The following is a 141,789-nucleotide window of genomic DNA, read 5'->3' as shown; positions in this document are numbered from 1 at the left end:
GTTGGGACAGGAGCTGTGTGCCGCACCTTGCACCCTGCTTCCCTCCCCCACCAGCCAGGGTGAGAATGCAGGCCGGTCCCTGTGGTATCAGCGCTATTGGGCTAAAGGACACGCATGGGTGCTGGCTGTTAAGGGGGCTGTCACAGCCCATGCTATGTGGCTCTGGCTTCCTCAGGACCACTAAGGGAAAAGGGGCTCCTGTAGCAAAGAAACATGGTGTTCCAACTGACCCTGGAAGCCTGTTGGCTGGGGAGTGGACAATCTCAGTTAGACTGTTCTCCCAGATGCTCATCCCATTGCTTCCTCTGAGGTCCCTCAGGGAGCAGGGCCCCGTTCAGTCCCCCAGCAAGCCCTTAGAGCCCAGAGCCAGGCCATGAGCAAAGCCCGCGGTGCCAGGCAGCTGGCGTGTGGTCCTTGGGACAGCTCCGGGAACCTCAAGTCCTCTGCAGGTACAGCTGCTAATGACAGATAATGACAGACCACAGCCTGGAAGTGGGGCCCACGGCATCTGACTGGCAGCAGCTGAAAAGAACTTAATGACGGTCTCCGAAAAGGCCCAGCGGAACCCCCACCTGGCACGTGGCAGGAACTCGTGCTTTCCTTTTACTTAGGAGTTGAAGGATCAATTTAGAAAATTGAAGCCAACTACATCTCACCATCAAATCCCTAAAAGCTGCCCTCCCTCTGAGAAGCTTCCACGCGGCCCCCAGGACCCAGTGCTGCCACCCCCAGCCCACAGCCTCCTGACGTGGAAACTTGGCTGTGGCCAATGGAATTGTCTGCAGGTAGCAGGCCAGCCTTTTCAGCAGAGGAGCCTCCCATGTGGAGGGGAACAAAGCCCGTGGAAGCTCGGGGAAGGGAAGAAGTACTGTTTCCTTCTCGTTTGCAGGACTGCAGGGCTTCTTGGAGGTGGGTGGCTGTGACTTTGGGAGCCCAGGGTGACCTTGAATGTCCCCAAGCTGCCGAAGATTTCTGAAATTGAGAAGCTTGGAGAGCAGGCCCCGTTTCAACGAGCAGAACCTGCAAGGGGTGCCCTGAAACAGCACTGAGGGACACTGAGAAGCAAGGCCTGATGTCCCAGGGCCAGCAGGAGGCCAGGGGTACAGCTGGGGATCCCAGGTGGCCCTGTTCAGAGAGCACCAGCCCATGTGCCCACCCCTGCAGGGAACTTCAGGGGGTTTCTGAAGGACCTGAGGCCAAGAGGAGGAGCTGAGCAGGGAGAGAGCTGGAAAGAAGAAAGACAGCCCTGCCTTGCCATTCACTGCTACTGGCCTGCATGCTCGCCAGAACTTGAACAAACCATTAAAAAACCTGAGAACTGGGTACAGTGGCTCAGGCCTGTAATCCCAGCACTTTGGGAGGCCAAGGTGGGCAGATCACCTGAGGTCAGGAGTTTGAGACCAGCCTGGGCAACATGGGGAAACCCCATCTTTACTAATAGTACAAAAAGTTAGCCAGGCATAGTGGTGGGTGCCTGTAATCTCAGCTACTTGGAAGGCTGAGGCAAGAGAATCGCTTGAACCTGGGAGGAGGTTGCAGTGAGCTAAGATCACGCCATTGCACAACAAGAGTGAAACTCCGTCTCAAAAAAAAAAAAAAACAAAAAAAACACACACAAGAAATGGGATCTGGGCTGGGCTCGTGAGCACGAGAATAAGAAGGAGTATTTTTTTCATTGTGATCATGGTTTGCAAAGACTTTTCTTGCACAGTTGGGGTGGAAAGTAGGAGAAAGGTCATGGACTGAGGTTCTAGGTTTGGATCCTGCTCCTCAGCCTTTCTTTCCTCATTGTAAAGTGGGTTTCAGTGGCTGCCTGGTAGGGCTGTTGAGAGAGCACCCAGAGCCCTGGCACCTCGCATAAAACAGGCACCCAGCAATTGGATCTTAGGGGCTGTTTTGGGACGGCGGCTGTAGTGGGTTGAATGGTGGCCCCCCAGGAAGGTAAATCCACATCCTAACCCCCAGAACTTGTGCATGTGACTTATTTGGAAAGGGCTTTTGCAGATGTTATTAAATTAAAGATCTGGAGATGAGGTCACCATGGATTATCTCAGTGGACCCTAAATCCAAGAGCAAGTGTTCTTATAAGAGAAAAGCAGACCAGGTGTGGTGACTCATGCCTGTAATCCCAGCACTTTGGGAGGCCAAGGCAGGCGGATCACCTGAGGTCAGGAGTTCAAGACCAGCCTGGCCAACATGGTGAAACCCTGTCTCTACTAAAAATGCAAAAATTAGCTGGGCTTGGTGGTGGGCACTTGTAGTCCCAGGTACTTGGGAGGCTGAGGCAGGAGAATCGCTTGAACCCAGGAGGCAGAAGTTGCAGTGAGCGAGATCGCGCCATTGCACTCCAGCCTGGGTGACCGAGTGAGACTCTGTCCCTCCCAAAAAAGAAAAAAGCAGAAGGGGACCTGAGACAAACAGAAGAGAAGACACAGAGGCACAGTCAGAGGAGAAAGCCACTGCAGACGGAGTGAGCGGAGGCTGGAGTGATGTGGCCCCAAGTCAAAGAATGACTAGCCCCCTGAAGCTGGAGGAGACAACGAAGGACCCTCTTCTGGAATTTTCAGAGGGGCAGGACCCCTCACACCTTGACTTTGTGCTTCTGGCCTTGAGAACATGAGAGTAAATTTCAGTTGCCCTCAGTTTCCAAGTCCCTGGTAATTAGTGTAGCAGCCCCAGGGCACTCACAGAGGCCACAGCCGAAACTCCCAGGGATGACCCTGTACCCATCTTCCACTTTAGCCCCTCAAATGCCCAACTAAAAGTCCTACATCCCCAGCCTCCTTTGCATCTAGGAGTGCACGTGACCGTGCAGAGAGGAGCACTGGGTTTGGGTTGAGGGGGCCGCAGAGAAAGCTGCTTCAAAAGAAACAGACTCCACTGGGACATGCCTTTCCCTTTGCCCTTTGCTGCCTGGACAAAGGACTAAAGGCTGGGACAGAGCAGCCGTCTTGCAACCATGAAGCAGCCAAGCACCTCCACTAAAACCCCACTAGGAGTGGCTGGAGAAATAGACAGGTCCTGGGTCCCTGGTGGCGTGTGGAGCCTTGTATTCATGTTTTCTCTTTTCTTTTCTTTTCTTTTCTTTTTTTCTTTTGATGGAGTCTCACTCTGTCGCCCAGACCAGAGTGCAGTGGCGTGATCTCAGCTTACTGCAACCTCCGCCTCCCAGGTTCAAGCGAATCTCCTTCCTCAGCCTCCCAAATAACTGAGATTACAGGCGCCCGCCACCACACGCAGATAATTTTTTTATCTTTAGTAGAGACAGGGTTTCACCATGTTGGCCAGGCTGGTCTCAAACTCCTGATGTGCCTGCTTCAGCCTCCCAAAGTGCTGGGATTACAGGCATGAGCCACCATGCCCTGCCCGTTTTTTTATTTTCTATATCTTATGATGTCTGACTTATTATTTTTTTTTTTTAGATGGAATCTCACTCAGTTGCCAGCCTGGAGTGCAGTGGCGCGATCTTGGCTTACTGCAATCTTGGCCTCCTGGGTTCAAGCGATTCTCCTGCCTCAGCCTCCCAAGTAGCTGGGATGTTTGACATCTTAAAAGTCTTGCTGGCCAGGGAGAGACTGGCCTTCCCAGGGCTACCCAACTCTGAGAGATACTGAAGGGCAGTCCTGGGCTTCTTATTTGCAAACCAACCAATCCTGAGTCTATGCACACGACTACCTCTGTTTAACTCTCATACACCAGGCCAATAATGCCCCTGCTCTAAATCATCCCAGGGCCAGGTGCCAGGCAACTAGAGACCTCCCCTAGAGCCCAAAGCCTGCTGGAATTATTGGAATTAGCAGATCCTGAGCTGTTCCCCTGCTCTGCCTTTCCCGAGGAAACCCCAATACATACTCTGGCCTGTGCCCTCTCCTTGCCCATTTCTGCCTTCTGTCCAAACCTGCTGCTCCCCATACAGCCCTGCGTGGCATGGCATGCCCCCCATCTCAGGACCTGTGAGTAACAGATTCTTCTTTCAATGGGATTGGCTTCTCTGTGTTCTCATTCAGTTACCTCCATAAATTACAATCCCAAGGACACAAATGAGACAAGCCTCGACCTCCAGACTCGTTGGGTGAGAAAAATACTAGATTGAGCCATTGAGGCCAATGCCACCTACAAACAAACGCAGTCTCCAAACCAGCCCATGTTGGCATGGCTTGGCCTGCATGGGGCTCTGCTCAGAGGGTGCAACTTGAATTCCCACTAAAGGCTCAGCTTTCGTCCCTTGTCCTTGAAGGAAGTTCCTGGGCCAGACCTCTCCCAGTGAGTCTTCCTTCCCCTCCCCAGGGGAAGGGGAGGGCTCTAGTCAACTGAGGGCTCCATGGATGTGGGCATGGAGACTGGCACACACGTTTCTCTCAACCCACCACCAGAGGCCTCAGGGCCCACACCTTCCTCTCTCATTGTACCCTGGCTGTGAAAACACCAGATGCCGTGTACCTGTGGGGGTAGCCTGGGCCAGCTGGCCAGGGCCCAAGTGCTCATCAGCATAAGAGGTCTCCACTCTCCGAGATCACAGCATCCTATGAGGGAGGCGACAACTGTGGTAACAACGATGGCCGTGGTGTGGCCACCTACCGCGGGATCCTCCTCTCTCTTTTACAGGTGTCACCATTGTCCCTTTGATCCTCACCACAGCTCTCGGGTAAGGATTGCAACTCTCATCCCATTTTACAGATGCAGAAGCTGAGATGCTAGAGATGTGATTGTGTCAGTTTCGGAGGACACGGGGGTGAAGGCACAGCTGGAATGAGAGCGTGAAGCACTGGAGAGGCAAGCCCGCTCGCCTTCTGCTACATCTCCAAGTCATAGCAACATGAAGTGGGCCACGAATACCACCAGACTGTGTATTGCTGGGGTAGTAAAGATAGGAGGGGCCCAGGGGGCGCCCCTGTGACAGCCTTGGCCGATGCTTCGCAATGGAACCTCCTGGCTCTGCAGGTTTGGCTCTAGGCCGAAGAGTCACAGCAGCAGTTTCCATCAACTGAGGTGCTTCAGTGTCCGATCAGGCACCCTGCAAACACAGTCTGTTCCACTGCCCCCAGCAGGTGCCAGTGTCCCCATTAGCAAATGGTGAAGCTGGGTCTCAGAGAGGTCAAGTGACCTTTCTAAGGTCAGACAGCTAATAATTGACAGAACCCAAATTTGACATGCAGGGGAGCCCAAGTTCTTAACTTCTAGGCTAATCTGACTCATAAAAAGTACACTATTCTCTGTTTCTCTCTCTCTTTCCTTTTTCTTGCTGATTTTACGTAAAGGGCTGGCATTCTGATTGTTCTTTTTTCAGGTTTAATCCTTATTTTAATAAAGTTTTCAAGCAAAAAAAAAAGGTACACTAGAGAGGTTCACCTAGGGACTGGTTTCACCCACAGGGTCACCATTCAGTTCAGCAGTGAGTGCTGAATGCATTGGCTCCAGCTCCCTTGATCCATCTCAGTTTGGCTTCTCACCATTCCCACCCCATCACCAATACTACCACCAATACAACTGTCACTGTTCCCATCACCACCAGCATCACCCTCACGATCACCACCATCACTACCATCACTACAACCACTACCATTACCATCACCACCACCATCACCACCACCATCACCCTCACGATCAACACCATCACTACCATCACTACAACCAGTATCACCACCATCACCACCATCACCATCACTATCCTCAACATCACCACAAACACCAGCACCATCACCACTATCACCATCACTATCCTCAGCATCACCACTGCCACCACCATCACCATCCTCATCATCACCACTGCCACTACCACTGTCCCCACAACTGCCACCACCACCACCATCACCACTATCACCTCTACCATCACTACCACCACCGTCACCATCCTCACCATCACCACAAACACCACCACCATCACCATCACCACTACCTTCACCATCCTCACCATCACCGTCACCACCACCACCTTCACTCTCACCACCACCATCACCATCACCACCACCACTACCTTCACTCCCACCACCACCACCACCATCACCACCACCACTACCTTCACTCCCACCACCACCATCACCACTACCATCACCATCCTCACCACCACCACTGTCACCACCACTGTCCCCACCACCACCACCATCACTGCAACCACCGTTACTATCACCACCCTCACCATCACAGCTATCACTACCATCACTACCACCACCACCATCACCACCACCACCGCCATCACCACCCTCACCATTACCACCCTCACTATCATCACCATCACCGCCACCACCATCACCACCACAAAAACTACTGTTTTCATGACCACTGCTATCACAATGAATATCAGATCCATTATCACACCAGTGCCACCAACAACAACCCCTTGATACAGTCTTCCAGGGGTTTTTGAGAGACTTATTATGGCATCACTGTCGGAGATCTCAACAGCTGAAAAGCAGAAACTAACATTTGCCAGCACCTCTCTGCCAGCCACCCTGCTGGACACTGTCCCTCTTATTAGTTGCTTCAATCCTCTGAACAACTCTGCAGTTTGGTCATTGCAGGTCCCATCAGAAGCTGGGGATGAGGGAGTAATTTTCTGAAGACCACACAACTAGAGGTTGGGAGGAGTCAGGATTGAAGCCCAGGTGTGGTCCCTGCACACAGCCCTTCTTACTTCCGGAAGCCTAACAGCACGGGGTGAGTGTGTCTGTGGTGAGAGGGGCTTAACTCCAGGGCCTGAAGCTTCAGGTGAGAGAGGGGCTTCCCTCAGCTCCCTGCAGTGACTGTCCCAAGCCAGATCAGGGCAAGGATGAGCAGCAGAACCAAGGTGAGGAGGCTACTCTAGCCTTGGCTAACACAGGCCACATTGCAGAGCTGTGCTGTGGACTTGGCTGCCCCCCGGGTAGACCAGCACATCCTCTCTGGACGAGGGCTCCGCCAGCAGCCCAGGGCAGCACCAGCCCCTCCCCAGCTCCCCAAGGCCAGCTGACGTTGGCAGGCTGCCCCTGACACCAAGGTGGGAGGAGGGTGGCTGAGGGGAGCCCTGCCCGGGAGACCTGGCAGCCAGTCGGCTAAGGAGTGCCCCTCCCACAGCACTTAGGGGACTTGGCTTGCCTGCAGGGACTTCTCTCCCCTCTGAAATGCCTTTCTCTCCCCCGACTCCTCCCTTCTTCCTCTCCTCTCTCTCTCTTGCCTCTCTCCTTCCCTCCCTCTCTTTCTTCCTTCCTTTCTTTTTCCCTATCAAAAACAAATGAACAAAAAACACAAAAAGCCATGCAAACTGCCTGCTGCCCAGGGCTGCTCCGCAGGCTCCAGCACCCACCGGGAACTCCTGGCAGGTGACGCACGGCCGCCACCCTGCTCATGACCTCCTCTCGCACATCCCAGGGAAGGTCACAAGTGAGCTGGACAGAGGCCAGCGGCAGTGACCTCTGAACGCTGCACAGTGGCGGGTGGGGCTGTATGCTAAAGAGCTGGGCAGAAATGCTGTGCCGGCTCTCGGGAGCTCCGCTCCACCTGGTGGCAGGAACATCCCATTGTAAGCCCAAGGCAAGAAGGCTTGGAGGCCACATGTGACTTATCCAAGGTCACAGGGAGCCACACCTGCCACATCTCTACTCCTCTACTCCGCCCAGCTGCCACACTCTGTGCTCCTGGAGCTGGATGAGGTGTGAGCTCTCACTGGGTAGCGGCCGGGGGGAGACAGGCAGTCACAGGACATGAGACTGGGCCCTGGGCACTGCAGGCAAAGCCAAACCCTGCCTCCCGGAGTGAACACGGGAATCCCACTGGGCAGTGGGCCACAATTTCACCATGAAAAATGCATTTCTGTTTAGTTACCACGCTGTCCTATTGCACAGGTCACCAACACGTACATTTCCGGGGAGGCCCACACCCCAAGCACAGCATCTCTGCTCACTCTCCAAGGTCAGAACAGCCTGGAGATGGGTGAATGCCTGGGCCCTCCAGTTCCATGGCCACAGAAAGCAGACTAGCCCAGGCCCACCCTCGGTGTGTGCCAACCCACAGCTCTCTTGGCTCGGGGAACAGGCTGGCATGGGGCAGGCTCAGAGAGGGAAGAGTTCCCTCTCCCAGACCTGGCCAGGGGCAGGGCCAGAACTCAGAGGTCTTTGCCAAGGCTTGATTCCAAGCAACGTATATCAAAAACAGTGAACAACGAATTAGCACCAGTTGTCCACATAGTAAAGCCTCCTGTCTCCCCACAGCACCCCTCCTGTGACACCTGGGGAGGGCCCCTCCTATCCTGGGCCAGCTCTCTGCATGCCCTGACCTGGTCCAGCCTGCCTTGCTCCTGTTCCTCAGGTCACCACTGGCTTTCCATTTGTCCTGGGGCTGACACCTTGGGGACTGGGTGGGTGACTCAGATTTGCCTTGTGTGTGCCAAGATCAGGGAGCAAGGTCACTGGCTAGCCCCCCAGCACCAAGCAGCTCCGGACTCCCCAGGGGGAAGAGGTTCTGACAACATTGTTCCCTTTGGCAGCCGCACAGGACGGCACCTTAAAGTAGGAGCCCGTGACGACAGAGGCTCGTATGCAGCCAGCTTTACCCAGGCAAACTCACGGCACCAGGAGGCAGGCAGGCTGCGTGGGGCCACGGCGCAGGCTCTGGACTCAGACAGGCCACTGTGTCAACTTGGACGAGTGACTCAACCTCGTAGCGCTTCTGTCTCCTCCTCTGGAAGATGGAGCAGGACTGAGTCACTGGCCTGATAACAGGACGAAAAGCAACCCCAACGGAGAAGTTCTAGGTCAGTGCGTGCTCCACAGGAGGCGCAAACACTTCCCGGACGAGGTGCACATCCTTATCCCACTGACAGATTCAGAACCGCAGCCCAGACAGCCGGGTGCTGGCCCAGGGGCAGGAGCACGTGAGGCCAGACCTGAGCCACAGCTGGGTCCCATGCCCACGGCCCTGACACCAGCCACACTGCTGAGAGGGACGATCAGGCCTTTGCCATCTTCTTACAAAGGCGTGTGTTGTGCCACTGCTCCATGGGACGCAGCAGCAGCCCAGGACAAGCAGGTGAGGACACTCCCAGACACGGGGTGTGACTCCAGGCCCCCTGGCAGGGAATTGAGAACTGAGACAGGGAAGTGGGGCCCCCAGCAGCCCTGTGTAGCCAAGCAGGCTGCCACCACAGGTACGGGGCCAATCCCTGCCAGGCAACACTGTCCCACACTGCAGCTACCCCACCGGCCGGAGGGCAGCCACAGACGCTGAGCACTTTCCAGATGCTGGGACAAAATGACCTGGAGGCTGGCCGCAGTGGCCTGGCACAGAGGGAAGGTCCAAGGGGACGTGGTGGGGGATGCTAACAGACCCTGCCGTTGTCCCTGTGGACAGTCTTAATGGATTTCTTCAGAAACGCTGGGGAAGCTAGGAGACAGCCCCCATCTCTGGCTATGAATCATGATCAATTTTTAAATATCAGATTCAGAGTGTTCCAGAGAAAGAAAAAAATAAAATAAAATAAGCCTGTGGTCCGTGGTCCTGCCCCTCGCCAGCGTGTTGGGATGGGAAGGGCCCCGGACCGGAGTTTGGAGACCTGGGCCCTTGTCCTTGTTCTCCACCACCTGGACGCAGAGGTCTCTCCTTTCCCGTCGGTTTCACAATCCTTGAAATGGGCCCAGTAATGTTTACCCAAAGACATCACAGGATTCGACTCTAAACATGGGACAAAATGTCGTTCAGGATGCTGGCTCGGGAACCTCTTGCACCTGGTCACAAGTGGAGCTGGACAGAGGCTGGTGGAAGTGGCCTCTCAACGCTACACAGTGGGGCGCAGGGCTGCGATCAAAGAGCCACTGAGGAACACTGTGTCCGTGCCCAAGAGCTTCGTCCCAGGTCTGGGGCAGAAAACGTCAACTCTGTCCCCCATGTTAACAGAAGATCACCAACAACACAAAAAGTCATTTCAAAACACCCCAGAGATTCACACGTCCCACCCGCCCCAGAGCCGGGGGCAGGTAGCTCTGCTGCTTTCCCTGCCCAGAGTCACCAGGCAGGCTGGGATGCCTGTCTCCTGGAGGGGAAATTGAGCCGTAGATGGGGAGGCCGCGTGAAGCTGAGTCCACATAGCAAACAGCAGGGCCAGGATGGCCCCGGGTCATCTGAGACCTTACCTGTGGGCCTCCCACTGTCGGCACTTCCTGCTGTCGGTCCAGGTGACGCATTTACTCCTAAGTTGCAGTCACAGCAGGGCCTACCCTTACTTCTCACTGCCTGTCTCTGCGTGACACTCAGGTCTGACTTCATGACACCAGACTGGTCAACATCCAAAGCCGTGGGCATGAGTGACAGTTCTCCAAGGGGTGACCCCCAGGTCCTGAAGGAGCAGCTCAGCTTCAATGGGAATCTTGCTCATCGTTGGATGTCAAGGATAGAAGAGCAGAAAGTTTGAGACCCAGATGCTTATGGCAAGATGATAATTATTGACTCTCTGGTTGAGAAAACAAGACACCTGTTTCTCAGAAGAGGTTTTCACCCATCTGGCAGGTGAAACATTCTTGGGACAAGACTCTCAAAGATTCTTAAATGTCATGAACCAGACCTCTCCTCCCCACCTTTCCCACCCACTCTACATCCCCGATCCAGGTCACTCAATTGACCACCACCCCAGCCCCTTCTCTGACCCCAGGCAGCCCCCCACACACATCCTCCATCCGGCGGGGCCAGTTTTCCTTTCCACAGCTGAACTGGGACCCCCTGGTCCTCCCAGGCAGAGGGAACCCTGAGCTTCTTTCCACTGCTGAGCTGGGACCCCCTGGTCCTCCCAGGCAGAGGGAACCCCGAGCTTCTTTCCACTGCTGAGCTGGGACCCCCTGTTCCTCCCAGGCAGAGGGAACCCCGAGCTTCTTTCCACTGCTGAGCTGGGACCCCCTGTTCCTCCCAGGCAGGGGGAACCCCGAGCTTCGAGCTGGGTGCACTCAGCAACAGGAGTCCTCCTGCTTTTCCCTGGACAGACACCATCAGGACAGTCTCACCAGCATCCACTCCCACTGCCCTCAAGCCACATGGACTTGTCTCATCTGAACAGATTTGCTGGTCATGTCTCCGGGAAATGAATGACGCCCAGAACAGGGCCAGTGTTTCCAGGATCTTCCAACGTCAGCCTTGAAAATAGCTTTGAAGCTTCAATCCTAGGGCTCCAGAGAGATGTCTCCCTCATCTAATTAGACCATAAAATCAGTTTTGGCAACAGGGGAAGGGGAACATTTGGCCAAAAGAGTGGAAAAGCAGCTTCTGGAAGGACCCCAAATCCCAGCCACAGACCCAGCCCTTCTTGTTCATGGATCCACGTGGGAGCATGGGTCAGAGAGGAGCCGTTTAAGAGAAGGGGTGGCTGAGAGCAGTGGCTCATGCCTGTAATCCCAGCACTTTGGAAGGCTGAGGCAGGTGGATCACGAGGTCAGGAGATCAAGACCATCCTGGCCATCATGGTGAAACCCTGTCTCTACTAAAAATACAAAAAATTAGCTGAGTGTGGTGGTGCACACCTGTAGTCCCAGCTACTCAGCAGGCTGAGGCAGGAGAATTGCTCAAACCTGGGAGGTGGAGGTTTCAGTGAGCCGAGATTGTGCCACTGCACTCCAGCCTGGCAACAGAGCGAGACTCTGTCACCAAAAAAAAAAAAAAGAGAGAGAGAGAGAGAGAGAGAGAAGGGGGTGACTGCTACTGCAGAAAAGAACAATAAACATATGATTACCAGTGCTGCCTGGGCACGTGCTTGGCCAGAGGCTGCAGTGCCTGCCCTGGGTCATCCTGACGGCTCACTGGGCAGGTGGCACCTTCCCGCTGAAAGGTGAGGGAAGAAGGGACTGGCCGTGTCCCACTAACTGGCCTAAGAGGCAGAAAAGAGAAACACAACACGCCTTTGGAACTGCTCAGCTGCTTCGCTCCCCTCTCTTCACCTCCATCAATGCTCCCAGTGGCTGCGTCCACTCGTCCCCCCATCCCGATTTCACACCACGGGGGTCTGAGTGCCGATTCAGCTGCAGACCCTCCAAAGGCTTGATCGGCTTCTCCACCACCTACCCCCTCCCTTGGCTAATAATAAAGACTGTCCTGTGATGCAATGGGGACGAAAGACACTTGACCTCCCCCAGCGAGCTCCACTAGGTCAGCTTGTAGGAGAGGAAAAGAAAACACCTGCACCGTGACAAACCTGTTGGCGAGAGTGACAGAGGCGCTGGAGAGCCGCGCCAGTAGGACAAAGAGCTCCAGCACCTGCAAGAGCAGCCACCAGTCCAAAATGGACATGCCATTTACTCTGGCTTCCAGGCAGGGCTCCGGTCCCAGCAGGGCACCACCCTTTGTCTGCCCCATGGAAGGCGGGCACCAAAGTCCAAGGCTCAAGAAGGAGGAGGTGTAAAGGCCCTTAGCTCGGTCGCCTAAACTGGTCACCTGAGTGTCCACCCACAATCCACTTGAGCTGACCCAGTCTGCCTTGGGGGAGTCCCCTCAAACACCACAGAGGGGCACGTGTGGTCATTGCCTCTGTTGTCCACCCAGTGGCCCTTCCTGCAGGCTGGATGATATGGTTTGGCTTTGTGTCCCCACCCAAATCTGATCTCAAGCTGTAATCCCTGTTTATCGGAGGAGGGACCTGGTGGAAGGGGATTGGATCATGGGAGCGGTTTCCCCATGCTGTTCTCAGGACAGTGAGGGAGTTCTCACAAGATCTGACGGTTTAAAAGTGATTGGCAGTTCCCCCCTCGCTCTCTCTCTCTTCCACTGCCATGTAAGACGTTACTTGCTCCCCCTTTGCCTTCCGCCATGATTGAAAGTTTCCTGAGGCCTCCCCAGCCATGTGGAACTGGAAGTCAATTAAACCTCTTCTCTTTATAAATTACCCAGCCTCGGGCAGTTCTGTTTGTTTGTTTGCTTCTTTGTTTGTTTGAGACAGAGTCTCGCTCTGTCGCCCAGGCTGGAGTGCAGTGCCGGGATCTTGGCTCACTGCAACCTCTGCCTCCCGGATTCACGCCATTCTCCTGCCTCAGCCTCTTGAATAGCTGGGATTACAGGCACCTGCCACCACGCCCAGCTAATGTTTATATTTTCAGTAGAGATGGGGTTTCACCATGTTGGCCAGGATGGTCTCGATCTCTTGACCTCGTGATCCGCCCTCCTTGGCCTCCCAAAGTGCTGGGATTACAGGTGTGAGCCACTGCACCTGGCCTCAGGCAGTTCTTTATAGCAGTGTGAAAACAGGCTAACACACGGGGAGCCCACCTGGATCACGCACATGTGAAATTTACATTGCCCAGAACTGGATGGTGGATGCAGAAGCCTATGCATGGTTGGATTCCAGGGGTAGCCCAGGAGGGCACGAATGGGTTCTGTCCCCAATAACAGGGTTCCTCCCCACCAGCAGCCCAGCTGGAGCCTGGAACTCCAGCATTAGAACTTTGATTTCTTTTGACTAAGATCTGGAAAGTTCTCATAGATAGCATGTTGATGTGGCCTCTGGCATTGACCACTCAGTGGGAACAATTCTACCTGCTGTTTTCCTCTCTGGAGAGCTGGTGTGTAGGGGGCAGGAGAGAGAGGTGATGGCTGTGGGTCCCTGAAGTCCTGGCCTCCTCCACCATCCCCTTCAGCCACTTCCTTTGGAGGTCAGATCAGAGGCCGACAGAAAAGTCTGCAAGTTCCAGTATAAGGGAGGTCGTCTGAGAAAAGCAAAGCAAATTTAACTAAAATTAGGGGTCACCGCCCCACATATAGAACTTGCAGGAAAATTTAGAAAACCCAAAGACAATTGGCTTTTTTTTATTTTTTACATTTTGTAAGATTGGGTTTTTATAAGTGTTTTAGACAACTGGCTATTTATATATATGAACCCAAGAGAAAAGCTTTCTCTTTATTGAGACAGAAAATTCAACTCACCTCTCAAAGCCTGGGAAGGCCACTGTCATCTCCCTCTCTAAATAGAGATTCTTCTACCAAAATACTTAGGTAAATTTTAAAATTGCTCTTCAATCAAATCACTCATTTATAAAAGCCACTTCAGATGCTATAGTGCCCCCAGCCCTGGGCAGCCCTGCACTTGCTCTGTGGGGGGAGACACTGAGAAGGAGTGGGTGAGGGGGTGCCCACCACAGTCCTCCTTATGCCGCCCTCGTCACCCACTGGCAGGTCCTGATCAAACGTCTTCCACACATCACCGCTGATTCGATTTCATATAAGCAAGGAAAGATTTTCCCCACTGTAAGGTGTCTTGAGTACAACCGACATTACCCTGTAGTGTCATATACCTATTTTGTAGTGATAATTGTTTTCCTTATGATTCAGGGATACCAGGACCATGCTGAATGAATAATGAATTTTCTTCCTTCTAATTGCACATGGATCTTATGAACAAAGGGGCAGGCACTGTGCCCAAATAGATCCATGAATCAGGGTCCCAAGAAGTGAGTGCCCTTTACTGAAATATGAACAGCAAAGGGGTTTGCATTGACGGGGAAGTCGCTGGAGGCTGCGTGGCGTTTGATTTTCTCTGGGTGGATATTGACTTTCATTTTCAGCCTCTGCCTCTCACTGAGATGGCTCTTCTGTCAATACGTTAGCTCTTCAGATCTTTTCCCCCTTTCAGACAGAAGCTGTTTCCCCGCTTGGTTGAGTCACACGTGCAGAGGGTCCCTCATTCATGACCATTCCTGTCCCACCCCTGCCTAAGGGTGACTCACTTCGTGGTGGGACTGAGGAGCTAGAACCGTGAAGGCGGGGCTGTCTGAGAGACCAAGCCTTCTAACGCTAATGATATAAACACGTGCCAAGCCCCAGAGACCCCAGAACCCTGGAGCCCTGGAGAACCCTGGGTCTCCTTCCTGGCCACATTTACAGGAGCATGAGATGCAACCCCAGGGCATTTCCAGTGGAGGACAGGAGATCCTACAGTGTGGCTCAGCATGGGAAATTTGCAGTAGGAATACCCAGGCCACCTAATCCCAGACACGGAGTTGGGAAGCCACAGAAGGAAAAGCCCAGGACTGGGAAAGCCCTGGAGCTGGGGGGGCCTGAACAAGGAGAAACTGAGCCTCGCGGAGGAGTCAGGGTTTTATCCTGAGGTCCACTGAGAGCCTTCACATGCTCTTGAACAAGGGCTTCACCTCCTCACAATGCAAAGCATAGGCTGGCCAGGCACCCAGCTGCAGGCAGGCAGAAGAGGGTGATGCTCATTTAGACAAGAGGCGGTGGGGCCCTACGTGAAAGCTGCACTGTTAGGGGTTGAGGGGAGAGGCCTGCTGTGAGAATATGAGCCAGGAGCCCCACTCAGAGCATGAGAGACAACACAGCAGAACTGCTGGCCAAGTTCATGCTGGAGCCACCCCACGCGAACTCCTATCGACGGTGAATCTTTTTATGTTTAACAAGGCAGAGCTGAGCTCAAAAGCAAGTTAATGGAGCCTGAAAAAGAACAGAAACTCTCAACAGGAATCTGAAGTTGAAGCCATAGACTCAGGACTTCAGAAGGCAGAAGTAGCAGGAGATACTCTCTCCGCTGGCCTGGTCAATGGGCACTGATGGCTCTGCCTCTACATTCAGGCTGAGGCCAAGCTTGCTGCATGGGCCAGGGAGCTGGCAGTGGCTAGGACTGGGCTGTGTTAGCCTTCTCTGCCTGTAACTGGGGGCCTAAAAGAAGCTGTTACCTTCAGGGGACAGAGATAGCCATGCAACCAGCACCTGATCAGGTCAGCCACAGAGCTTCAGGTCCCCTGGGGAGGAAACCCCAGTCTGCTGAGGTAGGACTTGGCTCTAAGTTGTGAACCTATTGGTGGTTGCTAAAACTCACACACAGAGGGGCAAGCGGTGGGGAAGAGGCAAAAGCAAAATAAAAAAGGAAACACCTAATTAAGGTGAATTTACAAACTAAACTTTCAGAACACATGAGAAAAACCAACGTCAGGAAACCCGGCCGATAAACATAACAAATGGGAGAAATTAAAATAATAAACCAACCAAAAGAGTCACAACCTTATATATGTTTAAAATCCTCAGAGAGTTGCAAACAAGCCAAAAAGGATATCAGTAAAGAATAGAAGAATAGAGGCCAGGTGCAGTGGCTCACACCTGTAATCCCAGCACTTTGGGAGGCCAAGGCAGGAGGATCACTTCAGCCCAGGAGTTCAAGATCAGTCTGGGAAACATAGCAAGATCCTGTCTCTATTAAAAAATTTGAAAATTGGCCAGGCGCGGTGGCTCATGCCTGTAATCCCAGCACTTTGGGAGGCCAAGGTGGGCGGATCACGAGGTCAGGAGATCGAGACCATCCTGGCTAACATGGTGAAACCATGTCTCTACTTAAAATACAAAAAATTAGCCAGGCGCAGTGGTTGGCGCCTGTAGTCCCAGCTACTTGGCAGGCTGAGGCAGGAGAATGGTGTGAACCCAGGAGGCAGAGCTTGCAGTGAGCCGAGATAGCGCCACTGAAGTCCAGCCTGGGTGAAAGAGCGAGACTCCGTCTCAAAAAAAAAAAAAATTTGAAAATTAGCTGGGCATGGTGGCATGTGCCTGCAGTCCCAGCTAATTAGGAGACTGAAGCAGCAGGAATGTTTGAGCACAAGAGTTCAAAGCTGCAGTGAGCTATGATTGCACCACTGTACTCCAACTTCCAACCTAAGCAACAGAGTGAGGCTGCGTCTCAAAAAAAATTAAAATAATAAAAAAAAATCTTGAAGGACAGAAGAATATAGGAAAGAACCAATTTTAAAATGTTAGAAATGAAAAATATGGTCATGAAATTATTTTTAAATCTCAATGGGTGGGATAAATACTACATAAAGAAGAGGGAACTGGTAAACTGGAAGTTTTTAGCAAGAAACTGATGGAGACAATAATATACAGATGTCAAGAGAAGGAAAATATGAAAGAAAAGTTAAAAGATAAAGCCAGATAGAGAAGATTTAACATTAGCTTATTAGGAATTTCAATTTTAGAAAATACAGGAAATATCAGTGTGGCACTGTAAGAAGAGGTTATGGCTAAGAATTTTTCAGAATTGAAGACATGAGTACTCAGGGCACATCAAATGCCAAACAGAATAAATAAAAACAAACATCCATGATAATAAAAAAACAAAATTATTAAAAGCTACTAGGAGAAAGACAGATTTCCTAAAAAGGAGAAAAAACCTGCCAATGGACTCATTAAGAACAATATTCCAAGTCTTTCCAAAAGACTTGAAAGTGATGTAACAACATGCTGAAGAAAAATTACTACCAACCTGGAATTTTTATACCCAGCTAAAAACTGTTCTTCAGCAAGGAGGAACAAAAGTCATTTCAAAAAAACAAAGACAAGACGTGTTTGCCTTTCACAGACACTCAGTTTCTACTTTGGGATATACTTCAGAATCCCAGAATGGCTCAGGATTGGATATATCAGGTATTATGGAAGGTGGGGTGAAGGAGAGAGTTGAAAGTTGAAACAGGGGATTTGGTTGAAAATGGGGAGGTCTCCTTCGACAAAGACACCCTCCTTGACCAAACTTTAGTCTCCTTTGAGCCCCCTTCTCAACTAGGCCTCAACCTTAGCCCTCCACACCCTTGGGCTGATGAGCCCAGTTTTAGCAAGAAATGAGTTAGGTCAGCTTAGTGAGAATCCCTCCATCTTTGGTATCTGGTCAAATCCCTCATCCCCAACCTTTGATATCTAGGTCATTGCCCTGCCTTTAGCAAGAACCTTCCTACCCTTGATGTCTGTTATGGCTGAATTGTGTCTCCCCAAAATTTACATGTTAAATTCCTAACCTGTAGTACCTCAGAATGTGACTATATCTAAAGATACATTCTTTAAATTATTTATTAAGGGCTGGGCATAGTGGCTCACAACTGTAACCTCAGCACATTGGGAGGCTGAGGTGGGTGGATTGCTTGAGCCCAGAAGACAGAGACCAGTCTGGGTAACATGGCAAAACTCCATCTCTACAAAAAAATACAAAAATTAGCCAGGCATGGTGGCATGTGCCTGTAGTCCCTGAGGTGGGAGAATCACCTGACCCCACGGAGCCTGGTGAGCTGTAATCACACCACTGCACTCTAGCCTGGGCAGCAGAGTAAGACCTTGTTTCAAAAATCAATAAATAAAAAACTAAAAAATAAAATAATTTATTAAAGTATAATGTGATATGAATGAGACCTAATCCAATATGATTGGTGTCTTTATAAGAAGAGGAAATTAGGAGACACAGACATGTGCACACACAAAGGGAAGATCATGTGAGGACATAGGGAGAAGACAGTTAAGGAGAGAGGGCTCAGAAGAAACCAAACCTGATGACACCTTGATCTTGGACTTCCAGCCTCCAAAACTGTGAGAAAATAAATTTGTTATTTAATGTCCATCCAGCCTGTGGATTTTATTTTGGTGGCCCTAGCAAACTAATAAAACATGGAATTAAGTTCCTGTTAGTACTTTTTCATCCACTGATCCCTTTGCTTTGCTCTTTGGCTATGAATTCCCAGCTGTCTTTGCTGTATTTAGAGCTGAGCTTAGTTCTGCACTGAGGTTTCCCCCCTACTGCAACAGCTCCAAGATCTTATGATCACAAAAAATTACTATGACTTACAGTAAGTGTGACCGTGGAATTGTGATCACTTGAGAAAATATCCAGTTTTTACAGAGGCAAACTATAATATGTAGCAGTAAAATTGTATAATATTGGGGGTCTGCTTCAAAATCTTTCCGCATAGAGAAAAAAAACAACTGAATTGGTGAAGCAAATATCCTATATTCTTGATAATTGTGAAATTTGAGTGGTGGGTATATGGATGGGTTTCTTTGAACTACTCTCTCAATTTTGAGTACCTTTGCAAATTTCATAAAATATTAACATTATACCTATTTTACATTTAATTTTCTGAAGACATACATATAAGGCATGTCTTATGCCTTATAAGGATTTTTCAGCACCTCAATTCATTTTTATGAACATTAATTATCACTGTTCCTTAAAGTAGATAGACAGGTAAATGGTATAGCTCTTAGCTTCTGAAATACTGTGGAAGTTTAATTCCCTGTGGTCAGAGAATATATTCTGCCTGATTTAAATCTTTTTAACTTTGAGAATTGTTTGATAGTCAAAATATTATCTACTTTGGTAAATTCTATACGCACCTGCAAACAATACGTATTTTGCTTTTGTTAGTTGGAATTCTACACAAATGTCAATTAGATCAAGTTGGTTGATAGCATGTTCAAGTCTTCCATATTCTTATGAATTTTCTGTCCACTATTAATAATTGAGAGAGAAGTTTTGAAATCTCTAAGTATAGATTTCTATTTCTCTTTTCAGTTCTATTATTATTTTCTTTGTGTATTTTGAAGGTTTATTATTGGGAATATACAAATTGAGGGTTGTTATTTCTTCTTGGTGAATTAATTTGCCTTTTCATCATCATGAAATGTCCCTCTTTATCTCTGGTAATATTATTCCTTTCCTACAGTCTACTGTGTTAGCCACTCCAGCTCTCTTGTGATTACTGTTTGCATGGTGTATCATTTTCCTCCTTCCACTTTTATTTCTCTGTCTTTGTATTTAAAGCTAATTTCCTGTAGTTAGCATATAATTGGGTCTTGCTTTTTTAATCTAGCCTGACAGTTTCTGCATTTTAATTAGAATGTTTAAACCTTTTACATTTGATATAATTATTAACATAGTTGGGTTCAAGTCTACCAACTTGATATTTGTTTTCTATTTGATTCATCTTCTTTGTTCTTTCATTTTTCCTTTCCTGGCTTATTTCAGATTGGGTTTTTCAGGATTCCATTTTATCCTTAAAAGAAGTTCTTTTTATATTTATTGATGAATAGGCACACTAGTAAAAATATTAATTTTTTGGGTGTGTCTGAAAAAGTATTTCACCTTCATTTTGGAAAGATATGTTTGCTAAATATAAAATTTTTGGTTAATAGATTCTTTTTCTCTGAGTATTTTAAAGATGTCATTCCACTGCCTTCCAGCTTGCGTTTTTCTAAAGAGAAGTTTGCAGTCATCTTATTGTTGTTCCCCTAAAATGTAAGGATTCTCCTCCTCTAGACACTCTTAAAATTTTCTTTTTATCATAGGTTTTCAGCAACTTGATTATGATATACCTTGATATACTTGTATTAGTGTTTACGCTGTTTGAGATTTGTTTTACTTCTTGGACCTGTGGGTTTACACTTTTTATCAAATTTGACAACTTTGGGGGCCATTACTTTTCCTAATGCATTTTCTCGCTACTCTCTCTCACCCTTCTTTTGTTCTTGAATTCCAATTACAAGCATGTTAGACAACATTCCTGAGGCTCTGTTCATTTTTTCCAGTCTTTTTTCCTCTATATACTTCTGTTTTGACAGGTTTTATTGCCCTGTCTTCAAGCTTACTGATCTTTTTTTCTGCAGTGTTTAATCTGCTGTTGATCCCCTCTAGTGAACTTTTCAGTTGCAAAATTATTTTTCATTTCTAGACATCCCATTGGTTTTTCAATACCTTCCTTTTCTCTTCCGTTTGCATTCAGGTTTTCTGTTACATGCTTGAGCATATTTATAATATTTATAATAGCCATTTAAAATTCTTTTACCTACTAATTCTATCATTCCCGTCATTCCTGGGCCTGATTTTATGGACTGATATTTTCTCCTAGTTATGGATCACAACCTCTACTTCACACATCTCACCATATTTTATTGGGTGACAGGCATTTTGAATATAACATTGATAAACGTATAGATTTTTTTTTCCTTTATAAAGAGTGTTGACATTTGTTCTGGCAAGTAATAAAGTTACTTGCAGATGAGGTTGATCTTTTTGAGGCTTGCTTTTACATTTTTTTGGGGTATCTAGAGTTGCCTATACTCTAGAGTTAATTTATTCCTACTACTAAAGCTTGATCCTTTGTATTCTCTATTTTTTTTTTCTTTTTTTTCTGAGACGGAGTTTCACTCTTGTTGCCCAGGCTGGAGTGCAGTGGCGCGATCTCACCTCACTGCAACCTCCGCTTCCCAGGTTCAAGTGATTCTCCTGCCTCAGTCTCCCGAGCAGCTGGGATTACAGGCATGCGCCACTACGCCCAGCTAATTTTTTGTATCTTTAGTAGAGACGGTGTTTCTCCATGTTGGTCACGCTGGTCTCGAACTCCTGACATCGGGTGATCCGCCCATCTCAGCCTCCCAAAGTGCTGGGATTACAGGCGTGAGCCGTGTATTGTCTATTGATTGCCCCAAGTGCTCTATGAGGTCTCCAACTGAATAGATGGAGTTCAAATTTCTTGCAGCCTGGTGTGAGTTCTAGGAATTGTTCAGCTTAACACCTCACTGTTCTTTATTCACTTCCTGGAATTCCACCTACGCATGTACAGATTGGTATTAAGTGAAGGCTCAAAGGGACCTTATGCAGGTATTTGAGTTTCTTTATTTGAGTATCTTCCTCCTCTCTGCTACCCTGTCTCACCTCTGCCTCCCCATAGCCCACTCTTCTCAATTCAGCTAGATCGCCATGTTCTGCTTGGATTCCCCCTCCCTGCCTGACAGTATGAAAACTGCCTCCAGCCAGAAAACAGAGTTGATTGCACAACTCACTTCATTTTTTTCCTATCTCTTAGGGATGCCAGCCCTGCACAGCCTTTTGTCCTGATGTCCAAATCCAGCTGTTTTGTCTGCTTTGTCCAGCTTTCTAGTTCTTTTGGCAAAAAACAAAAACAGAAACAGACAGCATAAGTTCCATCCTAGCTACTCCTTCATGGCTGGCTGCAGAAATTCTGAAAACTGTTTTCTGTGTTTTAAAAATCACTTTACTTCTTGGGACTCCTTAGAATTGTAACTTGAGAAGGTCCAAACAGATAATTAAACCACCTGTGACAGATACGTGCTAAGCGCCTGCCAGTGCTGGATCCTGGGAGGCTGACTGGGATATACAAGAGCCCCTGGGCTTGACGAAGAGGGAACAAATCTGGGTGTGGCCATCCAGGAATAGAGGCCAAGTCAGGTTGCAGAGCAGAACAATGAGGGATTCATGCAAAGCCCTTCTAACAATCGTTGTTTTGTTACTTTATGTGACCGTATTTGCTCCTTCTTTCAAAAATACAAAAAGTAAAATGCAGAATGTACAAATGTGTGGCTCTCCCTAAAGTGGGATGAAGTTGGGATTTCCCATGGATGTGGCTCCTGGAAAAGCCACAGTTGAGTAGAGTAACCTGGGTCTGTCCATTGTAGGGCTTCACAGTTCTGGGAGTAAAGCGCTTTCTTCTGAATTAGCAGATCTTTGTAAAGTCAAATTTCAGGAACATTCGATTAGACCTAAAGACAGCTGTAGGCCGTGCACCATGGCTCACGTCTGTAATCCCAGCACTTTGGGAAGCTGAAGCAGGAGGATCACCTGAGTCCAGGAGTTCGAGACCAGCCTGCGCAATATGGCAAAACTCCATCTGTACCATAAATACAAATATTAGCCGGGCATGGTAGCACACACCTGTGATCCCTGCTACTCAGGAGGCTGAGGTGGGAGAATTGCTTCAACCCAGGAGGCAGAGGTTGCAGTGAGCCAAGATAGCACCACTGCACTCCAGCCTTGGTGACAAAGCAAGACTCTGTCTCAAAAAAAAAAAAAAAAAAAAGAAAGAAGAAGAAAAAGATAATTGTGTTAGACATTTGCCTGTGCTCATAGCCCTCCCTAGGGAAAGATGCCCACAAACGCTGCCAAGTAGGCAGGCCTTTGGCTACCATGTTTTGTACTCCTCGACCCTAGCCCTTCTCCTCCAGTTCACTGGAGTGGATGCCTGACTCCAACAGTGAATCCACATGCCTGCTGGTGACTTGTAGAGCATCCTGCGAGGGAAAAATTCCTTTGCTTAAAAGGAAATGAACAAGTAAACACCAAACGAACAAGACATTTCACAGTGACAACTGAAACTCAAAAGACACCTAAAGAGATAGCCAGGAGCTAGGAAGGGGCTTCGTCCCACAGCCAACCCCTCTGTGAAAAGGAGGGCCTCAGATCAGATCTTCTCTCCTCATGGCCCCTTCCCGCCCCTTCCTTTCCCACCTCCCACAGCTCACTTTCTCTCCCTCTGTTCACTCTTCCCCAACCCTCAGGCACTCCCCGCTCTGAAGGTGGGCGTGCCCTCCCTGGTGCAATGGGCCCCACGCTTTCTTGCAATATCCTTTCTAATACATTCCCCCGTGACTTACGTCCAGATCTGTTTTCTATTTGACACTGTCAAGGGCTTCTCCTGTCCCCGGGACCCCTATCCAAGGGGCTGCAGAACAACATCTGGCCATTTCCTGCCCTGCTAGGCCCCCTCCTCCCTGAAGCACTGCTCAGACCCCAGTCCAGACACCCGCCTCCCCCAGCCTCCCCCGCACACCTCCTGTCTGCCCTGACACAAGGGAACCTCCCCGCTGCCCCTTCGGAGGTAACAGAGATTTGACAGCACGACCACAGTATTCCTGAGCTTCCAGTTAAAGTCAAGTCCGTTGTCGCCACTGCCCCCAGGTCCGCAGCTGTTCCACCCGCTTTCCTTCCTTCATGCATGAAGGTCAAACCCAGGCTTGGCCCTGCGTGAACCCAGCAGAGAGGATTCCAGAGCTGTCTCCCCAGAGCCCTCCCCAGCAGAGATCCTGACTCACCCTAGGACAGGAGGGCTGAGGCCAAGAGCGCCGCTTCCGGATGCTTCCTCCGCATTCAGCTTCCAATGTCCGCCCTGCCAAGGCACCCCTCGGGAGCAAGCAGGAGCCCGTCCTGGGGGTACATGTCCCCTGCTCTCCGCTGAAACCAGAGGGCTGCTGCTGTGAGGAAGGAATGGAATACCACTAAGGCACAGCAGCCACGAGCTGGGGATCAGACACAGAGGAAAGGCCACCTACAAATAGTCACTGGAGCCAAACCCTGGTCTCAGCCACGAGCAGTGCCCCACATGCGAATGCACCCATGGGTGGAGAGTGTGATGAGCCCCCTCCGCAGAAAGCACCCGAGCAGCAGCTAAAACAGGCTGATCCCAGGCCCCAGACCTCAGACTCCAGCCTTCATCTGCGACCTGGCCCTCGGTTTGGCCTGACCCTGCCTCTGTTTGCAAAGGGCCGGCTGGGGCCCCTGGACGGGTTTCCGTTCTCCTTTCTTCCTCTCTGTGCTCCCCTGAAATTTCCCCACAGGCCATCAGCCTCAGGCTCTGAGACCAGAATGTCACCTTCCCGTCACATGCAATGTGACGATGTCTCTAGTTATTTCCCTCCCCACAGCACAAAGGGTGGAGGGGGCCTGAGAAATGAGGAGGGGGGAGGTGCGTCCAGGGTGCAGCAGAGTCACTCTCGCCTCCGGGGTCCGGCTGCCGGCGTGGAGGTCAAGGTCCACAAGAACGTCCTCTTTCCCCACTGCAGCAGGCAGGCCAGCATCACAGAACCATTCTGGGAAACAGCAGTTCCCGTCCCCTCCTCCTTGCTAAATGCACGGGGCACACATCAGTCCCCCCACTCCTTCGGGTGGCCCAGGTGATCAAATCGGCCAGTTCCAGAGAAGGGTCAACTTTGACAGCCCTGGGTAGGGGACCCAGATGCCCTTTGATGGGTGTCAAATGAAACAAATCAGCATATAGGCGAGGGGGCTTTATCGGAAAGAACACTGAGAGGCAGGATGCTCCATCCGAGAGGCCCACAAGCTTCCGGAAGGCCAGGCGGGGACGGCTCCTCTCATGGGAGGGGAAAGGAGGGAGCAGGCTTGGCAGGGTTGTTGGCGGGGATGGATGGGCCCAGGCAACAGCAGCGTCCGGAGGTTCCTGGGGCTGAATCATTCTGAGGTTTGCTACTGGGAGGGAGGGAAGCTGATTCGATTCTGAGACATCTGGGGAAGCCCAGAGGCCCCAGGATCCACACCAGGAAGCAGCCAGAGGGGTGCAGAGCAGGGCCCAGAGGCCACAGCTGCAGGGCAGGTGGCTGTGTCACCAGAACCCTGCTGGCAGCCCTTCCTCCCCAGGGAGCTGTGTCTGGAGAGGGAGCTGTGGAGAAGCGCTAGGGTAAGACCCAATTGTGCAGTGGTCCTGAGCCCGCAGGGTGGGTGCCCTCCTAAGGTGAGGAAGGGACAGCAGAGCCAGCCCCTGCTCTGAGGACCCTGTGGGAACCAGGAGGGGCCTTGCCAGGTCCAAGCCCCCATCCCGGCTGTGGGATGCCCAGCCCCAGAGCAATGAGGAATCCAAGTTGCTGCTGAATGCCCGGGCCATGGTGCTGAGTTCTGGCCACCCCAGCTCACCAGCAGCGCGGTGGTGGCGGCCAGGAGGATGGAGCTCAGACACCTGGCCCCACACGCTGCCATGCAGCCCAGCCTCAGGAGGCCACCATCCTACAGGCAGGCCCCCAGACAGAGGGGCACGGGCACAGGCATAGGCCCCAGGTCCCCTGGCCATGGAGAAGGCATTGTGTGTGTGTGTGTCATGAGGTGTGTGCAGTGTGTGTGGTATCTGTGTGATGTGTGCAGTGCGTGTGATGCGTGCAGTGTGTGTGATGTGTGCAGTGTGTGTGTATGTCTCTGGGTGTGTAATGTGTGCAGTGCGTTTGTGTCTGTGTGTGTCTGTGTGTGTGATGTGTGCAGTGTGTGTGATGTTTGCAGAGTGTGTGTGTGTCTGGGTGTGTGTGATGTGTCCTGTGTGTGTGTGTGCGCACACACGCGTGCATGTGTGTATAGCCCCAGGCCCTGGTTTGTCTCCTCTTGCCCTCTGGAAAGTAAGCACAGCCCAGCCTGGCCATCCCCTCAGGGTCGCACCTGGAACGAATGCCACCCACAGAGCAGTTCCCCCCTTTCTGGAGACTGAGGTGCAAGCTGTGGGTTGGTGGAAGCTCGTGGTTGGTGGAAGCTTTGGGTTGGCGGAAGCTCTGGGTTGGTGCAAGCTCTGGGTTGATGGAAGCTCTGGGTTGGTGGAAGCTGTAGGTTGGCAGAAGCTATAGGTTGGTGCGAGCTCTGGATTGATGGAAGCTCTGGGCTGGCAGAAGCTCTGGGCAGAAGCTCTGGGTTGGCAAAAGCTCTGGGTTGGTGGAAGCTCTGGTTTGACGGAAGCTCTGGGCAGAAGCTCTGGGTTGGCAGAAGCTCTGGGTTGGTGGAAGCTCTGGATTGGCGGAAGCTCTAGATTGGCAGAAGCCCTGGGTTGGTGGAAGCTCTGGGTTTGTGCACGCTCTGGGTTGGCAGAAGCTTGGGGCTGGCGGAAGCTCTGGGTTGGCAGAAGCTCTGGGTTGGCAGAAGCTGTGGGCTAGCAGAAGATCTGGATTGGTGGAAGCTCTGGGTTGGCAGAAGCTCTGGGTTGGTGGAAGTTCTGGGTTGGCAGAAGCTCTGGATGGAAGCTCTGGATTGGCGGAAGTGCTGGGTTGGTGGAAGCTCTGGGTTGGCAGAAGCTCTGGGTTGGTGGAAGCTCTGGATTGGAGGAAGCTCTGGGTTGGTGGAAGCTCTGGATTGACGGAAGCTCTGGGTTGGCGGAAGCTCTGGGTTGATGCAAGCTCTGGATTGGCGGAAGCTCTGGGTTGGCGGAAGCTCTGGGTTGGTGGAAGCTCTGGATTGGCGGAAGCTCTGGGTTGGCGGAAGCTCTGGGTTGGTGGAAGCTCTGGATTGTTGCAAGTTCTAGATTGGTGGAAGCCCTGGCTTGGTGGAAACTCTGGCTTGGTGGAAATTCTGGGTTGGTGCAAGCTCTGGGTTAATGGAGCTGCTGGAGTCCACTTAGGTCCAAAGCTCCTGTACTGGTACACCTGAGTGTCTGGTGAGAGAGGTCTCCAGCAAGAGAAAGAAAAGAGGAGGCTCAGGGTGAGCCTGTCTTGTTTGACTCATTTGTACCAAATCGCACTGGATGGCAGTTTTATCCCGTACAAAAATGAGCACATGTCACATTAGCACTAATTGTTGTGGGGAGGAAACAAATAGCTAATGACTAAAGGTGCGGAGAAAAATGCTCGAGGCACTGCTGCCATTTCACACCCGTACAGCGCACCGTGCCCTGGCCAGCTGCCTTTGCTGCTAATTATGGGATCGAGCCCAGGAGGTAGGGGAGGTCCCCTCTAATGGAAATGGGTCGCCTCCCTCCAGGCACTGGCAGTCCTCCCCTTCCTCTCCCCGTGCTGGCCACACCCCTCCCTCCCACCTGACACCCTGTTCCTTCTGCCCCTGTCCCCTTCACACATCACACCTCTCCTTGGAGTTGAAATCGTTGTTCCTGCCATGTATTCTCTCTCTCATCCTTCAGTGGCCCTGATCAGTCCACTGTAAGCAAAATGACATCAGAAAACCCATGTGTTAAAGAAAAATCCTTCCATTTACCAGAAGGTCTGATGAGGATGCTGCTAAGTGCTGAGTCCCATGTCTTATTTCCAATAGGTTTGGATTGACAGGAATGGATTGGGGCTGTGGCTTTACAGGTGGCATCTCTAAATCAAGGCTTTGTGCACCCTGCCCTGGGGTCTGGGTAGTGACAGGAGTGCCACTGTCGTGTTTTCTGGGGCACCCACTGTGTGCACGTGAGGGGTGTGTGTGCCAGCACAGTCAAAACTCACAGCCCCTTGGGAGTGGCCTTGGCAGCCCACAGGTGTGCCAGCATTCCCAGGAAGCCAACGTGACCTTTAGTCCAAGATGCTGCCAGCCCTCTTCCAGGAGGTGGGCACGGTGGGTCGAGGTGGTGGCAGCACTGCCTTGAGGAAGGGATAGAAAGCACTGCAGCTCCTAGACCCAAGCAGGCTGAGCTGTTGCAGGGTAGGGGGATGATACTGACAGTGGCAGTGACCCCAGAAACAAGCAATGAACCCCAGCCCCACCTTCTGCAGTTGTGGCTAAGAGCCCAGTGCACTTCCTGTATCAGGAAGGGACAAGGAGGAGGGTTCAGACTGTGGATGACCAGGGTTAACAGCACGACATGGACATCCACAGGGAAGGGCTGGGGCTCACATGGCATCCGCACCTAAGGGACAATTGCTGGGCATGTGAGTATTCACAGGGGCTGCGGTCTGAGAGCCCCGCCAGCAGGGGCTTGGAGGCAAAGTCATCCCAGCAGAGAACCATCGATATAAAAAATGCCTGCAAATAAAAAAAAAAGCCAAAATATGAAAGTCACGGGCAAAAGACTTCATAAAAGAAGAAATACAAAAAGATACTAACTCACGAAAAGATGATCAGGTGTGGTGGTTCATGCCTGTAATCCCAGCACTTTGGGAGACCAAGCCAGGAGGATCAGTTGAAGCAAGGAGATCAAGACTAGCCTGGGCAACATAGCAAGATTCCAACTCTACAAAAGAGAAAAAAGAAAAGATGCGTAGCCTTATCAATAATCAGGGAAATGCAAATTAGTAGACAGTAACTCAGGTGGACTGCAATCGGAGCTCCATGTGGGAAAACCATTTGCCACGATCTGGTAGAGCTGAGCACAGGTACACCCCATGACACAGCGATTCCACCCCAGGACCCACAGAGACTTGTGTAATAACACTTGCAGCAGCATTTTCTGTAATAGCCAAAAATCAGAAGCAACCCTGATGTTCACCAGCAACAGAATGGATAAATCGATAAACAGTGGAACACTACATAGACGCATGAAAACAAATGGCCCATGGCCACGCACAACTGTGGGGTGAATCTCACATGCAAGACAAGACCAAGGGAGAGAAGCAATCCCATCCGGGTCCACGCAGTATCACCTTGTTTACCTCAAGTTCCAAAACCACAAAACGAAGCATGATGTTGTTTAGGGATGCATGCCCACCCACATGGAAACCCTAAGACAAAGCAAAGGAATGAACATCACAAAAAGTCAAAATGTCTCTTACCTGCAGGGTAAGATGCAGAGCCACACAGCCAGGGGTTTTGATCTGTTTCGTCTGCGGCTATATGCCAAATGCTCAGCACAAAGCCTAGCACATAGCAGGGACTCAATAAAGACTTGCTGCATGCATGAACGAATGAATGAATGAACGAATGAGATGCGATCCCAGAGGGTGCACAGGCCACTTCTAAGGTTCTGGTTAAGGTTCTATTTCTTAATCTGGGAAGAAGTTCCCCCTTTTTTTTTTTGAGATAGATAGGGTCTCACTTTGTCGCCCAGGCTGGAGTATAGTGGGACGATCACAGCTCACAGCCTCTGCCTCCTGGGCTCAAGCAATCCTTCCACCTCAGCCTTCCAAATAGTTAGGACCACAGGCATGCACCACCATGCCTGACTAATTTTTGTATTTTTTGTAGAGACAGGGTTTTGCCATGTTGCCCAGGCTGGTCTCGAACTCTTGAGTTCAAGTGATCCTCCTGCCTCAGCCTCCCAAAGTGCTGGGATTATGGGCATGAGCCACTGCACTCAGCAGGCTAACCATTCTTTAAAATGTATATCTGCATTGTATGTACTCTACTGTATGTAGCATATATTTTACAATAAAAATAAAATTGTTTTAAATCACAAAAGCGTTTGAAAAAACAGTAGTCTGGGGACAACGTGTATTTATACACGAAAGACGTCAAATAACGAAAGCCCTGTGATTTTAGAGCAAAAAATAGACAAACAGAAGAAAATAATGAGTACAGAAAGTTCAGGGAAAGGGTGTGGAGCCATTATTTTTTCTTTCCTGTATCCCCGAAGAGCCCAGCAAACTGAGTTGGGTTTTGCTCCATTTCTTGGCAAATGCAGAGAAACACCACGAGCTTGCCAAGGGAGGTTGGCAGGGGCACTCTGTAAAAATGGGCACTCTGTAAAATGCAAGATCCTCCCAGACCCGGTGGGGGCCAGGAGGGAGCTCTGCCACTCCAAAGAGCTCCCGGCCGAGCCAAACTTCCCACAGGGACGCAGAAGCAAGGCTGCCAACTGGTACAATTACCAAGGGGGCCGGGAGAGCATCGGCCTAATGTTTCTGCACACAGAAAAGAGAGAAGAGGAGTTAAGAAGGGGGGTGGGGGCAGGGGAAGAGGAAGAGGAAGAGAAGAGACGTTCTCAGCCCTCAAGTAGATGAATCAGAAAATCAAATCAAATAAAAAAGGAACCAGGAGAGACCACACCTCAAACATCAGGAAATGAAAGTAACGTTCCTCACACCTGTAATCCCAGCACTTTGGGAGGCTGAGGCGAGCAGATCACCTGAGGTCAGGAGTTTGAGACCAGCCTGACCAATATGGCAAAACCCCATCTCTATTAAAAATACAAAAAGTTAGCTGGGCATGGTGGCAGGCCCCTGTAGTCCCAGCTACTCGGGGGGCTGAGACAGGAGAATAGATTGAACCCGGGAGGTGGAGGTTGCAGTGAGCCGAAATCACGCCACTGCTCTCCAGCCTGGGTGACAGAGCAAGGCTCTGTCTCGAACAAAAAGAAAGTAACTTTCCTATGTGTTGGGTTTCCCACCTCAAGTTGTGGCGAGAGCCACCCCACAGGCCACTGCTTAGGTCTGAGGGTGGCGAGGAGTGAGGGTGACCAGCCGGCCACCCCATCGGGGGATGTCCTGGCTCTGTGTTTTCAGACTCAATGACCAAGGGCCACAGTAGGAAATAGATTTTCCACCATGATCCAGTGTGTATCGCATGTGTGTACCTGTGTGTGTAGCACTGAAGTAAAGGTTGTGAACCAATGTATACTTCCACTCCACTCTATTCTATTCCTTCTTTAAAGATGCTGGTGGAGACCTGCTGAATTAATTTCATGAGCCACCCATGGGATGTGAGCACAGCTGGGAAAAGATCTCAAGGTTTTGATCCTGGGATCTATGCACGAGCTTGCCCCAGCCCACACACTCCCTGAGTGTATGTGAATGTGCCTGTGTGTACACATGTGTGTGTGCATTGCATGTGTGCACGTGTATGCATGTATGTGCATTCATGTATGTATCTGTGTGTGCTCATGTGCATGCATGTGTGCACTGTGTGCATGTCTGTTGTGTGCATGTGTCTATTGCTCATGAATGTGTGCTCATGTGTGCATTGTATGTGCATGTGTGTATGTGTTCGTGTGTGTGCTCATGTGTGTGCATTGTGTATGCATGCTTGTGTTGTATGTATGTTCATGTGTGTGTGCCTAGAAATGAGTCCATGTCTTCTGATCATATTTTCAGAGGTGTCCTTGATCCTCCAAACGCACCCCAGTCCATTATGTCACAGAAGAAGAAACCGAGGTCCAGGGAGGCCTCAGTGAGTCAGGGGCTAAGCAGAGGCGGAAATCCCACCTCTTGACTCCTGCTCCGAGCCGAGCACATGAGCCTGTGACTCAGGGCCCAGTCCCTGCTGAGGAGCTCCAGCTGCCGCCTCAGGCCTGTCTGGTCTCCCCAGGAGACCTGTGCTGTATCTGCACACTGTCTTGCAGTAAAGGTTCCCAGGCACTGACCGCGTCGGCACTGCCAGGAATCCTGGGCAGCAGCCCCAGCAGACCCCAGGGCTGGCCTGAGTGTCCTGTGGAGCCAAGCCCTGGGCCCAACACCATCCATGGGGCTTCATCTGCTCAGCTAGCTATGGTGCACGTGGCACAAGACCCATAACAGCAGGACCCACAGCAGCCCTCAGAGCGGTGGCCAGGGGATGGGTGGGCGGGAAAATGGAGCCATGGAAGGATGAGGCCAAGGACCAACCCAGTCAATAAAACCAGAGACCTGCACAGAGCTAGCACCAGCTGCACCAGAGTCCACAAGAAAAGAGCCCCCAGCACGGAGAGAATTCATGGAGCTCATGAATATTTTAATAGGGCTTTACAGAAAACAGCCCTGGGTACCTGATCCCCAGGTGTCTGATTGCTAGAGTGGCTGCGTAATGACCAGCAGGGTATGGAGGCCTGGGGCAGACCCAGTCTTGAAAGAACGGTTGGCTCCTGCTTTGGAAACAGAAGCCTCTGCTGAATTCCACCCTGCCACTGGCCCAGGGGCCTCAGCCTCTGGAGTCCATCTGCTGAGTGTGGAAGGGTGACAATGACACCTGCCTCCTGCTCCTCCACACCTGGCCCCTGGGCCGCATTCAAGATCAGTGAGTGTCGGGCCCAGTCCCCTCTCCTCTCGCTCCACCTCCTCCTCACAGGGCACCTGTGAGTGGGGCTGCAGGACCCTGTGGGGGGTAGCGGAGGGTTCGGATGCTGAGCAGGGAATCACCTGCCGCCACGTGGCTGATCCAATGCAATCATTCTATCAGAATCCCTGGACTATACAGGGCCAGGCCCTCAGCCAACCTGAGGGTAAGCCATCACAAGCACCTGGTGTTGGGTGACCTGCAACCGGTTATGTCACTCTGGTGGACGGGAGTCCCACCAGGACCAAGTGAGACACATTCAGCTGTGGGTAACAGAAAGACCAACCCCAACTGGCTTTTGCAAAACCAGAAAAATCCAGAGATGGTTGGACGTGGTTCCCTTTCTCAGGGGTTTCCCCAGCTCTGCCATCTTCCCTGCATGGGCTTTGCCTGGAGGCTGCCACAGCCCAGGTCTGTGCATGACCATGTCAGACCAGGAGGGAGAAAGGTCACCTTGCCCACGCTCTCTATGGGAGGGGAAGCCTCTTCCCAGAGCTGCACTCACTGTTCCTGCAGCTCAGCGGTCGGGACAGATCGCCCAACCTGAGTCGGCCTCCACGTAGGGAAACAGCAGGTGCGGACTGCGGGGAGCACCCATCCCTGAACCCACAGTCAGAACAGACTCAATCCCAAAGCAGCGCAGCTACCCCACAGCTGGAGACAGGAGGCCGGGGACATGATCACGAAGCTCATGTCGGAACAGCATGGACCAAACGATGGTTTCGGCCACATCCCAGTTCCCAGATGTTCCAGACAACCCTCGCATGCGAGACCATCTTGCCTTTGGTGTTCAGATCTCACACATCTGGGTCTGTGCATTTACAGATGCCCTCCCTGGCCCTTAGGAAAGGCTGGCTCAGCCCACAGCGTGCCCCTGGGGTGGTGGCCCCTCCACCCACCTGACTTGGGCACTGCTGTCCTCTTTTGCAGGTTGCATCTCAGCCTCTCGAGGTCAGCCTCCTTCTCCTTGCCTTGCCTCTCTGTCCCATCCCAGGGCATGGAGCCCTCCCTCAGATCCCTCCCAGGGATGTAACAGGCACCAGGCCTCCCTGAAAGTTTGGGGCCCTTGAAGGGAACTTGATGTGAGCAACCCCTGCTTTCCATGGGGGCTCAGCCTCCTCCTGCCCCAGGAGTGACCTCACCCACAGCAGTGAGAGAGCCCTGAGCATGGCTCTCCCACTCCAAGTCCAGGCTTCAACTACTCAAGAGACAGCCAACATCTGCCTCTAGGTCTTCATTCCCTGCCCAAATATACCTCTTTGGAGCACGATTGGTTGGGCAGATATTCAAGGACATTTGCAAAACGTTCCCATCCACAGCCAGGTGGGCTTTCCCTTTGACCCCCATTAAGAACACAGAATTCTCCAGGCATGGTGGCACATGCCTGCAATCCCAGCTACTCGGGAGGCTGAGGCAGGAGAGTTGCTTGAACCTGAGAGGCAGAAGAGCTGAGATCACACCACTGCACTCCACCTTGGGCGATAGAGCAAGACTCCATCTCAAAAACACAAACAAACAAACAAAAAGAACACAGAACAAGAAAGGCCAGCATTCAGCATTCACACATTCCCCAAGGTCTGTCCTCATTCTATGCCTTTATTCTCCTCTCCTATGTTGCTTTGCATTGATTAAAAGTTTTGTAAAATTCCTTTATTCCATCTATTTTGAAAAGTATCTTTTTAAATTTTAGCAGGCATTGCTAACTTAAAGTCTAAATATCTCTCCAGAATAGCACAAAATCCTGGTCATCTTTAAATCCCACCTGACCAATGTTTTATATCACTTTAAAAGCCATCAAATAGAAGTCCTTTGGTATATATCTTTTGTATGCTGTTGGTGAACTTCTGGTTTTTGTGTATCTGAAACATCTTTATTTTGCTATCATTCTCGAGTGATAGTTTAGCTGGGTATGTAGGGGACTGATTGTTCTCTCAGCAGTTTGAATATAGTATCCTTCTGTCTTCTGACTATATAATTAACAATGACTTTACTTCAGCACATAGAAAAACTTACGCTATCCCAGGGTTTCTGATGAAAAGCTCAAGGTGCTTATCACTTCCCTCCTCTAACTTGGTGGGACATGAACTCCAAACTTGGTCTTTCCGGGACTAGCCAGATGCTGAAATGTCTGCCCAGCTCTCAGCCTCCAGCTGTTCCTGCTTTCTGGGCTTTCTGGAGTCTTGGCTTGCACATGCAAACTTTAGATATCAGCCAAGGGTTTCAGGGAAATTTGTGCTAGATTTAGGAGCTCCCCTCTCTGTGGCTCCCTTTTTTTTTTTTGGCAGCCTTGAACTCTGGCCTCTGACCTCTCAGCCCAACAAAACTACTGTTCCACTTCAGCTCCATTCCATATGGGGCGGTCTGAAGAAGGATCTGAGAACAAAACCCAGATAAGCATGGCTCCCTTTTTTGCAAGGGTCATACCTCTTTAGCTTGGGTTTTTTGTTTTTTTTTTTTCATGCTTTATGTCACTTTCCAATGCCTTCAAATAATGGTTGTTTCTATTTTGTCCAGAGTTTATAATCAGCAGGAAGGTTAGCAAAACTATCATTTTCCAAGAAACTGGAAGTCCTTGGTCAAGTTGGTTTAACCTGAAATGGTAGCACATAGGGGGTTATAAATTCATCTGAGGGCAGACGGTACCGGCCATGGCACAGCTTCGAGACCAATGGCAGCTTCCCTCCATGTGTTCTCTCCCAGCCTTTTGTTGCTTCCTTCTCATTAACCCATGCTTGGAAAGAACGGGTACCTCTTCCAGGTAGTGAGGAAAGAAATATCTGATGTAAAGAAAACATAACCCACGGAGACACGGAGAAAACATAACCCACGGAGACACGGAGAAAACATAACCCACGGAGACACAGATCTGCTAAAACCCACCCACAGTTTACACCACTAAAGGCTTCCAGCCAGGGGCAGTGGCTCACACCTGTAATCCCAGCAATTTGGGAGGCCGAGGCAGGTGGATCACCTGAGGTCAAGAGTTCGAAACCGGCCTGACCAATATGGTGAATCCCTGTCTCTAATAAAAACACAAAACATCAGCCAGGCATGGTGGCGTGCACCTGTAGTCCCAGCTACTCAAGAGTCTGAGACAAGAGAATCACTTGAACCTGGGAGGTGAAGGTTGCAGTGAGCTGAGATTGCACCACTGTACTCCAGCCTGGACAACAGAGTGAGACTCTGTCTCAAAAAGAATTAAAAAAAAATAAAACAATATAAATCTTCCAGGTCTTCCAAGAACAGAAACATGTCCCCCGGCTACACATGTGCAGAACCATGGACGTCCCAGAGTGAGCAGACAGTCATCCCCAAATGCAAACATGAATCTGTTCTGTGCAGAAGCTGCCTCCAGCTTTGAAGTAGTGGTTTCTTGTGTCTCCTCATCAATGATTTGCAGCGACTTGGGCTCTAGTCTCCCCCAGGTTCCCATATTTCCCGAGTTGTCTGTTTTAGCTGTGCTGATGACACATCGGCCTCTCCAACCACGGCAGTGGCCTTGGAGGACAATTCAAAACCATCAGGCCCTTAAGGACAGGATGCAGATCTCAGCAGGCCCTGTATCCTTTGTCACCGCTGTTGCCATTGTTGTTTCAACCTCTACTTACGTGCCGCAGCATAGCAGACTTGGAAAACGACGGAGACTGTTCCATGTATTCTTGTTAATTAGCTACACTGATTTTTATGTGACTTTTTTTCCACTTTCAAATTCCATCCCGGGGGAAAAAAGTTTCTTGGATCCAGTCCAGCCCTCCTCTGGTGAGATGGTTAACATCTCCGCCCCCACAGCCCTGCTCGTGACAGGTGCACACAGGCACAGCCCAGCCCAGGAGGTCACTATCTGATACCTTCCCAAAGGTGCACACCTGCGGGGACTTGGGGAAGAGCAGCTTGTTGGCATCTCTGGAAACAAGTGTGAACCACGGAGCTGAGTTCGATTCTGAAATCAAAGGGCAAACAGATAATGACGTTGTCCCAGGGAGACCGGCCATGCTTCAGCCAGGCCTCCATGCACCGGGGGTACCTTCCTGCCACCCAGTCGTTCAGAGATAGCCTCCAATGCCCCACCCAGGAACCCACCTGCACGGAATCAGGCGAGCTCATCCCTCCAGATGCTGCTGTGTGCAAACGGCGACCTTGAGAGAAAGGGCAGAAGGGGAAGTCAAAACACAAGACGGCAGAAGAAAAAATCCTCGCGGCTGATGGAGTGAAGAAGGATGCACCAAAAACTATGAGAATCAGCAACACGAGGGCCACATCCATGCCATGAATGAAGTGCCCCGGGCGTGCAGAGGAAGGCGTGAGACTACAGAGGCCGCGGTGGCATGGGATGGCTCCTGACCCGCTCCAAATGACAAGCGCCACTTCCACTGCTCCCACTGGGTAACCTAGACATGCCTTTGTCTTGGTCATTGCACTCAGCCTGGCCTCATGTAACCACTGGGTCTTCTCTGCTGGTTCATCCCTATGGTATGGTCACTCACAATTGGTAACAACTGCAGCCTGTCCAGGTGGAATTGGTGTGGTTAAGACATCACCACGCACGCGCCATACACAAATGGAGGCCAACGATTGCTTCTTCAGCATGCATGACCCAGTTCAAGGCCTGACCACTCACCTCCAGCAGGTTTAGCCAAATCAACCCTCCCTCCCAGCTCAAAACATTTTTGGTTTCTATATTCCAGTCTATGTTCATCAAAGATGACCGAGGAGCGTCTGTGGACTCAGCACGAAAAAGCTGTCTGACTTTCACCTATTCAGCAGAGAAACTGGCAGGGAAGTATCTTTTCTTCTCTTTTTCAGGCAGCCTCAGAAAACTAGAAAACGTAGCTGAAATAATTCCCCCTTTAAAACCCACCCTGGTGGCGAGCCCACTGTCTTAATTTGACTGCCTCAATAATTAGTCAAACGATATGGGTGCTCCCCCTCGCCGGCGAGCCTCATCTCCACCCGCTTGCATGCTAATTTGCCAAAAAGCTCCAACTACATTTGCATATTTTTCCATCTAATTTAGCCTGATCACAATTTAGAGCAGGTGCAGCTCCAGCAGGCAGCTTGAGCAATCAGCCAGGCCCCGGTGGGCTGCGCGGGAACTCATTTAAAGGGCCCCTGCCTGTCGGGGCTGGCACAAACCATGCTGCAAGCCCATTCCACACACAGAGGGGCAAGCTCGTGGACTGTGTTGGTTGTCCCCATCAACATTGCCACTTAATGGGCACTACGCACTCAGGACCCCTGAAGAACTGCAAGGGTGCCAGGGAATGCCCTCTGCCCTTCATGAGCTCAGGCCTGGGACACCTGAGTGGCCACAAGGTCAGGGTACCCATGTGCTGAGCCGTCTGGGGGCCCTGGGGCCACTGCCCAGCTGTGACCAGCAGCAGAGCCTTGATAGCAGCTGCCAGCCCACCCACATCCCCTCGGCGGCAGCCCGCGCCTAGCAGGGCCCAAGGAGGCCCTGGAGTCAGCACGGGAGGAGAACCGGGTAAGCTGGAAGTTCAGCAAATGCCTCGAGGCCAGGCGGAGGCACAGTCGCACTCAGCACTGGCATCTGTGAGCCGCCTGTGTTCACACATGTCTTGCATTTAGCGCTCACGGGCATCACCCAGCTGCCAGAAGAGCCTGCCTGCCGTGCCCCCACCCAGAACCCAGGCTTCCCACTGCTCTGCCCACCTGCCAAAGAAGATGGTCCCTGAGACCCCCTTCCCCGAGGGTATTCTGGACAGAACCCCTCACCCTGGCCACTGTGCACGTCCAGACCTGGGCTAACACGGGAGTGGATGCATATCAGGAGTCACAGCATGGAGTGGCAGCAGCTCCAGCAGACGCAAGGTCACCCCTGGGATGCCTGTGATGAGGACGGGGACCCGCCATGGGCAGCCCCAAAATACAAAGTCTCCTATCCAGTTCCAACCACAGCCTGCCCTGGCTGACACTGGACATTTGCCACCAGGGGCCCACAAACGTGGGTAAGTTCCCTGCAGAAACCAAGTACCTGGGCTCAGCCCACTCACAGGGACACACACACACACACATCTACACACAGCCACTCACAGGGACACCACACTCATACACACACACACCTACACACAATCACTCACAGGGACACCACACTCATACACACTCACACACACAGCCACTCACAGGGACACCACACTCATACACACACACATCTACACACAGCCACTCACAGGGACACCACACTCATACACACACACACCTACACACACTCACATGGACACCCACACTCACACACACACCTACACACACTCACTCACATGGACACCCACACTCACACACACACCTACACACAATCACTCACAGGGACACCACACTCATACACACACCTACACACACAGGGACACCCACACTCATACACACACACCTACACACAATCACAGGGACACCACACTCATACACACACATCTACACACAATCACTCACAGGGACACCACACTCATACACACACATCTACACAATCACTCACAGGGACACCCACACTCACACACACACTCACAGGGACAGCCACACTCCCACACACACACATAACCCCCTCACAGAGTCACACACACACATAACCCCCTCACAGAGTCACACACACACCCACACACAAAACCACTCACAGGGACACCCGCACTCACACACAACCACTCACAAGGACACACACACACCCAGTCACACACACCCATACACAAACCCAGAGACACACACACATACACACAACCACTCATGAGGACACCCACACTCACACACACAGGGACAGCCGCACTTACACACACACATACACAGGGATGGACACACACACAAACCACTAATGAGGACACCCACACTCACACCAATCACACACTCTCACAGGGATACCCACACTCACATACTCACAGGGACAGACACACTTACACACATACACAGGGACAGACACACACACACACAACCACTCAGGGACATTCACACTCATACCCACTCACACACGTTCACAGGGACACCCATACTCGTAACACACACATGCACACATACACATTCACTCACACACAGGGACACACACACACATGCTGTTACACATAGGGACGCACACACACACATTCATTCACACAGGGACACACACATGCTCATACGCATGCACAGGGACTCACACACACATGCTCACATACACTCATTCACAGGGGACTCACTCACAGGGACACACTCACATATGTACGTGGACCCTCATACGCACACACTCACTCACCCCCACTCACAGGGACACCCACACTCACACATTCTCACACATACACACCCACGGGGACACATACGCAATGAATATCAAAAACAGTCCCGCCAACCTCAGAGGCTTCCTGAGAGGAACGTGTACAATGGCGTATGTGAAGCGTCCCCAAATGCAAGGACACAGGATCTCAGGGACGTCATCCATACTTGTCATGGGTGGAACAGTGTCCCCCAAAACATGCGTCTAAGTTCCAAACCCCAGAACCTGGGCATGTGACCTTATTTGGAAACAGAATCTTTGCAGATGTAATTCAGTGAAGCATCAAGGTGAGATCGTCCTGGATGAGAGCAGACCCTAAACCCAATGGCTGAAGTCCTTTAAGGGGAAAGGACACAGACAGGAGGGGAAGGCGGAGGCAGAGACTGGAGCTCAGAGGCTTCCACCAACCGGGAGTGCTGGAGGAGGTAAGGAAGATTCACCCCGGAGCCTCCAGAGGGAACACGGCCCTGCAGATACCTTGATTTCGGACTTCATGCCTCAGAGTGAATTTCTGTTGTTTTAAGCCAACCAGCTTGTGGTCATTTGTCACAGCAGCTGTGGGAAATTCCCCACAGCACTGCTGGATTCCAGCTGGTTCATTGCAGAAACACCCTTTCCGACAGCCACAGGCAGGGGCAGGCAGGAAGAGTGAGCGAGGGGGTTCAGGGGGAGAGCCGGGGCTCCCCGCCTGGCTCCTGGCACAGGCCACATGGCTGCAGGCCACTTACTTAATTGGGTATCTCATCACCGAGCAGGTAAGAGCACTGCGGCTGCCAGCAGGACCCCTGAGCCAGCTCCTGTGTGGAGTGCAGCCCGGCCCCGTACAATCAAAGGCCCAGCACTTGGCCATTACCAGCGTCAGAAATAAGTCAGCCACCAGCTCCTCCAAGGGCAGCCGCTGCCTTTTATCACCATCAGAGAGCCACCGCCAGGGTCATCGTGGGGTCTCAGTGTTCCTGTGAACGGCAGATGGGATTTGGGGTGTCCTGCCTTCCCACCCCAGTCCTCTAGGTCTGACGTGTCTTCCCCAGGGGGCGCCCTGTCCCCTCAACAGCCAGCCATCTGCAATTCTGCATCAGGGCCTTCGGGAGCCCTGCTGGGAGACACACACTGCTCTGGAAAGCAAGATTTTCCAGCCAGGATGCTTTGGAAATTGATTTCTCTCACTCCTGGCCAAGGTAAAGGCACAGCGCTCACAGGCTCCCGGGGCAGACAGCTCAGCAGAATAATGAGCCACCCCCTCTCTTCACTGCCCCTCCCTCCCGGTGCCCCTGGGGCGTCCTTGAGCTGCCACACGGCCCCTCCCTCATACCCGCTCCTCCCTCGTGCCGTCTCTGACGTCTCTGCAGGTGGCACGAGGAATGCCAGGGCCCAGGCAGCTAGATGTCAAAGAGGCTGCTGAGCAGCACACAGGAGGGGGCTCCCCTAAGCTGGAGGGTGGAAAGGGGTCTCTCACGGTCAAGTACAAATCAGATACAGAGGGCAGCCGTGCAATGAAGTAACAGCCCAGAGCTTGGCCATGGCCATGATAGTGGTGTGTGCGTCTTCCTGTGGGCTGTGTGAGTGTATGTTTGTGTAGGTGTGCATGTGGGCATTTGTGCACGCATAGGTGTTATGTGCTTCTGTGTGTCCGTATGTGTCCACATGTATTGTGTGATGTGTGTACATGTGTTTGTATGTTGCATGTGTGTTTGTGTTGTGCATTTGTGCGCACATGTGTGAGGTGTGTGAGCATGTGTTTTGTGTGTTGTGCACGAGTGTGCATGGTGTGTTGTGCATGGGTGCACACTGTGCAAACATTGTGCTTCTATGTGCATGTGTGTTCTGTGCATATGGGCACACTGTGTGTGTGTGTGCATGGATGCAATGTGTACCTTTCCTTCTGTTCTGTTCTAATGGCAGCAGCCTGCACAGCAGGTTTGGGGCCCGCCCACATTTCCTGCCCCTGCAAACTCAGTCCTTAGCCCAGGGTCTCAGAGGAAATCCCACAGAGCAGGGCCTTCTGGCCTCCCCAGCAGCCTGGGAGCTAATGCTGACGGAGCCTTCACTAGCCCCTGCCACGGGTCCCTCCCCTGAAGGGAGACTCCTTTCCCAGCTCCCATCCTGGAGGCCAAGGGCAGAGCAGGAGGCAGGTGCCTCCCCTGTAGAGAGAAGGCCGCCCTGCCCCCAGCAAGCAGCTCCTTGTCCCTCAACCCCTCGGCTCTCCTGATGCCTCCTCCTTCCAAGCTGGCACTGTCTGGCACCTGTGCCTGCATCTCTGTCTCAGCCCCCTCTCAGACAGCCACGTGCAGCCTTGGCTGGCAGGACCTCTGGCCCTGTGACCCCAACACCGCGTCAGCTGAGGCTGCCTGCCAGGGACACTTACCGCCCTGCCCCACTCACAGGCCTCTGCGGGTGTGGGCGGGACGGGGGCTGCTCTTCACAAGAGGCTTCCTAGGAAGAGCTGACCTGGGCCGGAAGCCGGGGAGTGACGTCATTCTGCACGGAGGAAACCCCGCCAGAGCCCCCAGGGACCCCAGCACAGCCCTGGCCTTCCACACAGTGACGCCTCCTTTTTCAAGTGATTTTACAGACAAGCAAATGAAACCCCAAAACTGCTTATGGTAAAGAAACACCACTGGCTTCCAGCACGGCTTTTGTGTCTTCCCATCTCAGTCTCCCCTGCTGGACACTAGCTCCCCGGGGGTCAGGGTGGGTCTCCCACAGCTTGGCAGCACGCAGCCCAGAGGCTCCCGGAGCCAGGCCCTCTGCGGATGTTTGCTGAGGCCGCTTCCCACTGTCTTGAAGAGTGAAGGTGACCTTTAAGGCTGAGGTTCGGCAAGTCTCCTGCGGCCAAGGTCTCGGCGGCCAGGCAAGTCCTCTGCTGCCACCTGGTGGTTAGTGTGAGGCACGCTGGTGATGATTGAAAGGAACTGGGGGCTGGAGGCTCCCTGCAGGCACTCGGTCTCCCAGCTTCAGCCAACTGGCAAAGACGGACATCGAATACTCAGAGGGGTTGATAGATCTGTCCAAAGTCACCCAGCATGTCACCAGAAGAAAGGGACCAGTGCCTCAGGCTTCCTCAGCGCCTCCCAATTTTCACATTATGTGTGACATTGCAGTAATCATCTGCCCAGCGGTGCTGAGCCCTGGCTTTGGGGTCAAACAGACAGGGTGCACCTGGCCCAAGCCCTCACCAGCTGAGGACACCAGGCAGGTGACTCCATTTCTAAGCCTGGGTGTCCTCAGCTAACAATAGAAACAGGCTACAGGCTGCTGTGCAGGCTGCATGAGAATTGCCGTTACAAGCGCAGCAGGCGCAAGGCCTGGCATACAGCAGGTGCTCCATTAATGCTTTTCCGGCTGCTGCTCATAATGATGATGACAATGATGCCCAAGGTGAAAACGGGAGCAGAGGAGAGCGTGGGTCATTTTCACTCCAGAGTCCAGCGTCCCCAGCAGTGGGATGAGGAAGAGCCTCCCTGGAGATCGAGAAGCTGAGCCCCAAGACTGGAGAGGCAGCTTCCAGTGAGACTTCTCTCCCCCGCTGCCCTAACCTGAGGAGGCGCCGCTGTCCCGCAGCATCTCCCACTTGCACCTGATCATAGGGCTCACCTGGAGGCACCAAAAGCCCAGCTCCCTGGACTCTGCCCCTCCAGACTCTAAGTGGGTGTGAGCGGGGCCCAGGAGTCTGTATTTGCAACGCACTGCAGGTGGTTCTCCCGGCCTGGCAGGCTTGGGAAGTACTGGCCAATCCCATCTTTCCACGATGGCCGTGTGCCCTGGTGAATGGGGCTGGACACTGGCACGCAGAGCTCTCTGAATTCAACCTGAATGCATACCAGGGAGCAGTGGGGCAGTCAGACCACAGGGGCCTCAGACGCCAGGCCACACAATGGGAAGCGGGGGAGAGGTGATCAGAGCCTTGGCCCTCAGAAGGCCAGGCGAGGGAGAGGGAGGCCCAGAGGGCAGAGAGCTGGCAGCAGCACCCACGGAGAAGGCTGGTGTGAGTCCCGGGCCTAGCAGTGGGTGCGCAGAGGCGAGCTTGGAAAGGAGGCAAGGGGAGCAGGCATCCTCCCGGCTTCAGAAGCTCTCCAACAGCAGCCCATGGGAGCCATGTGGGTAGGAGCAGCCACCAGAGAGCCTTGGCAGCTGCTCAGACTCCAGGAAAGTGGCTGGGCACCATGGCCAGAGCTGCGCCCTGCATTAAAGCTCACATCCACGTGGCCTCCTGCCCTGGCGGGGCGGGCATGGTGGGGGTGGAATCTGGCCACTCACCTGTGACTCTGAAGGGGTCTTGGGTGCAAAGCAGCCCCAGGCCCCAGCACAGGCAGCTCCTGAGGCTGGGCCTGTTGAGATGACTTCAGGGTGGGAGCCCGGGTCTCCAGGCCTTGCCATTGGCTTGAGATGACTTCAGGGTGGGAGCCTAGGTCTCCAGGCCTTGCCATTGGCTGGCTGGGGCCTTGCACAAGTCCCTGCTGAGCCTCTGCCTCATCTGGACAAGGTGGTGATGAGGCTGCTCTCAGATGACCGTCAGCTTGGTGCCTGCGGGGAGTCCGTGTGACCTTGGCCTCACAGTAGCCATGGTGACAGTGAAATCACTGAAATCACCTGGGCGGCCCTTGCAAGGCAGGCTGTTCCAGAATAGGCCCCAAGGTGGGAGGAGAGGAGATAGGGGCTGTGGCCAGCCTGGGATGGAGCCAGGCTCTGAGTCCTGTATGGACGATCTCTCAGGCGTATCTAGCCTACCCCAGGCCAGAGGTGAAGCAGCCCCAGGCCCCTGAGTTTAAGAACCGCCTGGGTGGGGTGTGATTGGAGAGCCGAGGAAGGATGGCATCAGGAGGCCCCAGGAGGGGAGATGGGAGGGGTCACGCTGCATGTCTTGGAGGCCAGATGAGATGAGAGCCCCTCCCCCCACCCCCTCCAAGTCCTTGCTGAGCCTGTGCTGCTGGAAGACCCAACTGGGGGAGCAGAGGAGATCAGACAGCCCACCAGCCAGGGGAAGTTCTGCCTGGGCTGGCCCTGGTGCTCCGTGTGACTCTCCAAGGAGCCTGATCGAGGATCTGGTGAACCGCCCACGGGCCTTGCAGACCCTGCCAAGGCCTAGCCAAAGGCTATGTCTTTGGGCCTGAATGTGTCGGTTCCCGCAGCTGCAAAGCCACAGCTGCAGCTCCAATGGCAGACATCGTTTCTGCTGGGTCCTGGAGGCCGGGAGTCCAAGGTCAAGGGGCAGCAGGGCCGGTTCCTCTGGGGCCTCTCTCCTTGGCTTGCAGACAGTGTCTCCTCCCTGTGCCCTCACGGGGTTGTCCCTCTGTATGTCTGTGTCCTCATCTCTTCTTACAAGGACACCGGCCAGACTGGGCCAGGGCCCACCCCAGTGACATCACTTCAATTTAATCAAAGCCTCCACCTCCAAACACAGTCCCATTCTGAGCCTTTGGGGGTAGGACCCCATATAATTTTCAGGGAGTCACCTTCCAGCCCCTAACAAGGTCCAGGCACGACCCGCAGTCAAGCAAGGCTGCAGGCGTGAGTGACAGCTCCATTCACTGTGCAGCCGGTGGGACGGGACCCCGAGCTACCAGATGTTGGGGTGGGCCCGCCTCCCTGCAATGGCTGCCAGGCTGTGCAGAGCAAAGGTGTCCGCTCAGCTGGTCCGGGACAGACCCAGGAGGAGCAGGGAGCCCCAGACACCCCGATTTTCAAAAACATCCAGCCCCAGCCCCAAAGCACAGTGGGTCATGTTGTTGCCAACCACAGGGCACCCCCTTCTGTACAAATGGGGACTCGATGGCACAACAGCCGGGCAGGTCCTGCTGGAGGGAGGAGGAGGGGGGAGTCTAGGGGAGCCACTCCCAGGACTCAGAACCCTTCACACCACCGCCTGGCCAGAGGAACACAAAGAGAGACAAAGGGCATGGTGTGTTGAGGGGTGTGTGTGTGTCTGTGGTATGTGTGGAGTGTGTTGTGTGTGGAGTGTGTCGTGTGTGTGTGTGGAGTGTGTTGTGTGTGTGTGGAGTGTGTGGTGTGTGTGTGTGGAGTGTGTGGTGTGTGGAGTGTGTTGTGTGTGTGGAGTGTGTGGTGTGTGTGTGTGGTGTGTGTGGAGTGTGTGGTGTGTGGAGTGTGTGTGGTGTGTGTGGAGTGTGTGGTATGTGGTGTGTGTTGTGTGGAGTGTGTGGTGTGGTGTGTGTGGAGTGTGTGGTGCGTGTGGAGTATGCGGTGTGTGCGCATGTGGTATGTGGAGTGTGGGCTGTGTGGTGTGTGGAGTGTGTGGTATGTGTGAAGTGTATGGAGTGTGCTGTGTGAAGTGTGGAGCGTGTGGTGTGTGGGAATGTGTGGTGTGTGTGTGGAGTGCGTGGAATCTGTGGTGTGTGGTGTGTGTGTGGTGTGGAGCGTGTGGTGTGTGTGTGTGTGGAGTGTGTGGACTGTGTGGCATGTGGAGTGTGTTGTGTGTGTGGAATGTGTGATGTGTGGATTGTGGAATGTGTGATGTGTGGAATGTGGAATGTGTGTGGAGTGCGTGGTGTGTGTGTGGAGTGTGGAGCATGTGGTGTGTGTGGAGTGTGTGGTGTGTGTGGAGTGTGTGATGTGTGGTGTGTGTGGAGTGTGTGATGTGTGGTGTGTGTGGAGTGTGTGGTGTGTGTGGAGTGTGTGATGTGTGGTGTGTGTGGTGTGTGTGGAGTGTGTGATTGGTGTGTGTGGAGTTGTGGACTGTGTGGAGTCTGTGGTGTGTGGAGTGTGTGTGGTGTGTGGAGTGTGTGGTGTGTGTGGAGTATGTGGTGTGTGTGTGGATTGTGTGGTGTGTGTGGAGTGTGTGGTGTGTGGTGTGTGTGGAGTGTGTGGTGTGTGTGGATTGTGTGGAGTGTGTAGTGTGTGGTGTGTGTGTGGAGTGTGTGGTGTGTGGATTGTGTGGAGTGTATGGTGTGTGGTTGTGTGTGGTGTGTGGTGTGTGTGTGGAGTGTGTGGTGTATGTGGCGTATGCGGTGTGTGTGGAGTGTGTGGTGTGTGTGTGGAGTGTGTGGTGTGTGTGGAGTGTGTGGTGTGTGTGGAGTGTGTGGAGTGTGTGGTGTGGGGTGTGTGGTGTGTGTGTGGAGTATGCGGTGTGTGTGGAGTGTGTGATGTGTGGTGTGTGTGGTGTGTGTGGAGTGTGTGATTGGTGTGTGTGGAGTTGTGGACTGTGTGGAGTCTGTGGTGTGTGGAGTGTGTGGTGTGTGGAGTGTGTGGTGTGTGTGGAGTATGTGGTGTGTGTGTGGAGTGTGTGGTGTGTGTGTGGATTGTGTGGTGTGTGTGGAGTGTGTGGAGTGTGTGGTGTGTGTGGAGTGTGTGGTGTGTGTGTGGAGTGTGTGGTGTGTGTGGATTGTGTGGAGTGTGTAGTGTGTGGTGTGTGTGTGGAGTGTGTGGTGTGTGGATTGTGTGGAGTGTATGGTGTGTGGTTGTGTGGGGTGTGTGGTGTGTGTGTGGAGTGTGTGGTGTATGTGGCGTATGCGGTGTGTGTGGAGTGTGTGGAGTGTGTGGTGTGTGTGTGGAGTGTGTGGTGTGTGTGGAGTGTGTGGTGTGTGTGGAGTGTGTGGAGTGTGTGGTGTGGGGTGTGTGGCGTGTGTGGAGTATGTGGTGTGTGTGTGTAGTGTGTGGTGTGTGTGGATTGTGGGTAGTGTGTGGTGTGTGGTTGTGTGGGGTGTGTGGTGTGTGTGTGTGTGTGGAGTGTGTGGTGTGTGTGGAGTGTGTGGTGTGTGTGGAGTGTGTGGAGTGTGTGGTGTGGGGTGTGTGGTGTGTGTGTGGAGTGTGTGGTGTGTGTGGAGTGTGTGGAGTGTGTGGTGTGGGGTGTGTGGCGTGTGTGGAGTATGTGGTGTGTGTGTGTAGTGTGTGGTGTGTGTGGATTGTGGGTAGTGTGTGGTGTGTGGTTGTGTGGGGTGTGTGGTGTGTGTGTGTGTGTGGAGTGTGTGGTGTGTGTGGAGTGTGTGGTGTGTGTGGAGTGTGTGGAGTGTGTGGTGTGGGGTGTGTGGTGTGTGTGTGGAGTGTGTGGAGTGTGTGGTGTGTGTGTGGAGTGTGTGGTGTGTGTGTGGAGTGTGTGGTGTGTGTGGAGTGTGTGGTGTGTGTGGAGTGTGTGGTGTGTGTGGAGTGTGTGGTGTGTGTGGAGTGTGTGGTGTGTGTGGAGTGTGTGGTGTGTGTGCTGTTCAGTGGCCGTGGCACGTGATGTCACTGGGCGTCACAATGGCCGCCCACGCTAATGCCTGTTGCTGACTTTTTGAAACCCCGGTGGTGTCAGTGTCTGTGTTCTCCCAGGTGGAGGCTGCGCCCCCGTGGTCGTCCTGCTGGTGCCATCAGGGTCCCAGTTCCCGGTGCCTTCGGCCTCCGGGGTCGAGGGCGCTGGCAGGGTCCACCCGCCGTGGCGTCTGCTTCCCCTCGGGTGCCCTCTGGACCCCCGGATGCCCCTCGGTGAGCGCAGCAGGCAGCCAGGGCCCCCCAGGCCGAGTCTCCCTCCCCGTGGCGGGGTCTGGCATGGCCGCCCAGTGTCTGGTCCCGGGAGGGGACAGAGCGAGCTTCCGCCTCCAGCTCGGGGCCATGATGGGTTGCCCAGGGGAAGCTGCCGAGTTCCAGCTCCTCAAAAGCACGAGTGCCCTTAAAGCCCAGCCCCGAAGGCAGCAGGACCCCCGAGAGAACAGGACGGCCCCGCAGACCCCGAGAGAACCGGACGGCCCCGCAGAAGGAGGCCAGGGCTGGCGTCCCGCCCCGGAGCCGGTGCCGGCGCGGACAGAGAAAGGAGCCCGGCCTCCCTCCATTCCCTGCAGCCCCTTCCAGGTCCCTCCCCGCCCCCAGCTCTCGGAAGCGCTCCCCAGTCCCTTTCCCATCAGAGGCTCTGCCCCCAAAACCTCTCCTTCCAGCCCAGTGTGGAGGGAGGCGCTTGAGCTCAGGAGAAGGAAGGGACGCAGGCGACCCCATCGTTCCGAGGCCGCCGGGTCCAACACGAGCAGGAGACCCCGCTGTCCTCCCTCCCGGCGCCGCCCTCCCGCCCCTCGCGCCCCTGATGGAGACAGCACCAGCAGACGGCGGGTTGCTTGTATCACCTGCTCTTTATTGATTGCCGCGGGCTGCGCTCTCATGGGCGACCCATGTCCCCAAGAGCGGCACTACATAGAGGGGTTGGAGGAAGACGGTCTGAGAGAAGAGGCCACGAGAGCCCAGGTGCACAGAAGCCCCGGCCCCATGGGCCCCACGCGCCCCAGGAGGTGTGGGCAGGGCCCGCCGCGGAGGGAGGCTGCAGGTGTGTCGGGAGGCACCTGGCCGGAGGTCACCCCCTCCTTCTGGACCCTCAGCAGAGTTGAGGCGCCTGCACCCCAGGGGAGCCAGGCTGCTATCTAAAGGAGTGTGAGGTGCGGTCACTTCCGCCACTGGCCGGTGTCGGGGTCTGGGACACCCTGAGACCCTAAGCTCTCCTGGTTGCTCTCTCAAACCCTCATTCCATGTGAGAAGGTGGAAAGGAAAAACAGGGAAGCAAAGGAAGACAGACACCCCGCCCTCAGGGTGCTCCCCCCATGATAGGCCAGGGCTGCAGGGGAGCCAGCCGAGGCGATGCCTGCTTAGGACGAGGGAGCCGAGGTGGGCTTCTCCTCCCGCGACACGGGGATGGCTCGCTCGGCGTGGGTGGCATCCAGGCCAGTCTGGATCTTGGGGCCACAGAAGGTCAGCATGCCATCGGCGGACAGGGAGCAAGAGAGGGCCGACTGGTCCACGTTGGACGGCAGGCGGTAGCGGCGGTGGAACTCACGGGAAATGTAGCCGTGGTCATCCTGGAGAGGGTGGGGGCCCACAGTCAGGGGGGCCACTGTGCAGGCGGCTGCCTCGCCCCATGCCAGAGAAGCTGCCCCAGCCCCACCGACTGCAGAAGGGGGCCAGCCTGCGGGGGCTCTCACAGGGGCCGTGTGCAGCCAGCATATCCCATGGCCAGGCCCCCTGGGATTTATGGATTCATGCCCCTGCTTCTCTGGACCTCCGCCTGGCCTCTTGGCCACTTGCCAGGCTATTCCCTGCGGGGGGTTGTCTCTTCCTGCTCCATGGCTTCACTCCAAAATCGCAGGATCATTCCAGACCAGGCCCCGCACCTCAGCCAGGCTTCCCCTTCCAGACCCCGCAGGACTGCTCTAGCCCAGGTCTCTGCAGCCCTACCTAACATGGCCAGACGACCCACATGCTTCCACGTCCCCTGGACGCCCTAAACCGCAGACTCAGCTCCCTGGGCTGACCTCCTCCTCCACTGGGTGCAAAGACCAAGAGCTGGGAGCTCAGGAAGCATGTTCCAGGCTGGCTGGGGCTACGTGGTGGCTTTACCGGGCCCAGGCGAGGGAGGGGCAGCACATGAGGAGGTCAGGGTTCACCCCCCAGCACTACCTTCTCCAGGCATTGAAAGAGGACCCTGGCCAAAAGAAACCAAGACTTTGGCTAAGAGTTCCACCTTCCAGCCCCACTCTGCTCTCCAGCCCCTGCGGGACACTGTCCATCTGTGACAGTCCATGAGCTCTTCCCGGCTCCGCCAGGAGATGCAGGTCACCAGGGCTCCAGTGCCCCGGCTCCCTCAACACCACGGAGATCCGAGGCCTCCACCCGAGCAAGAGCGGGGCATCAGGGTGACTGTGGGGAGAAGCTCCCGTCCCACCTGCCCGGTACTAGCTGTGGGACCCAGCAGGCTGAGGACCCCCTTGTTCCCCAGCCATGCCCTGGAATAATGAGGACACTGGTTCCAAAGGGCTGCTGTGAGGTGAAGGCGTCAATGCCTGTAAAGCATTCCAAGCGGATGCAGCTATGCCGTCGGGGACTGGCTTCCTCAGGTAGGGTTCATGTGAAGATGTACATTGGCTAGGAGGCGGCCACCCGGGGCACTCCCACTTCCCGGGGTTCTTTCTAAGACCACCCTGGCATCCAGGTGACAGGGATGGAGCTGGAAACGGCTGGGTGCAGCCCGGGAAGGGACCCTAACCTGGATCCCTGAGCCACATTAGCTCGGGAATGGTGACCTCTGTCGCCGGGAGGGGCTGGCTGTGCTCAGGTGGGCATGGCCCCTCCCTTGGGGAAAAGCCAGGCCTGATTCGGGGGCCCCTGGAGAGCATCCCTCTCCCAGGGTTGAAGGCATGGTGCAGGTGTGCAGGCCCGGTCGTGCCCGCCGTGACCCCCTTGTCCTCGCGCCCACCTCGCCCCCCTCTCCCACCTCTCAGTGCCTGGGCTCACCTGGCGCTCGTTGTGCTTTCCGTGGATCTCCACAAAGTCGTCCTGCACCTTCACGGTGAGGTCCTCCGGGGAGAAGTGCTTCACATCGAGGAAGATGACGAACTTGTCCCGGTCGGATCGAACCTGAAATCCAAACGTGCCATGTGGAGCTGCCCAGAGGGTGCCGTCCCTGCTGGGGTTGGCAGAGACAGGGCGGGTCCCGGTTATCAGAACAGAGACGCTTCGGTCACCTGCCGGCCTCTTCTCCCACACACCAAGTGGGGCAGAGCTTTCGGGGGCCTGTGGCTGTCTCCTGGACAGACAGGCATGACCCTCGACCTGTCTCCAAACCCTCAGGGCCAGCTGAGGGGCTGAATGCTACTGGTGGGCTGGCTGGTTGTTTGGCTATGGTCAGGTGGCTGGTTATAGATCGGTTGGCTGGTTATGGGCTGGCTGGCTACTGGTTATGGTAGGAGGGGTCGTTACGGGTTGGTTGGTCCGTTAGGGTCAATCGTCTGGCTGGTGATGCTTGGCTGGCTGGCTGGACTCCGCCTGTGGAATGAGGTCACTGCCCTTGGTGTCATGCTGTCTATAGAAGCGGCCGGAGCCTGCTGACAGCCTGCGCAGCTGCCTCTCCAAAACGCACTTCCACATGCTCCCTCTCACTCCCCTGGCTCAGCCTTGGCTCCCTGAGGCATTTTGTGCCCTGGCGTTGATGCCTACTGCAGCAGCCCTGGGGAGGACCCTGTTTATGAGGTGCTGGGTGGGACTCAGGCCCTCCAGCACAGCAGAACCCGCACCGCTCACCCGTGGCTCAGAGAGGAGGCCTGTGGTTGGGGGGGGGGGCGCCCATTTCCTGTCCTTTTAGCCTTGGCAGGGCACCTAAGTAAACTTGCCAAGAGCTTTGCTAGCCGTGGGCAGGCCGAGCTCATTGGAGGAGGTGCTAGGAACGCCCTGCTCTCTGGCTTTCAGGACTATGACCCCCACCTGCTCCCAGGTCTCCGGGACTCAGGAGACCAGAGGAACCCGGGAGCTGGCATTCGCCACCACGCATGCCTGGATGGGCTGCTCTTGGGGTTTCCAGTATGTGGCTGGTGCCTTACAAAGCACACATGGGTCATGAGCTGATGGAGGAAAGCAAAGGTGGATTCAGGCTGCTCCCTTGTCCACCCTCTCCCCAGTGCCAGGGGAAGCTCTGCCACGTGGCTGCAGTGGGGACACAGGCTCTCGCCCAGCCTCTGCAAGGGGATGAAGTGGGACGAGGCCACCTGCCTGACGGAGCAAGACCAGAGTCCATCGCTCTCCACCCACCGAGGCCACCACCCTCTGAGCAGCGAGGAGAGGCCAGCACCACGGGCCACGTCTTACCTCAGAGATGCCGGAGTCCAGCACGGTGCGGAAGAGGGACTGGCGGTAGTAGGGGCTGATGGTGGACGACAGGAAGGGCAGCAGGTCATACTCAAAAAGGCCCTCGCCGAAAAACTGGTCGAACAGCCGGCTGGGGTAGAAGGGCCCCAGGGTGCGCTTGAACCAGGGGTGCTGGATGGTCACGTCCATGTTCAGCTTTGGTACCACGGGGACCTGGAGGCTGGCAGGAGTCAGCGGGGCCTCTGGGCAGTGCAGTGTGGAGCCAAGGCCGAGCCCTCCCTATATATGCCACCAGCAGAATGGAGGCATTAAGGGATTTCTCTGGAAAGGCATGAGCTCATGAAGAAGGCTGCTCAGTCAGCAGAAACGTGACTGAGACAAGTGCCCGCCCCCAGCCCCAGGAGGGGCTGCACGGACTGTCCCCGAGGCCTGGACTCAGCTGAGGCCCGCCTGGGCACCCTGGGGCTCCCGGGAGGGCAGACAACCCAAGGAGGTGCCTGTGCCCCACACTCGCCTGGGGCGACAATGGAGCTTCTCATCTGCCAGTCACTGGGCAGGGGCTACGTGCCAGGGACCATGCTAGTTCTCTGCACACCTTGTCCTGCCTGGGTGGTCCTCATGGTCGCCAGAGGAGGGAGAGCCCACACCCCCGTTAGACACAGAGGTTAGACACATCGTCCTCAGAGTCTCACCGTGCCTGGGCAAGAGTGCACTGGTTTCCAAAGCGGAGTGCATCTGTGAACCTCCGTTACACTCACCACTTATAAAAAGTACGCATGCTTGTTAAAACTCCTGGAGAAGAATTTGAAAGGTGCCATAATTCCAGCACCTGGGGGAGCCCTATGGCGTTTCATGCTTGTCCTCCAGGGGTCTGCGTGCCTCCAACAGGAAGACGGGCTGGGCTGTGGGCAGATGAGAGCACCACATGGTGAGCTTCCCTCTGCGGCGCACCCTGGACGCCCAGCCCCATGGCCATCGTCCCCTCGATGTAACGCCTCGAGCGTTACATCTCGTAATGGTGTAACGCCTTGACGTAACGTCCCCACGTAATGCCTCGAGCCTCCATGGCATGACCTGCCGTGGCTGTTGAGTTGGGCTGCTCCTGTCAGGGTGGCGACATGTCCCCACGTCCCTGTCACCCATGCGGACCCACCACCCACATGATCCTGTTATCCACAAGTCCTGGTGATTATTTTGCTCCTCGACCCATGGCCCCTGTCCAGTTCTCACTAAGTGTCCAGGCACTCCCGGTTTTGTTTGTTTTTGAGATGGAGTCTTGCTCTGTCACCCAGAGTGGCGCCCAGATCATACAGTGGCGCGATCTCAGCTCACTGCAACCTCTGCCTCCCAGGTTCAAACAATTCTCCCCCCTCAGCCTCCTGAGTAGCTGAGACTGCAGGTGCCTGCCACCACACCTGGCTAATTATTATTATTATTATTATTATTATTATTATTATTATTATTGTATTTTTAGTAGAGACAGGGTTTCACCGTGTTGGCCAGGCTGGTCTCAAACTCTTGACCTCAGGTGACCCACCTGCCTTGGCCTCTCAAAGTGTAGGATTACAGGCGTGAGCCACTGCACCCGGCTCACTCCTAGTTTTAAGTCTTTTGATATTTTGGTATTTTGATATTTTGGTAAACTGGCCCTGGGGAGCATGGTCCTCCCCCACATCCCCCCTGCCAGCCTGGGAAGAGGCCATGCCCCCTCTCCTGGGCTAGCTTTTCTAGTGTACGGTCCAGGCTGTGGGAAGTTGCCTGGTTCTCTTTGGGCCTCCTAGTTCCTACTCAGCCTCTAACAGATTCATGCGTGTGGAGTGAACACACACCCAGGACACTCCCGGGCTTTGCAAATTCATCTCCAGCCCATGGGCTCAGAAGGCCATGAAAGGTCAGATGCCCCAGTGTATGCGGATCAGATCTGACACATCCCAGATGGGATCAGGGATGAAAGGGGGGGCTCTGAGGCGTGCTCCACGGGGCACCTCCATCATGAGCAGCACCCTTCCTCCTGCATTTACAGCACTGTCTGGGGACACAGGATCCCAAAAAATCTTGAAATGATAGCTTTTGCCCTGCAAGGTTACAATTCCAGAGGAGCGATTCCCTGGGGTGCCAAATTAAGGTGCAGATAGGAAACGCTGGGAGAGTGATGGGTGCTTCCCCCGAAAGCCTACACCAGACCTCTGCCTGTGGGTCCTCAGAGCCACTGTGAAGCAGGTCCCAGCATCATTCCCGCTTCATAGACCAGGAAATGGGAGCTTAGAAGGTTAAGCTGCATTCCCAGGTCACTCGGCTTGGAAGAAGGGAAGGGGGTTTAAAGCCACCTTTCCAGTCTGGGGGTCAACATCCAAGCAGTGGCAGGGTCTGGGTGAGGCAGCGGGCGGCCCCACTGTGCTGGCTGCCTATTCCTGGGGCACAGGGAGGGGGAAGAAGAGGCCTTTGGGATGGAAGCCAGCATGGAGCTTGGCCCTGGGGAGGGTCGAGCCAGGCCAGGAGCACGGTCAGTGCTGGGCGGAGCCATGCTGGAGCTTGAAGCAAAAGGAGAAGGCCATCGTCCTCATCCTGCCTTTATGTAAAATGTTGACAGTTTGTCCACCACAAATTTTTTGCATTCATTTTGATTTACTTATTTATTTTATTTATTTATTTTTGAGATGGAGTCTCGCTCTGTCGCCCAGGCTGGAGTGCAGTGGCACGATCTCAGCTCACTGCAACCTCTGCCTCCCGGGTTCAAACGATTCTCCTGCCTCAGCCTCCCAAGTAGCTGAGATTACAGGCACACACCACTACGCCCAGCTAATTTTTATATTTTTAGTAGAGATAAGGTTTCGCCATGTTGGCCAGGCTGGTCTCGAACTCCTGATCTCTGGTGATCCACTCGCTTCGGCCTCCCAAAGTGATGGGATTACAGGTGTGAGCCACCACGCCCGACCCATTTTGATTTTTTTAAACATTGCATCAAAACATGATTTAAACATCAGAACATTGATGGCGGTGTTTTTAGTGCCCCTGACACTTGGCAGGGAGGGAGGAGCTGTGCTGTCCTTCACAGCTGGCCCTGCACATGGTCAGTCAAACAGTGGAGACTGCAGGCTGAGGAGGCAGCTGAGGCACCAACCTGGGGCTGGGCACCAGCCTGGTCCTATGGACTGCACAGCTCTGGGCGCCGAGGATGGGGCAAGGTCCTCAGACACGGGGCAGAGCAAGGTCCAGGCACTCACACCTCTTGCGCCCCTCACCACACGCTGTAGGGCCTGGCGGCTCAGAGGCCGCCGTGGGACGTCGAGGCTCTGCCACAGGATTGGCCGGGCCTGCAGGGGCCTTCTGAGTGAGCCAGCGCCTGAGTCTGCACAACAGAAGCAGGAAGGCCTGGACCGGGGGCAGGGAGGGCTCTAGGGCCCTAGGGGCCTTTTCAAACCCCGAGTTTAGGTGTTGTATTAGTGTCTTGTGGCTGATGTACCAATCACAGACTTAGTGGCTTAAAACAACACAAACGTCTTCTCTCACAGTTCTGGAGGCCACAAGTCTGAAATGTGTCTCATTCAACTTAAAGCAAGACACTGGCAGGGCTGGCTCCTGCTGGAGGCTCAGGGGAATCTGTTTCCTGCCTTCTCTGGCATCTCAAGGCACCTGCCTTTCTTGGCTCATGGCCCCTCCTCCACCTTCAAAGGCAGTGGTGGGCGGTGAGGTCTCTCCCATCACATCCACCTGGCAATTATGCTCTCAGCCCACCTGGATAATTCAGGATCACCCCCACCACATCTCAAAGCCGGCTACTTTCAGGAGCCTTAACCCCCACTCGCTGGCCCAGAGCCTGCTGTGCAAACATCCTCACTTAATTGATCCACACTGGTCGAGTCCTGTCTCTTAACGCTGTGTTAAACAAAGTCCCTGCTTTTCTGGAGCTGATATTCTCTTGGGTAGAGACAAGCAACAAACAAGTAAATGCACGCTGAGGTCAGTGCATCCGCCTGCCAGAGCCCTGTGCCATTCGCCTGGATTCTGGGGAAACAAGACCCTTTTGCTCTGGACCTGGGCTCCTCCTGAAATTTGTGTTGAAGATGCTGCCTCAAAGCCACAGTGTGCAGGTGGCGGGCAGGGGGAGGTGACAGCCAGTGCACTGAGGGATATGATGTCTGCGGAAAATGAAAAACCAGAATGAAACCAAAGACAAGTCAGTGTTCTTTTCCTGATTCCCAGCCACTGTCCATGCAAATCATGTCAGCACAAAATCCCCTTTTGCTGGGCTAAGTTCTAGCAATTGCTGCATTCATAGCAGTTGTTTCTAGAGGTAGGGATGTTCTATAAAGCTGCTGTGAGCACTGAATTAGTGATGCCTGGACTGCTGAACCATGGCTCCCAGGGGAGACACAGGCTTAGGGTCCTGCGAGCCTCTGGTCCCAATGTTCTCATCAGCTGAGCAATGCATCATTTGTCTTATGAGTGTTTCTGTGTAAAGATGCTTTACTGAGGCCGGGCGCGGTGGCTCACGCCTGTAATCCCAGCACTTTGGGAGGCCAAGGCGGGTGGATCACCTGAGGCCAGGAGTTCAAGATCAGCCTAGCCAAAATGGTGAAACCCCATTTCTATTAAAAATACTAAAATTAGCCAGGCGTGATGGTGCATGCCTGTAATCCCAGCTACTTGGGAGGCTGAGGCAGGAGAATCACTTGAACCCAGGAAGTGGAGGTTGCAGTGAGCTGAGATCGTGCCACTGCACTTCAGACTGGGCAACAGAATGAGACTCTGTTCCAAAAAAGAAAAAAAAAAAAAAGATGCTTTACTGAATCTATAAACATTGATTCACTAACACTGAACTCATGGCCAGCAGCCCTGTAGCTCAGCCCGAAGGAAGCTTCTCTAACCCGTGTTTCCTCTGTGAGATGCACTGCAGCTTGCTTACCTTTGGCAGTTTTGTGTGTTTTGTTCGTGATTTTGCTGTTTAAAATGCCCCCAAGCACAAAGCTGAAGAGTAACCAAACAGTAACCAAAACTGTCTTTGGGTTTCCATTTGTATGGCATATTTTTAGAAATCTTTTACTTTCAAACTATTTGTGTCTTTGAATCTAAAGTGTCTCTTGTAGACAGCATATAATTAGATAATGTTTTTAATCTGTTTGGACAATTTCTGCATTTTAACTGAAGTGCTTAATCCACTTACTTAAAAATGCCTCCAAGCACACAGCTCTTCAGCACTGGGCTTGGGGACGTTTTAAAAAGCAAAATCACAAACAAAACACACGAAGTGCAAAAATCATGGCACTAAATAGACCTCCAAAAGGATACTGGTTGACCGCCTGAGGCTGAAACAAGAGGGCATAGTGCTGCCTTGTCCAACCTCACCCAGGAATGTGTGTAAGGAGACAAATGTCTCGGCACTCTCTACACATCTGTGAATGACCAGGAAAACTCTGCAATTATTGATTTGGGGTCACAAATAAATTTTTTTGGTAATTTTTTTGTAGGGACGGGGTCTTGCTTGCTATGTTGCCCAGGCTGGTCTTGAACTCCTAGGCTCAAGCGATCCTCCCACCTTGGCCTCCAGAGGTGCTGGGATTACAGGCGTGAGCCACTGTGCCCGGCCTACAAATAAATTTGACCAAGTAGGTGTCATGGACTGAACTGAGTTCCCAAAAAATTCCTGTGTTGAAGTACTAACCCCAGGACCTCAGAGTGTGACTGTATTTGGAGATAGGATCTCTCAGGAAATTAAGTTAAAAGGAGGTCATTTGGGTGAGCCCTAATGCATGTGACTGGCATCCTTATAAGAAGAGGAAATCAGATGGGCGCAGTGGCTCACGCCTGTAATCCCAACACTTTGGGAGGCCGAGGCGGGTGGATCACGAGGTCAGGAGTTCAAGACCAGCCTGGACAACATGGTGAAACCCCGTCTCTACTAAAATACAAAAAAATAGCCAGGCATGGTGGCATGCACCTGTAGTCCCAGCTACTCGGGAGGCTGAGGCAGGAGAATCACTTGAACCCGGAAAACGGAGGCTGCAGTGAGCCGAGGTTGCACCACTGCACTCCTGCCTGGTGACAGAGTCTCACTCTGTCTTAAAAAACAAACAAACAAACAAACAAAAAACGAGGAAATCTGGACAAATTCCAAAAAGAGACACCAGGAACACATGCACACAGAGGAAAGTCCACATGAGGGCACAAGAAGAGGCCCGTCTGCAGGCACAGGAAGGAACCGGCCGCACCGACCCTGCGATCTTGGACTTCCAGGCTCCAGGACTGGGAGGCAACAAATGTCTGTTGTTTAAGCCAGCCGGTCTGTGGTCCCTGGCACACTGACATCACAGGGAATTCCCAAATCTGGAATGCATGAGTCATGAGGAGAGACTATATTTCTGTAATCTTCACATTAGCACAGTTTTATTTCTTGTTCTAAACATTTACTGAGTGGAAATTGTCCAGTGAACTTCCAGTCATGGGGCCACTCCCGACACTGCCGACGCAGCCACCTGCATTGGCTTGGAGCGGCTTTGAAGGGCGGGTGCAGGTGCGCTGGGGGAGGGGTTCTCATCTCCAGCCCGTGGTTCAACATATTTCTGTGCTTAAACGAGAAATTTCACATAACAACAACAGCACTCACAAAGAAACCGAGCTGGAAGTATTTCAGTTCTGTCATTCTGCATGACCTCTTGGTGTTTTTATTCTGTGTTTCAAATGTGAGACTGTGAAACCGGGGCGAAAACGGAGGTGTGGTGCTGAAGCTGAGATGTTAGCTCATGCATGAAAGAAGTCACTGAATTTGAATATCTTTAACATTGAAATGCATTCTTTTTTCTGTTAATTGCTTTAAAGAACGAATCAAGAAAATCATGATTATCCGTGATTATTACATAACTATCCTGAAAATAACTTTGCGGTATGAAGGATGGAATATTCAAAACTGTGACTCACTCTGGTGTCAAATACCCTGGGGGCACCGCCGGCCTGGGGCTCCTCAAGCTTCTTGCTGGCGTCCAGTGGCCTCTGGCAGCCCTCCAAGTGTGAGCAGACCGAGGCTGTTTCGGGAGGCCTGGAGCCCTTTGGCGCTGCCCTCAGTCTGCCTCTGAGCCAAAACCTGCAGCCGGCCTCGTCGCCAGCAACGCTGGGACCCCAAGGTTGAGATGATATAGGAAACAAGGGTCCCCCCCAGGATGTCTGAAGGGTGAGGTAAGCTTCTTCCTGTGCCTCCCACACCACCGCCCAGTGGCACAGGGCCCCCTGGCGCCTGCCCGGGACAGCCTGCAGGAGCCCGGCCCCAGCACACAGGCCCCAGGCTGGTGTGAGCTGGGTCAGGGGAAGGTCCGCCTAGGGACAGGAAGGGCCGTGGAGACAGAGGTCTGCCCAGGAGGCCCCAAGGACCCCTCCGGGAAGATGCTGGCCTCTCCAGGCAGCCTGGCACGGAAGTCAAGGGCTGCGAGTCAAGTGTCTGACTCCCAGGCCAGGGCTGGGAAGGGCAAGAACGAGGCTGGTCCTGTAGCCTGCCACCTGGGGAGGGCACGGGGGTGGGCAAACAGCTCAGCCCCGCAGGCACACCGGGGTCTGTGCAAACATGATCACCCTGGGCACAGGCAGCCCTTCCTCACTGGATGTCCCTGGGCACGGGCGGCCCTTCCTCACTGGACATCTTTAAGCATGGGCAGCCCTTCCTCATTGGATGTCTCTTGGTTCTCCCGGCCTCCTGGAGAGTAACCGTCACTCCTGCCTGTGCCCTGGACCGAGACCCTGGCGAGAGTGACCAGCCCAGGGCAGACCCAGCCAGAGCACCCAGTGGGCCCCAAAGGACCCGCCTTGGGTTAAGGGGGCGCGGGAGGGGGTCACCGCAGAGCCAGCAGCTTCCAGAGAAGGCTAAGGGTGGGGACCCGGGCATAGCCCAAGGTGCCAGTGCCCACCTGGGGTCTCGGTGGCCGCAGGGAGAATGTGGGCCGGGTGCCGCCGCACAGCTCCATCCGGCCTGACCCTCGGTCCCAGCCCCACCCTGGGCCACTGCTGCTGGGTCCCCCCTCACAGATGCAGAGACCGCACAGGCGGCAGAGTCAGATGGACGCAGCTTCCACACGGGCCCCACCTAGGCCATCTGCGCCCCAGCAAGGGAGACGCCAGCCCAGCATGCCTGGCTCAGCGCAGTGCCACCACAGGCCCGACCCTCACCCCCCCCCGGCCCCGGGGAAGAAAAAGTAAGAGTTTCACAGAGATCAGAGAAAGAAAAGGCACGCCTCCCACAGCTGAGCAAGGCCATGGGGCAGGGCTGGCCCCTGTGCCCACCAGCCCTCGCAGGGGCCGTCCCACCTGGGAGAGGCCTCAAGGCCACTGGCTGCCTCGACGGGAACTGCAGCCGAGTGGGGCCTGCAGCCGGGGCCTCAGGCCTGTCGCAGGTGTGGCGCCCCGCCGCCTGAGGACGTTCTGCAGGGTGGGCAGTGCTGGGGACGGCGCAGGGGGACCATCCCCTCCGGCCCAGGGACTGGGCAGGACCCAGTGTGGGCTGCATGGGGCTCCTGAGGGTGGAGAAGGGGTGGGAGGCCAAGGGAACAGAGGGACAGATGTGCGGGATCTGGGGTGCGAGGGCAGGGCTCCAACTGGTCTGGGAGCGTGTGTGGGGGTGTGGTGTATATTTGATATGTGTGGTGTGTGGGGTGTGTGTGTTGGATATGTGGTGTGTGATGTGTGTGTGGTGTGGTGTATGTGTGGTATATGTGTGGTGTGTGGGGTTTCTGTGACGTGTGTGGTGTGTGTGTGGTATACATATGGTGTGTGGGGTTTCTGTGATGGGTGTGGTGTGTGTGGTGTGTCTGTGACGTGTGTGGTGTGTGTCTGTGGTATATGTGTGGTGTGTGGGGTTTCTGTGATGAATGTGGTGTGTGTGTGGTGTATATGTGATGTGTGATGTGTGTGTGGTGTGTGGTGTACAGTGTACCGTGTATAGTGTGTGTGGTGTGTGTGTGTGTGATGTGTCTGGTATGTGCTGTGTGTGTTGTATATGTGATGTGTGGGGTGTGTGTGTGATGTGTGTTGTATATGTGATGTGTGTGGTATATGTGGTGTGTGATGTGAGTGGTGTGTGTGTGGTGTTTATGTGATGTGTGGGGTGTGTGGAATGTGGGGTGTGTGGTATATGTGTGGTGTGTGATGTTTCTGTGGTGCATGTGGTGTGTGGTGTGTGTGTGGTGTATGATGTGTGTGCAGTGTGGCATATCTGTGGTGTGTGTCTGTGTGGTGTGTGTGATGTGTATGTTGTGTATCTGGTGTGTGATGTGTGTGGGGTGTGTGTGGTGTGTGTGTGGTATATCTGTGGTGTGTGTCTGTGTGGTGTGTGTTGTATAGGTGGTGGGGGGTGTGTGTGTGTGGTACATCTATAGTGTATGGTGTGTGTGTGATGTGTGTGGTGTGTGTCCGTGGTGTGTGTGCGTGGGGGTGTGTAAGCCACTGTCTCGGAGATCATTTTTCTCGAATATCTCTACAGATCGAGACCTGTCGGGAGGTTTTCCCGGCCTCTGCGATGGCTCCTCCGCGGCTCCCCGGCATTGTTTCCGCGGCCCAGCTTAAGCCTGTCCTCAGCGATTTGCCGCCCCACTGCACCCGAGCTCAAAGCCAGCCCCTCACACAAAGGCCACATTCACTTCATCTACAGGATTCCCGTAACGCCAGCAGTCTGCCCCACAAAGGCTGGCGCTGCAATTTTCCACTCCAGGGCCCCGCGGGGCTCGCACACAAATCCGCCTGCGTAGGGCGGACGGGGCATTGTTGCTGCTCAGCGGGGAATGTGGCTGAGCTAAGCCCTCGCCCTGCTTCTCCTCGAGGTCAGCAGGTTACACAGGATGGTCCCCTGCAGACCCCCGAGCTGCCCTCAGAGTGGAACGTGGGGCCGGTCATGTCCCGCCAGCCCTTTCCAGAACAAAGCCAGCAGGCAGAGTGTGCCATAGACCCCCGAGGCCCTCCGAGGCTGGAGTTAAGTTGGGGAGAGGATCCTCTTTCGGGGGTTTAGAGATAATTCTGTCCCACAGCACACACTGGGCGCTCACCACTGCCAGGACGTGCAGGTCATGGGTGACGGGGACAGAGCCAGTGACGTCCCGCCCTCCCCCTGCGGGCCAGCACCTGGTGCGCCCATCACGGGGTATTACTTTTACGGTGGCGGCAAATGCTACTTCATTGAGTTTATTTTTATCATGAAAATTTTTACACAGTCTCAAAAGTAGAGACCATGGAACAATGAGCCCTTCACATACTCCTCAGCCAGATCCAACAATTAGGAGGATTTTGCGCTGCTTCCCGCTTCTCTTGGTTTTTTCCTTTACTGGAGTATTTTAAAGCAAAGCACAGACGCCACGTCATTTCACCCCCGCGCACTTCAGGTACCTCTCCTACAAATCGAACGTTTCTTTATATAAGCGCAAATTCCCTCTCATGTTCAACAGGATTCCTAACAATTTCTCGATGTCATCTAAAACCTAGTCCCTCATCAGATAACCCTGATTGTCTCAAATATGTTCTTTTACAGTTGATGTGTTTGCATCATGACCCAAAAAGAATCTGCTCACTGCTCTGGTTGTTACATAGGTATCATTTTTTCTGAAATTGCTTCTGCGTTCCTGAAAAGGTCATATGTCTTTTCCTCTTTTGATATGTTAATACAAAGAACTTTATGAATCAGTTGTCTAATGCTAAACCAATCTCACATGACTGGAACCAGCTTAGTTACTGTCTTAGCCCAGGTTTCCAAGAAGAGGGGGCCTGGGGAGCGTCTAGGTGCGGATGTTTTGTTGGGAGGTACCACCCCAGGGAAGTGAAAGGGAGGTGAGGAAGGGAGGGAGGGTACTTTGCAGAACTGGCTCTTCTCATCTCCAGGTGGCCAAATCTGCTCCAAAGGATGATGGCCTCCCTCACCCCATCCCCAACTTTCTGACGTGTCTTTCTGGGCCCTTCGGGAAACCATGGGGAAGCAGAACCCTTGGGATCGAGGCAGCTCAGCCCGAGGCTCTCACCAGGATGGGTGGGGGCACCCCAGCCCAGGCTTGCCTCCCAGGAGCGCTAAATGGGATGGTGGGTTCAGCTCTGTTATGTTTTGGATTTTCCACCTATGCTCTGAATGCAGCTGGCCTGTAGCAATCTCTTGTATTGTGCTTATCTGGTTTTGATACCAAGGTTATAACCACCTTATAAAATGGGGGGGTGGGCTGGGCGCAGCGGCTGACCCCTGTAATCCCAGTGCTTTGGGAGGCTGAGGAGGGTGGATGGCTTGAGCTCAGAAGCTTGAGACCAGCCAAGGCAACATGGCAAAACCCTGCCTTTACAAAAAAATACAAAAATTAGACGGATGTGATGGCACGCACCTGTAATCCCAGCTACTCAGGAGGCCGAGGTGGGACGATGACTTGAGCCCAGCAGGCAGAGGTTACAGTGAGCAGAGATTGCACCACTGCACTCCAGCCTGGGCAACAGAACCAGACCCTGTCTCAAATAAAAATAAACAAATAAAACGGGAGGTGAGGGAAGCATGTCTTCTCATTTTCTTTTCTTTGGAAGAGTTTCTATAAAACTGAAACTGTTCTTACTTGGTAGAAACTCACCAGTTAACATCTAGGAATGTTATTTTCTCTTTGGGGCTTTTTTTTTTCCTACTGATTCCATTTTTTAATGGCGATAGGACTTCTGGTTTTTAGAAAATCCTCCTTTGTGTAGGTATCACACTCACGGGCATGCAGCGTCCCCCGGGTGCTCGGATTCCTTGGTGATCTCCTCCGGCCTCACGAGCGTGGTAGGCATTTTGTTTTTTTTCTCATCCCTCTTCTTGTTTATTTGTCTCCACATTTTTCTTCATTAATTGGGGCAGTTTATCAATTTTATTAGATTTTGGCTTCGTTGATCCTCTCTACAGTATGTCGTTTTTTATTTCATTCATTTCTACTCATATCTTCTTCTTTTTTTTTTTTTTTGACATGGAGTCTCCCTCTGTCACCCAGGCTGGAGTGCAGTGATACAATCTCAGCTCACTGCAACTTCCACCTCCCGGGTTCAAGCAATTCTCCTGGCTCAGCCTCCTGAGTAGCTGGGATTGCAAGTGCTCACCACCATGCCCGGCTAATTTTTGTATTTTTAGTAGAGATGGGGTTTCACCCTGCTGGCCAGGCTGGTCTCGAATCTTTCTTTTGTTCTTTCCTCTGGATTTATTCCACTGCTAACGTTTGTAAATCTAACGTGGTACATTTGCTATGAGTTTTACCTTTTCTTTGCTCAGTGTCAGCGTGAAGATGGTCGTTTCCTTTTCTCACCGTGGCCACATCCCACAGGTTTAGCTGGAGAGCTGGGGCTCTTCCCGCAGTGCCCTGCAGGAGCCACCGTGCAGCCCAGGGAGGGGCCTTCAGACATCGGGGAGCGAAGCCACACAGAGGCTTCTGCAGTCAGTCACCGGGCAAGACTCAACACTCACTTTGTGTTTGTTCTTAGCCCACCTGACCCAGAAATGACTGGAGGCAGGCAAGGGGGGGCTCAAGCCCTGGGCATTCGCTGTGTTCAGCAGAATGAACAGTTCCTAGGCCAGTGCTGGAGGAGGGAGAGGAGCTGTTGACACATCACCTGTGACAGTGACGCTACTGCTGTCACCACACCAGGGGTGTCCTGAGTGCTTCACCTGAGTGGACCCCGCACCCCAAACAGAAACCCTCTGCAGTCAGAACCCCGGCGACCCGGGTGCCGGGGAAGCAGCTTCGGCACCATCCGGAAAGTTACAGGAAGCTCCTGGAAGCTTCAAGAGGCAGAGCCCAGGCTAAGCCCGCCACGATGCTGCCCGCTTCGTGTGGTCTGAGCGCGGAACGTCTCCCTTTGCTTTTCTGCACAAAACACCGCTGCGCTGCCAGTCCTCAAGATCCAATCTGCGGTCCTGGCCCGCCCCGGGCACTTGCTTCCCCTTCAAAGACCTCTCAGCAGACAATTGTTTTTCACACCCTCTGGAAGGGAACACTCAGGCCGCTGGTGACGGGCGACGTGGCTGAAGGCGTGGGACACAGTGGGTGCCTAGTCTCTCCAGAAATCAACCCAGGCTCGCCGAGGAGGTTGGACACAGCTCTGGGCGTGAGGACAAGGCTGGTTTGCCTTTGGTTCCTGAGCAGCACAGCCCACCTTTCCCCACCCAGACGTTCCGCCCTGCCTCGAGGGGCAATGACACGGGTCGGCCAGGCCTGCGGTCAGAAGCAGGCGCTCTCAGAGCCAGGCTCTGGCTCTATGACTCCACGTGCCCGGTCAAGGCGAAGGCGCTAAGGAGCCCCCCAACCCCTGCTGCCTGTGGACACCTGGAGAGCGGTGCTTCCAAGGGAAAGCAGGGAGGTGGGCTGCTGGGGGCGTGTTGGCTCCCCCACCTCGGGGGATCGAGAGGAGAAGGCAGATGTGGGGCCTTTGGAAGGTGACCTGGGAAGCAGGAGTGAGTGAGGGGGCGGGAGGTGGGGTAAGGAGCAAAGCCACCGAAGGCTCCTCCATGAGAGGGTTGCTGGTGCAGGCAACTGGGGCCGATCCCACTGAGGATGTCGACTGTGGCACTCCTAGCTCTCACGCGGGCCGAATGGACCGAAGCCCCAAGAGCAGAGAGGCGGGGAATGCGGCCCCTCGGAAACGGCCCCCTTAGCTTCCGTGGGCTCAGAGGCACCTGCAGGGTTCTGGCCAGGGCAGCAACAGGGTCTAGCACCAGCGCCAGAGACCATGACACCCACCAAACCAGGGGCATCTGTCAGGGTTCCCAGAGGAACAGAACCCACAGGACAGAGCCGATAGGATAGGTGGACAGAAGGATGAATGGATGGATGGAGGGAAAGAGATTTATTTGAAGAAATTGGCTCGGGCAATTGTGGGGGCTGTCACTTCCAAAATCTGCAGGGCAGGCAGCAGGCTGGAGACTCAGGCAAGAGCTGACTGAGGTCTCAAGTCCAAGTTCTGCAGGGCGGCATGGTGGAGACCCAGGCAGGGTTTCTGTATTGCAGTCTTGAGGGAGGTGCAATTCCTTCTTCTTCAGGAAACCTTAGTCTTTGAACTTAAGGCCTCTGGCTGACCGGACAAGACCCACCCACACGACGGAAGGTCACCAGCTTTAAAAGAGTCTACTGACCTAAATACGAATCACATCTACACAGCTGTCCACGGCAACATCTAGATGGGCGTTTGACCAAACCGGGCGCCGTGGCCCAGCCAAGTTGATGCATGACACGAACCATTGCACCGGGGTGAACCCAGGAAGGTTAACTCATCACTAAACCAGGAAGGTGAGCCTTCCTGCTGCTCTCAGAGCCTTGAGGAAAGGGAGCGCATTCGGGCTGAGGAAACAAAACCTCTTCTTAGATGATTGTTACTAAAATTACCATAACCCCCCAAGAAATGGCTGCACCATGGGTGTTATTTTGTTTGTTTGTTTTTTTATCTGTTATTTTTGTACAGACAGGGTATCCTTATGTTGCCCAGGCTGGCCTCAAACTCCTGGCCTCAAGCGATCTTCCTGCCTCGGCCTCCCAAAGCACTGAGATTACAGGTGTGAGCCGCCACGCCTTGCGATGGGAGTTATTTTTCTCATGTGCAAAGATTTCGGTTTTCAGTCAGTGTGGGTCTGCACTAGCCGGGAAAACTGTCCAGAAACTCATTCGTGTCCAGAAAGAACACAGTACAGCCCTGGCGTCCAGAGCCACCCTGATGCTCAGGGCCAGGCTTTTGCTTTCCTCCTGGACGTAAACAACCTCCCGGAACGCCAGCTGAGACAGGGGCCACGAGACCATGGCAGAAGGAGACGAAGCAAGGCCACCCGTAATCGTGTCTAAGCACAAAAGCAAGGTCACCGCACAGCCCACGAAACGCTGGACGCCTCTCCTCTTGCTAAATGAGCGGCTGCTGCCCTGTTAGAGAATCCTACCGGGCCCCTGCGCCCTCACCACCCCAATCTAAAACAAACCCCACCTTAGGCCCTTTCCAAGCCACCCAACCCGTGTCCCATAACACTCTGTTACTGAAACGCCCTCAGTTCCCCACGGGGCATGCAGTCCGGCCTGGTCGCCTGCAGGCATGTGTGTTGCTGCGGCCTCTGGCTGGGGGGTGCCGCCAGTGGTCTGCCCAGGGTAACTGGATACCGAGTGACAGCCGGCCACACGGGGCCCTGGTCACACACGGTGAACGATGACTCAGCCCTGGTCCTGGAGTATGCAGGAGCCAGGGGGCCCAGGCCCATCTGCAATTTCCCTTCCTGTTCTCACCAGTCAGGCTGTGGCCCCATGACTCCACCAAAATGTCTCTCCACATTGCCACGCGCGGCCCTCGGCTCCAGGCCTCCCCCGGCCTCCTGGGCGGCTGTCAGCGGGCCACGCCCCTTCCGGGCGCACTGGCTCCACCTGGTCTCCAGGATGCGCGGTCCCCTGCTTCTCCCGCACCGCGAGCTCCTCCACAGGCTCCTCCCCACCAATGCTGGGGGCCCCGGGGCTCGGTGCTCCCATCCTCTACTTCCGTCCACACTTGGACCAGCCGGTTGACCTCATCACCTCCGTCCTATTTCCTGTGCGCTGGCTCCGCCCTACGCACCCGCCTGGCTTCTCCACGGCTCCCATTGGATGCCGAGCAGCGTCAGACGCAGCGTCTTAGACCCAGCGTGTCTGAAACCGGCTGTTCCCACGGCCTTTCTTACCCCAGCTATCAGAGCTTCATTCTTGGCCGGGCGCAGTGGCTTACACTTGTAATCCCAGCACTTTGGAAGGCCGAGGCGGGTGGATCACATGAGGTCAGGAGTTTGAGACCAGCCCGGCCAACATGGCGAAACCCTGTCTCCACTAAAAACACAAAAATTAGCCGGGTGTGGTGGCCGGCACCTGTAATCCCAGCTACTCAGGAGGCTGAGGCTGAGGCAAGAGGATCGCTTGAACCCCAGGAGGCGGAAGTTGCAGTGAGCCGAGATTGAGAAACTGCACTCCAGCCTGGGCAACAGAGCAAGACTCCTTCTCAAAAAAAAAACAAAACGAAAAAACCCTTTTTTTTTGTTTTTTTTTTTTTTTAGGAAACGGCCTCTCACTATGTTGCCCAGGCTAGACTTGAACTCCTGGGCTGAAGTGATCCTCGTGCCTGGGCCTCCCTAGTAGCTGGGATTACAGGCAAGAGTCACTACAGCCCTAACCCCAGTGTGACTGTATTTGGAGATAGGAGGAGGTAATCAACATTACATTAGGTCATAAGCAGGGGGCTCTAATCCAATAGGACTGGCGTCCTTATAAGAAAAGAGAAAGAGACACCAGGGATGTGTGTGCCCAGAGGAAAGGCCCTGTGAGGACACAGGGAGAAGGTGGCTGTCCGCAAACCACAGAGAGAGGCCTCAGGAAGAGCCAGCCCTTCTGACACTTTCATCTCAGACTTCCAGCCTCTAGAACTGAGATAATAAATTTCTGTTATTTAAATCACTCAGTCTGTGGTATCTTGTACGGCAGCCCAAGCGGACTGAGACACGCCCCATCCCTGATTTATCAGCAAATTCTGTCACCTCTACCTGCAAAAACTGTACAGACTTTACCCATTCCTCACCACCCCACCACCTCGATCCAAGACAGCACTGTCCTCTGCCTGGATGGTTGCCGTTCGTGCCTCCCTGGGTTTCCATTTATGGCTTTGCCGCCAAGTCTATTCTCCGCCCAGCAGCTGGGGCAACTCCTAAAACGAGGATTGCATCAGGCCCCTCCTGGACTCCACATCTTGCCTGATTTCCCTTCTTACCCAGGGGAAAAGTCAAATTCTTTACGGTGACCCGCAGTGCCTTACAGACTTAGCCCCAGCCTCCCCTTGTTCCCAATGCTCCTACCATGCTGGCCCCTTGGGGTTCTCCGAGGCACATGTGCCCTCCTACCTCAGGGCCTTTGCATGGCCTGTTCCCACCTCAGAGAGCTCTTCCTGCAGTTCTCTGCATGGCTGGTGCACTAATTTCCTTGAGGTCTGTACCGAAAACCCGCTGTCGTAATACATTTTGTGCTGCTATAACAGAATACCACAGACTACACACTTTATAAAGAACAGAACTTTATTTCCTCCCAGTTCTGGAGGCTGAGAAGTTGGCAGGTGGGACTTCCTGCTGTGTCATCCCATAGCAGCAGGTGGAAGAGCAAAGAGAGGGGGGACCTAACGCACCCTTTGTAAGGAGCCCAGATTCACGATAACAAACCTATTCTAGCGATTATAGCACTCATCCATTCATGAGGGCCCCGCCTCTCGCCTAGTCACCCCAGGGCCGAATCACCTCCCATTAGGCCCGCCTCCCAACACTGTGGCCTTGGGGAATAAGTTTCCAACACATGCTTCTTGAGAGAAGCATTCGAACCACAGCGCCCACCTTGTGAGCGACTCTGCCATGGCTTGCTATGGGCAGAGTGTGTGTCCCCAGCCTTCTGACTTGTTGCGACTTGTGACTTGCTTTGGGCAATGGAGTGTGAGCAGACATAACTTTGGCCATGTCCGGCTGAAGGCGTTCAATGTGCGTGCATGGTTGAGCCCCACGCCATGAGAAGGCTGTGCCCACATAGACGCTGTTCCCTCTGTCTGAACCTCAGAAGGGTAACACATGGGGTGGCCCTAACCCAACCCAATGCCTGAGGCAGAACCACCCAAGCAAACCATAGACCCAAGAGAATGGGTGGAAGCCACTGGAACTTAGGGGTGTTTGTTATGTAGCATTACCATAACAAGAGCTGACCAATGCATGAGGACTTCCACACATCTCACACCCTCCTCTCCTCTGGCAGTTCTTTTCCTCCTGAACACACGTTATTCTCTAACATTCAGTATAGTCCCCTTATTTATCTTGTGTATGGTCTGCCTTCCCTACTAGAAGGTAAGCTCCATGAGGGCAGGAATTGTCATCTTTTGTTCACCACTGTATCCCCAGTGCTAAATGGGAAGAGGCATTGAACACAGATTGTTGAATGAATGGATGGATGGATGGATGGATGGATGAATGTGTTGGGTCTGAGACTAGAGCGAATTCCTAGGAGCAATGGGAACACTTACGCGGAGCTGTCCACCCAGGGCTGGAGATCGGGGCGGATGTGTCAGGAACACATCCAAGCAGAAACCCTAGGTGGCCACACTGACTCAGCAAATGAAGGTTCCCAGAGAACTTACCCCCTTCACCAGAGTGAACGCAGCTGCCTAGAATAGGTAGGGCTGGGTGACATTAATAAGGAGAGGGCAAACGTAAGATACTGTATGAATTACCCGAGATGCACACCAGGCCATCAGGATGCCAGGAACAGCTCTCTCCCATGCGTCTACTGTTCAAGCCACTTCCATGTGAGCGCCAGAGCAATTAGAAAGTAGCTATGTTTTTATTAAGCACCTACTGTGTGCCACACTAGCTGACTGGATACAGCTATAAAAAAGACAGTTCCTGACTTCAGAGGGCTACATTCCCATAGGAGAGACTGGCAAGCAGACAGACTGTGTGACAGGCAGGGAGGAACAGAGCCAATAAGAGATATAAATATAGATATTAAGAAATACATATAGGTATCGATATCAATAGTGGTGGCTGGCAAATCCAACATTTATAGATGAGCCAGCAGGCTGAAAACTCAGGAAGGAATTGGAGTTGCAGTTTTGAGGCAGAATTTCTTCTTCTCAGGAAACCTCATTTTTGCTCTTCAGGCCTTTGACTGTTTGGACAAGGCCCACCCACGTCATTCAGGATCACCTCCTTTACTCAAGGTGGACGGATTGTAGATGTTAATCGCATGCACAGAACACCTTCACAGCAAAACTTCGCCTCATGTTTGAGTCCCTGGGGACTGGCACCTAACCAAGATAACATAAACTGACCGTGACGTGGCGGTGATGGTCGCAAACGGTGTGAATGTACTTAATGCCACAGAACTGTACACTTGGAAATGGTTAAAATGGTAACCTTTATGTTACATATATTTAACCACTTTTTTTTTTTTTTGAGACAGAGTTTCACTCTGTTGCCCAAGCTGGAGTGCAGTGGTGTGATCTCAGCTCACTGCAACCTCCGCCTCCCAGATTCCAGCAATTCTTCCACCTCAGCGTCCTGAGTAGCTAGGATTACAGACGTGCACCACCATGCCCAGCTAATTTATTTATTTATTTATTTTGAGACGGAGTTTCACTCTGTCACCCAGGCTGGAGTGCAGTGGCACTGTCTCGGTTCACTGCAACCTCTGCCTCCCAGGTTCAAGCAATTCTCCTGCCTCAGCCTCCCAAGTAGCTGGGACTACAGGCGTGTGCCAACACGCCCAGCTAATTTTTGTATTTTTAGTAGAGACAGGGTTTTGCCATGTTGGCTAGGCTGTTCTCAAACTCCTGACCTCAAGTGATCCACCTGCCTTGGCTTCCCAAAGTGCTGGGATTACAGGCACGCGCCACCACGCCCAGCTAATTTTTGTATTTTTGGTAGAGATGTAGTTTTGCCATGTTGCCCAGGCTGGTCTCAAACTCCTGACCTCAAGCGATCCACCCCCCCTTAGCCTCCCGAAGTGCTGGGATTACAGGCATGTGCCACCACGCCCAGCTAATTTTTGTATTTTTGGTAGAGATGTAGTTTTGCCATGTTGCCCAGGCTGGTCTCAAACTCCTGACCTCATGCGATCCACCCCCCCTTAGCCTCCCAAAGTGCTGGGATTACAGGCACGCGCCACCACACCCAGCTAATTTTTGTATTTTTGGTAGAGATGTAGTTTTGCCATGTTGCCCAGGCTGGTCTCAAACTCCTGACCTCAAGCGATCCACCCCCCCTTAGCCTCCCGAAGTGCTGGGATTACAGGCATGGGCCTCTGCACCCAGCCTAACCACAATTTTTTAAAACGTTTGATGAAGGTGAACATTGATGCCTGAACACCCAGGAGGTGTAACCAACTTCACCTGGAACCCAGAAACACCCCTCCCAACACCAAAACGCAGGTGACAGCTGTGGCCAAAATAGGCTCCAACTAGCAGGACTGTGTCTGGAAGCAGCGCTGAGCCGTGGGAGCACCGTCACATGTGGCGCGTTCCCACGCTCGGCCCCCAGCGTGCTCCTGGCTGGCTCTCAAGCCTGGCAGCAAGAGAATCATACGGGACCATTTCCAGTTCTCATCCCCATTGATTGTAATTGTTGGCTGTGGTGGGCAGAATAATGACCCCGACCCCAAGATGTCCATGTCCCCGTCCCCAGCACCCATGAATGTGCACATTACTCTGCAAAAGGCAGCTGGAGATGGGATTAAGTGAGGGATCACGAGCTGGGGAGATGCTTCCGGATACCCAGGTGGCCCTGACATCACCACAGGGGTCCTTACAGGAAAGCAGGGAAGGAGGGTGGCAGGAGGGTCAGTGAAGGAGCTGTGGGCGTGAACACAGTCACACCTGTGCCATATGCAGGGCCTTGAGTTATGACAGAACAGGGTGGCCTCTAAAAGCTGGAAGAGGCAAGGAGGTGGATTCTCTCCTAGAGGCTTCAGAAGCAACGCAGGCCAGCTGGCACTTTGATTATCACCCAGCGGGACCCACTTCAGGCTTCTGACTTCCACTGCAAGATGACCAAGTCGTTCTGTTCCTTGCGGCAGCCACAGGGATGTGCACACGGCTGTAAACGGCGCGGCACTCGTTGAGACCCCTGCTGCTGCTCCATACATTCGTCCTGACGTCCTGGGAAAGGACCTTGGCCCCCCCCTTTTTTTTTTTTTTTTGCGACAGGGTCTCACTCTGTTGCCCAGGCTGGAGTGCAGTGGTGCTATCACAGTTCACTGCAGCCTTAACCTCCTGGGCCCAAGTGATCCTCCCATTTCAGCCTCTGGAGTAGCTAGACCACAGGCACACTTGGCTAATTTTTATTTATTTTTTGTAGAGATGGGGTCTTGCTATGTTGCCCAGGCTGTTCTCAAACTCCTGGCCTCAAGCAGTCCTCTGGCCTCAGCCTCCCAAAGTGCTGGGATTACAGGTATGAGACACCTTACCCAGCCAGACCTTGGCCACATAAAGAGCTCTGTCCCCAAAACTGCACACAGTACATAGTCAAGAGGGGTCTGCACCTGCCTCCCAGGGATATATCGGCCAGAAGGCAGACTAATCAGGAGAAGCACAGAATGAAGTGACACTGTTTAAACTGGTGCCAAAATCACAGGTGAAGCCAGTGCATCCTGGCATGGCCTGGTGGACACCTCATGGTTCTGTTCTGTTTAATTCCATGATCATCTCATTGTACCGGGCCCTGGGACACAGAGAGGGGGTCAGTGGCACAGTGCCTGCCCTAAAGGCCTTCTGAGTTTTACAGAGCTGGAAGGGCCGACCTGAGGCTGGCCCAGCAGGCAACAGGAGGATCCGCCTGGGAGCCAGGAGCTGCCTAGAATGCCAGACATAGCACTGGCTACTCACAGGCCTTCGCCTGCCAAGGGGACTACAGTCACTGCCACTGGCCCCCACGTGCATTAGGATTTGTTGTTAAATCCCAGGGGCAAGAGGAAACCACTGGGAAGCAGAGGGACAAAGAGGGGTCGGTATCACTAAATCCAAGGGACATGGTGCTTTTTTTAAAGTATTTTTCAAACCGTGGTGAAACATGTATAACGTAAAATTTACCATCATGACCATTTTTAAGTGCACAGTTCAGTGGCATCAAGTACATTCCAGTCTTGTGCAACCATCCCTGACATCCAGCCACAGAACTCTTCATCGTGCAAAGCAAACTCTGTCCCCGTTCAACACTCCGCCCCCGTTCCCCATCCCCCAGCCCCGGTGCCACCATTCTGCTTTCTGTCTCTGTGAATCTGACTCCTCCAGGGCCTCATCAAAGGGGAGGTCACCGTACTTGTGCGTCTGTGACTGGCCTCTTTGACTCAGCCTAATGTCCTCATTCCTGTCTAGCCTGCATCAGAATTCCCTTCCTTTCGACGGCTGAATGATAGTCTCCCGTGGGAATAGACCACATCTAGGGAACCCTTCTTGAGGGCCTGCTGGGAAGTGGAGGTAGCCCAGAACTGACAGGCCCAGGTTCGGCCCTCAAGGAGCTCACAGGACAGGGAAAGCGCCCTGGAGATGCGGCGAGGAAGCCACACCTGCACGGCCACACTCCTGCCTCACCCACAGCCAAGGCTGGTGTTTTTGCTCCAACCCTGGCCAGCCAAGTTCTTGCCCCACCAGGGCCTCTGGGTGAGCTGCAGCAGGAAGAACATGGATAAAACTAATCATGAGCTGGGCGCGGTGGCTCATGCCTGTAATCCCAGCACTTTGGGAGGCCAAGGCGGGTGGATCACTTGAGGTCAGGAGTTCGAGACCAGCCTGGCCAACACAGCGAAACCCTGTCTCTACTAAAAATACAAAAATTAGCCAGGCATGGTGGTGCATGCCTGTAATCCCAGCTACTCAAGAGGCTGAGGCAGGAGAATCGCTTGAACCTGAGAGGTGGAGGTTGCAGTTGAGCTGAGATCGTGCCACTGCTCTCCAGCCTGGGTGACAGAGGGAGACTCCTTCTCAAAAAAAAAACAAACAAACAAAAAAAAAAACTAACCATCAATGCCTGGACCTGCCTCCCTCCTTCTGGGAGCTGAGCAAGACTGCACAGCTGGCAAGAGGTACAAACGGACCCAAGCAGCCGCCTCATGAGGGGCCCGGGACATCTCCACATGTGCTTGTTACAAACAACATCACACGCATCTCTGAGAGCATTTCCCTAAGTCAGGTTCCCAGAAGTGAAATTCCTGAATCAAATAATCAAACATCAGTCACAATGAGAACCACAGCTCCTTCCTCACCCTCCCTATGAATTTGTAAAAGCAGATATGAAATGAACAAGTAGAACGCTCACATCCTCTTGCTCCCCTTGGGGAAAATGTACACGTGAATTTTCCTAAATGCAGTTAGATAAGCATGAAACTTCACACACAGAAACCGATGAGATGATCTTCTACGCTTTTGTGGATTTATTCAAAATGTTGCTTCTCTATTAGAAAGAAAAAAGAAAAGCCCAAGGTGCCCCACGGCACAGAACTGCTGCCTCCCTCCTGCTTCCACACCTCCCCTGGCGACACGGCCAGGCTCTAGGGGCTGGCCAGCCCTTGTCTTGAACCCTCTCAGGACACAGATTCAGGAACAAACAAAGCACTTCTTGCCTGTAACTTGAGCATCTCAAAACCCAAGGGCTGGCTGGACATGGTGGTTCACACCTGTGACCCCAACACTTTGGGAGGCCAAGGGAGGAGAATCGTTTGGAAGCTGGAGGTCAAGGCTGCAGTAAGTCAAGATGGCGCCACTGCACTCCAACCTGGGTATATTAGTCCGTTTTCATGCTTCAGATAAAGACATACTCAAGACTGGGAAGAAAAAGAGGTTTAATGGGCTCACAGTTCCACATGGCTGGGGAGGCCTCACAATCATGACAGAAGGCACATCTCACACGGCGGCTGCAAGAGAGAATGCGGAAAGCTCTTCTAAAACCATCAGATCTCATGAGACTTATTCACTACCACGAGAACAGTACAGGGGAAACCACCCCTATGATTCAATTATCTCACACTGGGTCCCTCCCACAACATGTGGGAATTATGGGAGTACAATTCAAGATGAGATTTGGGGCTGGGCACAGTGGCTCACACCTATAATCCCAGCACTTTGGGAGGCCAAAGTGGGTGGATCACCTGAGGTCAGGAGTTCAAGACCAGCCTGGCCAACATGATGAAACCCCATCTTTACTAAAAATACAAAAAAAAATTAGCCAGGCATGGTGGTCTGCGCTCTTAATCCCAGCTACTCGGGAGGCTGAAGCAGGGGAATCGCTTGAACCCTGGAAGTGGAGGTTGCGGTGAGCCGAGATTGCACCACTGCACTCCAGCCTGGGCAAAAAGAGCGAAACTCCGTCTCAAAAAAAAAAATAAATAAAAGATGAGATTTGGGTGGGGACACAGCCAGACCATATCACTGGGTGACATAATGAGACCCTGCCTCTAAAAATAAAAATAAAAATAAAATTTTAAAAAACCACAAGGGCTGACTGCCAAGGTTGGGGAGCCCCAGGGGGCTGGCCATGGTTGCAGGAGTTCACAAGAGAGCAGGGTCTTCACTGCTCCCAGGCCACCTTACAGCAGGTGTTCCCACATCAGTATCTGTGCACGTTGATGAGTTTGGGCATGGAAATTCAACAGAGCGCCGCCTCATTCACATTTGCATCCCCAGGGACTGGTGCACAGAAGGGTTCAGGAAATCCATTTGTGCACGGGTGGGTGTTTTTTTGATTTCCTTGTTCCATGAGACCTGGACAAAAAGGAATAGAAAGTTCTAGCCAGGTGGGCACCAGCAGGCCATCACCTGGAGTCCAATCTGGGAGTGTCAATCTGTTTTTCCCACCTGCCCCCGACTCTGCCCACCCTTAGGGGTTGTTTGACCAGGGCCACCAGCACCTCACACCTTGCAGACACCCCAGGGCCTTCCAGAACCCTAAGCTCATGGCATCTTTGTGTTTCTAACTTGGAAGTCCGCCAGCTCCTGCCATCCCAGAACAGGCTGTTTCCTTGGAGTTCATGCAGAGAACCTCAGAGCTGGGAGGAGGCGAGAGCCCCAGACCACACGTGACCAAGGTCCGACCGTGAGACTGTCAGGGACGGCGACTCTTTGTCCACCGCCCATGCTCTGCTCTTTCTGTTCTCCTACCCAGGGTTTTCGTTCCTCCGAGCCTCAGTTTCCCCAACTATAAAATGGAGACGAAGGCAATGACCACTCCCCTAAACAGCACCACAGCTGCCAGAGGCAGGATGGTCAGCTCCATGGCCTACAGAGGAGGAAGCTGAGGAAAGACCGACCGAGGAACTGGACCTCTGAGGGCTCAAAGTTGTGCATGGCCTGGGGTGGCTCTGGGAGCCGGAGGGAGGCAGCTGGCTCCATTCTGGCCCCTGATCCATGGGACATCCTCCCCTTGCTGAACCGGCATGCAGACCGGCCACCTCCACCCAGTCACCCCGACACAAATGCCCATAGCCTCTTCCAGCCCCTACTGAGAACCTATGTAAACAGTCTCAGAGAAACCACGGCCCCGAAACTTCCACAAAGCTACTGGCATAGCGGCTCTCTCAAGCCACTGTCCACACCACCAGCTCATTCTACCTGGCTCACCAAGGACCTGCATTGGGTGGAACTGTGTCCCCCAAAGCGATGTCTTCAAGTCCTAACCTCAAGACCTACGGATGTGATCTTATTTGGAGGTGGGGTCTTTGCAGATGTAATGAGGCTAAGATGAGGTCACACTGGAGAAGGTGGGCCCTCATCTAATGACTGGCGACCCTGTAAGAAGAGAGAAATTTGGACGCACACACACAGAGAGGTCGTGTAAACACAGAGGCAGAGGTAGGAGTGAGGCTGCCACAGATCAGAGTTCCAAGGCTTCCGGCACCCACCAGCAGCTGGCAGAAGCGAGGAAGGGAACTCTCCTAGAATCTCAGAGGGGGCGCGGCTCCACCCACACCTGGAGTTCAGACTTCTGGCCTCCAGAGCCACGACAGAGCACATGTCTATGGTTTAAGCCCCTCATTTTGTGGTACTTTGTTGGGCTGCCCCGGAACACTGATGCAAGCCTGGATTCGTCCATTTTCCCACTGCTATAAAGAACTTCTGGCTGGGTGCGGTGGCTCACGCCTGTAATCCCAGCACTTTGGGAGGCCGAGGTGGGTGGATCACCTGATGTCAGGAGTTCGAGACCATCATGGCCAACATGGTGAAACCCCATCTCTACCAAAAATACAAAAATTAGCTGGCAGTGGTGGCAGGCACCTGTAATCCCAGCTACTCGGGAGACTGAGGCACAAGAATCGCTTGAAACCAGGAGGCGCAGGTTGCAGTGAGCCGAGATGGTGCCACTGCACTCCAGCCTGGGTGACAGAGCAAGACTCTGTCTGAAAAAAAAAAAAAAAAAAAAAAAAAAAAAACTTACTTGAGACTGGGTGATTTCTAAAGGAAAGAGTTTTCATTGACTCAGAGTTCCGCATGGCTGGGGAGGCCTCAGGAAACTTACAGTCATGGCTGAAGGGGAAGCAGGCACCTTCTTCACATGGTGGCAGGAGAGAGAGAGCAAGAGCAAGTGAAGGGGGAAGAGCCCCTTATAAAACCATCAGATCCCATGAGAACTCACTCGCTATCATGAGAACAGCATGGAGGAAACCGCCTCATGATCCAATCGCCTCCCTCCTTCAACACCTGGGGATTACAATTCGAGGTGAGATTTGGGTGGGGACACAGCCTCACCACATCATAGCCATTCTGCCCTCCCTGCCCTGCCTCCAGACCTGGAGTGTTTCTGAGAGTGGACCCAGCACAGGGAGGAGGTGGCTCAGGACACTCAACTCCTGGTCCAGCTCCCACTCATAGCTGGGGTCCTGGCCGGTGACTCCATCTCCCTTTCTGCTGTCTCCCTGTCTATAAGACAAGGGGCTGGGCCAGCCATCTCAAGGTCCCCTCCAGTTCCATCTTCCCAGGGCTGAGCAGGTCCTGGGCCTTGGCGTTGCAGAGCCCAGCTCACAGGCCCACCCGGGAGAGGTATCGGGATGTGTCTTTGCCACATCATAAGTTAGGCAGAAAGATGTGTGGGACGTGGCCCTGCCCCCAGTCAGGACGGTGGACACATGCAAACGCTGCACAGACGCACCCTGCCCTGACATCGCCCGGAGCACCTGGGTGGCTTCCTGAATGGCGAGGCACGGTGGGCACTCATGGGCCTGCTGTGCACCCCACCTGCAGGGCACGTGCCCAGCAGACAGCAAGGGCTGAATGACAGGTGACAGGACGGCCACCAGGCAGGCCAAGGTGGGGCCAAAGGCAAGGGTGGCTGCTTGGCTGCAGGGCACGGACACTCAGCCTCTATTTCCTCCTGGGGTGGCGAGGGAGGGGTGAGGGAGGGGCGAGGGAGGGGTGAGGGAGGGGTGAGGGAAGGGCGAGGGAGGGGTGAGGGAGGGGTGAGGGAGGGTCAGACCAGATGTGGCCGTGCTTCAGACCGCGTGGGAAGTCCTGGGAGGGCGTGGAGCCCGCTTCGGCTGAAGGGACAGAGTGGGAGGCAGGGGCCAGACAGCGCCGACCACCTGAGACCCAGGCAAGAGACAGTATGGTGGGTGGGGGTACTGCCCAGTAAGGGCTGGGGGAGAGGACCGAGGAAACCCTCCCTCCATCAACGTGCCTGGGAGCCCTGCCAGGTGAGAGCCCTGTTGTTCCTGGATGACTGTGGACCGCTCACTCCGGCCCCTCAGCCCCTACCCAGCCTGCCCCCCAGGAGCAGCACGGCTCGGCACCAGCATCTCTCCAGCTGGCAGTTGCCCCACTGGGATCCCCCAAATGCCCTGCAAGCCAAGGTGTGCAAGCCCTGCACACCGAGGGCCGGAGGGCAGCCCCGGTGCTGTTCCAGATGGAGGGAGGGGTGGGGAGGGGGGAGCTACACTGGGGAGGACTGCGCCGGTCACTGCTGGGGAGGGAAAGCCTCAACACCACCCCTCTTGCCCCCCATCCCCCATAGCCTCCCAGCAAGGTTGTGGCCCGCAGCGGACGCTCCCCACGAGGTAGAGCCCCGTTTCCACACCTGGAGCAGCTGCACCTGGAGGTGGGGCTCATCTCCAGACCTGGAGCAGCTGCCTGCCCCAGGGCAGAAGCCACTGCCTGCAGCCAGGTGAGGCCATGTGGCCAGTCCTGGTCAATGGACTGAGCATGAGGGGATGTGTGCCCAGCAGCAGGGACTACTGTGCACTGAAGGCCAGGGCCGCTGGATTGGGACAAATAAATACAGCAGGTCCTCAAATCCCATCGTTTCATTGTAGGGAGAGTTGAGGAGGTCTCCCCAGGTCCGCGCGGGTTTTCTCCAGGTCCTCCAGTTTCCTCTCACATCCCAAGTACACACCTCAGCCTCACGGCATGTCTACATGGGCCTAGTCCGAGTGAGTGTGGGTGTCCCACGGAGGCCTGTCCTATCCAGGGCGGGTGCCCGCCTTGGCCCTGAGCCACCAGGATGGGCCCTGGTCACCTGCCACCCTGAACTGGAGAAAGCAAGTTGGAAAATGAATGAATACATGAATATAAATTATCAACTAAAAATTATAAAGCCTACGGTAATCACACAAACGCATGACAACAAACGCCGCGTGTGAGGGTGCTCAGGGAGCCGCCATACTCACGGTCGCTCGTCTTTCAGCTGTGCGGTGGGAGGAGGGGCTCCCAAGAGCGTGTGCTTTGCAGACATTGATTCCGTGATTTCACCACCACCACCACTACCACCGCCGTCACTCGCGGACTTCCCAAACATCGGGTAGATCATGATCTCACTTGTTTCTATTAATCTTTCTTATGTAGGTATAGCTACCTCTACATGTAGGGATAGTTTACATTTATTTCAATGTTTAATATTAGAAGGGTTTGGGTCTTTAGAAATTTGGTGGTGTTTTTTGTTTTTTTGTGGGGTTTTTTTGGAAATAGGGTTTTGTTCCGTCGCCCAGGCTGGAGTGTGGTGGTGTGATCACAGCTCACCGCAACCTTCGCCTCTGAGGCTCAAGCAATCCTCCCACCTCAGCCTCCTAAGTAGCTGGGACCATAGGCACACACCACCTTTCCTGGCTAATTTGGGGGGCATTTTTTGTAGAGATGGGGTTTCATCATGTCGCCCAGGCTGGTTTTGAACTCCTTGCCTCAAGAGATCTGCCACCTCAGCCTCCCGAAGTGCTGGGATTACAGGTGTGAGCCACCACACCTGTTCTGGTGATGTTTTGAGAACAGAAATATGCCTTTTTTTTTTTTTTTTTTTTTTTGAGACAGAGTTTCACACTTATTGCCCAGGCTGGAGTGCAATGGCGTGATCTCGGCTCACTGCAACCTCCACCTCCCAGGTTCAAGCGATTCTCCTGCCTCAGCCTCCTGAGTAGCTGGGATTACAGGCATGCGCCACCACACCCAGCTAATTTTGTATTTTGGGTAGAGACGGTGTTTCTCCATGTTAGTCAGGCTGGTCTTGAACTCCCAACCTCAGGTGATCTGCCCGCTTTGGCCTTCCAAAGTGCTGGGATTACTGGTGTGAGCCACCACGCCCAGCCTATACCATAGGAATTTAACTCTTGTTTATATCAACTAGCCTATGGTAAAATTGGTTTCATCATATGTTGTCTTGCTTAAAGTCACAGTTTCCAAGAAGCTGTGATGAAATTGAAGACTTACTGTATGCCATTATCTGTTTAAAAGAAATGATAAGTACCAACCCATGGCCCCTGTTTCCATGTGGCCTAAGATGAAATGCCCAAGGTAAAGGCGATGGCTTCCATCTCCCAGTCCCCCGAGCCTGTCTGAGCTCCAATACTGGTTCTCTGTCCTGTGCCGTACCCCTTGGGAGACACTGACTTTCTTCCCCCAATCCAGCGGTCCCAAATAATCACCTCTGTAGTTGCAGAAGTGGAGAAGTGGACTGAGCCTTCACATTGCCTGAAAGATGGGGAACTCCGCCCTCTAGTGTCCGTCAGCACAGCAAGTGGGACACTTCCATTTCCAAAGTGGAAAGACGGTGCCTTTAAAGATGTAACCCCAACGGAGGTCAAGGTCTGAAAGGGGCAAATTCTTTCCATGACTCCAGCCTGATAAAGACACCCACAACCCTCCCGCCACTTGCAAGATTTGATCCGGAACCAGCTTCTAACAGCTGCCAAACTAAAATGCCTTAGAGACATGGGGTAACCAAATTACAAACGCACGTTCCATTTGATGCAGCCATGCCACCTCTAGAACTGTATCCTGCAAATACAGAGTCGCACGTGTGCAGTCACCTGTGCACAAGATTACCGTTGCAGCTGTTGGTGTTAGTGAAAAACGGACAGTCCCTAAATGTGCACCGTAGAGAGTAGGTGTACCAGCCTCTGCTGCGTGGAACAGCCTGCAGTGGTTGAAAAATGAGGAAATCTGCACATTCATGTTCACAGCAGCATCATTCACAACAGCCAAGAGGTGGAAACAACCCAGGCGTCCACCAACAGGTCAACAGATAAACACAATGTGGTCTCTACATGCAGTGAAATATTATTCACCTTTAGAAAGGAAGGCGTTTTGACACATGCTACCACATGGATGAACCTTGAAGACAATATGCTCAGTAAAACAAAGCAGTCACAAGCCAGGCGCAGTGGCTCACGCCTGTAATCCGAGTTTGGGACCAGCCTGACCAACATGGTGAAACCCTGTTTCTATTAAAAATACAAAAAAAAAAAATTGCTGGGAGTGGTGGCACACACCTGTAATCCCAGCTACTCGGGAGGCTGAGGCAGGAGAATCACTTGAGCCCAGGAGTGCAAGTTGCAATGAGCTGAGATCGCGCCACTGCACTTCAGCCTGGGCGATAGAACAAGATTCTGTCTCAAAAAAAAAAAAAGACAGTCACAAAAGAACAAATGATTGCACTTGTTTGAGTTTCTTAGAGGAGTCATATGCATAGAGACGGACAATAGAATGGTAGGTGTCAGGGGCTGAGGGAAGGAGAACAGGCAGTTAGTGTTTATCGGGGACAGAGTTTTGATTTTGCAAGACAAAAAAGAGTTCTGGAGGTTGGTGGTAGTGATGGTTGCACAACAATGCAAATGTACTTCATATCACTGAACTGTACACTTATTAGTAAAATGGTTAAAATGGTGAATTTTGGTGAATTTTATGTTACGTGTATTTTACCATTAAAAAATGAAGAAATTTCTTTGCTATTGTGGCACACACACAAAAAGAAATTCTTTGTTTTCGTATCTCCTTCCTTCTAGAGATATGGAAATATCTCCAACTTATTACATAAAAATAACATGGAGAACAACGTATGTATGGTGTGCTAACATTTATGCCAAAACAGGAAATACATATGCAATTGCTTGTAACTACATAAAATATCTCTAGGGCCCGCATGAAACTAGTCACACTGGCTGCTCCTGGTGAGGTTGTAGGAGGCTGAGCACAGAGCCAGCAGGGGACTTTTTGGTTATTTTTATTTTGAACCGTGAGAAGGTGTTAATCACACACACAGTAAGCGAAATAAAAATGCCATTTTGGGAAAGAATAAAGCCATTTATGGAAAGCCATGAATATGGGTTGCCTGCATACAGGCAGGTGTAATGGTGGTACAGATCACCATTATTCTGCTGGAAATAAAACTGACCTATATGGACCCCAGGTGCAGACCTGTTGTGAACTGAATATTTATTAAAATTAAAATGTTGAAACCCTAACCTCCTATGGTGTTAGGAGGTGAGGACTCGGAGGTAATAACATTATGAGGATGGGGCCCTATAATGAGGTTAGTGCCTTTATAAGAAGAGAGAAGAGAGCTTGCTCACTCTCTCTCTCTCGTCACCATCTGAGGATACAATGAGAAGGCAGCTGTCTGCAAACCAGGAAGAGAGACCTCACTAGGAACAGCACTGACCAGCAGCTTGATCTTGAATTTCCAGGCTCCAGAACTGTGAGAAATCAATTTCTGTTGTTTAATCTGTGTATCTGTGGCATTTGTCACAGAAGTCTCAGCTGAGGGAGATAAGACCTTAAGTCTTCTTAGGGGTTTAACTATATGGTCTGATCAATTACAGATGCTGATAAAACACAAACACCTTCCTTTTAAAAACTGAGATTCACTTGATAAATGATTTCCCTGTGAGATCTTGTGACAACCATTCATGTGTGATTACATGGAAAGAACACGAAAGTGAGAGCCAAGCCGGGCATAGTGGCTACGCCTGTAATCCCAGCACTTTGGGAGGCTGAGGGGGGGCGGATCACCTGAGGTCAGGAGTTCGAGACCAGCCTGACCAATATGGTGAAACCCTGTCTCTACTAAAAACACAAAAATTAGCTGGGCGTGGTGGTGCATGCCTGTAATCCCAGCTACTCAAGAGGTTGAGACAGGAGAATTGCTTGAACCCAGGAGGCGGAGGTTGCAGTGAGCTGAGATCTCGCCATTGTACTCCAGCCTGGATGACAGAGTGAGACTCCATCTTAAAAAAAAAAAAAAGAAAGAAAAGAAAAAGAGAGAAAGAAAGAGCCATCAGAACATGAGACTCCCTGCGCTTTGGGCAGCCAGGGAGACAAGCGTCTGTCTCCCTGGGGAGGGAGAGTTTACAGCTTTCTGCAGACCATGGCAGGGGGGTTGTGTTTCATGTCATGGACTCACAAAGTTGGGGGTTTCAGAAGGGACCCCAGGAATCAACTAGTGCAACTCCCATTCCACAGATCAACAAACCAAGGCCCAGAATGAGAAAGTGACGGTCCGAAGTGTCCTTAGGATGGTTTTAGGATGACATCATGCTCCATGCCACAGCCCACCTGATTTGGCCCAGGAGCCCCTCCCCAAACTCTGCCAGCCTCACCTGGCCCCGGACCCCCACCAACTTCCGGGCACAGTGGTCTGCTCACTGCTCCTCCACATAGAGCTCATGCTCCAGCCGCCACCCCGCCCCTGCCGACCCCGGGCCTTCACTCACTCTCAACTCTACATCTTTTCAGGGTCACACTCTCAACACCACAACCACAGCTGCTTCACCATCTGGGCTGCTCAGGGCCTCCGAGTGCCACGCATTCTCTCCACAGCTCTAAGCACTGTCTGAAATTAGCTCACTTCTTTTCCTTTTTTTTGTCTTCTCTCTCCCCCTGAACCTGGGGCCCCTGAGGGCAGGGGCCTGGTCTCATTTGCCCTGGTAACCCCAGTTCCTCAGGCAGCATCTGGTTCATAGGAGGTGCTCAAGAAATATGCAATGGTTGAGTAAACAAGACTGAGTGACTGGAAGCCCCAGAACCCAGGCCCAGCAGAGCATCATTCCATAAAGCACCGGCCTTTACAAAAGCCCGGCTGTTCATGGACTGCCATGTGTGGTGCGTCTGGGTGCGGCTTCACTGCCCTGGTTGGTGGGCTGATACTGATTTTGGGGTTTTCTCCTATATCATCAGAGCACATCTCCCCTCTCACAGAGGAAGACAAATTCTTCCTTGGGTCTGTAAGACTTTTCTGACTTTTTTTTTCTTTTTTTGAAACAGAATCTCACTCCGTCACTCAGGCTGGAGTGCAGTGGTGTGATCTCAGCTCACTGCAACCTCAGCCTCCCGGGTTCAAGTGATTCTCCTGCCTCAGCCTCCCGAATAGCTAGAATTACAGGCGTGTGCCACCATACCTGGCTAATTTTTGTATTTTTAGTAGAGATGGGGCTTCACTGTGTTGGCCAGACTGGTCTCAAATTGCTGACCTCAGGTGATCTGCCCACCTCAGCCTCCCAAAATACTGGGATTATAGGTGTGAGCCACTGTGCCCTGCCTGTAAGACTTTGTAATACTTAATACTAAGTTATGTGTGCCACCAGCATGTACACATAATCATTTTCTTCTCCTTTAAGTAAAAAATGAGAAAGAACAGACACGTGGTACAGGGTCTGAGACAGAAAACCACTCTGGCCAGCAGCAGCATCGAAGGCACAAGGCAGCCTTTGGTTCTGCCAGGAGGCTGTTCCTCCACCACTGAGAGAGCCCATGCCCGCATCCCAGCGGCTCCAGACGCCAGCTTCTGCCAGCTCTCCGGAATGTTTTGCTCCTGATCCACTTCTGCGTCTACTTCCTGATGCACTGGCTCCAGCCCGGCCGACATGCACGGCAGCAGAGAGATGGCTGTCACATCGGCTGCTCAAGCAGTCAGGGGCCAAGTGGAATCCTGGCCCTGGGGAGAACGTTCACCACAGCGATGGAGCTAGTCTGTGATTCTGCTTGAAAAGCCACCTGCTAGGCGGTTTGTCTGCTCTCAGCCGGGCACCCTCACGCACCTGCAGTGGCGACAGGTGGGTCTTGTTGCTGTGGGCTGTCCCGATGCAATGGGCTGTAGCTGTCCCAATGCACTGAACTCTGTGCTCCAGCGGGCTGGCCCAGACACAGTGCAGCAGCTGGCAGAGCTGAGAGAGGAAGTGTGCAGTCCCCTGGCAGCCTCAGCTCAGGGCTGGCCTACAGTCACGTCTGCCACACCACTGCTCAAAGCCACTCTCCTGGATGTGCCACACTCAAACAGGGGAAACAGACGCCACCTCTTCAGATGAAGAGCTGCAAAGTCATCGATTTAAAGAGCAGCAAACTCATATGGTCATTTCTTTCTTTCTTTTTGAGACAGGGTCTTGCTCTGTTGCCCAGGCTGGACTAGAACTCCTGAGCTCAAGTAATCCTCCTGTTCACAGACCAAACTGAAGGTAGACCACCTATGCTCATGTCCCAGTGAAAAGATGCAGATGAACTAGGAGAGAAGGGAGTTTTTATTTCTGTAACCAGTTACAGAGAGAAGGCCTGGAAATTATCACCAGACCAACTTAAAATGACAGCGTTTTCCAGAGCTTCTATACCTTCTCAGCTGTGTGTCTACGTGTGAGTGTGCATCCATCTAAAGACATAAGTGATTAACTTCTAATCCATAACTAAGATCTGAGTCCAGAAGACCTTCCTCCGGAGCCTCAGTGAATTTAATTAACCTAGCTGGGTCCAGGTGCTGGAGTGAAAACCCGGATCTGGCCTCCTGCTAAGTCATGGAGGTTTGGGGAGTTCCTTTAGTCTCCAATAAAGCCTGTTTGTGGAGGCCTGGGGAGTTTCTTCAGACCCCCAATAAAATTTGTTTAATCTTAAATGGGTCCTGTTAAGAATTCCTTTGTTATCTCTTCATGCTTTAAAGCCCAGGAAAGGCCTGGGCAAAACTCTTGGTGGGCTTTTGTTACATTCCAGCCTTTGTATAAGGGCGCTGGCTCTTTCAGCTTTTAATATTTAACTTAATCACTTGGTCAGTACTGAAACAGTTGTTATGGAGGCCTGCGTTAGTGAGACCTGGCCTGCCACACCCCCACCTCAGCCTTGCAAGTAGCTGGGACCGTAGGTGTGTATGACCACAACCGGCTACGAAGTCCTATTTCTAAGGTGCATGGAAACAGTGAAGGGAAAATTAAGGCTATTTTCGCAAACAAAACATTCAAACAAACCATTTACAGCAGAATAAACAAATAAAAGCAAGTACTATAGATTGCATAGCCCTCATCAGGGGTCTGAGGCAGGACTCCAAAGGCAAATATACTGATATTTCTGCAGCCAAATTCATCATGGTAAGTGGAACAAATATCCCATAAACAGGATTACAGCTTGCTTCCAGCTGATTTATATAGTAATACAGTAGTTTATGAAATAGCAAGATAACCACATACCATAAATTTTCTAGTACTTCTTACTCCCAAAGACAATGTTCACTGAAGCTTCAAACACAGGTTCAAGTGAAGCTAAATGTCTGTGAAAGAAAAAAAAGCGTTTAAAAGCAAATAAAATTTCAGGACCCTCTAAATTTATTATGTCAAAGGGGATGTTAAGCCCTGGAGACTGAGTCAGTAGCATATTTGCAAATTCTGCTTCTTAGATTACAGCTTAACTCTCTTCCCCAGGGTCCTTGTTCTGGACATGACTAGGAGAAACATGAAGAGCTGCAAAGTTATTGATGTTCTGAAACGCTGCAAAGTCATATTGTCATATTTCTTTCTTTTTGAGACAGGGTCTTGCTGTGTTGTTCAGGCTGGATTGGAACTCCTGAGCTCAACTGGGCATAGTGGCTCACACCTGTAATCTCAGCACTTTGGGAGGCTGAGGCGGGTGGATCACTTGAGGTCAGGAGGTCAAGACCAGCCTGACCAACATGGTGAAACCCCGTCTCTACTAAAAATACAAAAATTAGCCAGGCGTGGTGGCAAGTACCTGTAATCCCAGCTCCTCAGGAGGCTGAGGCAAGAGAATCACTTGAACCTGGGAAGTGGAGGTTGCATTGAGCCAAGATCGCGCCATTGCACTCCAGCCAGGGTGACAGAGCGAGACTTGTCTCAAAAAAAAAGAACTCCTGAGCTCAAGTAATCCTCCTGCCTCAGTCTCCCAGAGACCAGATCTCCTCCTTCCCATCACTGATCTCTGTTACAGATTAGCTGCCTCCTTTATTGTCCTGTACCCAACTCAGACAGATGGCGCAAAGACCTCATGACGGTTGCATCTTCAGTGGGGAAGATTAAATACACCTTTCTTCTTCTTCTTTTTTTTTTTTTTGAGACAGAGTCTGGCTCTGTTGTCCAGGCTGGAGTGCAGTGGTGTGATCTTGGCTCACTGCAACCTCCGCCTCCCGGGTTCAAGCAATTCTCCTGCCTCAGCCTCCCGAGTAGCTGGGGTTATAGGTGCCTGCCACCACGCCCAGCTAATTTTTGCATTTTTAGTAGAGACAGGGTTTCACCATGTTAGCCATGCTGGTCTTGAACTCCTGACCTCAAGTGATCTGCCCACCTTGGCCTCCCAAAATGCTAGGATTACAGGCATGAGCCACTGTGCCTGGCCAAATAAACCTTTCTTGAAAGAAAAAGACCACCTCGACTAATCAGACCATTGTAACTATGCATTAAAGTCTAAAGATGTTGAAATTCTGGTAAGCTTCCATAAACTTTATCTATATACATGGTCCCAAACTTCTATACTTCAGAACACTGACTTCCATTCTTTGGAATCTGTGCTTCCTGGATGGCTGGACTTAAACCTTGCACTTGAATAAACTCTCCTTAAACTAGATTCTGGCCCTTTTGACTATTTTAGATTGACACCTCTATGCATACATGTAATGAATCAGGCTACATCTGGCTGCTTGGGGGTCTTGGGAAAGGGAGCACAGCAGTGATACATTGCTGAGGTCATGGGGCTGGAGGCAGCATGGAGGATGGATTGAAGAGTCTCTGAAGTCCTGGGGCAGCACCGTGTCAATGGGCTTCTCGGCACTTCCTCCCACACCACCAGTGCCACACCTAAGCATCTCTCTAATTCAGGGGTCCTCCTGCTCACTGATAAATGTCCTTGAAGCCAGCAGTTAGCAGGCCACAGATATTGCCAGATAGTCTGTGGGGACTCCCCAGGGTCCACATCTCCCCCACCTTTCCCCTCCCATTGTCACTGGTATTCAGCCGATTCCAGCAATTTCTCCATCATGCGAGGCAGGCACAATAGGTGCCCCATTTCTAGGTTCAGCATCTCTTCTCTGTGACTTTCTCCTGACTCCACTTTTGGTTGATAAACTTTGAGGGTCAATAATGCGGTTTGCTATCACCTTCTTCTGCCATAGATGGGCTTTATCTCCAGGTTCGGTCTCAAGAATTGTTTTAGGTCAAAGTGCTCGTGCAGTTGTGAAAGGAAAATCTCTTGGGCCCCCAAAATCACGAAGCTAAAGGGAAAAGTCAAACTGGGAGCTGCTTATGGCAAACCTGCCTCCCTTTCTACTGCAAGTCACCCCTCTGCTCACTGAGATAAATGCATATCTGATTGCCTCCTTTGGAGGGGCTCATCAGAAGCTCAAAAGAATGCGATCACTTGTCTCTTATCTACCCATGACCTGGAAGCCCCCTCCGGCTTTGAGTTCCGCTTTTGCTTTGAGTTGTCCCACCTTTCCGGACCAAACCAATGTTCATCTTACATGTGTTAACTGATGTCTCAGGTCTCCCCAAAGTGTCTAAAACCAAGCTGTGCTCCGACCACCTTGGGCACGTGTTGTCAGGACCACCTGAGGCCGTGTCACGGGTACGCGTCCTCAACCTTGGCAAAATAAACTTTCTAAATTAACTGAGGCCTGTCTCAAATGGTTGGGGTTCACACAGTCAACCAAGTGCACGTTAGTGGAGCTGTCCATCCTGTCCGAGCATTTGTGACTGTGTGAATGGCAGCCTTGTGAGTGAACTTAGTCAGGAAGCCCTGCTTTCTGTTAATGGCAGGATTCCCCCTTCCCCCCAAAAAAGCATTTATATTCACTCTTATTGGAGTGTAAAACTCCCTTCACAAATCGTGGAAAGTAAATGTCAGAAACATTGCTTTTCAAAAGACATTCAGGAAAGGAATGTGGGGAGCAGCTGTGCAGAAATAACAAAATGTTCGTTTTTCTTCCAGACCAGCTTATCTGCAGTGAATTCCTGGCACTGATACAAAGGATTATTAAACCATGCAGAAAACATGGCTTGGGTTCCCAGTATATGTTCCCTTGCATACTAGCATACACCATTCACACCAGTGGCTTTTTCCAACCACAACTAGCTTTGGCCAGCATCATCTCGTGCCTTTCCTCCTGGACGCCTGTTGTGACTCTCCGCAACCATCCTGCCTGTCTAGAAAGGAGCACAGGTGAAGCTGCCTGACTCATCAGCTACACAAACTTGCTCTGACTAAGGTTTTGTTGTTTTTTGGCTTTCAGACAGGGTCTCTCTCTGTCACCCAGGCTGAAGTGCAGTGGTACCATCTTGGCTCACTGCAACTTCAACCTCCCTGGGCTCAGTGATCCTCCTACCTCAGCCTCCAGAGTAGCTGGGACTACAGGCATGCACCACCATGCTTGGCTAATTTCTGTATTTTTTGCAGAGATGGGGTTTTGCCATGTTGGCCAGACTGGTCTCAAATCCCTGGGCTCAAGCAATCCACTTGCCTTGGCTTCCCAAAGTGCCGGGATTGCAGGCGTGAGCCACCGCGCCTGGTTGAGACTAAGGTTTTCAGAGGATACAAATCCATCAATGTAATTTTCAGCTGTTTCCTGATCAGGAAAGAAGCCTTTCCACCACAGCTATGCAGATTGTTTTACACCATGACACTTCTTGAATATTCATGCTCACCTTTAAAGTTCAGTTCTTCCTGCTGTATTCCAGCTTCTTTCATAACCAACAAACCACTCCTTGGCAAACAGTGACTACTTCATTGCCAACTCCATTCCATCCGTTTCTGGTCAAGATCTCTCTCCCTACACCACACCCCACTGACCCTGTGTTTTCCATATTTCAATGGCTCTTGGTAATCATAATTATTATAAATTTTCAACTGTTTGTCTTTTTTTTAATAGAGAGAGGATCTTGCTATGTTGGCCAGGTTGGTCTTGAACTCTTGACCTCAAGCAGTCCTCCCACCTCAGCCTCCCAAAGTGCTAGGATTATAAGCATGAGCCACCACGCACAGCCCAACTGCTTGTCTTTTGATGGCTTCCCAACATCACTGATGCTTTCTGCACTATTGACAAAGAAAGTGTTTCCATGTGTCCTTCCCACAGTGAGCACTGGGTACATGTTACCCTTTTTGTATGAATTCACAGTGCAATTAAACCCATAGTCACAAAAAGACAAATGCATTTTAAAAATTAAAACATACACATTGTCAGCAACCAGCAGAGGTGCCTGTAACAGAGGGAGCATTGGGATGCTGCCAACACCTCGGGTCAGGTCAGCTTTTGCAAATTTTGGCACCAAGTTTACAGAAAAAAAAAAAAGGCCTTTTCATTTTCACAGCTTTTTGCTTTTTGGAATGCTGATAAGGGCCTGTGGGTCTGTTCCATCATGGAATCAGGGTGAAAAGACAGAATTGGAGTCCTCAAAGCAACCCCAGTCTAGTAGGACAGAGATGTCAACACTGCATTACAGCATCATTCAACAAGGGCAGTTTCTGATGCCTCATGGGCACCTACTAAGTGCCAAGCTTCGTCCACTCCTCAAAGGCAGGTTGGCTGATCCTATTAGCCAATGGAAACCCTGAGTCTAGAGAACTTCATAATGCAGGTCATGCAGCAGGAAGTGGCAAAGCAGGATAGCACATCCAGGTCTGTTCAACCTTTGCAGGTAAGGAGGGGAAGCTGTGAGAACCCAAAATGCATTGCACATCTGGGAGGGAGATGACTCCGAGGAGGCCTCAAGGGCCAATCTGGAATGCTGAGAAGGAGGGAGTGGGCATGGGCCCTGGAAGAACACACTGTGCACAGGTGGGAGGCTCCCACGACCAAGAGCTGAAAGTTGCCCGGCACATTCCAGGGACTGGGAGCCATGGAGGGCTCCCAGTAAGAAACAGCAGGATCGAATCTGTATTTCCCACAGAGCCCTCTGGCAGAAGGACAAATGGTCATCTAGAAAAGGAGGAAACAGCATAGATACTGCTGTAGTGATCCAGGTACACTCAGGAATGGCCAAGAGGAGGAAAAGGAGCAGACATGGTTGAGAGAAGCCAAGGAATTAGAATGGATGTGAATCAGACAACTTAGGGCAACCAAGGTGGGCTCAGGCTATAGATGACTGGCATTTACTAAATGCTTGAACAGAACGTCAAGAGATGGGAGGAGGAGGATAAAATGAAGTCAGCTGGAGACATGTTGAGCTGAGGTGCCTGACAGACTTCTAAGTGGAGATCTGTCTTCCGAATTTGTGTCTGTGCACCTGCCACAGTATCTGACACATCAGACATGCCCCCCAAAATATAAGATGGACGGACAGATGGATGGATGGACAGATGGATGGATGACTCAGTGGGCTGGATGGATGGATGGATGGATGGATGAATGGATGAATAAATGGGTGGGTGAAAGGACAGATGGATGGATGGATGGATGGACAGATGGATGGATGACTCAGTGAGATGGATGGATGGATGGATGGATGAATGGATGAATAAATGGGTGGGTGAAAGGACAGATGGATGGATGGATGGATGGATGTCTGGGTGAGTGGATGGATGGATGTCTGGGTGAGTGGATGGATGGATGGATGGATGGACTAACAGACAAATGGGTGGATGGCTAGATGAGCGGATAGGTGGGTGAAAGGACAGACATATGAATGAACAGATGAAGGGAGGAATGTATTCTCAACTTTAAATAATGAGATTTAGAAAATATGATTAAGGACAAAGTTTATTCAAGCCCAAAGCTTAAGGATGGCCACCTGGGAGCCTAGATTCAAGTTCCCCTGAATAGATGCTCCAATTAGCAGCAGTGGGGTTTTTTGTTTTGTTTTGTTTTGTTTTTTTTGAGACAGGGCCTCACTCTGTCACCCAGTCTGGAGTGCAGTGGTGTAATCACAGCTTACTGCAGCCTCAACCTCCCAGATTCAAGCAATCCTCTCTCCTCAGCCTGCCTCAGTAGCTGGGACCACAGGCACATGCCCCTATGCTTGGATAATTTTTTTAAATTTTTTATAAAGACAGGCTCTCACTATGTTGTCTCAAACAAAAACAAAACAAAAAGTCCCACTCTCCTGTCTCTCTGGGCCTGATAACTCTGGCACACCTCACATAGCTTAGACTGCTCTGTGCTATTTTTTTTTCCCATTTCTCCCCTTTTCATCAAGACCTTTCAAAGAAGGCCTCATAGAAAAATGCAAATTGTTTTGGCTCCCTTTATGTTCAGGAGCTTAGTCCTGAGTTGCTAGGAAGGTTAATTATCAGATGGCCTTGTCCCATGTAGGGGAGGGGAGATGTATTAAGCCATTCTTGCATTGCTATAAAGAAATAACCAGCTGGCTGCACTGGCTCGCGCCTGTAATCACAACACTTTGGGAGGCCGAGGTGGGCAGATGGCTTGAGCCCAGGAGTTTGAGACCAGCCTGGACAACATGGCAAAACCTAACCTTTACTAAAAATTCAAAAATAATTAGCCAGGCATGGTGGTACATGCCTGTAGTCTCAGTCACTCAGGAGGCTGAGGTGGGAGAATCACCTGAGCCTCGGGAGGAGAAGGCTGCCATGAGCCATGATCGTGCCACTGTACTCTAGCCTGGGTGACAGAGTAAGAACCTATCTTGCATGAAAATAAATAAATAAGTAAATAAATAAATAAATAAATAAAAATAAGAAATACCTGAGATTGGGTAATATATAAGAAAAGAGGTTTAATTGGCACATGGTTCTGCAGGCTTTACAGGAAGCATGGTGCTGGCATCTCTTCAGCTTCTAGGAAGGCCTTAGGAAGCTGACAATCAGGGCAAAAGGTAAAGGGGGAGTGGGCATGTCACAAAGGGAAAGCAGGAACAAGAGAGAGAGAGGGAGAGAGTGGCAGGTGAGGTGCCACACACTTTTAAAAGACCAGATCTCATGAGAACTCACTATCACGAGGACAGCACCAAAGGGAGAGTGCTAAGCCATTCGTGAGAAATCCACCATGAGCCAACCACCTCCCACCAGGCCCCACCTCCAATGTTGGGGATTATATTTCAATATCAGATTTGGGTGAGCACAAATATCCAAATTATATCAGGGAAGGATACCTCTCAGTGAGGAATCTGAAGAAAGCCAAAAGCCAAATTGGGATGGCATCGCAGGGTGGCAAAAATGAGACCTCAGCCAAGTCATCAATTTATATAACTGCTGTTGCCTGTTGAATCATCTCTAGTCTTCAGAATACCATGAATTTGGTTTTCTTAGGAGAAGTAAAACAATGAGAGATACAGCTGGGCATGGTGGCTCATGCCTGCAATCCCGGCACTTTGGGAGGCTGAGGCAGGTGGACCACTTGAGGTCAGGAGTTTGAGACCAGCCTGGCCAACATGGTGAAACCCCGTCTCTACTAAAAATACAAAAAATTAGCCGGGCATGGTGGCAAGCACCTGTAATCCCAGCTACTCTGGAGGCTGAGGCAGGAGAATCACTTGAACCCAGGAGGCAGAGGTTGCAGTGAGCTAAGATCAAGCCATTGCACTCCAGCCTGGGCAACAAGAGTGAAACTCCATCTCAAAAAAAAAAAAAAGAGAGAGAGAGAGAGATACATAGTAGAAATATAATGCACATAAGAATTATAATCAAAAAGAAATGTGTATGCCAGAACAGAAAAAAAAATTCAATTTATGCGTGAACTAAAAACATCATAAGGAAAATTAAAACCCAGCCCTTCTTTAAAGACTTGTTGTAGCCAGGAAATAATTAAGGATTGCAGGAAAATAATAAAAACTCAGAAACAATCATCAGGGCTGGAATCTATTAATAGGTATAAAATCGTTTTCTTCTGAAACATAATTTTTCTCTCTCAGATTCCCCATTTCTACCAAAGATAAATCTTAGTGGGACCAAGTTACTTGTAAAATAAGTTTTAGCCTTGTACTCAGCTTCATTATTTGCATAAAGTGGAACAAGAATCATGACTGATCATAAAGGTTCTTTTCAAGTTGGCTTTGAAGGAATTTTCATAGAGAATTTCAGATTAAACTTTTTAATCTGAGGCTTTAAAAAGCCAAAGATTCATCTTCAGATTGTGCCTGTAACACCTGCATGAACTGGGTGAGTTCCTCTTTTCTCAAGGCCCCAAAATATTTGAAGTTCCTGGGCCTGTCAGAAAGGGACATTATTTACTTACCTCAAGATCAGGAACCTTGTAAGGGAACTGTATAGATAAGGTACATGGCCACTCTTTCCAAGTAGCTTTTTATTGGCTCTATAAAGCCAACCTGAATTCCTCAGAGCAGTCTGGTCATATCTGAAAATATGCCATTCCAGTCAAAGCCTTGCTAGAATAACCAGTGTCTTCAATTGTGTTCTGTTAACAAAGGAAAAAAATTTTTTACTAAAATTATGCAAATAATTATATTACAATAAAATAAGAATACTCATTCATAGTTTCTGAATTCTGGAGAAATCAGGTAGAAAGAAAGATAAATGCTTCAATTTTGCTCACAAAAATATATTTTACCCAATTGCTATAAGCTCTAAACAGATTTTTTTTTTTTAAAGTTTTTGGCCAGGTACTGTGGCTCACGCCTGTAATCCCAGCACTTTGGGAGGCCAAGGAGGGTGGATCACTTGAGGTCAGGAGTTCGAGACCAGCCTGGCCAACATGGTGAAACCCCGTCTCTACTAAAGGCATGGTGGCGCACACCTATAATCCCAGCTACGCAGGAGGCTGAGGCAGAAGAATCGCTTGAACCCGGGAGGCGGAGGTTGCAGTGAGCCGAGATTGCACCACTGCACTATAGCCTGGGCAACAAGAGCGAAACTCCATCTCAAAAAAAAAAACAAAAGTTTTCTTAACTCTCGAAAACAAAACAAAAAGAGTTAGCAATGTTTCAACAAAAAAGTCATAAAAATAATTTCAGTCCGGTGTAATGAATTATTGTAATGCCTGATGCTGGGTTAGAAATCTTCATGAATGCATCAGTTTTTCATTAGCATTGTGGAAGTTTTTACCTAGTCCAATGGTATGATCTCTAAGTTTATTAGAAACCTGTATTCAAGAGTACTTCTCAGTGTCCTTTCCATGAATTTCCTTGAAGAAAAGATAAACTTTGGACTGTAGCTGATTGTAAACCACTTTTTTTCTTTTCTTTTTTTTTTTTTTTTGAGATAGAGTCTCCCTCTGTTTCCCAGGCTGGAGTGCAGCAGTGTGATCTCAGCTCACTGCAATCTCCACCTCCAGGGTTCAAGCGATTCTCCTGCCTCAGCCTCCCAAGTAGCTGGGACCACAGCTGTGAATCCATCTGGTCCTGGACTTTTTTTGGTTGGTAGGCTATTAATTATTGCCTCAATTTCAGAGCCTGTTATTGGTCTATTCAGGGATTCAACTTCTTCCTGGTGTAGTCTTGGGAGGGTGTATGTGTCCAGGAATTTATCTATTTCTGCTAGATTTTCTAGTTTTATTGTGTAGAGGTGTTCATAGTATTCTCTGATGGTAGTTTGTATTTCTGTGGGATCGGTGGTGATATCCCCTTTATCATCTTTTATTGCATCTATCTGATTCTTCTCTCTTTTCTTCTTTATTAGTCTTGCTAGCGGTCTATCAATTTTGTTGATCTATTCAAAAAACCAGCTCCTGGATTCATTGATTTTTTGAAGGGTTTTTTGTGTCTCTCTCTCCTTCAGTTCTGCTCTGATCTTAGTTATTTCTTGCCTTCTGCTAGCTTTTAAATGTGTTTGCTCTTGCTTCTCTAGTTCTTTTAGTTGTGATGTTAGGGTGTCAATTTTAGAACTTTCCTGCTTTCTCTTGTGGGTATTTAGTGCTGTCCAGCTTTGTTCCATTGCTGGTGAGGAGCTGCATTCCTTTGGAGGGGGAGAGGCGCTCTGATTTTTAGAATCTTCAGCTTTTCTGCTCTGTTTTTTCCCCATCTTTGTGGTTTTATCTACCTTTGGTCTTTGATGATGGTGATGTACAGATGGGGTTTTGGTGTGGATGTCCTTTCTGTTTGTTAGTTTTCCTTCTAACAGTCAGGACCCTCAGCTGCAAGTCTGTTGGAGTTTGCTGGAGGTCCACTCCAGACCCTGTTTGCCTGGGTATCAGCAGCGGAGGCTGCAGAACAGTGGATATTGATGAACAGCAAATGTTGCTGCCTGATCGTTCCTCTGGAAGCTTCATCTCAGAGGGGTACCCGGCCGTGTGAGGTGTCAGTCTGCCCCTTCTGGAGGGTGCCTCCCAGTTAGGCTACTTGGGGGTCAGGGACCCACTTGAGGAGGCAGTCTGTCCATTCTCAGATCTCAAACTCCGTGCTGGGAGAACCACTGCTCTCTCCCATTCTGGCTAAATGACTTATTTTACACAGACCTGTGATCCTATTTTGATATCAAATGTTTTCTTTTTTCCTTTTTTTTTTTTTTAGATGGAATCTCGCTCTGTCACCCAGTCTGGAGTGTAGTGGTGTGATCTCAGCTCACTACAACCTCCGCCTCCTGGATTCAAATGATTCTCCTACCTCAGCCACCCAACTAGCTGGGATTACAGGTGTGCAACACCACACCTGGGTAATTTTTGTATTTTTAGTAGAGATAGGGTTTTGCCACGTTGGTCAGGCTGGTCTCGAACTCATGACCTCAGGTGATCCACCCACCTCCGCCTCCCAAAGTGCTGTGATTATAGGCGTGAGCCACTGTGTCTGGCCATATTTTGATATCAAATGTTTTAAACCTTTGATATTTGACATACTTCCCAAAATCAATTTTTTTTTTTTTTTGAGATTGGGTCTCACTCTTTTACTCAGGCTGGAGTGGCACAGTCATGGCTCACTGTAACCTCTCCCTCCTGGGCTCAAGCAGTACTCCCACCTCAGCCTCTAGAGCAGCTGAGACTACAGATGCACGCCACCACACTCGGCTTAATTTTTAAATTCTTTTTTTAGAGATGAGGCTTGATCATATTGTCCAGGCTGGTCTTGAACTCCTGGGCTCAAGCGATCTGCCTTCCTTGGCTTCCCAATGTGCTGGGATTACCAGTGTGAGCCACTGTACCCAGCCAAAAATCAAATTTCAAATTCTAAAATTAAGTCTTTTTGACCTGAACTAATGTGGACATAACCTGGACATAACAAATAGAAACTCCTGGGAATCCAAATAGTAGGCTTACTCGGTATGTTAGAATCATACAGGAAGCATTGTCAAATAAACAATAGCGTTTAACTTTCTTTGAGTTATATGTGTATCACACAAGTATAAATGTGTGATTAATATTTGTTCCAAAATCATATGAGATTTCTAAAATTTTGATATGTCCTGGTATATGTTATCAGTCATAATTATGATTATGATGTTACATTGTTAGATGCCACAGAAATAACCAATTTTCCTTGTCACAGGCATCTTTAACTATGGCTACTATAAGTCTTTTGTCATCCGTAGACAATCACTGTTTTACTTTGATTCTTTTCGAAAAGTGGTTTACGGCCTGGCATGGTGGCTCACACCTGTAATCCCAGCACTTTGGGAGGTCAAGGCTGGTAGATCACCTGAGGTCAGGAGTTTGAGGCCAGCCTGGCCAACATGGTGAAACCCCATCTCTACTAAAAATACAAAAATTAGCCAGATGTGGTGGTGGGCACCTGTAGTCCCAGCTGAATGCTACCAGAGGCACAAGGAGGAGCTGGTACCATTCCTTCTGAAACTATTCCAATCAACAGAAAAAGAGGGAGTCCTCCCTAACTCATTTTATGAGGCCAGCATCATCCTGATACCAAAGGCTGGCAGAGACACAACAAAAAAAGAGAATTTTAGACTAATATCCCTGATGAACATTGATGCAAAAATCCTCAGTAAAATACTGCCAAACTGAATCCAGCAGCACATCAAAAAGCTTATCCACCATGGGTTAAGCCAAGATGTCTTAAGACACCAAAAGTGGCACTTTGCACCCAAGACTGTGTGGTAGATAGAGCTCCCTCTCCCCTCTCCCCTCTCCCCTCCCCCCTCCCCACTCCCCCCTCTCCCCTCTCCCCTCTTTCCACGGTCTCCCTCTGATGCCGAGCCGAAGCTGGACGGTACTGCAGCCATCTCAGCTCACTGCAACCTCCCTGCCCGATTCTCCTGCCTCAGCCTGCCGAGTGCCTGCGATTGCAGGCGCGCGCCGCCACGCCTGACTGGTTTTCGTATTTTTTTTGGTGGAGACGGGGTTTCGAGTGTCGGCTGGGCTGGTCTCCAGCTCCTAACCGCGAGTGATCCGCCAGCCTCGGCCTCCCGAGGTGCCGGGATTGCAGACGGAGTCTCGTTAACTCAGTGCTCAATGGCACCCAGGCTGGAGTGCAGTGGCGTGATCTCGGCTCACTACAACCACCTCCCAGCCGCCTGCCTTGGCCTCCCTAAGTGCCGAGATTGCAGCCTCTGCCTGGCAGCCACCCCGTCTGGGAAGTGAGGAGCGTCTCCGCCTGACCGCCCATCGTCTGGGATGTGAGGAGCCCCTCTGCCTGGCTGCCCAGTCTGGAAAGTGAGGAGCGTCTCTGGCCGGCTGCCATCCCATCTAGGAAGTGAGGAGTGCCTCTTCCCGGCCGCCATCACATCTGGGAAGTGAGGAGCGTCTCTGCCCGGCCGCCCATCGTCTGAGATGTGGGGAGCACCTCTGCCCTGCCGCCCCGTCCGGGATGTGAGGAGCGTCTCTGCCCGGCCGCCCTGTCTGAGAAGTGAGGAGACCCTCTGCCCGGCAACCGCCCCGTCTGAGAAGTGAGGAGCCCCTCCGCCCGGCAGCCACCCCGTCTGAGAAGTGAGGAGCATCCTCCCTCCTCGTCCGGGAGGGAGGTGGGGGGGTCAGCCCCCCGCCCGGCCAGCCGCCCCGTCCGGGAGGTGAGGGGCGCCTCTGCCCGGCCGCCCCTACCGGGAAGTGAGGAGCCCCTCTGCCCGGCCAGCCGCCTCATCCGGGAGGGAGGTGGGGGGGTCAGCCCCCCGCCCGGCCAGCCGCCCCGTCCGGGAGGGAGGTGGGGGGGTCAGCCCCCCGCCCGGCCAGCCGCCCCGTCCGGGAGGGAGGTGGGGGGGTCAGCCCCCCGCCCGGCCAGCCGCCCCGTCCGGGAGGGAGGTGGGGGGGTCAGCCCCCCGCCCGGCCAGCCGCCCCGTCCGGGAGGGAGGTGGGGGGGTCAGCCCCCCGCCCGGCCAGCCGCCCCGTCCGGGAGGGAGGTGGGGGGGTCAGCCCCCCGCCCGGCCAGCCGCCCCGTCCGGGAGGGAGGTGGGGGGGTCAGCCCCCCGCCCGGCCAGCCGCCCCGTCCGGGAGGGAGGTGGGGGGGTCAGCCCCCCGCCCGGCCAGCCGCCCCGTCCGGGAGGGAGGTGGGGGGGTCAGCCCCCCGCCTGGCCAGCCGCCCTGTCCGGGAGGTGAGGGGCGCCTCTGCCCAGCCGCCCCTACCGGGAAGTGAGGAGCCCCTCTGCCCGGCCAGCCGCCCCATCCGGGAGGGAGGTGGGGGGGTCAGCCCCCCGCCGGGCCAGCCGCCCCGTCGGGGAAGTGAGGGGCACCTCTGCCCGGCCGCCCCTACTGGGAAGTGAGGAGCCCCTCTGCCCGGCCAGCCGCCCTGTCTGGGAGGGAGGTGGGGGGTCAGCCCCCCGCCCGGCCAGCCGCCCCATCCGGGAGGGAGGTGGGGGGGTCAGCCCCCCGCCCGGCCAGCCGCCCCGTCCGGGAGGTGAGGGGCGCTTCTGCCCGGCCGCCCCTACTGGGAAGTGAGGAGCTCCTCTGCCCGGCCACCACCCCATCTGGGAGGTGTACTCAACAGCTCATTGAGAACGGGCCATGAAGACAATGGCGGTTTTGTGGAATAGAAAGGGGGGAAAGGTGGGGAAAAGATTGAGAAATCGGATGGTTGCCGTGTCTGTGTAGAAAGAGGTAGACATGGGAGACTTTTCATTTTGTTCTGTACTAAGAAAAATTCTTCTGCCTTGGGATCCTGTTGATCTGTGACCTTACCCCCAACCCTGTGCTCTCTGAAACATGTGCTGTATCCACTCAGGGTTGAATGGATTAAGGGCGGTACAAGATGTGCTTTGTTAAACAGATGCTTGAAGGCAGCATGTTCGTTAAGAGTCATCACCACTCCCTAATCTCAAGTACCCAGGGACACAAACACTGCGGAAGGCCGCAGGGTCCTCTGCCTAGGAAAACCAGAGAACTTTGTTCACTTGTTTATCTGCTGACCTTCCCTCCACTATTGTCCTGTGACCCTGCCAAATCCCCCTCTGCGAGAAACACCCAAGAATGATCAATAAAAAAGAAAAAATAAATAAATAAATAAATAAATAAATAAATAAATAAAAAAAAGCTTATCCACCATGATTAAGTGGGCTTCATCCCTGGGATGCAAGGCTGGTTCAATATACGCAAATCAATAAACATATAATGTTTATTGATTTAACATTATATGTTAAATCAGCATATAAACAGAACTAAAGACGAAAACCACATGATTATCTCAATAGATGCAGAAAAGGCCTTGACAAAATTCAACAGCCCTTCATGCTAAAAACTCTCAATAAATTAGGTATTGATGGGACATATCTCAAAAGAATAAGAGCTATTTATGACAAACCCACAGCCAATACCATACTGAATGGGCAAAAACTGGAAGCATTCTCTTTGAAAACTGGCACAAGACAGGGATGCCCTCTCTCACCACTCCTATTCAATGTAGTGTTGGAAGTTCTGGCCAGGGCAATCAGGCAGGAGAAAGAAATAAAGGGTATTCAATTAGGAAAAGAGGAAGTCAAATTGTCCCTGTTTGCAGATGGCATGATTGTATATTTAGAAAACCCCATTGTCTCAGCCCAAAATCTCCTTAAGCTGATAAGCAACTTCAGCAAATTCTCAGGATACAAAATCAATGTGCAAAAATCACAAGCATTCTTGTACACCAATAACAGACAGAGAGCCAAATCATGAGTGAACTCCCATTCACAATTGCTTCAAAGAGAATAAAATACCTAGGAATCCAACTTACAAGAGATGTGAAGGACCTCTTCAAGGAGAACTACAAACCACTGCTCAAAGAAATAAAAGAGGACACAAACAAATGGAAGAACATTCCATGCTCATGGATAGGAAGAATCAATATTGTGAAAATGGCCATACTGCCCAAGGTAATTTATAGATTCAATGCCATCCCCATCAAGCTACCAATGACTTTCTTCACAGAATTGGAAAAAACTACTTTAAAGTTTATATGGAACCAAAAAAGAGCCCACATTGCCAAGACAATCCTAAGCCAAAAGAACAAAGCTGGAGGCATCACACTACCTGACTTCAAACTATACTACAAGGCTACAATAACCAAAACAGCATGGTACTGGTACCAAAACAGAGATATAGACAAATGGAACAGAACAGAGCCCTCAGAAACAATACCACACATCTACAACCATCTGATGTTCAACAAACCTGACAAAAACAAGAAATGGGGAAAGGATTCCCTATTTAATAAATGGTGCTGGGAAAACTGGCTAGCCATATGTAGAAAGCTGAAACTGGATCCCTTCCTTACACCTTATACAAAAATTAATTCGAGATGGATTAAAGACTTAAATGTTAGACCTAAAACCATAAAAACCCTAGAAGAAAACCTAGGCAATACCATTCAGGACATAGGCATGGGCAAGGACTTCATGTCTAAAACACCAAAAGCAATGGCAACAAAAGCCAAAATTGACAAATGGGATCTAATTAAACTAAAGAGCTTCTGCACAGCAAAAGAAACTACCATCAGAGTGAACAGGCAACCTACAGAATGGGAGAAAATTTTTGCAATCTACTCATCTGACAAAGGGCTAATATCCAGAATCTACAAAGAACTCAAACAAACTTACAAGAAAAAAACAAACAACCCCATCAAAAAGTGGGCAAAGGATATGAACAGACACTTCTCAAAAGAAGACATTTATGCAGCCAACAGACACATGAAAAAATGCTCATCATCACTGGCCATCAGAGAAATACAAATCAAAACCACAGTGAGATACCATCTCACACCAGTTAGAATGGTGATCATTAAAAAGTCAGGAAACAACAGGTGCTGGAGAGGATGTGGAGAAATAGGAACACTTTTACACTGTTGGTGGGACTGTAAACTAGTTCAACCATTGTGGAAGACAGTCTGGCGATTCCTCAAGGATCTAGAACTAGAAATACCATTTGACCCAGCCATCTCATTACTGGGTATATACCCAAAGGATTATAAATCAGGCTGCTATAAAGACACATGCACACACATGTTTATTGCAGCACTATTCACAATAGCAAAGACTTCTGTCTAAATGTCAATCAATGATAGACTGGATTAAGAAAATGTGGCACATATACACCATGGAATACTCTGCAGCCATAAAAAAGGATAAGTTCATGTCCTTTGTAGGGACATGGATGAAGCTGGAAACCATCATTCTCAGCAAACTATCACAAGGACAAAAAAACAAACACCGCATGTTCTCACTCACAGGGGGGAATTGAACAATGAGAACACGTGGACACAGGAAGGGGAACATCACACACCGGGGCCTGTTGTGGGGTGAGGGGAGTGGGGAGGGATAGCATTAGGAGATATACCTAATGTAAATGACGAGTTAATGGGTGCAGCACATCAACATGGCACATGTATACATATGTAACAAACCTGCACATTGTGCACATGTACCCTAGAACTTAAAGTGTAATAAAAAAAAATAATAAAGATTTCAAAGAGCAACTCTTTTACTCTAAAATAGAGCAGAGACTCAGTTCCCAATCAAGAGACATAATAAAGATAGCATGAGGCAAATTCTCCCAGCCCCCTTTTTTTGCAGTTTATTCAAAAGGTAAACAAATCTTTTACTTTTTTTTTTTTAGATAGAGTCTCGCTCTGTTGCCCAGATTGGAGTGCAGTGGCACAATTTCAGCTCTCTGCAACCTCCACCTCCCGAGTTCAAGCGATTTTCCTGCCTCAGCCTCCCAAGTAGCTGAGATTACAGGCATGTACCACCACACCTGGCTAATTTTTGTATTTTTAGTAGAGACAGGGTTTCACCATGTTGGTCAGGCTGGTCTTGAACTCCTGACCTCAAGTGATCCACCCACCTTGGCCTCCCAGTGTGCTGGGATTACAGGCATAAGCCATCACACCCAGCTTACTATCTCTTCTTAACACAACATGAAATTCTTATTCAACGGAGAAAACAAAATTTAACTTTTATATTAGTGTATTATCAATCGTCCATTCTCAGGCAGCTTTGACCATACAAAGTAAGATTCCCAAAAACCTTTTATAAACTCTTACAATTTTCTTTTTCCTAATTTTTAAAATAACAGTGATAGGGTCTCACTATCCTACCCAGGCTGGTCTCAATCTCATGGCCTCAAAGTGCTAGAATTACAAGGATGAACAACCATGCCCGGCCCAACTCTTACAATTTTCTATTAAAGAGCGCACCAATACGCCAAGAAAACCTACTGTTCAGACACAGGGGCCCAGACTCTGGCCTAGCATCACTGTGCTTTTTTTTTTAGACTCAGTCTCCCTCTGTCACCCAGGCTGGAGTGCAGTAGCGCGATCTCGGCTCACTGCAAGCTCCGCCTCCCAGGTTCACGCCATTCTCCTGCCTCAGTCTCCTGAGTAGCTGTGACTACAGGCGCCTGCCACCACGCCTGGCTAATTTTTCTTTGTATTTTTAGTAGAGACGGGGTTTCGCCATGTTAGCCAGGATGATCTCGATCTCCTGACCTCATGATCCACCCACCTTCGCCTCCCAAAGTGCTGGGATTACAGGTGCGAGCCACTGCACCCAGCCAAGCAGTCCCTTCTTTAAGCCAATTAATTATAGCTTTTTCACATATTTTGGTAGTGAAATATCACATATACATGACACATATAAACATATAGACATACAGACAGAAGCAGATCTTATAGTTTTTATAAAGAATCTTCTCTCCAATTCCCCATTTCTACCAAAGAGAAATCTTAGCAAGACCAACTAACTTGTAAAGTAAGTTTTAGCATTATACTTAACCTGATTATGCTCTCAAATAGTTTTTATTTCCCCCTTTTACATGATCCCTAAGCAACGGTTAGCTAGGCAACACTAAATTGGCACTTCTAAAGGGATGACTGAGGTGAAACAAAGTAGAAAAAATTCACATCTCAAAAGCACAGAGCTGAATTCAAACCAAGGAAGAAGGGTGTAGGTAAAAGCCTAGTCGTGGGCGGCAAACCACCTACGTGCCGAGGCAAGAGACCGAGGGCACGAGCTTTTCCAGTATAATAAAATATATAAAACAAGAGTTATACTGGATCTAGATCATAGACATGATTATATATGAAAATCATTAATCGTTAGTTTGTAGCAATTACTCTTTATTCCAATATTACAATAATCCTCGCTCTACAATCATAACCTAGGAAAAACCAGGCCATACAGACACAGGAGCTGAGGGGACATAGTGAGAAGTGACCAGAAGACAAGCATGCGAGCCTTCTGTTATGCCCGGACAGGGCCACCAGAGGGCTCCTTGGTCTAGCGGTGACGCCAGCGTCTGGGAAGACACCTGTTGTCAAGCGGACCATGGTCTAGCAGTAGCGTCAGTGTCCAGGAAAAACACCGGCTACTTAGCAGACCGGGAAAGGGAGTCACCCTTTTCCCATGGGAGTTCAGAGAAGACTCTACCCCTCCATCTCTTGTGGAGGGCCTCAGGCCCACCTTCAGTTATCCGAAGGCATACCATCTCCCTGTGACGCTGTGCTTCAGTGGTCACACTCCTAGTCCGCCTTCATGTTCCATCCTGTACACCTGGCTCTGCCTTCTAGATAGCAGTAGCAAATTAGTGAAAGTACTAAAAGTCTCTGATATGCAGAAATAATGGCGCAAGCTGTCTCTCTCTCTCCCACTCTCTGCCTTGGCTGCCAGGCAGGGAAGGGCCCCCTGTCCAGTGGATACGTAACCCACGTGACCTTACCTATCATTGGAGATGACTCACACTCTTTACCCTGCCCCTTTTGCTTTGTATCCAATAAATAACAACGCAGCCAGACATTCGGGGCCATTACCGGTCTCTGCATCTTGGTGTTAGTGGTCCCCCAGGCCCACCTGTCTTTTCATTTATCTCTTTGTCTTGTGTCTTTATTTCTACAATCTCTCGTCTCTGCACATGGGGAGAAAAACCCACCGATCCTGTGGGGCTGGTCCCTACACCTAGTGAAGACGAGGTTGCCAGGAAAAGTATTTCCACCGAAGGTAAGGTCTGTGATGTAAACTCTAAGACAGTGTCTTCAGCCAATGTCTTCCCCATCTTCAGTTTCTAGCAGTTTGGGTGCAGGGAGGGAGACGCCCTTACAAATGGAGATTTCCTTCATATATATAAATTTTTTTTACAAAGAGTTTCAAAATAGCCAGCTAAATGCTAGAAAGCCATATTTTGGAGATCAAAGTTACACAAGGGTCTGCATTAGTCAGGGTTCTCCAGAGGGGCAGAATAGAATAGACATATATATGAAAGGGAGTATATTAGGGAGAACTGGTTCACACCATCACAGGGTGGAGTCCCATGATACACCGTCTGCAAGCTGCAGAAGAAGGAAGCCAGGAGTGGCTCAGTTGGAGTCCAAAAGCCTCAAAAGTAGGGAAGCCAACAGTGCAGGCTTCAATCTGTGCCTGAAGGCCCGAGAGTCCCAAGCAAACCACTGGCTTAAGTCCAAGAGTCCAAAGGCCAAAGAACCTGGAGTCTGATGTCCAAGGGCAGGGGGAACGGAGGAGGCATCCAGCACAGGAGAAAGATGAAAGTGAAACTGCCTCTGCAAAAATTACAACTGAGGAAATGATGACAGTGAAAGAGATCAGACCTACCCGACTCCATCTTGCTTCTAACCTTTAGGCTGTCTTTGTTCATGCCTGGGCACAGGCCAACCAACCTTGGGAAGGAATTTAGCTTATAGTTTGACTCTGAAACAAAATTGATAATAGCCATTTCCCAGAAAGATCCCCTTTTTGCCTAAGAACCAGTCTGCCTTTGTAGGAGTAACAAATTAGCTACAAGATTAGAAATTTTAAGGCCCAAGGTGGCTGCCTTCACGTTAGTACCCGTGTGAAGTCGACAGGGACGGTTCCTGTTGTCTTCTTGAGGGCCACATCTGGTCCTCATTCTTGGGCTTATTTGGTGTGCTGTTGAAGGGGCAGACTAGAGAAATGGCAGGGAGCCTCTTATGTGGGGCAGGTAGGCGCCTGTGGGACTAGGTGTGGCATGCAGAAGCTTCTCTCTTGGTGTTCCTAGATTGATCGGTATAAGGCTCCTACCCCCCAAAGTAGTTGATCCTTGGAATGAGAGGATGGCCATGTTCAGAGTGTATGACAACATCAGGATCCTGGGAAACTTTGAAAAGCACCCCAAAAACTGATCAGGGACCCCATATGGCTTCGAGATTGGAAGGGGAATGAATTGCAATGCTGTATGCTAAAGAAGAAAATGGTTAGAAATAGAATGTTTGCTGATGAGCTGCACAACCTCAATAAATGCATCAGCTATCTCTACAAACATTTTAACTGACATGGGAAATATCGATAGAAGAGAAAGCTGAGAACTTCAGAAAAGGCTCATCTGTCACCCTGGAGAAGGGAAGCTGTACTTTTCCTTATGAGGAAATGGCTTTGTATGCTCTCTGTAATAAAATGGGGCTTCTTTGAAAAAAAAAAAAAGAAATTTTGATTTAAAGGTCATCCAGCCTCTGGCTGTGAGTCCAAACCTCCCGAAATTGCTCCTGGGGATAACATCACCATTGTAATCCGAAGATCAGTGCTTGAGGTATTTATTCTGCAAGACCCTGTACTCTATGGATCAGCTGATACCACATAGACCGGCTATCTGGCTCAGCCAGTTCTGCCATCGTACCCAGGAACAGAAGACAGCAAGGAAACCTCACTTTGACCTCCCTGTGATTCCATCTCCAGCCGGATCAATCAGCACTCCTACTTCCTGAGCCGCCAAATTATCTTTAAAAACTCTGATCTGCAAATTCTTGGGATGTCTAATTTGAGTAATAATAAAACTCCAGTCGCCCGCACAGCTAGCTGTGTGTAAATTACTCGTTCTGCATTGCAATTCCCCTGTCCCGATAAATCCGCTCCATCTAGGCAGCCGGCAAGGTGAACTCATTGGGTGGCTACAAAAGCCAGAAGACTCAGCAAGCCAGCTTCTCCCACCCTCCTCCACCTGCTTTGTTCCAGCCACACTGTCAGCCAATCGGATGGTGCCCACCCGCATTGAGGGTGGGTCTTCCTCTCTCAGTCCACTGACTCCAATGTCAATTTCCTTTGGCAACACCCTCACAACACACCCAAGAACAATACTTTACCATCCTTCAATCCAATCAGGTTGACAGCTAATATTAACCATCACAGGGTCTTTTCAACTTAGCTTGTTTCTCTATTAGATTACTGACTTCAGGGTGAAGCCCTTTAATGAATAGGGCAAAGGAGGCATTCTCTATGCCTGGAATCAGCATGGATACCTCTGAAAAGAAGCAAGCCTACTTTACCTGCCTGAGGGCCTACTTTTAACTTTTTATAAACACTTTATCCAACTTATATAAAAAAAGAAAAAACTTGGCCGGGTGCGGTGGCTCATGTCTGTAATCCCAGCACTTTGGGAGGCCAAGGTGGGTGGATCACCTGAGATCAGGAGTTCAAGACCAGCCTGGCCAACATGGTGAAACTTTGTCTCTACTAAAAATACAAAATTAGCCAGGTGTGGTGGTGCATGCATGTAATCCCAGCTACTTGGGAGGCTGAGGCAGGAGGACCGCTTGAACCTGGCAGGCCGAAGTTGCAGTGAGCCGAGATCAGGCCATTACACTCCAGCCTGGGCAATGAGAGCGAAACTCCATCTCAAAAAAAAAAAAAAAAAAAAAAAAAAAACGAAATGGACATTTTCAAGTTACTCACAAAACCAGTGAGACTTAACCAAGGTAAATTAGCCAGGTGTGGTGGCATGCACCTGTCATCCCAGCTACTCGGGAGGCTAAGGCAGGAGAATTGCTTCAACCCAGGAGACAGAGGTTGCAGTGAGCCAAGATCGCACCACTGCACTCCAGCTTGGGTGACACAGCGAGACTCCATCTCAAAAACAAAGATTTAACCAAGGTAATGTCATAATGAAGGTCATGACTTAACCAAGGCTGAACCAAGCATCTCCAAAGAAATGCAAAGCAGTCTTCCTAAGCGTCAGAACCACTCTAAAGACAGCTCAGAAAAAGAAATCTTGCTGCTCACACCTGTAATCCCAGCACTTTGGGAAGCTGAGGTGGGTGGATCACTTGACGTCAGGAGTTCAAGACCAGCCTGGCCAACATGGTGAAACCCCATCTCTACTAAAAACACAAAAATTAGCCAGGCGTGGTGGTGAGCACCTGTAATCCCACCTACTTGGGAGGCTGAGGCAGAAGAATTGACTGAACCTGAGAGGTGGAGGTTGCAGTGAGCTTAGACCGTGCCATTGCACTCCAGCCTGGGTGACAAGAGCGAAACTCCATCTCAAAAAAAAAGAAGGCCGGGCGCGGTGGCTCACACCTGTAATCCCAGCACTTCGGGAGGCCGAGGCAGGCAGATCACCTGAGGTCAGGAGTTCAAGACCAGCCTGGCCAACATGGTGAAACCCTGTCTGTACTAAAAATACAAAAAATTAGCTGGGCGTGGTGGTGGGCACCTATAATCCCAGCTACTCGGGAGGCTGAGGCAGGAGAATTGCTGGAACCTGGAAGGCAGAGGCTGCAATGAGCCGAGATCATGCCACTGCACTCCAGCATGGGCAACACAGCAAGACTCCGTCTCAAAAAAAAAAAAACAGGACTGGAAATTGAACCCAGGCTGCAAACATAGCCTCATGTTTGCAGAGACTCATAGCCTCTGGCCCACAGGCTGGAGCACTGACAAACCCTGCAGGGGCTCCAGAGCAGGCAGTTTGAGCATTTAAAGGGTTTTAACTTGTTTCAGATCTGATCTCAGCTGAACTAATTCCCTGGATGTTAGCATTTTATTTTTTTAATTTCCCTCCCTCCTTCCCTCCCTTCCTTTCTCTTTTTCTTTTTCTTTTTGGCAGCATCTCGCTCTGTCGCCCAGGCTGGAGTGCAGTGGCACCATCTCAGCTTACTGCAACCTCCACCTACTGGGTTCAAGCGATTCTCCTGCCTCGGCCTCCCGAGTAGCTGGGAATACAGGTACATGCCACCACATGTGTTTTTAGTAGAGATGGGGTTTCACCATATTGGCCAGACTGGTCTTGAACTCCTGACCTCATGTGATCCACCAGCCTTGGCCTCCCAAAGTGTTGGGATTACAGGCTTGAGCTAACATTTCTTTTCTGGCCTATTTCTTTTATTTTTTATTTTTGTTGTTGTTGTTGTTGTTGTTTTGGGTTTTTTTTGAGACGCAGTTTCCTTCTTGTCGCCCAGGCTGGAGTGCAATAGTGCCGTCTCGGCTCACTGCGACCTCTGCCTCCCGGATTCAAGTGATTCTCCTGCCTCAGTCTCCCAAGTAGCTGGGATTACAGGAGCCCGCAACCACTCCCCACTAATCTTTTTTTATTTTTAGTAGAGACGGGTTTTCACCCTGTTGGCCAGGCTGGTCTCGAACTCCTGACCTCAGGTGATCTGCCCAATTTGGCCTCCCAAAGTGCTGGGATTACAGGTGTGAGCCACCGCGCCCAGTCTGTTCCAAATTTAAATATACTTTCCCCTTTTTGAGAGAAGGAAATGTGTGCATTGTGGAATTCCAAAAACACTGCTGAAGAGATGTATGGGAGCTGAGGGAACAGGCAGAAAGAGATGAGTTTAGATCATCCCAGAGGCAGAAGGAGAAGCAGCAGCTGGAAACAAACAGGAGAAAGCCTCCATGGTCTTTTTGTTTGTTTGTTTTTGTTTTTGTTTTGAGACAGAGTCTCACTCTATCACCCAGGCTGGAGTACAGTGGCGCCATCTCGGCTCACTGCAACCTCCGCTTCCTGGGTTTCATGTGATTCTCTGCCTCAGCCTCCCAAGTAGCTGGGATTACAGGCGCCCACCACCATGCCCGGCTAATTTTTGTATTTTTAATAGAGATGGGGTTTCACCATCTTGGCCAGGCTGGTCTTGAACTCCTGACCTCGTGATCCACCCGCCTTGGCCTCCCAAAGTGCTGGGATTACAGGTGTGAGCCACCTCACCCAGCCTGAAACTACTTCTAAATTTTAAAAAGAACTGTGGACGGCTGGGCGTGGTGGCTCACACCTGTAATCCCAGCACTTTGGGAGGCCAAGGCTGGTGGATCACCTGAGACCAGAAGTTCGAGACCAGCCTGGCCTACATGGTGAAACCCTGTCTCTACTAAAAACACAAAACATTAGCCAGGCATGGTGGTGGGTGTCTGTAATCCCAGCTACTGGGAGGCTGAGGCAGAAGAATCGCTTGAACCCGGGAGGGGGAGGTTGCAACAAGCTGAGATTGTGCCACTGCACTCTAGTCTGGGCAACAAGAATGAAACTCTGTCTCAAAAAAAAAAAAAAAATTGCCAGGCAAGGTGGGGGATGCCTGTAATCCCAGCTCAGAAGAATCGTTTGAACCTGGAAGGCAGAGGTTGCAGTGAGCCAAGATTACGCCAATGCACTCCAGCCTGGGTAACAGAGCAAGACTCTGTCTCAAAACAAACAAACAAAAGAAATAGTTTCAGATAATCTTCTGTTTTCTTCTTGCAAAGAAATGACTTCATCAGAACTTCTTTTAGAAGCTTCTAAGTATCACTGAAAAATAGCTCTCTCAGTTTTTAAATTTTAGATGCAGATTTTTCCTATTGAGTGCATAAACTAGTTATTTTAAAGGCACCCCATTTTAGCTATTATAGTCTGGGGTCTTCATGGGTTAAGTGAGACCATGTTTCTAGATACTGACAGAAGGTGGCACCATAAGCATTGTCCACGAATCCAGCTGCCGTCTCTGCAGATGGATGTCTCCTTTAGAAGCACAAGTGCCCATAATTTAGATTTTCCTTCTGAATGACCAAAAATGCCTAAGGGGAGGAATTTTGGTCACTAAAGAAGAAAATGGCCAAGCGCGGTGACTCACGCCTGTAATCCCAGCACTTTGGGAGGCCGAGGCAGGGGGATCACGAGGTCAGGAGTTCAAGATCAGCTTGGCCAAGATGGTGAAACCCCAACTCTACTAAAAATACAAAAAATTAGCAGGGCATGGTGGCAGGTGCCTCTAATCCCAGCTACTTAGGAGGCTGAGGCAGAGAACTGCCTGAACTCAGGAGGCAGAGGTTGCAGTGAGCCGAGATCATGCCACTGCACTCCAGCCTGGGCGACAGAGCGAGACTCTGTCTCAAAAAAAAAAAAAAAAAGAAGAAGAAGAAGAATGTTTAGATTTGTCAGTTGAACCAAGTTTCAGAATATGGCCAGTTTTAAAGATGACACTTTCTCCTTGACCAAATTTCGAATGAGAGAAAAGGCTGCAAAATGTAAAAAGACAAGCAAAACCTCAGACAGAAGTGAAAATCACAAATCTGCAGTCAACAGAATCTCTAGAGAATAAAAATGGAAACTCCTACCTTTCAGTGGAGCTTCAGTTCTAACCCTATCAAATTATTAGTGTGTAAGTCTCAATCTTCAACTAAGCTGGGAGGATTCAGATCCCAAGACTGGCCTTACCAGAGACCCCTGCCAGCCCCAGTGAGGTCGAGTAAACAACAGTCGTTTGTGCTGGTACCAAGGCTCCAACTATTGATGCCACTACTTAGTGGCAATCCCTGAAGGCCTGCTTCAGGTCCTATCTGGGTTGCCAAAATGTCAACCTCAAATAATGAAATTCAGGAAATATGATTAAGTATAGAGTTTATTTGAGCCCAAAGCTTGAGGATGGCTCCCTGGGCACATGCCCCTAGGTTGCCCTGAACATATGTTCCCATTAGCAGCAGTTACAGTGGGGTTTTAAGGAAAAGGAAGAGACAGTCCCTAAGTTGTTAGCAAGAATTTGCATTAAAATAACAGAAGGTGCTGATTGGCTATGCATCATTCTTAGCATCACTAATTCCATGTGAACAAGAAGATGATGGGTGAGGCAGCCTGTCAGGAGCAAAAATTCCATCAAACAATTGCCCTGGACAGTTGCTTCTATGGTGGAAGAGGCGCTGAATGAAGTCCCACACTCCTGCCTCTCTGGGCCTGATCATTCTGCACACCTCACAGAGCTCAGACTGCCCTATTTTTCTTTTCTCAGGAAAAATGGGTGGATGGTACTGGTGGCCCTGGTCTGATCATCTACCCTGGTTCTAGTAACCAGATTAATTCCTTGTAATAGAGCTGTGGATTTCAGTTCAGTTCCCACGCACAGACCTTACCTCTGCTTTCTCCGACCACTTCTCCCCCACCCCAGGTACTTCACAGCTGAGAGCCTCTTGCCAGCTTCCAACTCTCCAGCAGTCTTTGTTCCCAGACCGTGTCCTGAGGCTGCACTTTCTGGACATGCCCACCTGCTGGACTGGCATCTGTCTTGTCACTTCTCTGGCCTCACCTCTGCGAAAGGAACACAAAAGTCAGGACCCCAGTTCACTCTGTCAAAAGGAAAAGAATGAGCTGAAAGCTGAGTCATGTAAGCAGCTGCCTTTCCTTTCGTTCCTAAGCAGACGGCTACAGATAGAAGGTTCAACATCCGCTTCTCTTATGTAAAGTGCTGATTTGCTGAGGAGTGAGCTGTACACAGTCGACTGTTCCCGACCTGCTTCTTTTCTCTTGCAACGTGTGGATTACCACACTGTTCCGCTTTCCCCTCCAGCCCACTTTTCCCCTTTAAATACTGAAGCCCTCAAAGTCATCTTTGGAGAAAGGCACAGACCACAGACTGTTTCTGTGATACCGTGTTTTTTTTCCTCCCAGGCATTGTCCTTAACCTTGGCAAAATAAACTTCTAAATTGATTGAGCCCTGTCTCAAGATACTTTTTGGTTTAAACCTCCGAGGCCCTGCTGTTTCTAATACAGGTTTCCAGTTTGCTCATCTTTCCCAGGTAGGAAGATGCTCTGTTGCCAAGAGAAATGCAATTCTAACACGCAAATCCGCCCAAACACTAGAGCTCAGCATTCAGCTCTAGCCGAGCTAAGAGGATCCCATGGTCCTGCCCCACAGTCTGGGGCTCATCTTGTGGAGGAGGTAAGTAAAATAGGCCCTGTCTCTCTGACTTCTACCTAATCAGAGTTGATAGTTGCGTTGGAAATTAGGTAAATCGCAGGTGAGTTGATGAATGTGGGAAACCAGATGAAAATGGCTGCTTGATGGGGTTAAAACGCAGGAGAGAGGAATAGAACCCTTCCAACGGAGTGGTTCCAGCCTTGTGACATGAGGAGACTGAAAGGGTATCCCAGAGGCAGGTCACTGGCCTTCCAGCTCCACCTGTGGGTGGCCTTGGCCAGGCAACTGCAAGAGTGCAGGGCCCCGGGGAGGTCGCACCTGGCAAGCGCTGAGGGAGGGTAAAGCGGAGAGGGGTGTGAGAAAAGAAAAACAACACAGAGCGTCCGAGCTATGTGAGGCGTGCGAGGTTAATCCGGCCCGGAGAGACAGGTCTATGGGGCTTCAGCGGTCCCCACCCATGCCTGGCAATTGTTTAAAGGCACTATTGCTCCGGACCCGCTGCCTTCACCCATGAACTTCCTTTCCTGGAATTATGATATAAAGAACAACGTACAGCCAATTAATAGCTTGTTATTTTCATGTAAATTCTTGGTGAGCTATTTAAGAACTGCCCCCCTCTTAAGCTTTATAAACCCACTTGTCACTGTTGCAAATCCTATGTTCAGGGCAGCTTGAAGCTATGCTCCCGGGTTGCAATCTTCAAACTTGGCCCAAATAACCTCTCTACTTATATCAAGTTTGCCTCAGCTTTTTTTTTCTTCTAGGTCGACGGTTCCCGCCCCGCAAGGGTGCAGGGAAGGGGACGCCCGCACTTCCTAGTGCTCCCTTAGCTAGGGTCGAGCTGAGCGCCCCCCACCGAGCCCCAGGCGGCTCTGTGGAGAAGCCCCTCGGCCCCGGGTTCGGTCTGCACTGCCAGCCCGCAGTCCCCGGCGCGCAGGATCCAGCAGGGCCAGCGCCGGGCGGGCGAGAAGCCGAGAGAGCTAGGGCCGGGCGGGGAAGGCACCGGCAGGGGGCGCGGGTTCCCAGGACCGAAAAGGCGGAGCCTCCCACGCGCACTACGTGCTCCCTACGCGCATGCGTCCCGCCCACGCGCAGGCAGCACCTCGCCTGACTGGGTAGCGCTGCCACGTCGGGGCGGGGAAGAGCGTCGTCGCGTCCGGGTGACGTCTCCCGCGGGCGTCGGCAGGGTCGGCGGCGTCGGCAGCAGTGTCGACGGCAGCGGCGGCGGCGGGTGGGAAATGGCGGAGTATCTGGCCTCCATCTTCGGCACCGAGAAAGACAAGTGAGTGGGAGCCCCCCGCCGGGGGTTGGGCGCGATCGGGGCGCAGGGTGGTTGAGGCGGTGGGAGGGCGACCGGGGAGGCCCAGGCGGGCCGGCGCGGCGGCGGCGGGGGAGGGGCCCGCGGCGGGAAGGAGCGGTGGCCCTTCCGGCCCCTTGCGCGCCCTCCGGAGCCGCCGCCTCGTGGGCCGCGCGGCGGAAAAATGGAGCGGGGAGAATGAATGGGGCCTCTTTTCGGGGCGCCGCGGCCGAGCTTTCTCCGGCCTTGGGGTCTGGACTGGCTGATCGCCCGACGTCCGGGCCTCCGAGTCGCCGGCTCCCGGAAGCCGCCTCGAGCCGCGCTGAAAGTTGCCTGGAGCATCCGGGCCTTTTGGACGTGGACACGTTTGCTCCAACTTTCGGCTGTGAATGTTCTGTCGAGCAAGCTCTGGTACCAGCCTCGCCAGTATTCAGTCGCTTATCTAACTTAGGGTCCTAAGCGTTGGTGTTTTATCCACTTAGCCAGCCTCTTGCCTGTTTAAGCGACCACTGGGCCGGCAGTAAGGAGATATGACAAGAAAAAGTATGGTGGAGACCACTGGATTAACTATCTAACCACAAGAGACGTGATCCGCTCATAACATACAGGTGCTCCTCGATTTACCATGGGATTGCGTTCCGATAAACCCATCATGAATCGAAAATGCCTTTAATACCCCGATAAACCCATCATCTAAGTTGAAAATTTGTAAGTCGGTGACTGTTCTTGAAGACACAATTCTGATATAAGGAAAAAGATGTTTTGATTTTTTCCTTAAGGTTGCATGCCTTCCCTAATCAATCGTTAGGTTAAAAGCAAAACATTTAATTTCAGCTTTAATTGCCACCTTGGCACGTACTAATTTCCAGTGAGTTGGCTGTAGTTTAGACTAAATGGAATGTTTTCAGACGTTTGAAGGATAATTCTTACTTTGAAAACCTAAAGACTCAGCATCTGGCTTAATTTACTCTTTAGTTATCTTGGCATTCTTCAGTGCCATACAAAGTTAACATGACTTTATGTTTTCAGTGATAAACCCCTAAGTTTGTCATAGATGTTTTTAGTGCCACTTTTTTCAAACGCTATTTAAAATGTTTCTCTTTTCCAGGATGGAGTCTATCTTGTAAAATGTCCTCTTCACACATGGTAGAATCTCCTGTGTTGTTTGGATGAGGAGGCTATATTTCTAGCAAAATTTTAAGCCAAAATCTACCAGTTATAGTCACTCCAGAAACATTTAGTGGGGGTCAACTATAGGTCAGTTTCTGGAGACTTAAACATGGGTAAAATTTGGGTATTATCCTTAAGGAACTCACGGTATGAGCTTGGCGAATGAATAGACCAGCTCTATCGGAACAAGAGGCTCTTCTGAGTTTAGGGTGAAGAACTAACACATGTAGGATCGGGGCATCATTAATTTCGCCTTTTCATATTTGCATGTGGCATGACTTCTGTCTTGTAAAAGTCTATCTCCCTATATTTCTGCTATAAGCAACCACATTTCAATCTATTGGGCTATACTATAAAGGTCATGGTTTTAATTCAGGAAAGTTGATTATTTAATCTAGGTTACTTGTGTTTTCTTTTCAGGGAGACGTGGGGTTTTAGCTTCCAGGAAACAGGATCAACTCCTAAAAAATGAAGCTGATGGTTCATATTAACTTTAATTATTATTTAAGCTAAGAATAAAATATAGATCTCTACCAATTAAAAAATGTTTAGCTTATTATATGTTTGAAGTTATAGATGTTTTCTAGATTCAGGGATATCCTAATAGCTTGTCTGTGGTTTAATTGTGTGGAATAATTGGATATTAATTGTTGAGGCCCAGGGCTTGCCCATTCTGAGGTAGTTTTTAAATAAGCTTTCTTTATTTTTAGATGACTTCCTAAAGATATGCTATTGTCTAATCAAGTTAAATAATCTCAAGACCTGTAAGTTTGCAAATATATATAGTCACTTTCCTCTCCTGATAAATTTGGACTTTCCCGTCTTTATTGCTACCTGATAATAAATCAGTGGCTAGTCAGTCTTCATGGTCCATCAGATTTCACTGAGGTTGAGGCCCTTCAATCTTAACTCTGGATTGACTGTTTAAAACATAATGGCACTTGGTTAAAAAAAAAAAATTGAATTTTGAACAAAGTCTGTCCGGTAAGATGTCCTAATTCATCAGAGATCGGCTTCCCTCCCTGACATTGCTGGCACACAGGCATGATTGCTGGTTCCATTGGATATGGATCTGGATTGTTAGCGTATTTGAACAGTATTAAGGGAGGGTTTTGCAGTAGAGACAGAAGGTGACGTAAGGTGGTTCCTAAGGTGGGTTCGGTCAGTCCCCTAATAGTTTGTTTTCAGTGTATTGAGACCAGGAGAATTGATTTACTTCAGACCTATTTTTTGAAACTCCCTGTTGGTCTGGTGTCAGGCGTTTAGAGAGACTCTGAACTTCGTTTTCTGTTTTCCTTAGATAATGATAGCACTTCATGAGCACCATATGTGAAGCACACATACGTTCTGTCTGACTCTCAGAACAGTGCCACATTGGCATTGTCATCATTTACAGATGACATCTGAGAGCTAGGGTGACTTGCCCAAGCCCAAGCAGCTGGTAGCAGAGTTGGGATCTTAACCCTCACCACACCGGTGTTTTCAAGAGAGAACTTGGTCGTGGAGAACTGGAGAACAGATACTGCCTAAGTTACATTTAGTTTTAGACTAATTTAATACTCCATTTAAGAAACAAACAGAACAGCTGTGCAGTTAGGAAAGTGGAGGGGATTTGAATGAGGAGGAGGCGGGTTAGAGTTAGAACCGTCTTTGCTGAACAAGTAGTGTGTTTGCAGAAAGGGAAGTTGAAGTTACGTTGTCCTAAAATACAGCAAGGAAGAGGAGGTGCTTAATATCACGGAAAAAAGTCTGTGTCATGTTTCTGTGAGGTTAAAAGTAATTTGATAGTGTATGTCATGCTGCTGACATATTTCCATGTGTTTGATATCTTCCCAGCAAAATAATCAGCTCTCATTTTCCCTTACAGAGTCAACTGTTCATTTTATTTCAAAATTGGAGCATGTCGTCATGGAGACAGGTGCTCTCGGTTGCACAATAAACCGACGTTTAGCCAGGTTTGTTTGCCTTTTTTTTCATGTAAAGTATAAAAACTTCATGTTCTTTTCAAAGACAGTTAATTTCTACATATTAAGCAAGTCATTTTTTCTCTCGTAGTTGTATTTTCCATTTGTGTTCATAAGTGTGTTCTTTTATTTAAATAATAGTGAGGCAGGTGATCCACTTCCAGTGGAAGGTCTGAGACCACCACTCCTTGTTTTTATCATTAGAGAAACTTTAAAAATCAGTTTTTGATGTTTGTGTGTTGGCTGTGCCTGATATTTGCTGCCCTGCCATCTTCCCTACCCCCTCTGATAGACATGGGTCCAGAGGGGGTGGCCGTGCCAGCCTTGGGTTAGCCTCCTCCAGGCACCAGTGGACACGGAGTGGGCTTTCTGCTCTTTGCTGTCTCCAGACAGTAGAGGTGATGGAGCCACCTTCCAAGCTAGCGTGATTGTCACCAGGCCCATCATGCTGCTCGAGCTTCTCTGGCTGCGTCCTCACTTTCACATCCCTAGCTGAGGAAACAGCGAGTCGCATCACGTCATGGAAACATGAAAAATTAAGCTGAAAGGTAGAAAATGGGCCGTAAATTGCTCTTAGCGGGTCTGTTTGGTTAATTGAGGAGTGCCTGTTATCTTGGGCTTAGATCCGCTCTGAGTTCAGTTCAATCAAAAGTTGTGATTTTTGATAGTTTTATTTTTGGTTAATTGAAGAAAAGGCAAAGGTTGGTACACTATAAAGGATCACTTACGGATTAAAGGGAGAAGGCACCTCTAATCGGAGCAGAAAACTTGTGCCCACGTTGATGAGAACATTTGAAATTTGAAAATCGATGCCCAAGTCTTTCCAGATGGAGGGCTGGGGAACTCCTTCCAACCCACCCTTGAAGTCTAAATGTGCAGCCTCTGAGCTGTTGAGTAGCTATTATGCGTGGTCCCTGGGAGCTGCCAGGCTCTGCCTTTGAGCTCACATCTGTCTGTATACGTTTTCCTGTAAGCATTTAAGAAAATCTACCACTTTGTATAAGTGAGCTGGGAGAAGGAAACATGGGTTTTTTCCGGTTGAAGCCCATGGACGACCCCACAGCACACAGTGTTTTTAGAAGGGAAGAGGATGATGGCTTTTCCCTCCATTATGCTAATTACCAAGTGGTTAGTATAATAGCAGTCTGTCTTTTGATAGCTCTGAACATGAGTTTCTTTTTACAAATTTCAAAATCTTGGAGAACTAGCTTTACATTTTCTGTGTATTGTAATTGTTTTTTCTTTAATGTTTTGATTTATGACCCGAATCTCCCCTAACTAAACCGGTGGCCATGGATTGTGGTATAACCAAGCATCTTAAGTGACCACCCAGTTCTTTGATTTTGGGGGGTGTCGCAAGTGTTGGGCTGAGAGAAATCAACTGTTCCCTATTCTAAAAGTTTAATCTGGCTGGAGGCACTTTCTTTATGTTTTTCTGGATCATAGATTACCTGAGAATGTGAAATGTGAAGTTAATTTAGGCATTCCAGATCAGTGCTGGGGAGAGCCCATTGGAGCTCGATGGGGTCAGTAGTATGTGTCAGCTTAAGCATCCTAGTTTGATGCGTGGGTTTGTTTTGGTTGGTTTTAGGCAATCCTAGCCACCCTTGGCTTTCCCATTAGACTGCATTGCCTCTTTACGTTAAGCTTCCTTCATTAAATAGCCACTGCCAGAATACCTGAGTGAGACCAACTGAATTTTACTGTTGAATAATTGGGCTCAGTTTAGCTTTTCATCAGGGTTGTCATGGTACGGTCATTTCAGTTCAAAGCCGAGTCAAGTCAGCTTTGGGAAGCCTCCCAGGCCTGAGTTCAGTTGACTCAGGGCTGTACTTGACGGCTTATGGAAGAAACGGGGCCCTGATGCAGGTCTGAGTGGTTCAGTGTGGACAGTTTGTCAGACCTCCCTCATAGGTGGGGTGGGCTTCCCAGCTGCACACCTTTGACTGAGGGACTCTTCATACAACCACTCCCCTTTAAACAGAGCTAGAAATGGAGCTGGCTGGTTTTATAAAACCACCACTTACAAAACTGCTTCACGTGGATATTGTTGAGACTAAACATTTATTTTTCTAAATCATGCGAGTGATTGCTTTAGCTTGTAAATCTCTAGCATAATTCAGGGTGGGTTTCTTTATAAGCTGCTTACAGTGATATGGACATTAAGATTCATGTAATATATTAGCCTACTAACTTAAACATGGTTTGTTTTTTCAGACAACTTGATTTTAAGAAGAACGGTACAGTGTAAGGTTTCAAGTCTGCCTGATCCAGTTTAAAGCACAAGGGCTAAAAGGATTTTTTTTCCTTAAAAGAAGGATCGGAAAAGAGCAAATGTTTTAAGCTATTGTATTATGTAAACAGAGATCCCACCAAGAAAGTATAAATCAGAGCCGGGTGTCCATGACAGTTGACAGACCTGTTTGGTGTGCCTGTTTTGCTAGGAGACCAGAGAACTTGATGTACTGCAGACAGCTGAGTTACGCATTTGGTTTTGAAAAATTATCTTGTGTGAGGAATATGATTATAACGTGAATTTTTCCACATCTTGGTGTCTGCTAGCTTGAAGTACAAGAAAATGTTAGTATTCTACTATTTATCTTGCATTAAAACACTTTAACATTGAAAACGTGGGACTAATCAAAACAATACAGTTTCTTCTTGGTTGCTGGCTGACTTGACCCAAGTCACTGCTCAAACTCTGTTTTCATAATATGATGGTTTTGGTGTACTCTTCAGAAGACAAATGTCTGACTTGCGGGAAAAAAACAAACGTTTAGCCATTTGCAAACAAATTGTCTCTTTGCAATTGTCTAATATATGCACAGCAGCCAGTAGAATTCCCCTTTTTATTTTTTTTTCCCCGCAGACCATCTTGATTCAAAACATCTATCGTAATCCCCAAAACAGTGCACAGACGGCTGACGGCTCACACTGTAAGTCCCACAGTTGGAGAAATTTTTTTAAAACAATGGTGTTAAAGAGCCCACTCTTAATTGAGACAAATAATGTTGGCTTCTGAGCTGCTGACATAGAGCTGTTGCAAACAGGACAAGGTGCTGGAACTCCTTGGCGCACACAGCAAGAACTTGATACTTGGCCACGTTCAGGAGGCTTTTCCCTTCTAGGGAGGGTCACTGGCCCGGCCACCTCCATTGATTGACATTTGTCATGAGAGCAGGTCCGTCCATGTGAAACGGATTTCAACATTTTGAGCCATTCATTGGTCTTTACAGTGACTGAACCCCTGGCCTTTATTAAGTTCTTTGTGTAAAATTAAAACTCTTAGGAATATTAAGGAATCAATGAGGTAAGTTGCCCAGTAAGTGTGGGTTTTATTTCACCATTATAATTTTTCCTCCAGGAAGTGGAGATTTCATGATATGTAACAATTGTATTTCTCTAATACAGTAATTTTTTTCCATCAGTTTATGTAAGCATTATTCTTTCCGAGTTCATTAAAAATTTTCTGCCACATCTAAGAACATTTTGGTGCTAGCCTGGCAAACTATTTGTGCTTTTACCTGAATTGGAATTTTGAAAAGGAGAGTTTTCACGTTCTGTGAGCAGAAGTACAAGATGGGCATATCATGAGACCTCCGTTACACCGCAGTGTTAGGGATTCAAGGCAGCCGCCAACTGAGAAAACGCCTCTGCTTCTCCAGAAAATAACTTGCTCTCTTTTCAGCACTGAATCTCAACTGAAGCACTTGCCAGAGGCAGCCGGTTAAGTGTTTACCTTTAATTTTCCATAATATAAAGTTGTTGCGTTTTGTATTTCAGACCATTGCCCTCTTGAACATTTACCGTAACCCTCAAAACTCTTCCCAGTCTGCTGACGGTTTGCGCTGTAAGTTCATACAAGTTCCTTCCCCGGTTCCCTGGGCTTGCGTGTCAGAGCTCAGTGTCCACTCCATCTGGTCTGCCGTGCTAGTGTCAAGGACCGCGTTTCACTAGAGGTGGCAAGGAGCTTTCGTCCCACTGACCCCACGGAAACCTCTTTTGGAGATTTGAACTCCCACCGTGTGTTAAAAAGGGAAAAAGTAACTGGAAAGGGTGCCCTTTAAAACAGTCTGGAGCTGGGCCGGGCGCGGTGGCTCACGCCTGTAATCCCAGCACTTTGGGAGGCCGAGGCGGGTGGATCATGAGGTCAGGAGTTCAAGACCAATCTGGCCAACGTGGTGAAACCCCATCTCTACTAAAGATACAAAAATTAGCTGGGCGTGGTGGCGGATGCCTGTAATCCCAGCTTCTAGGGAGGCTGAGACAGAGAATCGCTTGAACCCGGGAGGCGGAGGTTGCAGTGAACCGAGATCGTGCCGCTGCACTCCAGCCTGGGCGACAGAGTGAGACTCCGTCTCCAAAAAAAAAAAAAAACAGTCTGGAGCTGTTGCTGCCCCTTCTTCCTTTACTTTGGCCGTCATCCTAGAGGGAATGTACTGGAATTAAACGTCGAGTCATATTCTTCCCTCTTAGAGCAACAGAATTTGAATGTTTCTCTCACTTTCTGGAATTTTTAAAAAGCAAACCTTTTAAGTTATTTTTTCAGATTTTATTTCTCATTAGCCTTTTTTCCTTGAACTCCATTTTGGAGTGCACCCTGTAGTTGTAAGAGCATTGTGCTGAGAGCATTCCCCAAATGAGGGTCTGCAGCTTGCACTGACCCCTGAGTTCCTCACCCACCAGCCCCGTGCCGACCCGTCTAACCCGTGTGGGGGTGCTCCACTCAAATAGGCCCTTGGCAGAAAAGATTGTCCGTTCTGTCCACACACTGCCTGGATACAGTCTCCAGCTCTAGGAGATGGAATTGGTTTGCTCCATTTAGAAATAGATCAAAACTGGGCATTCAGTAGATGGTACCAATATCTTCCTGTACTGGGAAATACTAAATTTAGGTTGTGAATATTTACCTAATGATAATTTTTAGAGAAGGAGATATCATAGATGAGTATGATTGGGAAGTTCAGAAAACTAAAATTTGATTTTTACAGCCATCCAACTATAGAATCATTGGAATTTAGTCATTTATGGATAAATTAAAATGAACACCTGGACTCTTGTTAAAATCAAAAAGTCCAAACCAAAGATAGGCACTTCCCATTCACCATTCTGTTTTAAAGCAGTAAAAATTGAGGTGCCCTTGGATATCCACAAGCCTAAATTGTGTACACCCTTGAACCAGAGCCCCTCAGTTAATGGGGTGACCGACATGGGGTAGATGATCCCAGGGGGCATTCCCCTCTTGAGCTGGCCCTGCACTGGGTGGCCTGGGGATTGTGCTTCCTTGCACAGTGGTGCGCATTTCTATGTGTGGATGAGATTTTCTTATCAACTTTTCCTGCCAAGACACTAAATGCTTTTCAGTGCTAATACTGACCTGATAGTAGAGATTTCTTTCCCTGAGTCGGATGGTAGCAGGATTTACTTGGTAACCCTTGGTTTAAAATACCTGTTTTTTTGTTTGTTTGTTTTCTTTTGTTTTTTAAGGAAATAAGATCAATAGGCGGAGGGAAATGTTTCTATATGCACTTATTAAATAATTTTTGTTAACAACCCTGCCCTGGGATAAAAGTGAATGGAAGTACATGACTGAGTAACAGTAATTAATTCTTTGCCCTGATCGTTTATTTGGGGACTGTATATGCTTTCTTGACTGACAATAGAATGTTGTATTAGTTTTCATTGTGTCTTTATTTGCAGTTCACAGCACTTTTGTTTTGCATATGCTACAAACTAAAAGTTTAGCAATTACGTTACATTCCAATTCTGGGGTCCAGATTGTACAAATTAGATGAAATTCTAATTCGTCATTTTAGGAAGAAATCAGTTACCTAAAATTACTGGCTCTTTTTAACATACCCTTTAGTATGTAAAAAAATAAGCTTCAAATGCGTGGGTTAAAGTTAACTATCAATCCCAGTTTAAGAATGATATTTCTGCAAGAAAACTGCTTTATTTTCCAAGTTGTATTTAACATAGGCTGAGTCACAAATAAGTTTTTAATTGTATCTTAATGCAGTTGTCTCTGCCTTTCAGGTCACTTTTGATTGAAACATTTTAAGCAGAATAAATATAGCCAATAATTTAAAATAATCACCCCAAAATCATTTCTCAAACCTGCTAAAACTTTGAGCACGTGAATAATTTTCTCCTCTTCACATTCTTCTTATGTGGGAAGGAAGTGAATTTGAAATACTAAAATCTGCCCTTTGGAATAGGCTACTTTGGCCGTTTGTAACTTGATTTCTACTCGGGGAGGAAGGTACATTCCCAATAGCTTTTCAATTGGGATATCCTGTGATATGATTGACAGGCTGTCCGAGTAGTTACACTTAATAAAATTTGGGTTTGAAAGCAGATTCCTGGAAGTTCAAAAATAACTAAAACAGCCCCAGATAGGTTAGAAAGTGAACTTAAATCATTCTCAGAATTAGAAAATAAGAAGTTATTTTTTATCCTTAAAGATAAAAAGGGGGCCGGGCACGGTGGCTCACGCCTGTAATCCCAGCACTTTGGGAAGCCAAGGCAAGTGGATCACGAGGTCGAGAGATTGAGACCATCCTGGCCAACATGGTGGAACCCCGTCTCCACTAAAACTACAAAAATTAGCCAAGATTACGCCACTGCACTCCAGCCTGGAGACAGTGAGACTCCGTCTCAAAAAAAAAAAAAAAAAAGATAAAAAGAGTTTTGAGAAAGCTCAAAGACCCGTGTGCCAGCAGTCAGGTGCCCACGTTGGGTGCACAGGCTAAGGCAGCCGGCCCAATCTGGAAACCAGTCAGGCTTTTGCCAGCCCCTAATCTAGCTGATTGGAACATGTTTGTTGATACACCAGCTCTGTGATTTCTCAGGTTTAGAGAACTCTAGAATTTGATAGAGTGGGCCGGGGGCAGTGGCTCATGCCTGTAATCTCAGCACTTTGGGAGGCTGAGGTAAGCAGATCACGTGAGGTCAGGAGGTTGAGACCAGCCTGGCCAACATGGTGAAACCCCGTCTCTACTAAAAATACAAAAATTAGCCAGGCATGGTGGTGCGCGCCTGTAGTCCCACCTACTTGGGAGGCTGAGGAAGGAGAATTGCTTGAACCTAGGAAGTGGAGGTTGCAGTGAGCCAAGATCGCGCCACTGCACTCCAGCCTGGAGTGGACAGAGACTCCATCTCAAAAGAAAAAAAAAATTAATTAAATTTGATAGAACGATGATGGGGATAGAGTATAAATTTGCCAAATCTACCCACGCAACAGACATGATTTTACCTAATACATGTGAATTATGAAGAATAAACTTAAGAGTGCTTGCGCCGGGCACGGCGGCTCACGCCTGTAATCCCAGCACTTTGGGAGGCCGAGGCAGGTGGATCACGAGGTCAGGAGTTCAAGACTAGCCTGGCCAAGATGGTGAAACCCCATCTCTATTAAAAATACAAAAATTAGCCGGGCGTGGTTGTGGGCGCCTGTAATCCCAGCTACTCAGGAGGCTGAGGCAGAGAATCGCATGAGCCCAGGAAGCGGAGGTTGCAGTGAGCCGAGATCGCGCCACCGCACTCCAGCCTGGGTGACAGAGTGAGACTCCGTCTCGAAAAAAAAAGAATGCTTTCATCAGCAAAACATTGTAACATTCCCTTTACTTGAGGGCGTCCACAATACCGTAAGGTTGCGTGAACTGTCCTACTGAATCTTCATGGTTGCTTGGATTTTAATCACATCAGAAGAATTTGAGAGCATACCATGGCTGGCAGTCCATAAAAGACTAGTTAGGAACATCAGCTTTTAATCATTGACCCTGCTTTCAGGTTTCATTTTAAACTTACAGAAGAGGGGAAGACATCAGTGTGCTTATTTGGTCTTTACTCTAAATCTTAAAAGGAAGAAAATTTTAATATTTCTTAGTTTGAGCCCAGGTGCGGTGTCTCACGCCTGTAATCACAGCACTTTGGGAGGCCAAGGCAGGCGGATCACTTGAGGTCAGGAGTTCAAGACCAGCCTGCCAACGTGGTGAAACCCTGTCTGTACTAAAAATTAAAAAAAAAAAAAAAAAATTAGCCGTGCGTGGTGGCAGTCGCCTGTAGTCCCAGCAACTCCAGAGGCTGAGACAGGAGAATCGCTTGAACCCCAGAGGTGGAGGTTGCAGTGAGCTGAGATGGTGCCACTGCACTCCAGCCTGGGCGACAGAGCCAGACTGCATCTTGTGGGTGTAAAAAAAAAATTTGTAGTTTGAGAGTCAACTTTTTCCTCACAGTTTCTGAAAATGTGGCCCTTTTGATGCTGATGAAAGCTGGTTGTGATTTTAACACCTTAGTAGCCAGAATCGAGACTGTCATGGGGACATTTAAAATCTCACCACACTTGACACCATTCACAAGTAGCCATGTGGCTCAGTCTCCTGAGTGCTCCTGCAGAGTGCAGCTCTGCCAGGCTTTTCTCTAGATAATCTCGTGTGTGTTACTGTAGCAGTTTGAGTTTAAACACAAGAGTTCACTCGGTTAACGTGTTCTAACCAGCAAGATTTCTGTTGTTTGCAGGTGCCGTGAGCGATGTGGAGATGCAGGAACACTATGATGAGTTTTTTGAGGTGAGAGAATTGAACTCTGTGACTGATAGACCTGTTGATCTTCTGTATCTGTTTGGAAGGATTTAAAATGTTTCTCTGCTAATAAACATACATGAGTTATATCTAATGACACTTTGTAATGTATAACGAGTCTTAAACCACTGTGGTCTCCCTTCAGGAGGTTTTTACAGAAATGGAGGAGAAGTATGGGGAAGTAGAGGAGATGAACGTCTGTGACAACCTGGGAGACCACCTGGTGGGGAACGTGTACGTCAAGGTAGGAGCCAGGGCGAGACGGCGGCGTGGCCGCTTAGTGTGCCGGGGCCAAGGCCGACAGAGGATGGGGTGCCTGCCGCCATGCACCTTGAGATCGTGGATGCTCAGGTGCACAGCAGGGTCGGGTGCACTGGCTCGGCGCCTACCGGCTGCGTCATATGTGGCGGTGGCCAGCCCGCACGTGCGCCCAGCCAGCAGAACTGAAGGACAGACCGTACACCACAGCCTCGTTATTTCAGTGTAGAATATTTAGTACCTGTTGGTTAGAAGCTGTGTGGACTAAGGAAAAGTTAGGTTTACTCACATGTTTGGTTTCTTTTTTTTTTTTTAGTGAATAAAACTTTATTTGCCTACACAGCCATATTTGCTCCTTTAACCAGTTGAATTTGAAAAATGAAAGCAACATTTGGCAAAATCTTGGACTATCTTGAAGTTAATCTCATTGAAAATTAAAGGATTTTTCAATTATCCTGTAATACTGTTCCACCTTACTATACCTGAGTGTGCATATCTCTCTCTGATACATACTTGGATTGGTAATTGAGAAAGTCTTATTAAAGCGTGGATGGCAAGCACTTCTGTTTTTGTCTTTTCAGTTTCGCCGTGAGGAAGATGCGGAAAAGGCTGTGATTGACTTGAATAACCGTTGGTTTAATGGACAGCCGATCCACGCCGAGCTGTCACCCGTGACGGACTTCAGAGAAGCCTGCTGCCGTCAGTATGAGATGGGGTGAGTGAGGAGTGGCCAGTGACGTGACTGAGCACAGTTCGGGGCCGTGTGCACACGAGGTAGTAAATGTCTCCTTCCAACCCCCCCACAGAGAATGCACACGAGGCGGCTTCTGCAACTTCATGCATTTGAAGCCCATTTCCAGAGAGCTGCGGCGGGAGCTGTATGGGCGCCGTCGCAAGAAGTGAGTATTCCTGTGCCCGTTGTTAAGCTCAGTGGCTTCTTTCTCCCCTCACAACCCTCCCCCTTCCAAAAAAAAAATTTTCTTGGCATAGGTGTCGTTTCTGTTTTTTAAAAGGCAGTGCTTAGAACATAGTACATATTTTTAAATATCCAAATGTCCTCTTTGGAGAAGAATATTCACCTGCACACAGGTAACTTCATTATCTAACTTCTCAAGTAGAGATCAGATCTTAGTAATCAAGCAAGAGGGCGGTTAGCTAGGCAGCCGCGGACATGAGGCTCGTGGAGAAAGTGGGCATGCAGTTTATTCTCCCAGATATTACAAAGAAGAAGAAGAATAGATGTTGTAACCTCCTTTAGATCAGGGATGGCTTCCCTGGGACACATTGGAAGAATTGTCTTGGGTCACACAAAATACACTAATGATAGCTGATAGCTTTTTTTTTAATTGCAAAAAAAAATCTCATAATGTTTTAAGCAAGTTGATGAATTTGTGTTGGGCCGCAGGTTGGACAAGCTTTTGCTTTACATATTTCACATGTCCACTGGGGTTTCTTTTGGTTTTGCTTGTTGGTTTTAGGGCATTTCATTATGTCTTGGGATCGCTGGCATCCTCCCTTCGGGACACTGGCAGAATCAGGCCCAGCGGTCACATCTCTCTGATCCTACATTTAAATGTCCGACAGGTCACAGAGCAGAGAAAATCAAGATGTCAGAATCGAACCGATTGAGTTCTGAGTCTGGAGAGGTTCTCATCCCTCTTCTGTTAAACATGGACTAGTAAATAGATGGGTGGCAATTGTTTTATTGTCAGCATTCAAGAAGCATAAGAGAAAAACAGGCCTGCTCTCCCCAGCCCAAAAACCTGATGGACACAGTAGCTATGAGCGCCTGAAGCGTGGGGTCAGTGAGGGTTGAAGATGGTATGTGTCCCCCTCATTTTGATTATGATTTCCTGTGACCATTTGAGTTGATTCTAGAAGAAGACAGAAGATGCAAGGTATTACACCTGTTCACTTCTAAGTTGCACATTTTTTTCTCCTGAAACTTTTAACACCTGAAATCAGGGTGCCTCTCAGTCACGGCGTGCAGTCTCTTCAGCAGTGTCTTTCCTTATCAGTGCCATTGGCTTGAGGAGCTGCGCGTGTTGAGAGTGTGGGTGTGGTTCTGTGCTGTGTGCCGTGGTTTGGGTGGCATGGTTTTGTTTCTTTTCCTTGGTTGCAGGCATAGATCAAGATCCCGATCCCGGGAGCGTCGTTCTCGGTCTAGAGACCGTGGTCGTGGCGGTGGCGGTGGCGGTGGTGGAGGCGGCGGCGGACGGGAGCGTGACAGGAGGCGGTCGAGAGATCGTGAAAGATCTGGGCGATTCTGAGCCATGCCATTTTTACCTTATGTCTGCTAGAAAGTGTTGTAGTTGATTGACCAAACCAGTTCATAAGGGGAATTTTTTTTAAAAAACAACAAAAAAAAAAACATACAAAGATGGGTTTCTGAATAAAATTTGTAGTGATAACAGTATTCTTGGTGTAACTTATTTCTTGTGGAAGTTCTTTAAATTTCTTTATGAATCTGCTAGTCATCTTGGAGGTAAAGATTAATATCCATCCACCACTTTGAGTATAAATGAAATCATATTTTTTATCTTAGGGCATGAAATAAAACACATACCAGGTGAGATCTACATGCTGAATAATCCAGAATTTCTCGAGGCTGTCATGGAAAGCCTTTTGGGGTTTCTTTTCTAACTGGTTAGTGAAGAAGTGCTTAGCTATAATCAGTAGACACGCTGTAGACTGCACTGATGTTGGGAAGAAGGCTGATCTGTGGTGAGACACAGTGGGTGGGCCCGACCCATGTTACCTTCTCGTTCCTGCGAGTTTGTGTCAAGAACCCAATGTGTTCGTGGGAGGGAGCAAAGTTCGGGGATTACAGGTGTGAGCCACCGTGCCTGGCCTCCCTGTAGTATTCTTTTGCTTGCTGTTGAGTCAGGAGGCCTAACAAGCTTACCATATGCATGTGTTTGTAAGTAGATAAGGATCATTTTAAATATTTCTGAAACCATGATTAATGGGGTCATTGCCCTGCTAATTGGAGAAAATCTGTTGCCGTCAAATGAACTGAGTATGGGGAAGGGATTGGTGTTGCGCCCACGGCAGTGTCTAAAGGGGTGATGGTGGTCACTGCCTCTTTTCTAGTTCAGGATTGAACTAGAATTTACCAAAAGGGAATAAACCTAAGAATGATTTCTGGAAAAAGTCTCAATTCAAAGTACAGAGGAAGAATAGAATCATAAAATCTGATTCTCGATCCTGTGCGATGGAAGGTAAGACTTTGAGTCTCAGAACACTAACAAGCCACGCGGGACGTGGCTATGGACGGCCCTAAAAAGCACTTTATTCCCAGACCGTGAATTTCACATTCCACGTACATTTTACCAAAGACGGGATCAACATAAGATTTCTAACTTTTAATTTGCCAAGTGGGACTTTTTAGCTTGCTCTCAAGTATCACCATCATTTCATGAAGTAAAAGTTCTATTTTGGAAATATCTAAACATACATGACAGTAGGGAATGCGGCAATAAAGCCCACATGCTTTACCCGGCGCACCCAAGTTTGCGTCCCTAACGCAGAGGACCCAGGAGAGGACAGCCCTCGAGCGTGTTCCGTGTTACGATGCTCCCTGCAGTGGCTTGTTATTTCATGTTTCCCAGGCTCCAGGGGTTCACAGCCACCCAGTGGCCAGCACCGCCAGGACGCTGGGACATGCATGCACACCGCGGGGTGAGCAAGACACAGTGCCTGCCTGGCGAATGCTGTGCCTCTGCCCTGGAGAAGCGGGGCTCAAATCGAAGCAGCACTTCCTAGGAACCACCGCTCCGTTCCCAGAGCTCCCTTCGGTCCAGATGAGCAGCCTGGGAAGTGAGAGGTCCAGGGGGGTGGCGGGGTTAGAATCTCAAGGGCTTTGGAAATAGCAAAGCTGGACCAGGGCGTGGGGGCATGGAAGGTAAATTTTACCTGCCCTGAAAATCCAGACACCAGCAAGGGGAGTTGTGGTTGACATGGGACAAAGCAGGAAGAAAAGGGACCTCTTTAGCTCTTTATCCCAGTTGACCCACGCAAGCTCTTGAGAAATAGGAGAGTCTCGCTCTGCAGAAGAGGGAACCGCTTCAGAGACCCTGAGTGGACCAGGCTGTCCCAGTGTGCTGTTCGCTGCAGGTGACAGACAATCTAACAAACTAGCTCCAACAACGAGAAGATGTATTGGGCCGGGCGTGGTGGCTCACGCCTGTAATTGCAGCATTTGGGGAGGCCAAGGCGGGCAGATCACGAGGTCAGGAGATTGAGACCATCCTGGCCAACATGATGAAACACTGTCTTTACTAAAAATACAAAAAAAAAATTAGCCGAGTGTGGTGGCACATGCCTGTAGTCTCAGCTACTCGGGAGGCTGAGGCAGGAGAATCGCTTGAACGCAGGAGGCAGAGGTTACAGTGAGCCAAGATTGTGCCACTGCACTCCAGCCTGGCTGATAAAGTGAGACTCCGTCTCAAAAAAAAAAAAAAAAAAAAAAAAAGATGTGTTGGCTTCTGTAATTAGGCCCAGTGGCCTTGCCCTGCTGAGCTCTGGTCTGTGCCGTGTGGGTTCCACATAACATTAGGCGAATAGCGAGATGGCCGATGCAGGCCGTGACAAGACACCCAGCATCTCGGTCTCATAGGCCCAAGTTGGCATCACTTATTTTTCCAACCTGAAAAAAAGGTCAGCTTCCAAATTCTATGAGCTCAGTGTGATACTGATCAAAATGGCCCACAAAACTACAGGGGCCTCCCAGTTCTGAATATGGATGCAAAACCCCCACATCCAATATTAGCAAACAGTCCAGCAGCGTGTTAAGGTAAATCTGCCACCAGTGGGTGTGATTCAATCCAGGAAGTCAAGGATGAATGCTATCAAATACTTCATCTGTTCTAAGTTTTCTTATGTTGTTTCTTTTATTTTTTGAGATGGAGTCTCACTTTGTCACCCAGGCTGGAGTGCAGTGGCACGATCTCAGCTCACTATAACCTCTGCCTCTCCAGTTCAAGTGATTCTTGTGCCTCGGCCTCCTGAGTAGCTAGGACCACGAGTACACACCACCATACCCGACTCATTTTTGTATTTTTCGCCATGTTGGCCAGGCTGGTCTCGAACTCCTGACCTCAGGTGACCCACCCACCTCAGCCTCCCAAAGTGCTAGCTAGGATTGCAGGCGTGAGCTGCTGTGCCCAGCCAACATTGTTTCTTATGGTTCCCCCAGTTATGCTTACGTTGCATCTCTTAGCTGGCTTCCATGTCTGTTATATTTTTAATTAGATGTATGATACATACAGCAAAGTACCTAAAAGCTAAACCTGGTTTAAAAGATAATTGCAAGGTGATCATCGTGGTCAAGAAGCAACACAAAGCCAGCATCCAGGCCAGCCCTCCCCGGCCATAAAATTCTTCTTCCCCCTAAAAGAAACAACTATCTTGACGTTTGCAATTATCATTTTGTTTTGCTTTTACTATTTTACAAACTACATATGGTTCACTAAACATTACAGTTTTGCCTGCTTTTAGAAGTGGAATCATGTATGATTTTGTCTGGCACAGCTTGTCCACAATATTCAACTGTGTTGGGTGTAGCTGGCCTAAGATTTGCAGCTGGTGGGTGCATCAGTCTGGAAAAAGCAAAGAATACAGCAGTAAGTAATGGTGCAGGTACAAGTGAGCAGCTGCAGCCGGGAGACAGGTGCGGAAAGAGGAGGAGGAGGGCACGTCCTGGCGCGTGGAGCAGTGAGGGCAGATTTCCTGCGGCAGGAACCAGGAACACACTGGGGTTGTCAGGAAGGACTAGCACCAGGTCACAACAGCCCTGAAATCCCAGGACTCAAGTCCCGCTCACCTACATGCCTGCCATCGGTCCTGCAGCTCAGAGCTGTCTTCACGGGGGCCAGGCTGACAGGGCAGCCCCCACCCAAAATGCTGCCAGCTTACAGGGAGGGAGGGAGAGAGAGGGGTGATGAGAGAGAGAGAGACTTCTTGCTGGCGCTCTGGCCCCTGACCAGAATGACCTGCAAGCTGCACATGCCACTGGGTGAAACCAGGCCCACAGTCACTCAGGACTGAGTACTGGGGGGCCCCAGAGGGAGGGATCCTGGGCATCCTTCCCCAGGTGTTGAAGACGTGTGCTGGGAAGAGATCAGGAAAAGGTTGGGGAGGACGTCAGGGAGAGCTCTCACAGGGCCTCATGGGCCATGGGAAGGACCTGGAATCTTTTTTTTTCCCTAGAAACAGGGTCTCATCATGTTGCCCAAGCTGGCTTCAAACTCCTGGGCTGAAGCCATCCTCCCGCCTCGGCCTCCCAAAGTGCTGGGAGTACAGGTCTGAGTGACCACACGTGGCTTGTCCCTGGAATCCCTAAGCTGAGTCGTGGGAAGGGTTTGAACAGGAGCATAAACAGCTCTAATTTATATGCTTAAAGCAGTTTCTCACTGCAGTGTGCGGGACAGACTGCAGGCCGGGCAGGAGTGCAGAGGAGAAGCACACAGACAGGACTGTCCAGGCAAGAGCAGAGGGCGGCTTGGACTGTGATGGGCTTGGGGTGGTCCTCTCCGCTTGGTTTGTAAGCTGTTCTGGTGGGGTGCAGTGATGGGTGACTGTGGTTTTAATTTTCGTATTTCTGATGGCCGGCACTTTTTCCTGCTGTTACCATTTGCATGTCTCTCTGTGAAGCCGGGTTTAAGTCTTTTGCCTATTTTAAAATATCGAGGCTGGGCACAGTGGCTCACGCCTGTAATCCCAGCACTTTGGGAGGCCGAGGTGGGTGGATCACCTGAGGTCAGGAGTTCGAGACCAGCTTGACCATCGTGGTGAAACCCCGTCTCTACTAAAAACACAAAAATTAACCGGGCCTGGTTGTCGGGCGCCTGTAATCCCAGCTACTCAGGAGGCTGAAACAGGAGAATCACTTGAACCTGGGAGGCAGAGGTTGCAGTGAGCCGAGATCACGCCCATTGCACTCCAGCCTGGGTGACAAAAGTGAAACTCTGTCTCAAAAAAAAATAAAAATAAAAAAATTGAGTAGTTTGTCATTTTCTTATTTATTTCTAGATGTTTTTTATATACGGTGGAGATGAATCTTTTGTTGACGTGCGTTGCAAATATTTTCTCCCAGTCTGTGGTTTGCCTTTTCTCTCTCTAAATGGTGTCTTGATGAAAGCCTGTTCTTAGAATTCATCTAAGTCGATTTACCCATCTTTCGTCTGTACACGGTGCTTTTTGTGTTCCATGTAAGATACTTCTTGCCTCCCTAAGTTCCTGCTGATATTCTCTGTCTTTGTTGTAAGCCTTATATATATATATTGTGTGTGTGTGTTTGTTTGGTTGGTTGGTTTTTTTTGAGATGAAGACTTGCTCTGTCGCCCAGGCTGGAGTGCAGTGGCACAATCTCAGCTCACTACAACCTCCACCTCCTGGGTTCAGGCAATTCCCCTGCCTCAGCCTCCCAAGTACCACAGGCGCCCGCCACCACGCCCGGGTAATTTTTGTATTTTTAGTAGAGATGGGGTTTCACCATGTTGGCCAGGCTGGTCTCAAACTGCTGACCTCAAGCGATCCACCTGCCTCAACCTCCCAAAGTGCTGGGATTATAGGCGTGAGCCCCCATACCCAGCCTGTTTGCTTTTTGTTTTGTTTTGTTTTGTTCTGTTTTTGAGATGGAGTTTCACTCTTGTTGCCCAGGCTGGAGTGCAATGGTGTGATCTTGGCTCACTGCAACCTCCGCCTCCCAGGTTCAAGCAATTCTCCTGTCTCAGCCTCCCAAGTATCTGGGATTACAGGCGCATACCACCACATCTGGCTAATTTTTGTATTTTTAGTAGAGACAGAGTTTCACCATATTGGCCAGGCTGGTCTTGAACTCCTGACCTCAGGTGATCCACCCGCCTTGGCCTCCCAAAGTGCTGGGATTACAGGTATGAGCTATGGTGCCTGGCCGCTTGTGTGTGTGTGTGTGTGTGTGTGTGTGCGCGTGTGTGTGTTTTGTTTTTTTTGAGAAGGATTATCGCTCTGTCGCCCAGGCTGGAGTACAGTGATGTGATCTCAGCTCACTGCAACCTCTGCCTCCCGAGTTCAAGCGATTCTCCTGCCTCAGCCTCCTGAGTTGCTCGAACTCCTGACCTCAAGTGATCTGTCTGCCTCGGCCCACCAAAGTGCTGAGATTACAGGCATGAGCCACTGCGCCCAGCCTGTTAGCTTGTTTTTGAGACAAGGTCTGGCTGTGTCGCCCAGGCTGGAGTGCAGTGGGTGTGATCTCAGCTCACTGCAACCTCCATCTCCTGGACTCAAGCGATCCGGCCACCTCAGCCTTCCAAGTAGCTGGAACTACAGGTGTGCACCACCACGACTGGCTAATTTTTTGATTTTTTTTTTTTTTTTTTTTTTTGTAGAAACAGGGATTCACCATATTGCTCAGGCTTGTCTCAAACTCTTGGGCTCAAGCCATCCTCCCACGTTGGCCTCCCGAAGTGCTGGGATTACAGGTGTAAGCCACTGTGCCCAGCCCCCGTCATAAGCTTTAATATGTTCACTTTCACATTTAGCTCTAGGATTTGTCTTCCTTTTGTTGTTGTTGTTGTTGAGACAGGGTCTCACTTTGTCACCCAGGCTGGAGTGCAGTGGCATAATTATAGCTCACTATAGCCTCAAACTCCTGGGCTCGAGTGATTCTCCCACCTCAGCCTCCCATGTAGCTGAGAATACAGGTGCAAGCCACCATGCCCATCTAATTTTTTTTTTTTAATATAAACAGGGTTTCACATGTTGCCAGGCTGGTCTCAAACTCCTGGCTTCAAGTGATCCACCGGCCTTGGCCTCCCAGAGTGCTGGGATTACAGGCGTGAGCCACGCATGCAGCCACGTTCCGTGTCGGTGTGAAATCAGCGCTTTCCTACATGGATATCCAATTGCTCCAGCAGCATTGATTGTAAAAACAACCACCACCTTTCCCTGCAGGACGCGGCTCCCTCTGTGGTAGTCCCGTCACCATATGCAGGTGGGTCTGTTCTTGGATTCCCTTCTGCTCGTGGGTCTTTTGCACGTCCTTGTGCCTGGGGTATATTTTGAATGAACAGGAGTCTACAGGGGCCAGGCACGGTGGCTCATGCCTGCAATCCCAGCACTTTGGGAGGCCTAGGGAAGTGGATCAGCCCAGGAGTTCAAGAGCAGCCTGGGCAACATGGTGAAACCCTATCTCTACAAAAAGTATTTAAAAACCAGCCAGGTACAGTGGCACATGCCTGTGGTCCTAGCTGCTCGGGAGCCCGAGGTGGGAGGGTCACTTGAGCCCAGAAGGTTGAGGCTGCAGTGAGCCAGGACTGCACCACTGCACTCCAGCCTGGGCAACGGAGCAAGACCTGACTCAAGAAAAAAAGAGCCTGTGGGATTTGCTGTTGCGTCCAGTGTGGGCTGCGAGAGAGAATTCAAGGATGCCTCTGAGGGTTTTCACCTGAGTAGACTTTTTTTGCCTTATCAACTTTATATCTGACAAAGCAGATTGGAGAACATGAATCTAGATTTTAAGGCCCAGAGAACTTGTAAGGCCATCCCCGTCCATGATCTGACCCGGGACTGCCCACCTGCGGGTCAGCTTGGGCCCACACAGCATGCAGGGACGCTGGCCCTGTGCCTGCTTGGGGGTAGGGAGGGAGTGAGTCCCCAGGGCTCGCGCCATTTAAACAGATCAGCACCCTGCAGTGCAGGCATCTGCACAAGTCAGCGCCGGAGCCTCGGCATGACGCGGTCAGACAGGTCACACTCCTCTCCAGGGAAGGATGGGGGGCGGGGGGCGGTGAGGAGAGAAGCCAGGAGTGGCCCCTCATGGAAACATGACACTGTTCCCGTGTTCCCTCACCCAGAGTGGGCTGGGCCAGGCATCAACCATGCCAAGGCTGTCCTCCCGCACCCTGAGGCCACTTCCTTAGTGCCCACTGCCACCCCTCAGGCTCCTCCTGGTTCCACGGACAGTTGGCTTCTTCCCCAGGAAGGTTTTGAACCAGTGAGATCCATGCAATAATCAGGTTAACTCAAGCGCCACCCGGCAGCCAAGGCTGACACGCCGCGCCGCCTCCCCGGTCTCGGGAGCTCCCAAGCGCTTTGCAAGAGATCAGCTGAGACCCATGGTGGCCTGAAGCCGCACAGTCTGGAAAATATGACTCCCCTCCCATGGCCGGGCTCCCCTCCCACCGCCAGGCTCCTAAGAGAAAACATGGCCTAAAGCTGAAACCGCCTTCTCCTCTCCAACACCCAGAGAAATTAAAGTCCAAGGTCTTTTCTTTCTAGCACGTCCTTTGTGACAGAACCTTCTCAACCAAACAGTCCCGAGACCGCCCAGATGGCTGTCTTCCCATGCCCGTGCTCCAGGGGCAGCAGGACAGGCCTGGAAACCGAGTCTGCAGGTCTGTGGAGCTTTCAGGAGAGAGCCGGGCCTGGGCCCAGCAACCCAGCAAGTGAGGTCACCACCCAGCCTCGGCCATCTTGCCAGGGGTTCCAGCTGACTTGTTAGACGGCATGGTGTGGCTCTCAGCAAGGAAGCCAGCCCCTCACCCCCCTGGGACTCCCCCTCAACAGGGCACCTCCCTCTCAGCAGCATTCCAGGAGCAGCTGGCCTGTTCACACAGCGGGGCATCCTTGGAGCCTACACTCCACCCCACGCAGCCAAACTCGATTTGGAAAACGCCTACCTCCAACTATTCAGGCACCTCGTCAAATCCCAGGTCTTTTTTAAAAAATAAGTTGAATCAGCCAGGGGCACGGTGGCTCACGCCTGTAATCCCAGCACTTTGGGAGGCTGAGATGGGCAGATCACCTGAGGTCAGGAGTTTGTCACCAGCCTGGCCAACATGGCAAAACCCTGTCTCTACTAAAAACACAACAATTAGCCAGGTGTGGTGGGTGCCTGTAATCCCAGGGAGGCTGAGGCAGGAGAATCGCTTGAACCTGGGGGATGAAGGTTGCAGTGAGCCGAGATTGCACCACTGCACTCCAGCCTGGGTGACAGAGCGAGATTCCGTCTCAAAAAAAATAAATAAATAAAAATAAGTTGAATCAGCCGGGTGTGATGGCTCACACCTATAATCCTAGCACTTTGGGAGGCTGAGGTGGGTGGGTCACCTGAGGTCAGGAGTTCAAGACCAGCCTGATAGGCCGGGCATGGTGGCTCATGCTGTAATCCCAGCACTTTGGGAGGCCGAGGTGGGCGGATCATGAGGTCAGGAGATCAAGACCATCCTGGCTAACACGGTGAAACCCCGTCTCTACTAAAAATACAAAAAATTAGCCGGGTGTGGTAGCAGGTGCCTGTAGTCCCAGCTACTCAGGAGGCTGAGGCAGGAGAATGGCGTGAACCCGGGAGGCGGAGCTTGCAGTGAGCCGAGATCACGCCCCTGCACTCCAGCCTGGGTAACAGAGCAAGACTCCATATCCAAAAAAAAAAAAAAGACCAGCCTGGCCAACATGGCGAAACCCCATCTCTACTAAAAATACAAAAATTAGCCAGGCACGGTGGAACGCACCTGTAATCCCAGCTACTTAGGAGGCTGAGGCAGGAGAATAGCTTGAACCCGGGAGACGGAGGTTGCAGTGAGCCAAGATTGCACCACTGCACTCCAGCCTGGGCGACAGAGTGAGACTCCGTCTCAAAAAAAAAAAAAAAGTTGAATCATAGGAAATTGCCATTTTTTTGTGGGTCAAAAGGTCACATTTCAGCAATTTCACGTGGTTCAAACTGGGGCTGATTGGCGTCGTGGGAGAACCGCAAAGTCCCATGGGTAAGAGTGGGCCCAGGAGTCCCGCCGCCTGGTCTCACCCAGCTCTGCTCCCTGTTCCTGCACACTCATCTTTCTCTTCTGTAAAGGGATGGTCAGGTGGTGCCCCTCCTTCAGTGTTAGGAAGATCCTGTCAGGTAACACAGGTGAAGCTCCCAGAGCAGGGCCTGGCACATCCGCAATCAGTGCATGGCAGTCAGTTGTTGCCGTTGTCGGTAGCAATAGCATTAGTAACTGTAGCCGGGTGTGGTGGCTCACACCTGTGCTCCCAGCTACTTGGGAGGCTGAGGCAGGAGAATCACTTGAGCCCAGGAGGTCAAGGCTGCAGGGCGCCATGAATGCACCACTGCACTCCAGCCTGGGAGACAGAGCGAGACCCTGTCTCTAGAAAAATGAAAGATACAGGCTGGGTGCGGTGGCTCACGCCTATAATCCCAGCACTTTGGGAGGCTGAGGCGGGCGGATCACCTGAGGTTGGGAATTCGAGACAAGCCTGACCAACATGGAGAAACCCTGTCTCTATTAAAAAATACAAAATTAGCTGGGCGTGGTGGCGCATGCTTGTAATCCCAACTACTCGGGAGGCTGAAGCAGGAGAAACGCTTGAACCCGGGAGGCGGAGGTTGCAGTGAGCCAATATCACACCACAGCACTCTGGCCTGGGTGATAGGGTGAGACTCCGTCTCAAAAAAAAAAAAAAAAAAAGAAAAAGAAAAAGAAAAGATACAGTATTAGTAACTGAAGGTGGGATGTGGGGGTGTGGGGGTGGGGCAGACACGCAGAACGGGGAGCAGGAACTCTGCTTGCCCAAATGCAGAGTGGAGAGATGGCGTGAAAGTGAGTGAGTGCACATGTTACTCTCGGAAAATGACACAGCGTTGCTGGAAGACGTGCAGCCAACCTGAGACACGGACCGCCTGCATTCCTGGGCCAGCAGACTCGCTCCTCAAGTCAAAAGGAATAAATGTAACCAAAGAAGTGTGAGACTTACATACCCCAAATGCCAAAACACCACTGAAAGAAATTAAAGATCCAAGCTCCTCCTGGACACCTGGGCTCAGGAACCCTCCCCTCGGAACGATCTTGGCCACCGACCTACACAAATCCTCCCCTCCTCTCATACCCAAAGGGCATTGTTGCTATAGTGCCAGCCCTTCAGCCCCTCGGATGCTCCAGCTCCTTATTCTAGAACTCTCCATCGGCAGTTCTTTCTCTCCGGTGACGCTGCCTGTCCATGGACCCACCAGCTTTTCACTGTCCCTGCCGCCTGCTGCCCATCCTTCCCGCCCTGCCCAGAGCAGATCCCTGCAAACAAACGCAGCTCAGCCTCCCGTCTGTGCCGTCTCCCACCAACACACTCAGACAAAACTTCACTCTCACACGTAACCCAGCCTGCAAACAGCCCCAGTCCCAGTGGCTCCCAGCAAAGGGCATTTTGTTCTTGCCCTGCCGGGCTCTGCAGGGCTGGGCCCCGGGCTGCAGGTTGAGGTCAGGGCCGCTGTCCCTGAGGTCTCAGCTGCAAACAGGCACACTCCCTTCTGCTGTGTGTCCCAAGGGGTGAAGCAAACCACGGCTCAGCCCAAATCCAAAGGGTGGGTAAGTTTCCGCCACTGCCGTGACTTGGGCAGGGAGAGAGAATCTCGTAAACACACACGACCATCTCCAGCGCTCTTCCCCTGCCCTGCCACGCGGGCCACTCACCGCAGCCAGAGAAAAGCACAGCCGTGCTGCCAGGGGCCTGGGAAACTCGTGAATGGAAATTCGCGGGAGCCCTCAGTGCTGCCCACCTCTCCCTCCTCCTTCCCTTCCTCTTCCTCCTCCTCCTCCAATCTCCTCCAGTTCTGAGGGCCCAGCCTTCCAGCCACCAGGGGATGGTGCAGGCCCAGGCCTCTCCCCTCTGCTCGCCCCCCAGTGGGGTAGCGGTTTATCCTCTGTCCACTCATGACATGTGCACTTTCTGCATACGTGTTATACTCTGAACAAAAGTAACAACAACAAAACCCTCCATCAGCTCGGCCTCGCTGTCCACTTGCTGCTGACCAGCTGTCAGGCCTATTCCTTTGAAGAAACAGAGGTGATTAGAAGGAAGCTCTTCCACCTTGTCCACAGGACGCCAGCATTCCTGCATCTCTGGCTCTGAGCTCCTTCCCAGTACAATGTGGCGGGCCAGGCCCTCCTGGGGGCTCTGCTCCTGCAGTGCCTCCTCTCATGTAGGCAGACACAGAAATGAGGCAGAGGCTAGAAAATGATGAGGGCCGGGGAGATGTGTTTTTCTTTTTTCTTTTCTTTTCTTTTTTTTTTTTTTTGAGATGGAGTTTCGCTCTTGTTGCCCAGGCTGGAGTGTAGTGGTGCAATCTCAGCTCACTGCAACCTCCACCTCCCAATTTCAGGCGATTCTCCTGCTCCAGCCTCCCGAGTAGCTGGGATTACAGGTGCCTGCCACCACAACCAGCTGTATTTTTTCTTTCTTTCTTTCTTTCTTTTTTTTTTTTGTATTTTTAGTAGAGACGGGGTTTCACCATGTTGGCTAGGCTGGTCTCGAACTCCTGACCTCAGGCGATCCACCCGCCTTGGCCTCCCAAAGTGCTGGGATTACAGGCGTGAGCCATTGCGCTGGCCAGTTTTTCTATTTTTAGTAGAGACTAGAGACGGGGTTTTGCTATGTTGACCAGGCTGATCTCAAACTCCGGACCTCAGGTGATCCTCCCACCTTGGCCTCCCAAAGTGCTGGGATTACAGGTGTGAGCCACCACACTTGGCCATTCGTGCACTTTCAGTGGTCAGGTGTAGCTTTTTCGTTTTAAAATAGGACCTACGGCTCACATTGATATAACTAAGTGAATAAATAAATGAGGGAGAAGGAAAACTCTGATAACGGAATGCCAAATGGTACATGGAGGAGTGATGGGCTTAGGAAAACCACTATTCAGCAACCATTTTATTTTATTTTATTTATTTATTTACTTTTTTTTTTTTTTTTTTTTGAGA

At 50.8% G+C, this 141,789-nt stretch overlaps 2 protein-coding genes and 1 pseudogene across 8 annotated transcripts; 2 read left to right on the top strand and 1 right to left on the bottom strand.

The window, feature by feature from the left end:
* Positions 1–48,201: 48,201 nt before the first annotated feature.
* On the bottom strand, positions 48,202–114,822 carry CRYAA (crystallin alpha A). Of its 5 annotated transcripts, XM_063601264.1 has the most exons (7): positions 113,001–114,430; positions 94,822–95,001; positions 93,334–93,444; positions 86,879–86,958; positions 51,717–52,618; positions 50,370–50,492; positions 48,202–48,937 (listed from the first exon to the last, which is right to left on the bottom strand). In XM_063601264.1, exons 5-7 carry the CDS (start codon positions 51,903–51,905, stop codon positions 48,728–48,730), a joined length of 522 nt encoding a protein of 173 aa, XP_063457334.1. In that variant the 5' UTR covers positions 51,906–52,618; positions 86,879–86,958; positions 93,334–93,444; positions 94,822–95,001; positions 113,001–114,430; the 3' UTR covers positions 48,202–48,727. The 5 variants fall into 5 exon arrangements, 2 of the variants coding, with proteins under 2 accessions (XP_063457334.1, XP_024782798.1); XR_008622443.2 differs by lacking the exons at positions 48,202–48,937; positions 50,370–50,492; positions 51,717–52,618; positions 93,334–93,444 and adding an exon at positions 75,012–85,929 and having other exon boundaries at positions 113,001–113,175; positions 114,424–114,822; XR_010111061.1 differs by lacking the exons at positions 48,202–48,937; positions 50,370–50,492; positions 51,717–52,618 and adding an exon at positions 75,012–79,699.
* LOC117977351 (large ribosomal subunit protein mL51-like) lies at positions 103,154–112,990 on the top strand (annotated as a pseudogene).
* A 114-nt stretch (positions 114,823–114,936) lies between the features above and the next one.
* On the top strand, positions 114,937–129,473 carry U2AF1 (U2 small nuclear RNA auxiliary factor 1). Of its 3 annotated transcripts, none has more exons than XM_034948243.3 (8): positions 114,937–115,068; positions 118,121–118,208; positions 122,001–122,067; positions 126,738–126,787; positions 126,945–127,043; positions 127,639–127,772; positions 127,864–127,956; positions 129,180–129,473. In XM_034948243.3, the coding sequence occupies exons 1-8, from the start codon at positions 115,025–115,027 to the stop codon at positions 129,325–129,327; spliced, it is 723 nt and encodes a 240-aa protein (XP_034804134.1). In that variant the 5' UTR covers positions 114,937–115,024; the 3' UTR covers positions 129,328–129,473. The 3 variants fall into 3 exon arrangements, with proteins under 3 accessions (XP_034804134.1, XP_034804135.1, XP_034804137.1); XM_034948244.1 differs by lacking the exon at positions 122,001–122,067 and adding an exon at positions 121,087–121,153; XM_034948246.3 differs by lacking the exon at positions 114,937–115,068 and adding an exon at positions 115,578–115,691.
* The last annotated feature ends 12,316 nt before the right edge of the window (positions 129,474–141,789 follow it).

The sequence above is a fragment of the Pan paniscus genome, chromosome 22 (genome assembly GCF_029289425.2).
Source record: "Pan paniscus chromosome 22, NHGRI_mPanPan1-v2.0_pri, whole genome shotgun sequence".
Lineage (NCBI taxonomy): Eukaryota > Metazoa > Chordata > Mammalia > Primates > Hominidae > Pan > Pan paniscus.
This window is presented reverse-complemented; position numbering and strand designations above follow the sequence as displayed.

Excerpts from the sequence above, each read along its gene's own strand:
- CRYAA (XM_063601264.1), bottom strand. The coding sequence starts at position 51,905 with ATGGACGTGACCATCCAGCACCCCTGGTTCAAGCGCACCCTGGGGCCC. Across the intron at positions 50,493-51,716 it reads TGGACTCCGGCATCTCTGAG|GTTCGATCCGACCGGGACAA; the intron begins GTAAGACGTGGC and ends TTTGGATTTCAG. Across the intron at positions 48,938-50,369 it reads GAAAGCACAACGAGCGCCAG|GATGACCACGGCTACATTTC; the intron begins GTGAGCCCAGGC and ends CACCCTCTCCAG.
- U2AF1 (XM_034948243.3), top strand. The coding sequence starts at position 115,025 with ATGGCGGAGTATCTGGCCTCCATCTTCGGCACCGAGAAAGACAA. Across the intron at positions 115,069-118,120 it reads TTCGGCACCGAGAAAGACAA|AGTCAACTGTTCATTTTATT; the intron begins GTGAGTGGGAGC and ends TTTCCCTTACAG. Across the intron at positions 127,773-127,863 it reads TGCCGTCAGTATGAGATGGG|AGAATGCACACGAGGCGGCT; the intron begins GTGAGTGAGGAG and ends ACCCCCCCACAG.